The sequence below is a fragment of the Opisthocomus hoazin genome, chromosome 7, assembly GCF_030867145.1.
Source record: "Opisthocomus hoazin isolate bOpiHoa1 chromosome 7, bOpiHoa1.hap1, whole genome shotgun sequence".
NCBI classification, from domain to species: Eukaryota; Metazoa; Chordata; class Aves; order Opisthocomiformes; family Opisthocomidae; genus Opisthocomus; species Opisthocomus hoazin.
Window position 1 is genome coordinate 27,307,632 of NC_134420.1, and position 121,896 is coordinate 27,429,527.

General features: G+C 42.0%; 2 protein-coding genes across 5 annotated transcripts; both read left to right on the forward strand.

Annotated features, from left to right (window-relative positions):
* The first annotated feature begins 42,953 nt into the window (after positions 1–42,953).
* On the forward strand, positions 42,954–58,694 carry API5 (apoptosis inhibitor 5). Of its 2 annotated transcripts, none has more exons than XM_075426014.1 (14): positions 42,954–43,140; positions 46,139–46,300; positions 47,255–47,348; positions 48,360–48,425; positions 48,797–48,948; positions 50,229–50,435; positions 50,974–51,078; positions 51,751–51,840; positions 52,430–52,611; positions 52,819–52,912; positions 53,405–53,461; positions 54,347–54,423; positions 54,761–54,897; positions 56,550–58,694. In XM_075426014.1, exons 1-14 carry the CDS (start codon positions 43,072–43,074, stop codon positions 56,627–56,629), a joined length of 1,572 nt encoding a protein of 523 aa, XP_075282129.1. In that variant the 5' UTR covers positions 42,954–43,071; the 3' UTR covers positions 56,630–58,694. The 2 variants fall into 2 exon arrangements, with proteins under 2 accessions (XP_075282129.1, XP_075282130.1); XM_075426015.1 differs by lacking the exon at positions 56,550–58,694 and adding an exon at positions 55,173–55,317 and having other exon boundaries at positions 54,761–54,895.
* Positions 58,695–59,441: 747 nt separating this feature from the next.
* Positions 59,442–121,407, forward strand: TTC17 (tetratricopeptide repeat domain 17). Of its 3 annotated transcripts, XM_075425386.1 has the most exons (26): positions 59,494–59,663; positions 71,634–71,717; positions 73,288–73,377; positions 75,062–75,231; positions 76,247–76,358; positions 77,493–77,624; positions 78,303–78,412; positions 78,688–78,832; positions 79,210–79,349; positions 79,589–79,749; positions 80,065–80,177; positions 81,767–81,907; positions 82,353–82,468; positions 83,609–83,783; positions 84,332–84,409; positions 86,626–86,850; positions 89,037–89,223; positions 106,483–106,653; positions 107,312–107,562; positions 109,382–109,547; positions 111,999–112,119; positions 112,961–113,120; positions 113,596–113,679; positions 115,352–115,471; positions 117,647–117,790; positions 120,300–121,407. In XM_075425386.1, the coding sequence occupies exons 1-26, from the start codon at positions 59,505–59,507 to the stop codon at positions 120,429–120,431; spliced, it is 3,687 nt and encodes a 1,228-aa protein (XP_075281501.1). In that variant the 5' UTR covers positions 59,494–59,504; the 3' UTR covers positions 120,432–121,407. The 3 variants fall into 3 exon arrangements, with proteins under 3 accessions (XP_075281503.1, XP_075281501.1, XP_075281502.1); XM_075425388.1 differs by lacking the exon at positions 71,634–71,717 and having other exon boundaries at positions 59,442–59,663; positions 120,300–121,404; XM_075425387.1 differs by lacking the exons at positions 59,494–59,663; positions 71,634–71,717 and adding an exon at positions 64,260–64,846 and having other exon boundaries at positions 120,300–121,402.
* The last annotated feature ends 489 nt before the right edge of the window (positions 121,408–121,896 follow it).

Below are 121,896 nucleotides of genomic sequence, written 5' to 3' on the forward strand. Positions count from 1 at the left end.
TGTAAAAACCCTGTTTGTCTGAATTGTTTAAAAATTACCTTTGAGCATACAAACTCTGCATGCTGCTAGTGGGCAGGATCAGAGGCTCCTGTTCCTCCTGTCCTCCATCGCCTGTGTTTTCCTTTATACCATCTCTGGGGTATGTCAGTGCGTTCACAGAGCGGAGAGCAGAAAATGGCCTAGGGGCTTAGGGGTCTACAAATTCTTGTCACAGAAATAGCAGGTAATAATTATGCCTCTGCACTTACTGGGACAACTGGGTCCAGGGGGATTTATCCTTCGAGGAAAAAGGTAGTACTTTCCCTGGCCACATAAAGAGTTTTGTGTTATAGTGGCAGCACATTAAAAAATATTTAGGAGAGGCTGTTTGTACAAAATCAGAATATATCATGATCATCTGCTTTCCATCCAGCGATGTGGGCCTAGGTGTTGAGCTACCTTTCAGCTTGCTGCAGGTAAGACATAGCAGTCGTCGTGTCCTGGGCCTTATCCTCAGAACATTTCTTGTTATGGCCAGCTATTCTGACCAGGCTCTTCCCAGATCCTAGCAGCTTCTTAACTCTGCTACTGCGTATTATTTTCTCACTGGGTGCTGTAATTCCTCAGTCCCAGGCTACTAACGTCCAATGTCAGGCTGAGAGCAGATGATCCAGTGTATGTCCGGCCCTTGCAAAAGCACAGCCTTTGCTTGTAACGTAGCAAGTAACTTTGGCTGTAAGCAGCATGTCTTGGCAGAGTAAAGACCAGTCATTGGAGGCTAGTGATATTTTGCCTGCCACTGTGTACACATGCTCACTTGTTACACTTGTACATGTTGCACTTGTCTCATGCTTTGTAGCAATCAGCCGTGTGCTTGGATTTAGGTGAAATGGTCTGAAAATGGACAAAGGTTCATGGTATAGAAGCAACAGCTTAAGAAGTGGTTTTGATGTCTGCCCAAACAGCCATTAGAGGCAAAAGAAATGCCAATCCGGAGCTGGCAGAGTGTTTCAAGTGCTCAGAGCGCACACAACTGCACGATGGAAGTGACAATCGGATGATACCCCAATCATCTTTTCTCACTGGAAGAAGCTTAAATGCGCAATCATTCTCTAGGAGATAAAACTATTCTAGGGAAAAAGGTTTTGTTTGAGGGCTTAAGGGAGGTACTGAACACATCAAAACATATTTTAAAGAATTTGTTCATAACCAGTGCTTGTATTAGAAATATCTAGGGGAAAATGAAGCCTATCAGGAAGGCAGAAGGCATTAAAAGCAAATACATGAGTTTAAACCTCTATTGGGAGAATAAAACAAACATTTAAAGAGTTTCATACTTAATATAATTCAATTTTTTCATGAAATCCAACCCCTAAATCATTTTGGTTATCCTGGTCTTCAGAAATGGATGAGAAACAAAGAATTTTAATTCAAAAAATAAAATGCTGCTTTTTAATCAGCCTATAAAACTTTCAGACCCTAATGTTCTGAATACTACCATTTTAATTTTTCTAGAACACCTCATAATTTGACTTGATCATCCCAAACAACTATTTCTTGAGATATTCTCATCAAACAAGGGCCTTCTAAAACTGTTTCAGTTCTTCTGTTGACTCTGGCAAGGTGTTCCTGGAATAGCTGCCATCTCCACTGAGCTCGTTCAGTTGTCACTGTTGTGCCCTCTCCAGCGTATGGCAAAGGAATGGATGCCCACACACATCCTTTATTTGTCTGAGGAAAGAGCTATGCTGCTATAGGCACAGCTGTGGATGGAGCATACAGCAGGGATGGGCATGTTCTGACTTGATTTAATACTGCATTTTGTTGGGCAGAAAAATATCCCAATGTAAAAATGTCTTTGGCAGAACCTCACCCTGCAATGTCGATCCTCCCTTCCATCCCCCTGCATCTCAAACAGCTGTGGTGCTCTCTCCAGTGTTACTCTAATGCCAGAATGTTTGCTCATATCAAAGAGATTTTTAGGGATACAAGCAAGTCTGTGTGTGTGTAACGATTTCTGGAATATCTCCCCCACTGTCAGTGGAAAGGCACCAGGAAGGGAAGGACGCAGAATGTCTGCAAGAACTGTTGAGTTAGTCACCTTTAAAGAAGAAAGTACCTGCCAGAATTTTCTTCTTAAACACTCCACAAACCTTTCCTTCCCATCCCATGTCAGCAAAACGTGCTTAATGGATCATACTGAACCTTTGCAGAATAGCAGCTGCTCATTTTACAGTTTTAATAAATTAAAGGCCAGATTCAATGGACTATGGGTCTGCTAGGGCCAGACATGAATATCACCAAAACCACATGCTAGATCTGGGCTGTTCTTGATCTTTGTTTTCCCAGACTAGAGGCCAATAACTTAAATGGCCAGCCATGGCAGTAGTGAAGTAAGAGTTTGTCAAAATCAATAGGCAAGGTGCCACACTTGGGAGGTGAGCTCAATAATATACATTTTATGATTCCAAGCAATAGCCTAGTTTAGAAAAAAAAAAGCATGTATTTATTCAACCAAGGACTTGTATTATTGCTAGAGGATTTTGAAAAAATAAACATTGCCCAAGAATTGCCTGAGCCTTTACGGTTATCCACTGTTGAGCTGAGTTCTCAGCCATATAGGTCAATGTCAAGTATTAATGATCTTGGTCCAAGGAAGCACTCAATGACATCCCTAACTTTGTTATTATAACTAGTCCTATTGGAATCTATTGCACAGCTCGAATGCTTAAAGGTAGACACTTCTGAGTACTTTCCTGCCTAAATCCTTCAAATGAAGAGCTAATATTTATAAACACGAGACAAGCTGAATAAAAGCAGCAAGTGATTCAGACCAGGCAACAATGGAGACCAGTAAATGCAATTGCAAAGTGTTTCCAATTAAAGGAGAAATTAGAGAGAGACTAAAGGGATGCAAGACAAAGTCCTAAATGTAGACATTAGATGTTGTACATGAATTGCAATACTGAGTAACAACGCATCAAAAGGATAGCTTTCCCCAAACGCTTGGACACAATATTGCCACTGAGAAAATTAATTTAATTTGATTAATAAGAATATAAAAGTCCCTTTTGCAAACATAACTGCTCACATACACACAAATACAATTATTTTGCCTTTAACTGACAGCAGAAATTTGTGTGTGAAATTAGTGAGGAGAAGAACTATTGCAAAACAAACAAATAGCATGGGAAAGGGCTAACTGCACAGTCAATGCGGCAAAGATCCTGGGTTCTGTCTATGACTCAAGGAATGAAATAGAAAAGTTAAGAGCTCACACCATGAGCTCCCAGCAGCGTGACTGTTTATGTGCAACAAAAGGACTAAATAAATACAAGGAAATGGGGAGAAAAAATTTTCATCAGCAATTTTTAACCATATGTTTTCTGAAGAAATAACCTCTCATGGAGCTTTAGCTCCACTTGCTGGCTGTAAATTAAAGTCCTTATATATACTCAAAGGACAGCTCTCAAATAATTTTTACTGCCTTCAGTCTGATCTCCCTTACAGTCCAGCTGAGCTACCCTGACTGACCTTGGTGCAGCATAAATCAGAGGCACAGCAGTCAGTGGAAGTCGGTGAGGTCCACATGACTGGCCACATCAGCATTCACCACCTTCGTGGTGCTCTGAGCTGCCCTCGGCTGCCTAACTGCTACCGAGTGGGTCCACACCTGGCAAGGCAAAAGGGCTTGCCTGGGTATGGAACACAGCAAAGGCAAGGCAGGGTGAATGCAACTGTGATTCGTGAAGCAGAGACATCACGTACAAGTCCTCATACGGTTGCAAGACATGAGTATTTAAGTGCATGAAACAGAGGCCCTGCTGCCTTAGCACAACCAGTGTATTTTTAAATGTACTACAAATGGTGCATGTCTCATACCACAAAGCAGTGGACACACTGCTGTGCTTACCTGGCTGGACTCCTCCTCAGCATCACAGCTGGATTTGCAGATTGAGTTACTTTAATCGTCCTCAGTCTTACCATGGAGCACATATGTAGCATGTCAGCACAGACATTTAGGAAGAACCAGAAATACCAGACCTAAGATGAGCTACAGTGGCCAAAAGTGGGTAAGGAAACAGCCAGAAGTCACGGAGTTACCCAGGCTCGTGGTAGGAGTAGGTAGAAGAGTACCAATAGACAGCTGATCAGAGAAGAGCAGGGTAGCCTGAACTTACACCAGCAATATTCAAGGGATCCCAGCAGTTACTCATTCAGGCACAAGGAAGCACACACAATCCAAAGAGCTAGAGAGGAGCTCACCAGCATAAACAAGAAAAATCCCTTCCAAACTAGGGAAAACAGCACATGCTGTCAGTAGTCCATGTAAAGGCACTGCATTATCCTAATTAAGCCTGAATTACAAATGGCAAAAATTCCTTTACAGAGCCAGAAAGCAATAATGGGTGGACTCAGAAAACCATGAGACAATTGTCTACCAAGAAACCCACACCCTCATGATACCTGTAACATCAGACCATCCTCGAGAATGGAAACAATGTGCTTAGTCAGCCTCCTGTTCTTTAAAACTGTAGATTCTGGATGTATGAATAGCTTTACAGTTGCCAGTTTTCACAAACATTTTCTGACTGTCAGCAGGGTGAAAGAGGCTGGGGATTTCCCTACTGGTTTCCTAGCCATGCCCCAGTTCTCATGGGAGGAATCCCACGAATTAACCACCTGCTGTTCTTGCACCCAGTCCCGTGCTTCACCCAGGCACCTGATGCCCTTCGCAGTCTGACGGGCTATGGCGGTATGTGCAGGCAGTGGGTAAGGCAGAAGCACAGGTGGTAGAAAATGCTTCCTGTGATCATTCTGAGTCTGCAGGGAGTTGAGGAGTAGTCAGCATGGATTCACCAAGGGGAAATCATGCCTGACCAATCTGATAGCTTTCTACGATGACATGACTGGCTGGGTAGACGAAGGGAGAGCCGTGGATGTTATCTACCTAGACTTCAGCAAGGCTTTCGACACAGTCTCCCATGATATCCTCCTAGGGAAGCTCAGGAAGTGTGGGCTGGATGAGTGGTCGGTGAAGTGGATTGAGAACTGGCTGAATGGCAGAACTCAGAGGGTTGTCATCAGCGGCGCTGAGTCTAGTTGGAGGCTGGTAACTAGTGGTGTCCCCCAGGGGTCAGTACTGGGCCCAGTCTTGTTTAACTTCTTCATCAACGACCTGGATGAAGAGTTAGAATGTACCCTCAGCAAGTTTGCTGATGACACCAAACTGGGAGGTGTGGTAGATACACCAGAAGGCTGTGCTGCCATTCAGCGTGACCTGGATAGGCTGGAAAGCTGGGCAGAGAGGAACCTGATGAGGTTCAACAAGGGCAAGTGCAGGGTCCTGCACCTGGGGAGGAACAACCCCATGCATCTGTACAGGCTTGGGGTGGACCTGCTGGAGAGCAGCTCTGCGGAGAGGGACCTGGGTGTCCTGGTGGACGACAGGTTAACCATGAGCCAGCAGTGTGCCCTGGCTGCCAAGAAAGCCAATGGGATCATGGGGTGCATTAGGAGGAGTGTGACCAGCAGGACGAGGGAGGTTCTCCTTCCCCTCTACACTGCCCTGGTGAGGCCCCATGTGGAGTACTGTGTCCAGTTCTGGGCTCCCCAGTTCAAGAAAGATGAAGAGCTACTGGAGAGAGTCCAGCGGAGGGCTACAAGGATGGTGAGGGGACTGGAGCATCTCCCCTACGAGGAGAGGTTGAGGGAACTGGGCTTGTTCAGCCTGAAGAAGAGAAGGCTGCGAGGGGACCTTATAAATGCCTACAAATATCTGAAGGGTGGGTGTCAGGAGGGTGGGGCCAAGCTCTTTTCAGTGGTGCCCAGTGACAGGACAAGGGGCAATGGGCACAAACTGAGGCACAGGAAGTTCCGTCTGAACATGAGGAAGAACTTCTTCCCTCCGAGGGTGACGGAGCACTGGAACAGGCTGCCCAGGGAGGTTGTGGAGTCTCCTTCTCTGGAGATATTCAAGACCCGCCTGGACAAGATCCTGTGCAGCCTACTGTAGGTGACCCTGCTTCGGCAGGGGGGGTTGGACTAGATGACCCACAGAGGTCCCTTCCAACCCCTACTATTCTGTGATTCTGTGATTCTGTGATTCTGTGAGGTGACCTCTTGACCTGCTCATTCGACGTAAAAAAACGTTGCCACACAACTATTGTAGCAAAGCAGTCATCTTTAGGTCAGAGTTAACTGAACCCAACGGGACCTTACTTCTGCTCATTTTTCTAGCATAGAAAAGCCCAAAGGCATAATGCAGAGTAATATATATTAGGATGGACTACTTTAGAAAGGTTACCTCTTCATTTAATCATACATTTCAGTTATTGCTCAATTAACATACCTCATGCATTTTCATCCCTCTATTACAGCTGCAGTATCTTTAGACCTGCAGCTGTATGGCTCTGTGCCAGGCATTTACTGTTATCTGTTCAGATAGGTAAATCATTTTCTTTAGTGCAGACTGTCAGCATGTATCCTTTCAAAGCACAGGATAATTTCTGTGGTCTTTTATGAGGAAGTATGGCAGGTGTGTAATACAGCAAGAACACCCTTGTTTCTCCTCAGATCCCTGTCTGCACTGGGGCTGGAGGTGTGCCAGGCTGTGTGCAGGTTCAAAACCCCAGATGACAGCACAGGATCCCCATCTCTAAAACATCCTGCTCATCACGAGCTTTGGTCTTTATATACCAGGTAGCACCTAACTTCTCTGTCACATATATGAGTAAGACATCCAGCACAACACTTCAGAATTTCAGAAAAAAATATCAGGTATTTCACAAGCAAACTGTCTCTGTAATTGATCAAATTATCTCTGAGCACAGTGTGAAAGATTTTGTTCATTTATACAACTGCTTGTCATCATGACTGTATTGCACCATACATTAGAGCACACACATGCAAAGAGCTCCCCAGGCAGTACAGTCCAGCACAGATCCAGAGAGAATTAGCTACAACTCACGCAGAGCTTCTTGCTAAGCTGATCATGCTGCAGGACAAAAGCTGCTACCTCCAGGCAGAGCTACTGCCCTACCCGTACCTACCAGCCCACTTAGTGGCCATGCAGAAATCGTGGCAACCAACTCCAGGGAAATCAGTATCAGTTTTGTATATTTTGTTTTATTTCTCTTATTATTAATATTATTAGGATTATTATTAAAGCTGTTTTAATATTCAATTTATGTCTGTCTTCCTTTTCGTCCTTTTTCCCTTCCCGTGGTGGGGGGAGTGGGGGTTGATAGAAAGTGTCTGCCACTCTGCTTATTGCTGCCCTGCTCTAAATGGAGAGATTTGCCAAAGCAACTACCATGTTCAGGCTTACAAGGCTGTTGACTCAACTGATAAAGTTGAGATGTTGTTGTTCTGGTAAATGGGAGAGAGAGTTCATGCTCCCATGGCTCCATATGCAGAGCTCAAGGTCTGTGTCCTACTTCATTTTCCAGTATGGGGCACAAAGGCCTTATGCAAGCTATCTCCACAGGGAAGAATCACTCCCACAAAAGCCAGAAGAAAAAACACAATCACAAAAGCCCTTCTAAGAGAAATATATTGTCATAAAGGAGAAAAACACTTTGAAACTGAAGAAGGCTTTGCCCAGAAACATTTATGCTTTTAATATAAAGCCTCAGGAAGGAAATGCAATAATCTACAATATTATCACTGAACTGCTGTATTATCTAAAATATACATTAAAAAGTCACCCTGCTGTGAGACAAAATATCATTAACTTCCTGATCTTTAGAGCAGCCAAGTCCTTCAAGGGATACTTAATATCAAAGCATAGCATATCTCACTTCTTTCAGCTGAAATGGCTCTGCACAAAGTATAAAAGAAAAACGGGCCTTACTGCTATTAAGCATGAAAGCTGAAGACTACAACAGAAATCTTCAATCCTCCCATACCTCTGAAATGGAATAATTATACAGAAAGAGAACAACTTCATCAAGAAATTGTCCATCAGTTTTCAGTTGGAATATGATTTTTGTTTTTCCTTTTTTCCCCCTTCCTTCTCTTTACGTCCATTCTGATGTTTCAGATAAAGTTAACAGTGACGAAAATGTGCCTACCCGCCAGAACAGCCTCAGTGGATATGGGATCCCTAGGTGAAAACGAGTGGAATAGCTTGCAGGATACATAGCTTACAACTTGTGTGTAATTATTTACAGTGGGATTCTTGTTCAGAAATTGAGCTCAATGTCTTTGCACTGCTCAAGTCTTACAAAGAGTATGAAAATGCTGTAGAGGCCTTGAGCTGGCCAAGTGTACACTTGTTCACTCTAAGTAGTGAGCCTTGTCTAAAACCAAATGATCCATTAGAGGTATGACAAATACCGATGAGACTGGTAGAGATTAAGGGATTAAAAATCAATATAAGATTTAAATGTAGATTTGAAAGTAATTCTTACCAGGTCCTGAGTCTCATATTCTTGAAAGACAGTGGGGGAATAGTAGGTGCACTATCAGGAGTTACAATCCATTTCTACTTGCTGAGTGTGAAAAGAGAAATGCCTACTGAAAAACAGTGGCAGCAGTGTTGGAGTATCTCTTCAAGAACAGGTAAAGGTCAAAAGGTTATTGGAGAAGGCCAACATCTCATCTTCTCTCCAAAAGATGTATTCCCATACAGTGAAAGGGACAGACTTCTGAGTCCACCTTCTCTTCACCACACAATTTACCACCTACTCCCCAACCCCAGCATCATGTGCAGCACCAGTGCTTTACCCTCCAGAAATGCTTCTCCCACAAAACAAGGTTCTGCACATAAATAGAAGGGAGGAGTAGAATTTAGTATGAATTTGAAGTTACTGTTCCACAAAGGTCACTCGAAAATATCGTGATTTCTGAAAGGATGATGGTTTTGCCTTGAATGTTATACTAATATGAAAAAGATAGTGGGATTTAGAGAAAATGACCCAGAACAGGCAGCCCATTTTGAGCTCTACGTAGTTGTAAATGCCCCCTTCTGTTTAAGGGAGCTTAACTAAAACAGTATTTAGACACCTAAGAGGTCTATAAATCAAAAGCACATATGGTAGTCCCCTGGCATGCATATCAGATGGTCCATGTTATAAACTGACTGAAACCTTAGATCAAATTTGCAAACGTATCACTGTTTTCACAGACTACTCCTCTCCAGCATGATATTAAGTGACATTCATTAAAACCAGTGATGCAGTTGGAGTGAAGGAAGTAATACAGAGGTAGTTCAGAAGGAGGACTCAAATAGCTTAGAAGCTGGCATGAAGCATGAATGCACCGTCCTTGTATCCCACCTGACAACCCAGTTTGCAGCAGTCTTGTCACAGCCACACTGCAGCGAACACCAGGAGTGGTGTCAGCTAAATGCGAAAGCTCTTTTCTTTCTCAATTCTGAGTCATGCTTACAGGTACTGTGTAGCCCTCACTCCTGCAGCCTGAGATCTGACAGCCAAAAAAGGGCTATTGGATGAATTTCAATTTTCTCTCTGCTTAAGTCTCAGCTAATTCTTCAGCTGTGTCAGTTGGGACTTGAGTGGTACGTAAAGCTTGCAGAGGCTCTCTGCAAAAGAATAAATTTCAGTCATTGGTACTGTATAGTTTTACAGTGACTGATTTTACCACTCATCTGAGAAATTTGTAACAGAAATATTAATACTTGAAATATTAATACTGGTATGAATGAGATATGAATGGAAATGTGGGTATATAAAAGCACCAGAACAAAATGTCAGAACAAGGGTTAAAGGACTGGTGAGCATTAATTGCTACGGAACACCATATCTATGATTTTATGCAAATGACCAAAGAAAGGAAGAAAAAACTCACTTAAATGTAAGGTGAAGGTGGAGAACAGTGCTGGAGCCACAAAATACTCAGATAAGGAAAAAGTGAAATTCAAAAGCTGTACTTAAAACCTGTATGGCAGCAAAAAAGTTTGTGGCAACAGGTACAAATACCGTGATCTCCACATAAAGACACCTGTATTTCTTACATTCCTTACTTTTAACTACAATAACCTACCATTGCAGAAAGATTCCAGAAGGATTCTGTAAACATTTACTTCCTTCTTCATAAATAACTTGTTTTCTTCATCCCTTTATTATCTGGTCTCACTCTAGTTTATTGGCATCCTTTCCTTCTGGGATGTCAAACAGTGAAAGAAGTATTTCCAGAGCTCCTTCTGTGCACGCTCTCTTAAAAAATTGTGCCTTCAGCTCTACTTGGATAGCTGCTGTTTGTTGTGTGAGTCTCAGAACAAGCACGTAAGCAGTTTGCAGCACATAGGGCAGAGGGCTTTGTTTGCAGGTCGGATGTGTCTTTTTTAAAAAGGTGTCTAAAGAAGAGTCCTTGCAGCTTCTTAAAGCATATTGCATAGCCTCTGGAGTGATGGACATTTCTTCACTAGAAATATTTCAACACCAGAGACAGACCTAGGACCGCTACTGCTCTTTGTATTCTCTCTATGGGAGAATTCATGGATGCCCTCCCTAGCCCTGCCACAACTCACTGTGGAGTTTTAGGTGAGCTGCTAACACAACCAAAGCGTGGACTAGACACCCGTCCTAGGAATTGACTCTGGCAGTCAGACTGCACAGCCTGCGATAACCATGTCAGAATATAATGCGTCAGGTACAGCTTCAACCTATGACAAGTTTGGAATAACCACTGCCAGCCTAAGAACAGTGGAGAGGAGTCTTCCTTCCATTCACACGGCAGAGAGTATGTGCTAAGTCCAAGTTACAGCTGAGTGAAAGACGAAGAGCTACACCCAATAGATGGGTTACGCTGACGAGCTGGCAGGGACAGCTTGTTACCGTGCCTCTTGTGACTCTGGCAGCAGCAAACATGTCATTCTCACTTCAGACTGATGTGATCAACAGACAAGCAGCTAGCGGCCAAGAAGGCAGAGGCAGGAGCCTCCCAGCCTCACGCCCGCTGGGAGAAGAAACAGTTGAAGTACACAGGAACAAATGTGTACACATGGCACACGGGTAATTCTCAGCCCATTCCTTTGCTGTGTCTGTCTAGCACTGGCACAGTTAAAGAATTAGGTCCCTTTAAAACAATCAAGTAACATCAGACATTCTCTAAGTTTGTCTTAAAGATGTAAGTGAAGACAGAGTGGGTTTGGCTGCCACACAAAAGAACATTCATGTAGGAAAGGAACTACTTACCACTTCATGAAAGCACAGAAGGAAAGCAGTGGGTTTAGGAGCAAGATGGAACATGAAGGGAAAAGCAGAAGAGACAAAGTGGAACAAGAAAGTACAACTGAGCTCTCTAAAGTCCACTGCCACATAACATAACATACTCAAACAGATAGATTGAACGTAGTGTGGAAATGCTAATGAAATAGGAGAAGTAACTTGGCCATTTCACTATTTGCAGCTACTGTAGTTGATGAAGTTGTGACATTGTGGTTTTCCTTCCTTTTTGTTCTGCCCCAGTCTAAACCAGAGCAGAGACAGGATGTTCCTGCAAAGCAGCAGGGGCCAGAGAAGCAGATGCGGACAGGCCTGTTCCTCGCTGGGCTTGCTACGCTCCTCGTAACGTCGTTTCCTGTGCCTTGCCTTGTGCTGTTGAAATTCCTGCAGGCAAGGGAGAGAGGATGGCTTGTAACACAAGCATAGCATGTGAGCTGTGACTTCTGTCTTTATTTCTAGTCCAGGTCGCTGAGTCATGGAATATGTGTTTATTCTCAAAGCAAGAAGATATTCCTCAACTGCTTGAACAGTCACATTTTTAAAAAATAAATCTTCTCTTTCTTCCATCAGCTCACAAATTCAGTCTCTAGACTTTTGTATTATTCTTATTACTGTTCCAATCAAGGCACAGATTTACTGGCACCGAAAACTGGAAGACTGGCAGAGAGACTCGCACAGAGTATGCATTTCATATGTTCTGTCATGCTTGGGCTGGACTGACTGCATCCTCCCAGAAGTAAGAGCTGTTTTTCTTCCTTTTGCCATAGCTTTTTCAGTGCAAGGTTATATGAAGTTATATACACACCACCCCGCTGGAGCAGCTCTCATGAGGAAAGCCCACACTGAATACTATGGCATGCTTTCTGCAGCAATTACCCAGCTGGTGCTTTTCCACATCTCTGCAGATTTTTGATGGAACTAACAGAATGGTACATCAAACAGAACTACCTTAATTTCTGATGCATCAGAAACATGGTCATTGCGCAGCCTAAGCTAACTCTTTTTGTACAGTTGAAGACAGCTTCTTCTATTTTATTCTGGGATGTGCAACAGAAGGGAGAACACCAGATGATTTGCCAAATGGAGAGGAATTAAACTGTGCCAAGTGCTATCTGGAATTTACTCACAGACACATACGCCCATATCACAAACTGTCTCACTGCAATATTTTTCCACTAAAACTAAAAGCGGTGCAAGATGCATTATTGTGCATTTCTTCATGGATTACAAGCTTCTGACGTATTCCGACACCTTAGTATTGGTAATATGTGCCCTGTTGTTTCTGAAATGCCTGTTGGTACATCAGAACCTGGCTGCTATCTGTCAGCAATTCAAGTGTTAATGTGTCAGATACAGTAAAGCTTCACAAAAAATATCACCCCCACGAACTAAGGCTTATTCCTTGGGAGGCAGATAATGCTTTTCATATCGTTTTGACTAAACTTCTCTGACTTTTCTTACCATTCTTCTGATTTTTACACCCCACCCCAGCACAAGCTGTTCACGTGCAGAGGGCATCCCTGTGTCCTGCAAATGAAGAGCATTTGAAGGTCTCTAAGTATATTAGAAATGGCTGATCTTTCAAAGATGGGCTTGTTTAAATACATAGTCCATCTTGTAATTTACTGTCAGCTTGATTTACGATGGCAGTTGTGATGGGTTTGGAGATTTCAATTCAAAAGGCTCTCTGAAATAAATGAGGGGAAAAGTCAATCCAGTGAGGCAACTCGATTTGTTAATATCATCAAAGAACAGGGAACGTTTTAGGCAGCACATCAACCCCAAGCAAAATGCATTCAGGACAGAAGCAGAAGCAGGTTATAAAAAAAATCACAACAGCTGTAGAAATTGTAGAAGCAGATGGAGGAATGAAGGTCAGAAAGGGGAAATTAAAAAATTGGTCTATTCAGAAGCAAAGCAAGAAATGAGCAACAACATTTAAGTTCTGAAGATTTTGACCTTTCAAATGCTTTGTGTCATTTGTGGAAAAAGCTTCGTAAGAATACATATGTTATGGGCTTGAATTCGGTGGCACTGCGAATCTTCCAGTCAACCACAGTTTGCTTCAGAAACATTATGCCTGACCATTTAATTTTTGTAAAATCCTGAAACTCTGGTTTAATATTAGGAAGACAGGTAGAGGGGAAGGGAAGAAAACAGGGAGGGAGGCTTCCATGTTCCTTGGTTGGTCTCTGGAACAGCAGACACTCATCTTCACTCCCAAGGCTCTGAACACCTTGCACTTTGCAGCCATTGCCTTTCCGTTTGTAAAGTGAATAGAGACACTCCTTAAAATAGGATAATTTTTGAAAGAGACCCAACAAATTGATACATGAATTATGATCTTGATTCTTCACGTAGACCCAACTAACTTATCTGGATAATTTATCACTTTGCCACTGGGATCCTCCCATCTCCTACGTCTTATCTCTGTGCTTTGCTGTTAGAATAGAAGAACTCAATAAGTCAAATATTTAGCCACATCAGTAAGCAGCTGCTTGGTAATAATACTTTATGCATGCCAGTTTTGAACTTCCCATTGCAAACTGCAGGTGCTATGGTCTGTCTTTAGGTTTACCGATCCTGTTTGTGAGGCAGGTTAACCCCTTTGGTAACTAAAGCATACCCAGACAGACATTTGGTTCAAAATCAAGTTTCTCCAAAGTGAACTACAGAATAAGTCTTCCTTTATTAACACTGCAACAAAGTCACCTCTGTCCTTGTGCCACTGGGGAACAAGGACTTTTGAATGTCTGATTCCAGTCAGCAAGAGGACCATATATATATATATATATATATATATGCCCAATATGCAGTCTATACTCCCATTCCTAGTGCTCCAATTCCTCTCTTCCCTTGTATAGCTAAGGGACTCTTCTTCACTCCTTGAGAAGATTTAATTATTTCTGGATTTAAAGACCTTCTTCTCCATTGGGAAATTATGTCCATATTGTTTTCAGCGACAAGTTTACAAAAATGTTTTTTTATTCATCTAAGAAGGTGTATATTTTTTAAAGAGTATCATTCTGTTCAAATTTCTATTGAAAAATATTTTACCGTAGAAACTCAGAGGAAAACATAAACGAAAAACTATGTGAAAATATGTGCTTTAAATAAACTGATATACAAAAAAACAGATGGTACTTTTCATCAACCTTAATTGTCCTTCTTTACATCAGCTTCACTCCTGTTTTCCTCATCTTCAGAGCTTAATGCAAGTTTGTTCAAGAAGGATCACCATTCTCCTTCCATGACTTCCTATCTTCTTGGCCTCATGATTGAAAACTCTCTTACATTTCCTCTCACATGCATCTCCTAATCTCATATTGATACCTATTTCCTCTTTCCCACTACTGCCAGAGTGCCTTTCAATCCAGAAAAAAAGCAGTGTTCTAGCTTTAAGGCTCTACCACAGTTTCTCCAAATATATCAGCTGTAACTGTGCCCCCTGTTACATAAAACCAGAGCCATTAACCAGACATTTTCTTGATACCCTTGACTTAATTCATTGAATTTTGTCTTTGGCTATTATCACTTACCTGGCAAAAACCTATGGGATCTCATTAAAATTGCTTTCTTTTGCCCTTCTCCCAGAAGAGAATGTAGGACAACCATTTTAATTAAAAGACAGATAGATCCCAAAGTCTCAACGACACTCCCCATGAGGAACAAGCTCATAAAATTCCGTTCGTTCACAATCCCCAGAATCTGGGTTTAGTTTTTTGACTCTCGGTAGCCCCCTTGGGATTGTTGGCTGGGGACTCTGTCGAGGGAAGGGAGGAACTGCTGCAGCTGCATAGTGCTACTGAGATAAATCATTTAGCACATTTTCGTATGTGAATGGCTTTATTAAAGTCATTTAAATAGGGCCAGAGATGCTGAGGTTCAGAATCTCCAGAGAGGTTAAAAATAAAACCAAGATGAATATGGGATTTGGCAACAGCGGTCTTCAAGGTGCTATTACAGACAGGGACAATGCAAAGAAGACCCTAACATGGCATTTTGGGATTATAAAGAAACAATAGAAATAAAGCATAAAGGAAAAGAATAGGAAAGAAGATATGGCTAAAACAGAAGTTTCTCAAAATATTGGAAGTCTTTGAAAACAGTTTGAAATGAGCATACACCAAACATGGTATCATTGGTGTATTGTGATCAGGGAGTTGACTTAAACTAGACTAAAACATAAAGAAGTAGATGCTTCCTCCAAAGCAGTTGTTCTCTGCAATCCAAAAAAAAAAAGGATTGAGAAAGAGTGAAAGATAAAATAGCTGGATTTCCCTGAAAGATGAGATGCGGCAAGAGAAAGCGTCTCTGGGGAAGCTTTCTTTCCCGGTTTCTGAAGAGTTACTACTTTTTAACACAGAAATCTGCTCCCCAGGAAACTCTGCTCCTCAGGACTGTCAAACCCACAGCCTGGCTAGAGAAGTGCAGTTTCTTGGAAAGTAAGTTTCATTCTGACACTGAAAGAAGTGGCAATTGTTTCTACTTTGTCCATGCTTTGTTCAAAAACGCAAAGACAATGTCTTAGGCTGAGAAAAGCTCCATGAAGCAGTGAAAGATTTCAAAGGATAGCAATGGAAGACAATGCAAGAAGGAAGAGATGGCCAAAGCCAGCTTTCTGCAGACTACTGGAAGCCTTTGAAGTAAACTTGAAAAGGACATTCACCAAGTTCAGTAGCATTTGCATGCTGAGATCTGTATGCACAAAATCAGCCTATGAGTTCTGTATCTCCTTTGGATCCACTGCTTCTTGACTACTACTTCTAAGTTCTACTTTGAGGCTGGTATTTTACACAGTGAAAGGAAGATGAAAAGAGAAATACAAACTAACGCATATGCTCAGTAGAAGGTTCATGTGAACATAAAGGAAGGAGGGCTGAGGGCCCAAGACTAGCTCAGTGTTCAGGAACAAATCCAAAATTATACCACTGGCATCAGAGTGCCTATTCCAGTTTTTGCTGCTGTAACTGAGAGCAGAATCCAGCTTTATTTAGCACTGATCAAAAATTCTTCATCATAAATGTGTGTGCCAATTCTGGGTCATCCAGCATCTTCAGAGACAGCCTCTACCTGCACCATGGGATTCCTGTTCTTGGGACAGAAAACTAAAAATAATCTGAGGTTTCTGAAGTGTGTTCATACTATCCCTCTACAGGAGTCTTTGCTCTCCAGCTGAGGTCAGACTTCCTGTTTCACAAATAAATGTGAGCGAGCAACCTATTTTCTCACCTTCTGCTCAACCTTCTGTCTGTGTAAGTACCATAGGAAATTCAAAATGAGAGGGCAATGCTAGAAACAGACTAACAAAGCAAAGTTCTCCTATGGAGGCTTTTGAAAGTAAGCACCGGGAAACTAGGCAAGTAATGGAGGTTCTGTCTCTAGCAAGGGAAGGAACATGGCCAGAATGCACTGGATACCTTGCTCTAGAGCCTGATTCACTCTGAAATGCCTGAGAGAATTTGCAGTTCCACAGCGGCCGCGATGCTCCCCAGCCAGACGACCCATAGCACAGCCCTCGCCCTGTCAGTGTGTACAGGCGGCGCTGCCACCCCATTGTCTACAATGAGAGTATTTCTGTAACACATGGGAGCTGCATACCTGTAGCATCCTCTGGGTAGGAAGCTGTTGGAGAGAGCAGGGGAAAGACACTTGTTGTGTCTGCCACTCAGAAACAATTTACTGGATGCTTGCTTCAGTTCAGAGCTAGCATATGATTTTTTTTTTTTTTTTTTTTTTTTTTTTTTTTTTTTTGCCTAGCTACTGAAAACATTCTTATGCCTTTTACAAAAGAGAGTGGAGCTTATTGAGCTCTCATGAAAATCTATTGACTCGTGTTAGAGATAAGTTTGCCCCTCAGGACTCAAAAGTAAGCAGTCAGAGCATTCTGGCATGCGAAGAATCACACCTGCTCCTAAAATCGTTCCTGGGTTAGAGCATATTCTGCTTCTCAGCCACGCAACTCGCAAGCTCCGCTAGCTGGTACAGAGCAGGAAGCAGAACAATATCTCTGCATCTTCTCCCTCTCACCTTGCTTTTTTCCAATCATCGCCCACTTGACTTGCATGGGAGGTGCCTGCTGAGCGCTGCTTAGCCCTTCCCAGATATGGAATACAGGAAGGCAATCTCCTGTTCTTCACGCCCACACTTCCCCCAGCCCCAGTCTCTTCCCTGAACACCACCAGACTGAAGCTTACCTTTAGACTGTAAAACCTTAGGGGTCCTCCCAGCTGGCAGGACTTGTGGAAACATAACATCAATCTTAATGGCCTCATATTGGCAGTATCTGGGATCATCCTTGTCTGCCCATAAGCATTTACTGAGGTCAGTAAAACCACTCTGACATTTATGTGTTGTTTGCAGAAGGAAAGGGGTGGGTAAAGACTTACACTGGAGGCTGAGTCTCAGTTTTATCAGGAGCTATTTGAAGAGTGCTATCTGAGGAGTCAGACTAGATTTAGCGAGGCGGTTCAGGAAGGATCAACAGAGCTTTATTTCATATAGTCCCAAGTTGAGAGGCAGGATTCCTTTACCTGAAATTGCTCTTGAACTCTTTTTCAGCACAATACATGTGGATTTTATGCAACTTGCCACAATCTTCTCTCCTTAAAACCCTTGATCTGACGTTTCAAAATTTAATCCTTTAAGGATACATTATTTGACTTTTACACGGTGACCTCTTTGATGCATCAGGGTGCACACAGAAGCAGCATAGTTGCAAAAAGGCACAAAGCAACAGTATTAAGTAAGCACAAAAGCCAGGATTCCCTTTGACATATAAATAAAAACTACAGAATTTCCAGGGAGAAGTTCCCATCTTTATTTGTCTCCCAAGCAGTCCAGGCAATGGCAGCCTTTATCAAGTCGCCAGTAGCAGGGATAACGTTCTCCCATTTTGGACCGTCACTAGCAAGCAGTGCAATCAGGTCAGCAGACGAGACATCTGCTTCAGTTACGGCAGCAGCAGCTCAGCCAGGCTGCTCTGCAGCTCACTGAGGCCAAAGAACCTAGCAGAATAAGCCCCCTCCAGACTCTTCTATTTATCGTTTTGAACACCTCAGAGTGGCTATGGCAAGCCAACCCAGCCTCCTCAGCTCATTGGTGAGGTTGAGCAGTGTTCCTTAGCCTAAAACAAGGAAAAGGAGACAAACAATGTCACCACTGATAAGTAACATTTTCTTCATCCCTCCTCCCCAAAGCCTCAGAGTGCAGAAACTGGGATCCAAGACCTAGGTCCTCAGTCCTGGTGCTTACAAGTTCTCTGAAAGTAACAGCTGGGTTTTTACCAAGGACCTGTAAAAGTCTTTTTAACCAACACAAGGCTTAAAACACTACCTCATTGCTGAGACCAAACTCTGATTCTCCTGATTCAGCAGTACTCACTCAATGTGCCTGAAAGTGCTTACAAATTTCATCACTCAGAGCCTACGTCGATGATAGATGGAGACAGACAAAGTGGTGATGGTAGGGATGGAGGGTGCACTGTTTCCTTTCTTATTTTGTTCCTTAGTCAAACAAATGGCTGTCAAATAGCACCCTCCAAACTCACCCGTCTCTGCAAGTTAATGGCAGCTACAAGAAGAAACATTCATTAGTTCAATGGTTTGCAACGTAACTCAAGGCTCAGCTGGTATTTTTCAGGTGGAACAAAGCAAAAAAAATATAATCAGAAGGCTTAGTGGCTGCATGATGCCTATTTCTTATTTCTCTGATTTTATCTTAGAGTTAAGTGTGAAATTTTGCATTAAAAACAAAAAAAGTTATGTTGTAGTAACAGCCCAATAAACCAGACTGTTGAGTTTTTAAAGAAGCAGAAAGCAATGAACTCTTAGTACTCACTTGTAGGAGTATTTCAAGTAGTCCTTTTAATCAGCTGTTATTCTTGACCACTTTTTCCAATAAATTAATTGTATACTGGTAAAAAATAACAGAACAAGAATCCTGGAGCCGAAAGTCCTCTAACCAAAGAATAACTGTAGCACGTGCAGCAGCAAAACAAGCTCTCCATCTTTCATTATTATTGCCATCCTCTTTCTCTTGATGGGGAAGAAGGAGCAAAGCAACCTGTGTCCTTTCTTTGGGCCATATATATCTTCAGCCACATATATCTTCAGGTCTTTGTGTGAGGAGCAAGAAATTCTAGGCTGGCTCCTAGGTTACCTCTCTTTAATACACTGGTTTTAATCCACGGTCCAGCTCTGCTGGCCTGTTGTCTATATCCTCTTTATTCTCTCTGTCAAAAACACTTGCTGTAGGTGCCTGAAATGGCTCCATATGCCTTTTTTCCTATTCTTCTTGGTTGTTACATTCTTCCAGTGTCTTCCTCTGCATCAACACATCTATTATCATTGACCCTGTCATTTTCTACATCTCATTTACTGTGAACACATCCACCATACACTTATGGCAATTGCGTCTCTTCACATCCAACAGCTGCAGCTCACCCCGGCAATGTCTGTATTTTGCAGTCTGCATCTGTGAAAAAACAATAGTAATGGACTATAGCAAAAATTCTGTTGCTCCTTATTTTCTGTCCTTCAACGGGTTTTCTGCTCCTGAAGATATTATTTTCTTTGCCAACTTGGCAGCTAAAACTTTGCTATTTTTTATGGCGTTTTTTAGCTTAGCTCAGTAATGGTCTGTTGTTATTGTCCAGAAGGGAGCCCCAGGTGGGATCTAGGCCTGAGACATCAGCTGTTTAAAGAAGTGGAACGGCTGTCATTAATCTTTTCTTCTGGAGCTCATAACAGGAAAATGGAGCAAGCAGGGAATTGGTTCTCAATAAAAGAAGCGTCCTTCAGCCTTGCACAGTTTCATGTCCAGCCACTAATCAATATATATTGTTCCCATAGATCACAGTAGCAGCAGGTGAGAAATTGCTTGGACTAGAGGCTTGCATAGAGTGGACATGTGAGGATCTCCCATGCACACTACAGACAAATCAATCTTCTAGAATAAGATTCAAAAGAAGTACCAGGAAAAGGCAGGAGGTGATACCAAGGATGTATGGGAACAGACCCTTTGGGGGGAATATTTAAGACAGGAAGAAAGTCTGGTTCTTGTAAGGTTTTCTTCTACTTCAAAAATCAATACAATTATGTTAGAAGATACATCTTTGCAAAAATATTGGCGGCCAAGAGCTAACTGAAAAGAGTCGCCTGCCTGCACTCCAGACCCTCCTTTCTTAATGCCTCATTCTTGATGGTCTCTCAAACACCTGCATCCTCTGGTCCACAGAGGCCATATTTCTCTATATTGCTTCTTCGATCTGACTGCCTCACTCTTGCCCCTTTCTCCTCTCTCCACCAAGTCCCTCTTTGCCACACCAGGGCTGCATTCATCAGCAAAAAGTTATTCTCCTTATACAGGAAAATTCCTGAGTGCTATAAGCTGATCCAGCCTTCCTGCTGCACTCTTGAACTGGCAGAGCAGTTGCTATAAGTATAATTTACAACAGCCCGTGAGCATGGCCCCTAGGTGCAAGAGGCCCATCCTGCTTAGATACAGGAATGTAATCTTCAGATTACTGCTGTCTGAGTCTGCAGAGCTGAGTTCAGTCTGGCTGAGGCATCACACTGAAAACTGACAGCAAGCCAGAAGCTTGCATCCTGCTCCTGGTTCTTTGTTAACAGCAACCAAAAATCTGCAGTTTCACAACTGTGTTTCTTACTGGAGGCTTTAGCCACAAGTAAATAATTTTTTCTTCAGGAACAAAGTAAAACATTGGCAACATTTAACTCGCTGTGGTGATCAAACTCTGTGCAAAGGCTACTATTTCACAGCCCATCACAATCTTACGCTTTCCACTGCCGGACCGTAAGCACGCTAGTTCTGGTACACACTGGATTGAGCATCTCTGAGGGAATGGTTTAATGGGCCTAACAGCTGTCTTTTCTGGTAAGAGCAGAAGGTACCTTAAAGTGGGCCATGAGGAGAATAGAAAGGTTTTAATGTCTGAGAACTCACCCAGAAGGTAATACAGCTCCTATGTTTTCAGCTGGTGTGCCGGAGAGTTTGCAGCAAGAGGCATTTCAATTCCCAGAAGGAAGAAAGCACTTCTGGTTGTATTACCAAGACAAATAGTGCAGTGAAATCAGTTCTGAGAGACAAGAATTGGTCCCAAAAGATTGACTGAGTAAATTTTGAATACAATTCAATTCATATTCTCCTTTGGTACTTTCTATTTTTTCGTCGTAAGCAGGTGGTAGGCAGTGCAGATTGTGGCAAGCTCTTTTATATGATTGATGGTTTAGACTCTTCAATTAAAAGCATGTTTGCAGGTTTGAGCAAATCTCTTGTGATGAGGGAGACGGAAGGGCTCTCTGTGCGCAAAGAAGAAAGTTGTATTTTGTGTGTCTGTTAGCACCTCTGCTCCTGTTGTAGTTCTGTCATTATTTGACCAAAGGCATAAGGCACCACAGCACCCTGCTGTTGGCTGGAGGTGTGATACCCAGCTCCTCTCCAGCCCTGTGTCCACACCACCCTGCCAAGGACATGAGGAAATCCAGCGTGGGCTGGGAGCTTTACCACTGCTGATGGAGACTGGGTGCCGTAGCCACACAAGGACCGAATGCGCTGTTGTTCTTGGTGCCTTCTGCCACCCATCTTATCATTCTCTAAGGGCCTGGCTAGGGGGGGTAAACTCAGGGGAGCTGTGTGTCACTACAGGTCTGAGCGTTTTTAAAAAGTGAAAAAAAGACGAAGATTATGTCTGCTCTGGGACTGTATCATCCAGTTGTCTTTTTCTACTTGACAGCACTGGAAAAGCCCACTGCCAGTGTACCTGCTCTTCCAAGCTGAGGAACGCCCTGCTCTGGTTTGGCAGATCTGGGATCACAGCCCACCCTCCGTGTCCCCGCTGACTGCCAGGGCTGCACGTGTGGGCTAAGCAGATGCTGCTGGGCTGCCTCTGAGCACTGGGGCTTCACCCACACTCTGTTTTGGCTTTACAGACTTTCTGATAAGCCCTGAGACCAGACACTTTGCATTGCCCTGCTACTAAAGAGAGCCTGGTTCCTGGCAGTGTTTTTGAAAAGGGCATTTCATTTTTTTTTGCTGAATGAAAATGACACATTGAGGATGACATACAGTGAATATTCAGATTCCCTGCAATTCTTAAGATAACTAAACCTGCTTATCCTATAAATGGTAGCCTGTAACATGTCCTTAGCACATGTTTTTTTATGGGATTCAGTATCCTTGGCACTTTGATACTTCTTTTGCCCTCTAAGAAATGAGGTTTTGATTGATTCATTTTATAAATGGCCTTTTATTATGGTCATGATTGCTGAGAGCAATCATAAGCAAGTTTTATCTTTTACTCTCACTAATTTATTGCAAATTACACTAAGGAGCATCCCATTGAATGGCCGATACCTTCACTGCCCAAACAGTCCTGGAATGAAAAATGCCTGTTGTCTGCCGGCTGTGAGAAAAGCAGACTCTTGTAACCATGTTGCTATTCACTGCTTTCCGAGCTGGGAGTTCACTGACAGCCATTTGCAAGGTACTGAAAAAACATTGTAAATTGGCTTGGCTCCTGCTGTACTTTGGAAGGAGCGCGTAAACAGTGTATATCATTCAAACCCTCCACATTTTGGAGATATGCTTTTGTTGCAAATTTGGGATACAGAGCCATGTTAATGCATCTGTATGGCTTCCAGACTACAGGTGTTACTTCAGTTAGCTGTCATGTTCTGTAATCTGAGGGATGTTCCTACAAAACTGCCTCTCACTAGCTAAATCTGAGTTATCCTCTGGAGCTGCCTCTCTTTCTTTCCCTTGATTATAGATCATAGAATCATAGAATCACAGAAAGTTTTGGGTTGGAAGGGACCCCTAGAAGTCATCTAGTCCAACCCCCCTGCAGCGAGCAGGGACACCACTAACTAGATCAGATTGCTCAGAGCCCTGTCCAACCTGGTCTTGAATGTTTCCAGGGATGGGGCCTCCACTACCTTGGTATATCGCGATCCCCAGTGGAAGTACTTGACTTAAACATCTCAGACTAGATGGAATGAAGCCAGCTGCGTGCATCCTCACTGAAAGGCGTGGAAATTGATGCAATCCTAATGCGGTCAGAGAGATTAAGACTGTGCAATTTTTTAGCAAGATTGCTAACGCAGGCAGCATGCACTGGGCTGGATCCACAGTTTGGGATGCTGAAAATATTCCCATTGGAACAAACATTATCACAGGGTCAGAAGTGGCTTGGCCCTCTTGTGTTAACTTTAAACATATTTAGAGAACAAATCAGGTGAGCAGTCCTTTATATGGGCTGCTGTGGTATTTGGGGCAAGAAGTTGTTTTAATCAAGAGACACTATGATGGAGTCTTCAGTGCCAAGGCAGGCCCTCAGGAATCCCAGGCCCCGGAGGTAAGAGAAGAAGCCTACAGAGAGGACGATTTTCCCTTGGTCGAGGAGGACTGTGTGAGGGATCACTTAAGTGATCTGGACGTCCACAAATCCATGGGCCCCAATGGAATGCACCCATGAGTGCTGAGAGAGCTGGCGGATTTCATTGCTGAGCCACTCTCCCTCATCTTTGAGAGGTCCTGGAGGACAGGAGAGGTGCCCGAGGACTGGAGAAAGGCCAATGTCACTCCAATCTTCAAAAAGGGCAAGAAGGAGGACCCAGGGAACTACAGGCCGGTCAGCCTCACCTCCATCCCGGGAAAGGTGATGGAGCAGCTTATCCTGGAGCTCATCAACAAGCAAGTGGAGGAAAAGAAGGTTATCAGGAGTAGTCAGCATGGATTCACCAAGGGGAAATCATGCCTGACCAATCTGATAGCTTTCTACGATGACATGACTGGCTGGGTAGATGAAGGGAGAGCCGTGGATGTTGTCTACCTAGACTTCAGCAAGGCTTTCGACACTGTCTCCCATAATATCCTCCTGGGGAAGCTCAGGAAGTGTGGGCTGGATGAGTGGTCGGTGAAGTGGATTGAGAACTGGCTGAATGGCAGAACTCAGAGGGTTGTCATCAGCGGCACTGAGTCTAGTTGGAGGCTGGTAACTAGTGGTGTCCCCCAGGGGTCAGTACTGGGTCCAGCCTTGTTTAACTTCTTCATCAGTGACCTGGATGAAGAGTTAGAATGCACCCTCAGCAAGTTTGCTGATGACACAAAACTGGGAGGAGTGGTAGATACACCAGAAGGCTGTGCTGCCATTCAGCGTGACCTGGACAGGCTGGAAAGTTGGGCAGAGAGGAACCTGATGAGGTTCAACAAAGCCAAATGCAGGGTCCTGCACCTGGGGAGGAACAACCCCATGCATCTGTACAGGCTTGGGGTGGACCTGCTGGAGAGCAGCTCTGCGGAGAGGGACCTGGGTGTCCTGGTGGATGACAGGTTAACCATGAGCCAGCAGTGTGCCCTGGCTGCCAAGAAGGCCAATGGGATCATGGGGTGCATTAGGAGGAGTGTGACCAGCAGGTCAAGGGAGGTTCTCCTTCCCCTCTACACTGCCCTGGTAAGGCCTCATCTGCAGTACTCTGTCCAGTTCAGGGCTCCCCACTTCAAGAAAGATGAGGAGCTGCTGGACAGAGTCCAGCGGAGGGCTACGAGGATGGTGAGGGGACTGGAGCATCTCTCCTATGAGGAAAGGCTGAAGGAGCTGGGCTTGTTCAGCCTGAAGAAGAGAAGGCTGCAAGGGGACCTAATAAATGCTTATAAATATCTGAAGGGTGGGTGTCAAGAGGATGGGGCCAAGCTCTTTTCAGTAGTGTCCAGTGACAGGACAAGGGGCAATGGGCACAAACTGAAGCATAGGAAGTTCCGTCTGAACATGAGGAAGAATTTCTTTTCTCTGAGGGTGACGGAGCACTGGAACAGGCTGCCCAGGGAGGTTGTGGAGTCTCCTTCTCTGGAGATATTCAAGACCCGCCTGGACAAGGTCCTCTACAGCCTGCTGTAGGTGACCCTGCTTCGGCAGTGGGGTTGGACTAGATGACCCACAGAGGTCCCTTCCAACCTCTACCATTCTGTGATTCTGTGATTCTGTGAGTATAAGCCACATTGTTGTATCGTCTCCCCCAACTCCCAGCCCCTTGCAGGTTGACAGATTGCTTCTCCGAAAGGTTTCTTGTGGCCATAGGCTGTGTTGCAGGGTGATAAGCCTGGTCTTTCCCTCTTCTGTTGTCTGCACTGACTTAGGTCTGAAATGTACACGCCCAAACCTTACCAGAGTTTCCCTTTATGGCAGCAAAGATAAAACCTGAGACATGCAGCCAGGATGTAGCATTAAATTATTTTGACAGAACTAAGATTACTTGCCCAGAGCGTCAGTCAGGACAAAGCAGGGAGACAGCATGAGAAGTAGATTGATAAGGCAGCTAAGGCTGGAGTCCAGAGAAGCGTCTTTTGAGGTGGAAATACAGCAGCCTGGACATAGAGGTGTTTTAGAAGAGGCAGACCTGGTAGCATCTGCAATACTATGTCTGGAATCCTGCAAGACTCTGAGAGCCCCTGCCCTTAGAATGTCTATGGCTGTTGAAGATAAGCAGGACATGAGCAATGGTAATTAGCATCTCCCTATCTTTTGTATGCAGTCACTCAGTTCCCAGTACCGTGGTACATACACCCTAAAACATTACTGTTTAAGAATGACTGAATCAACTTTTATCTGAATTTCCATGTTTCTTATAAATATTCATGTATTTAGTTTCACAACACCTCTATTGCCCCTTCGAAACATGGATTCAAGCACCTGAATAACCTAAACTGCCAGCACAAAGTATTAGTCCTCTAAAGGGACAGGCTAATGCCCCAAAATCTCACCCTAAATGATGATATACATCAACTCAGAAACATGTGCAGTACAGAGAAGGAGGCTTGCATGATCCTAACTTCTTGTGCCATTTCTTAGCCAGAAGACCATCCTTGCTGTGTATTGTTGTTCCAGCATAAACTACAAGACTGTATCTTACGTTGTTTAAATGGAAATAAGTCTTAAAGGAGCGTAGTGAAGTAGCAAGTGAAAAAGTTCTATTCAATATGTATGGTTTGAGCTTTACCTGCCTAACTTCATTAAATCTTTTCCATAAAGGGGGATATGGGGCAGGCATTTGCATTTTCATACAAATACCCTCACCAAGTGGAGGGTCCTTACTGCAGTCTGTGAAATTATTAGCTGCTCACAACACTCATCATAACTCCAATCACAGCATCTTAGTCAGCCATGGCTTCTGACTGATCACTTGTAAAATCTATGTCATGCCTTCAGTGCCTTGATGATCAGTAGTTTCTTTGTCCTTCCCTGGATGGATGAATGTGTGAAACTAAGGGGTGGCGAACGTTTCTCACCTGTTCATAAAGTCAGAATTCTAGTTCATAGCATTGCCACTAGAATAATTACTGATTAGATTTGTCATTAATTCTAGTTCTTTTTAATGCATTAGCATAGAGGCTGTAAGAACCAAGGGAACAGAAACATCGGAAGATACTTCTCACACATCAGTGAAATAATAAAACACTATGAACTGGAAGAGGAACATGAGCTTAAAAGAACAAATTGCATCTGGAAATTTTATTTACGTATCAAAACTAATTATTGCAAGTTCCACCTCAGCAGCACTTGCGGATTTCATTACAAGATCTAATTGGACTTATACGTGCCGTAAAAGCTTTATATCTTTTAATTGGTAGTAGAGATGAAAGCAAAGAGAATGAGAGACAAACTTGGTATTTGTTCTATAAACTCATCCTCTGGCTTCATTTGCATTTACATCGTTCTTTGGAGCTGCTTACAGCACAGGCTTGTATTAGCATGCCAAAAGAGAATCTGCTGCTGGTCCTTCAGTTCAGTGCTTCAGAAATTCATCAGATTCAGCCAATCAGATCTTAATTACCAAAGGATGCTACTTCAAGTCAGCCCTGAGTATCCTGCCTCTCCTCATGCCCTCTGGAACACGTATGGAAAAAAGACAAGTAGGAGCTGTTGTGCCATTTTACTGCACCGTCCATGATGGAGCTGCAAGCCTGCTTTCCCATGGGTGAGTGATTCCTTGGAATAGCTCATCTGAATTAAGTTTGCGGGTCTGGACCATAGCCCTTTTAAACTTCACCCAACCTGGTATTATGAACATTTTTGGTTGATTCTACCCTAAATGTGGTCAAGCTGAAACAGCTCCTTCAGACCCCCTGGATGTTAGGAATGAGAATAACTGAATTCTGTCTGCACTGCCCAGTGCTGTTTTGTGCATTGACCCCCACTAACACCCGCCCAGCTGGCACCAAAACCAGAAGCGCTATAGCTGTTCTGTCTAATCGGCATAAGTTAACAATGAAACCTACACAAAAAGGAAAAGCCTGTAAGAACCTCATCCCCACAACCACCTTTCACAGCACCATGCAACAGTCACTGGAGCTGAAACCACTAGTGAAATATCTCTTAACTGGTGTGGAAACTCTTCTAGAGTCAGTGATGAGGATGTAGATTCTTCGAGTCCAATGAATCAATATTAGCTGAATTCAGTAACACTGAGGCAGCAGTAGCAGCAACAGGGGGGTATAACCCATCACCATCTTAGGACTGTGATATGTAAAAGCTGGCTAGATGCTAGCACTACTGACACACAGCACAGCAAGACAGAAAACAAGTAGAGATGGCCTACATGGTAACAGCTCCAAGACTAGCAGTAGTAATGAAATGGTGGGTGGCTTTAGGGCCCTGGTGGTGAGATCAACAAGAGACCACATGTTGGTGACACCAAAGTATCTCCTTGTAAAAGTCAGGTAGCATTCTTCATCTGAGCTCGAGGCGAACAAGCCCAGGTGCATCCTTGGACCTTACATTATAGTATCTGACATCAATCTGTAAGTGGACACAGCAGCAGGAAGGGAAAAAGTGGTATAAAAGGGCCTCTCAAATATTGAGCATTTATACTGGCAAGCTGGGAGGCTGAATGAACAACAGCTGCCAAAGAGACTGAAGAGTTTGTGTTGTACTTATCATTCACGTGTTCTTTACTTGATTTGTTTTATTTTACCAAAGACAAGCCGTATCCTTTTTTCCTTTACACTTTTATTTTGTATGCAAACTCAATGTTTATGAGGGAGGCATTGCCTATCAAAGTTTCCATTGAGAGGTATTTAGTCTTCCCGATTTTCCGTGTGTTTGAGCCGTGTGTGTTACATCTGAAAGAGGCGTACACTGGTCCAGGCCACCCAGCCTATGAGAGTTGTAACACCTCCCAGCCTCTCCGTTTGAAACTGTGACAGTTGCCAGTCCACCTTTCTGGTTCTCTGGCAAAAACAGGGTAGGTTTTTTTCTACAATTGCAAATACAAATAACTGGCAAGCTGCATTCACACCACAGACATAAGCAGAGGGGTTGCGGAAACATTGTTTCCAGAGGCTGTTGACCTCCTTGCTGTCACCTTGCTCTGTCATCTTGCAGTGCTTCGTTTTTCCAGGCAGAAAAAGGAGACCACAACATTTCCACATAGATTTCCAGAGGGCAGAGGGCCAAACTGTCATTGTTCAGTTGCTTTGGGAACCTTCAGAGAAAGTGAGTCAGGAAAGACAAAAGGTGATGTTGACCCCAATGACACCATTGTTTCTCTCTGTGATGGGCCTGGGATGTGTTCTCCACAGAAAAAACATCCTGCTTCCCATGGTGTTTGGACATAAAATTAGTATTAAGGACAAAGTCTTTCAGGAAACTGCTTTATTTCTTTTTCTTCAGCTCATTCTAACTCTCACCCTCTCCTTGAAAGAGCCCAGGGGCTTCAATAGTAGATCCTTCCCTTTCTTTTCCAGATATTAATTAAAGAGCTCAATCTTTGATGCATTTATTATAATAAAATAGCCATGCAGTGTAAAGCAATCTAATTTTCGCTACTCCACAGAGGCCAACAAAATGCCCGCTTTGGAGCCTTAATATAATGAAAGAGCTGAAGAGTTATTTAGAGCCACACTGAAAATTCATGTGTTTGAGTGGGTCACGGGTGCTTTATTACACCCTCATCATTACAAAAAAATGCTTATTCTGTGATGAGTTCCAGGGTGACAGAAAGCAGGCAGAGTATGCTTTAGAAAAGCACTTGTAAGAGCAGCCAACATCTCATAGAAAGTATGTGCAGTTCTATCTCTAAATTATTAGCTTCTCACAGCTAAACAGCTGCAGAACTGGTTGTGGTCCGCGGTACAGATGGGCTACATAGCAGCACATTTCTTCCTGAATCCAATGGCAGTGCATTGTACCAGGCCGTATAAAAGGACAGATGGGAGGCAAGGCTACATCTTCTTTCTCATGGTTAGTATGCCCCAGGGACAATGCTGGGAAGTAAATTTTGCTCTTACCTGGTATGTTTCCTATCTGAGAAAATGAGGGTTTTTGAGATATGATCATCCTCACTCAACATTAGATAGTCCACATGAAGAAAGCAGTCTGAAATGTCTCACCTCCAGTTTGTGCATTATCAGATACTAGAAAATCCAACCACAATACACAAAACAACAGGAAACCAGGCTTCATTAGTCCATTTGCTCTCAGAAGTATGTGTTTATTTATGATGGTAATTCTCTTGCAAAGAAGCTCTTCATTGCGTGAAAGTTCCCCTGCATTCATAATCCTTTGCCTGGAACATCCTAATCCTCTGTTTGCACAGGGGATAGTCTCAGTCTAGCTTGCACAGGCTGTACTTTGAAGTGTTAAATCATTGAAAGAGGACACTTCACAGAGCAACAGCCCAAAAACGGCTTTGGAGCTTTGGTGTATCAAAATATACATGGGGGACTGATCTGCCCTGCCTAGGTAATCATTTTACATCTGTGCAAAATTAACTTCAAGCTTTTCCATTCTGATTCAATTGAGTTCTGACACCCTTTATGGGTTAGTTCAAATGACAGCATAAGCAGCAAGATAACAGAAAATCAAGCGCTGTAATACGGATATACCAGCTCAAAATGGATAAAGCAATAATAAAAAAGATTAGCATTGTGGCTTTCATGCCAGCAATCCTAATGTAATTTATATACTCTACAGGAAACACAGGAAAATAGGGACATAGGATTGGCAGGGACTGCCTAGGTCATTGAGTCCAGTCCTCTGCTATCGCAGGCAACAATGTCATATAATCCCTTCCATAAATCCTTTGACTTGCCAGTGAAATGCAGCGAACACAGGGGAGAACACTGCAGCTGTTCAGAAGAGCACAGAAAAATCCACAGCCGGTTTACAATTAAAAATGCAATTGAAGTTATACAGGCTCTTAATAGGGATGAACCAAAAAGTTTAGTGCAGTTCATCTCTGACTCCAAACTTTTCTGGCATCCAGGTGCAAAAAAGTTACATGTGAATATCTGATGAAAGAGATTCACATTCCTCTTGCACATATAGAATCATAGAATCATAGAAAGTTTTGGGTCGGAAGGGACCCCTAGAGGTCATCTAGTCCAACCCCCCCGCAGCGAGCAGGGACACCGCTAACTACATCAGGTTGCTCAGAGCCCTGTCCAGCCTGGTCTTGAGGCACTCTGAGAACTGAGATTGATTTAAGCACCAGCAGTGTCAAAAAGTGCCCGTGGATCTTGAATAATCAAGACTGGTTGAAAATTCCCCTTTATATATCACTTGAGGTATATTCAAGACGACATTTAACTAGGTCGCCTGTTAGCTCCAGAAAAGGCTACACAAATCCAGAAGAGACAAGAGACCAGCTTAATTTCTGTTTTGCATGGGATATCAGATGCATTGATCTATGACGTGGAGAGTTCTGAGAAAACCACAGGTGTTCCCCAGAAACTCGGTAGTTTCTGTTCAGTTTCTGATTCAGACATTTAATTTTGTCTTGCTCCTTCGCAAGTTGCATATAAATAATCCATTGCTGTTGAGTTGCCTTCTGGAAGGGCCGAATTCAGTGGCAAGAGAAAGCGATTAGCTGGAATGGCTTGCTGGGACCGGTAAGACTAATGAGGAAAGAGTCTGTATTGTAAACTTTACTATAGAGTGCATGTCAAGCAGTTTAACCTTTCACTATTTCCTTGCCAGTGGCTGATATTTCTGTCTGTGTCTTAATAGGGAGAGCATAGGTCTGTCTTCCAGAGCTTTTCTTGCCCCAGACTGTGTTATTAGCCAAACTATAAGCAGTAAATAATCAAGACTTTTGAACCCACGCCAGAAGCAGAAGCTCAAACTGTTTCCCAAGCTAAAGAGGGCTGCTCCATGCTTGTTCCCTGCAGGAGGCAACCCTCAGTGCCACATGGAACGGATGAGGAAGAGATCCACAGCTGCAGATGATCTTCCCACCAAGGTTGTTCAGTCTGAACTGAGAAATGGCTGTTTCGGTCAGCACTAGGTAAAATCTGAGGAGGTGTTTGAGTGGCTCCCTGTTGTCACAAACTCAGAGTGGAAAGAAGAGTGTGCTGGGAAGGGAAAAAGTTTAGCCAGTCCACAAACTTTGCCACAAGCTTTGCTCACCCTCAGGTATCTTCACTAGTCACTGGTTCATGCCTTTCGAAAAAGACAAAGTGCGAATTGAGGCCAAGCTTTTCCCAAACTGTTGTGAGATAACATGATGCCTGCAACATTGTTCTAAAGTGAATATTGCACTTTTACTGTGTGTTACACTCAGTTTTCCACAGTATGTGTAAGATTGTATTGTAATTGCAGATTTCCGTTATGAAAGGATATAGTTATACTAAAGAACCTGTTGCTTGGGATTCTCTAAAGGATGCAGAGTCGAAAGAGGGACTACATCAAGGAGCTGGTGCTCATTTGGAATACGTTACAGACGAGATGTTGGGAGAGACAGGAAAACGGCCGGTTTATAGAGTTGAGGTACCGTTCTGTCAGGGATGTTAAAGACAACAAGAGGGTGTACGTAATGAGCTCCTCTAGCCTCTGAGCTTTGGAAAAGAGGTGAGAGAAACAAAGAAGGAATGTGAGAAGTAAATTAAGACTTGGTATTCTGCCAAAACTAAAGAGTTTGGCAGAAAATGATAAGTGAACAACTTCTATCCTGGTTTCAGCAGCTTTTACAGGGCAGATACGCCAAGGAAAATGATGGAACTGAAAATCTAGGGGTATAAAAGAAGAAAAGTGAAGTTTAATGCTAAATTTATCTGGATTGTTCCAGTAATGGCCAGACTTAGGAAATCCCTCTTATACTTACTTTGCTCAAAATACAATGTTGCTATTTCTGTGTATGTGTACCACAATAGTTTCTTGATACTTAAACCCAGTAGACTAACCTTTCAGCAACATTCCTGTCTATTCCTGAAAGTTAAATTTTAGTGTATTTTCTCATAGGAATGAACTGGACAGGTAGGTAACAGTTCCATGGCCCACACAAAATTGACCCAAACCAGTCACACCCAGAGAGCGTATGCTTTTAAATGAGGTCAAGAAATTTAGAGGTGAAAAGCACACAAGCAAGTCTTTCTAAAGCAAAATAGACCATTTTTTGTCAAACTGACTGCAGAAAGAATAACTGAGTGCAAATGCACATGGCAAATTTAGGATATGCTTTGTCAGCAGGCTAGCATATTAAATATTTGCATTTCTTTAAGAAATCCTTAAAATACATCTTTATGTCCTTCCTCAAAAGTTTTAAAAAGTTTTTAAAAATTCTAATTACTTTCTTAAAAACTTTTAATTGTAAGGTTCTTTTGTTCTCTCTTCCACTATTAAAAATTAAGGCATCCCCTTGTCTTCACTGAAGTGTATTCATCACATATCCCATGAAAGTCCTTTCACTCCCTGTTAAACATTTTATGTGTATTCCCTACACTTCCCAGTCATTTGCTTAGGTCCACATTTTAATTAGTTCTTTCCCTTTGAAAAAGCAGGGAAACTCAACTATGTACAGTGTTCATAGCAGTGTCGCAAAATCTTCACACTTTCACCACAGTGGGTGTAACTAGTAAGTGAGTGTCCTATACCTTCAATGTCTTGACAGAAGAACCCTGGAAATACCAGATGGTAGCTGGCCTTCACTTTGATGAAGGAGTCTTTAGATTGCTTAGTCCAAAAAGTGCTGTGCTGATTCTCCTGATTGTTACAAATACCATCAATGTCTCACTCACTGATGCTAGAACAGAAAATGAAGGTGAGGAAATTAGTGCTGTGGACCCAAGGCAGCACTCCTCATCTCAGGGGCAGGCAGTGGTCCCCAAGCAGGGACTGAGCAGCTGGCCAGGTGATGAGCTGAGAGGCACTGGTCCCATGAGTTCCTGTGGTCCTGGGGATACACAGACAGATGTGAAAGAGCATCTCAAGCATAGTGCCTTAAAACGCAAGAGAGAAGGCAGATAACCTACACAGCACGTACCAATGGACATAGGGATGGGCCACTCCGTACACTGGGCAAGTATCATGGCACAGCCATGCCAAGAGGTAGCAAGGCTGATATCTCCTGAGATTAAAGGCAGGGAAGGGACAATTTCTAACAAGAGCAACAACAAGTAACAAAACACAACAAGGTGAGAACGGAAAGAGAAAATAGGATAAGGCAAGGAGGTTTTCTAAAGGAGCTCCGAACTAAAGTAATGTGTAAGCAAACCAAAGCAGGGAGAAAAGGACCAGGTACATTCACGTTTATTCATAAAACTAGGAAAAAAGTTCAATGCTGCCACATGTTGGAGAGTAGAGAGAATAAAGGAATAAGGGGTAAAAGAAACAGTAGGTAATTATAATGTACTTCATGCCTCTTCTTCTAGTAGTTATAGTTGCAGCAGCAACCAACTTGCTCCTCTTCCTCTGTTAGGAGAGAGGAATACTGACAAAATGCACTCAGGTAGTAAAGGGTCCCCAGTGCCTTTCCTGCAGACTAGCACCGTCTATCCATGGGAAAACCACCTCCCACATCAGTTATACCAAAGACAGACTGTGCTGTTCTGGAGGGATGACAAGTCGCTTTGGTCCCTGGCCACTCAGTCATCAGCTTCCCTGTTCAGTGCTCTCATAAATGCACTGATTGATACTAATAGGGATGGACTGAGGAAAGAAATGTCTTGTTTATTTCCCAGCTTTCAGCCTGTGCAGCAATGCTCAGCTGTGTACATTGCACATAAATGCAGCCTGCTGATGGTTGTCTCAAGTCTACCTCCTGCTGGGCAGAGTTCATTTCTATCTGAAGTACAAGAGCAAAGCATATTGCAGCTGTGGAAATGTCACCAAATTACAGCAAGGTGAGCATTTGCAAGGGAAAAAAGTCATGCTAGCCAGCAAGCATTTTCAAAGCATGTTAACAAATCCAGCTTATCTCACATGCCAGCTCTCCCCCGCCCCATCCCCATTCCCACTGAATAGACACTAATTGAAAATCATGTTTTCAATGTGAAGCCTTTTTCTAATTTGGTCTTGTTTAGAAGTATTCAGGGATCCTATGGTTTGTTGTATTCCAAAGTGATTTGCATAAACTCCTTGGGGAAGCCAACAAAGGGCACTGTCAACATTTTGCTGGCAGACAGAGAGGGTTTTTACTCAGCACAGAATATTCCTGTGCTCCAAGGAGCACAGATTCTTGGGGCAGAGGAGACAGCTGCAGGGCTCCAGTGCAAAACATGTAGGAAAATGCTGTAATATCTCTGCCTCTCCAAGGTTTTTTGCAGTCCTTCAGCAATCCTAACTTCCCTGGGAGGCACAGGAGAAATCTATTGAATATTTAAATAATTAAAAAATATTTTTGATGGAAAACGTAGAATTGCTAATGCAATATAGTTAGACATACTCACAAAGATGCTTTCTGGGCTTTAAGTCACATGTATGCATCCCTTTGCATACTCTAAACTCTTTTCATGGAATTCTATACACTTCTGCACATTCATGACAAATGAGCATACAAAGTATAAAGCATTTTGTATTTACCCAACAAAACAGGTAATCATGCACTCAGGCACGCATTACACACATGCCTATATATTTGGCACGTGTGTGATGCCAGACATTTTGTATATGCACATATGTGTGCATGATGTTATACATGAGCGTCTTTGCAGATCGTACACGAGCCTGCACCTTACCACATGCACCTGCAGGACCTGCACGCAGCCAGCTATGCCAATACAGCTCAGATTGCTTATACCTGTGTGCACTAATGAAACCAGTGTGGTTTAGTACATTTTCCAGTCTGCATGTATGCAATACATGCCTGTACATTCATGTGCTTAATGCAGTATGGTATTGAGGAGAAAAACATTAAAAGAGTACAGTGAAGTCTTCAGAAGACACTTTATTAAACTGAAAGCCCAGCTCCTATTTTTATGGGTTTTCAGATTAGTGTAAGACCTGGTCTACATGCAAAAGCTCAGCTGGCACAGCTACATTAAGAACATAACAAACTACCCCATTAATTGACATCCGCATGACAACAAGAGTCTTAGAGCTATGCCAGAAAAAAACTCTTTGGCAGTCTAACTTCTCTAGTTCAAGACATGAGAGAAAGGAAAACAATATTTTGCTTCTTTTTTAGAGTAATTTGAGATAGAAATTACCATCAAACTTTTTCCAGTGTTATAAAGTCCTGAATCTTCTTAGGATTATTTTTCTCATTGGAGTGGCTCAGAGCATTAGAGCGATATGATTTAATTCAAATCTAGACAAGTTCTAAGCAGAAATGGATGGGCTACTCAGAGATCCTATCTCAAAATATGATTTGGGGCATAGTAAGTGCTGCAGATGGTGGTTTCCATAGCCATGTTTACACAGCCTGCTACAGCCCACAGTATTTCATCCAGGTGGCAGGGACCTTTTATTATTCTTCCAGGCATTCCAGGTATTCCATTTCCACTGCTGAGATTTTTCTGAGATACCTCTGGAGAATATAGCCTAAACCAGCTAAAAACAAACCTCAGATCTTCCCAATTCTTCTCTCTTTTTTGTCACTGTCTAGCTCCTTCCATGTAACCAGTGTCATTTTCACACTCTTATCAGCCAGCATAGACAAAAACAGTGCTCTATGCCATTGCAAATGCCACTGCAACTACACAGAAGCTGTGGAGAAGTTTTCACAGCTTGCTGCCATGTGGCTTTAGCACTGCCAATCTGCCACTGTGCTGCGGAGCAGCTCTCACACAGTTTTGGAAGCAGTGGCAACAGCTGTCTCACCACCAGCAGCCTCGGGAGTCCTGGAAGGCTGCTCAGCATGGTGGCTGGGTCAGCATCCATTGCCGAATGCTCATTCTGAATTTATCAAGCAAGAGGCAAGTGGTGGGGAAGGTCCTGGGACAATCATCAGCATCTTCTGAGTTTCCGGGTAAGACAGACCAAATTTCCGGATGGCTGTGCAGGGTTCAGCTCAGTCGCTGCCACCTGTCCAAGCACCCGAGTTCCTGCGGGTAAGCATGCCGTCCTTGCTTGCCCAGGCTTAGTGCAGTGCAGACAGATGGGACTTCTGTGCTGGAGGTGGGCCGTGACATTAAAAAGGTGGTATCAGCAGATGTTACAAGGTTGGCCAATGTTCAGAGCTTGTGGAGGGCTTTGTGCGCACATGGTTCAGAGTCTGAAAAGAGAAATGTTGGGTGTCTGTTCTCTCTTTCCCCTGCACAAGGTACCAGGGGCTGTTAGTAGAAATGGGTACCATTGCATAGGGCTGCAATACTTGGATGAGCACAATGGCAGACCTACTAATCTGGATGCAGATGGTCTAGAAACAGTCCTGACTGATAATGCCATGGAGCCTCTGTCCCGCCCTGCTCAGTGGGTAAGAGGAGGTGAGATTTTTCAATTCTCTGCACGGTATACTGGAGTCACAACAATGACCCAAGAGGTTCAACTAAAAACAAAACTTTACTTGGAATTCAGTGAAATTACAAAAGATGGTAACTGCATGACTTTATAACAACATTGCTTTTAACACAGTGGGGTTACAATTGATATTGACTTGGCAACGCTTACAATGATAAAATGTCTGATTTCGCAAAACTATAACATATAGCGGATTGACAAACTTACAACAACATTACCCTTATGTGCCTATAAATCGAGTCAAAGATAGAGAAAAAGAGGAAAACAAAAGAAGATATAAAAGATATCACCACCTTGGATCCAGCGGCAGTTTCTGCTGGCAGGCGCGCACCAGGAAGCTTGCCCATTCTCCTTTGATACTCTTTGGGTGCCTGTCGTCCCTCCTCAGGGGAGGAGTACTGTCACAAAAGTTCTCGAAATGAGTCAGTGGGCACAGGGGGGTCTTGGTGGTCTCACAATGCCCCTCTGCAGAGTTGGCCTTCAGCTTCGCACAAATGTTTAACTTCCTTGCCTGCGTAGCATCTCAGAGGGAGAAAGGTGGGTTTCGCAGGACAGCATCCCGCCTCTGCAGGGTTCTGCTTGCCTGCTACGGTCCCTTATCAAGTGAGGAAGTTTGCTTGTGAAACTACAAAGTACTATGCCTCATTTGTAAGTTTGCTTGGTTCAAGCATCTCTGCCTCAGTTTCTCAAGATAGATGTTTGCGACAAACGCTCACTCCAACCTGGGGCTCTACACTCGCAAACTCACATTCAACAAAACTGCTGATTTGTTCCTATCACTGTGAAAGACATTCATGTTGTTGGTATTCTCCCTGTAATTCTGGAGAGACTGCTCATCCTTTGTGTGTGATTAAATCTTTTCCTTGATAATACGCATGCTAGAAAGAAGTTGTTTAATTTGTAGCTGAAGGATAACATTAGAAAGCATACTAGTGTCAAAAGGGGAAACATTGCTGCCTCGTCGTGAGTGGAAATGCTGTGGAGCACTACCTGCTGTTGTTCAAAGTGCTGAGTTTTGCCCAATGCTTGTGAGAACAAGGTGGAAATACTCTCTGGGTGCTGGGAGGTAGCAGTGCACAACTCCTTCTCCAGAGTGACAGTTGCCTGGGACGTGTACTCAAGAGTGCCTTATGTTCCTGCCTTTGTTGATTTTTCACTTATGTTTGATTAAACTTGTGGCTGTCTTGCTTTCTTTGTGTAACATTCCATTAATATTGCTATGAATTTCAAGACTTTAACAAGATATTGAGAGTGAACACTTAACGGATGATAGCACAAATATTTTGTGTAGTTATTTGGAATATTTCACAAAACATTAGAGGAGTAATTCATATGGTCTGATTTTTGCAATTCCAGAGTTCTGTCGTGTTCAAGTTGTGGAAATACTTCACTGGAATGGTAGGGAATATTTTGTAAAATATACCGTGAATATTCATATGAAACTGCATTAAAAGTTTCATGTCTAGCCACACTCCAATATTTGGAAGTATGTTTTATGGAACTTTCCTTTTGTAAGTTTCCTAAAAATATTATTACCACTTTTCCATTATGCTTGTGTTTAATTCAAAACATTTTCCAAAACAGTAGCTTTCTTTTTAAATGATTGTGTAGCCATGAAAGGGTTTTTTGGCATGTTTGAAAAGGAAACCCAGTCATTACTTTAATGACATGCAGGCTAGAATGACAGGACAGAAAATCCCATAGCAAACCACAGTAGTTAATGGCACTGATATATAATCACATGAATACCGACGATTAAAAGAAAGACAGGTACAAAAGGGGTTCCCTCCCCAGCACTCGTAAGGGAGTACTTCAGCAGTGGAAGCACACAACCACTTCATCTCTAGCTCTTGTACCTGGATGACCAAGACCTCTTCCTTGTCGGTATGACAGTCAGTCCTAGAGCTGCTGGCATTTCATTGCCCTTCCAGCAAGTTTCCTATGACCTGTTGCAATTCCCATATCCTTGCTCTTCCACCTCCCCTCGCCCATTTCACTACAACTTTCTAAACATCCTCCCCCCAGTCTGCCTTCCCAAGGGCCTCTGACTCTCCTCCTTGCCTGGAGTCTGGAAACTAGAAAGTAAACAGTGGGTGCAGCCGGGCGACTGCTGTCCTGCTCCAGTACACTGACCCTGAACTGGCAGCACGGAAACGCGAGTGCTTGGAGTCAGGATTCAGAGATGAATCCTGCCCTGAATGGGCCCAGAGAAGCAGCAGGCTCGTATTAAAATGTGCTGGGAGGCAGAAGTGATCATGGCATGGCCAGTGGATGATGACCATGCTCGCAGAAAGGCACAACCCATCCAAACTTCAGCCTGTAGAAAATTAGCATGCCAATCATTTTATGTGTTTTCAAAAGAAGGATGGAGTAGTCATTATCTGTCGCATTAATTTGCCCTAACCAGCATTGTATATGAGTGGAACTTTTCAACGAAAGTAGAATAAACTCAGTATAAACCAGTCATCTGTCCCCCTTCCATAGACGCTCTTTGAGCTGAACAATTTGTAGATGCTACGACCATTTTTAAGTCTTCTCACCAAGTGCTGTGCTTCACAGTCACACTTTCCTACCCTTCGAGATGTTTCCTCTCTATTATTGCTGCATGAATGTTCCACACAAGCAAGAGAATCAGATTGACTCTGGCAAGGGCTAAGTTTTCAGTCTTTACACAATGTTGCCCATGTGGAAAGGCACACAGCGCTCTGGGCTCCAAACGATAGTGCCAATTAACTGTAGTTAACATGCAAGGCGCAAACGCTGTGTCAGGGGTAGGGCAGCTTCCGAACTGCAGAACAGAGGGAGCACTACTAACAGGTTCACAAACAATTTAAAAGGGTATTCTAACATTCCCACACACCGTGGCGGGGACAATCAGACTGCTATTACACGCATACAGGCAGCAGCCTGAAAAAAAATGGGGGAAAAAAAAGAACTTCATTTCTCTAATCTCATTTTCTGGCTGAATTGGGAGATGCCGCTTGGAGCAGCCTAGGTGTACCGTTTTTTTCAGATACCGCTGCAACACGGCTCTCAATAATTTAATACAGGCTGGGTGTCATCCTGTTGGCGGGAGCAGGCACCGCTCGGTCAGACATCGTCACCCCCTCTCCAGGGCGGGGGAGGCCCGCAGCGCCGGCCAGAGCTGCATCTGCGGGAGGGGAGCGCCGCCTGCCGCCGCTGCGCCGGCGGGGCACGGGCTGCGGGGTCTGCGCTGCTGGGCCCGGCCTGCGGGGCCCGCGCTGCGGGGCCTGGGCTGCTGGACCTGCGCTGTGGATCCTGGGCTGCGGGGCCTGGGCTGCTGGGCCCGAGCTGCGGGGCCTGCCGGGCCTGGGCTGCGGGGCCTGCACTGCTGGGCCCGGCCTGCGGGGCCCGCGCTGCGGGGCCTGGGCTGCGGGGCCCGGGCTGCGGGGCCCGCGCTGCGGGGCCTGGGCTGCGGGGCCCGGGCTGCGGGGCCTGCACTGCTGGGCCCGGCCTGCGGGGCCTGGGCTGCTGGACCTGCGCTGTGGATCCTGGGCTGCGGGGCCTGGGCTGCTGGGCCCGAGCTGCGGGGCCTGCCGGGCCTGGGCTGCGGGGCCTGCACTGCTGGGCCTGGCCTGCAGGGCCTCCGGGGCCTGGGCTGCGGCGCCTGTGCTGCAGGGCCAGGACTGCGGGGCCCGGGCTGCGGGGCCCGGGCTGCGGGGCCTGTGGGGCCTGAGCTGCAGGGCCAGGACTGCAGGGCCTGGGCTGTGGGGCCTGCACTGCTGGGCCCGGCCTGCGGAGCCTGGGCTGCGGGACCTGCGCTGTGGATCCTGGGCCCGGCCCGCGGAGCCTGGGCTGCGGGACCTGCGCTGTGGATCCTGGGCTGCGGGGCCTGGGCTGCTGGGCCCGGGCTGCAGCGCCTGCGGGGCCTGGGCTGCAGGGACTGGGCTGCGGGGCCCGGGCTGCGGGGCCTGGGCTGCTGGGCCTGGGCTGCTGGGCCCGCACTGCTGGTCCACACACCAGGCACAGGGGCTGCCATTCTTCTGGGAGCAGGCAGCCTTGCCAGGGAGAAATGTTGCAAGAAAATCAGATGACAGCAGAAGGAATCTGGGGGGAATCAGTGAATGGCTGAAGACAGCAGTTAGATGCTTATAACCGTGGAAGATAGCTGTAACGCGTGCCGATAAAAGGCTTTACAGCTCTGAGCATTTTTATGCATTCAGTGTATTCCTCCGTGCTATCTTGACACCTTTTTCTGAAAAAACACAAAGACAGTTTTAAGATGCGTGGGGGATAATTGCTATATCCTTGCCTTTGTAAAACTATGCTCTGTTAGTGACTCCAGCCCAATTCTACACAGCGAGAAACAGAAAATTAGAAGAATTCAGGATCAGTTGCTGATCTGGCACAAACCACCAGACTCGATTTCAGGCACTTTATTATCCACTGGGTATCTGGCCCACAGAAACCTTCCAGGTTTGGTACCTGAGGATTCGTGTGATTAAACCCCTGCTCCACTGTGAAATTTCCATTAAGCGTGTCTTCTCCTTCTTGTCATGGTCACAACAGAAGTCTAATAGGGCCCCTGTCTATGTTTTAGTATGAAGTCTGTCCTCCACCAAAGACCAGGGCAGTTGCGGTACGAACACAAGAATGGTAATTTTTTTTTCCTCTGAGGAAAAAAGCAAATTTCATTGATTTCACAAATAAATTGTTTTTCCTCTGGAGAACCTGCTGAAAATTGTATGGAGGTCTGCAATGATTCCGGTGTACATGGACTGGTGGGCAGGAATGGAAGTCAAATGGGTAATGGTAACACTTTGTTGTCAGGTGAGTCTGTAACTGACCACGGGGTCAGCTCCACGTGCATTGTTGTGAGGAGACTGAGAAGAAACAAGAAAGGAGAACCCTGACTGATGGCCAGATTAATTGTGCTTCACGAAACTGGGAGGCTTGCACTGCAGAGTCTGAAAAAGCTATGCTGTCATTCTCAAAAGTGCATTTCAAGCTTTTGAGTTTCTAAGGACACATTTCCAAATATATCCCGACTTTGACAAACCAAGAGATCCCTGACTAACTTTGAAAAATAATTTCAGACAATCTCTCCTAAACTTGTAGCACCGTCAGCTCTTCATTCGTGTTCCTTCCGTAGTAATGCTAAAGACTAATGGTGATTAAACAGGTTCATTATAAAAAAACATTTCATATCTTTTCATATATATTTCATATACAAGTGAAAACTAGAGACTGGAAAATGGAAATTGTGGTAAGGAGAGAAAAAAATGAAGAATGGTGTAAAGCAACAAGGAAGTAGGTGAGGAAACAAACCAAAAGATGACGCATGGAAGATCAAAGGATGGAAACAGACGGAACCTTGGAGGAAACATATTTCTTCACAGGGCTCTGAACACCCGTTTTTGTTTTGCGTGTTCTCTGTTGGACAAAGATGATGAGCACAGCTGAATGTACCATTGCCAGAGAAGGTAAAAAAGTATAATTCCAAGGCATATAATATACATTATGATATAACATATATAAATGTAATTAAAATAATCCATGTATGCTTAGATATAACAAAATATATGAAGTTATTACAGTATTTTGACGTTGCTTACCATCCCACCCCACCCATTAATCTCCCTGTAGGGCAGCCAAAGTCCGACAGCAGAGTTCACCCTTCCTTTCCTGTCACGCCCTGGCACCTCGGGCACCCGAGCTGCCCTGCCACGGCGCTCCCGTCTTTCCCGGGAGGCACACGGCCCCTCTCACACCCGCTGTCATTACTGCCTACTTCTTTTTTCTCCACTGTTTCTTTCCACGGCGCTCAGACATACAGTGATGTGTAAACACTACATATTTATCTGATTATCAGTGTTTGCTATAGAGTGCAATCACGGTTTAACAGCGTGCGGTTGAGGAAACAAGCAAGAAAGGAGATAACGAGGCACCTCCATCTATGTGAACATTTCGGGGGAGTAAAAAGCAATTAAACGGGAGGTTCATCTTTCCTCTCTTCTGGACAAGTTGTAAAAGCTACGCCCCCCCCCCGCGCCTTTAACCCGTCGCGGCAGCTCCACCACCGACCGCCTGGGGGCGCTGCGCAGGCGCCGGCAAACGGCCGCTCTGGGACTTCCGCCTCGTTGGTGCTTACGGCGGCGGCCCGAACGGCGGCGGCGTCCCGAACGGCGGCGGCGTCATTGGCGGTCCCGGTTGCAGCGGCGGTTTCTGCCCGTTCCCCGCCGCGCCATGCCCACCGTGGAGGAGCTCTACCGCAACTACGGGATCCTGGCGGACGCCACCGAGACGGCGGGCCAGGTGCGGCGTGGCTGCGGCCTGCGAGGCCTCGCTAGGCCTCGGGCTCGAGTAACGCGGCGCCCCCGCGGGGAGTTCCGTGTGGTGAGGCGGGGCGGGCGGTGGGCCGGCGGGACGGGAGGGGCTGCTCGCCGCGCTGGACGAGCGGCTAGACCCCGGGGCTGTTCTCGGTGTGGGTTTCCTCACGATCCGGGGCGGGGGCGTGGAGGGGAGCGCCACGCGTGCGGTCCCGCAGGGAGGGGAGCAGCTCTCGTTGCTTTTGCAGCATCCTCCTCCTCTCGTCCTGTTGGCAGCCCGCCTTTTAAATGTGACACCGCGGTTATTAACTAGTTATTAGGTACATTCGGCCTGCTTGGTGCGTGAGGGCGGGGAGTTTCGCCTGGCGAGTTCAGGCCTTGAAAGACGCCGCCGGTAGCCACGCAGATCTGATACGGCGCACTTGCAGTTCCGGAGGGCTTCTGGCAGGCTCACTTGCTGAAAGGTTCCAAAAGAAACGAAACTGTTGGTGGACAGTGAAGTCTGTTATGGTTTAGTAACTGCCCGTAGCTGGGTTTTAGTGGGTTTTTTTTTTTTCTTTTTTCCTTCCGCTTAAGGCAAGAATGAAAGGTCAATCCTCCCAGCTAAAGGAGATTTTTACGTGTAAAATCCTGGCAAGATCTACAGTTTGTTTATACCGTTACTGAATTATTTGAAAAAAAGAGGATTATTTAGTATATTACTAGTACAAAATATTATAGTTAAAACTAGTTTTTGAGTTGCATTAGGCTCTCATGCTGCTGAATGGCTACTTGAAAAAGCAGTAGGTACTTTTTTTGCAGGGTGGGTTGTGTCATAATGTACATAAGTAGGAAAGTAGCTTTGCATATAACTACCAAGCAGTGGTCTTTAAACTAGATACTGCTATGCAAGATCATTTGGAAATTTCTTTAAGAGAACAGATAATCTGGTGGTTGGTTGAGGTTTTTTGGAAAAGGGGAAAAAAAAGGTTTTTTTCATTTTAATTCAAGTCTGTTCACTTTGCTTGTGTAATTATGCCCTAGTGAAACAAAGCGTCATTGCAGACAGTCGAACAAAAACATCATCTCGGAGTCAACCAAAAATTGCAACAAATAAGTTGGGAGCTATGGGGAGAGATGCAGGATAAAACAGATGCTATTATTGTGCTGTTTTACAAATATGTAGTCCATCATAATGTTTGCTGTTGTGAATAGCTTTTGTAAGATAGGAATGGCCATCTTGAGTAGAACAAACTCCAGCGTAGGTAAGAAACACAGCCTGTGACAGGGATCAATAGCAGATGTATAAAAACTTCTGAGGGTAAGTGTGGAATGATGATTCCTGATACACTCTCCCAGCTTTGCCTCTCTACAGCTTGCGGGCTTCCAGAGCCAGAGATAGTGTCTTTGTAATTGGTAGATCTTGCTAGATTGTTCTTCAGTGAACTTTTCTGATGCTTTTTTTAACTGATTATATTTCTGGCATATAAACGTTCAGTGGCAAGATGTTCCACTGCTTCATTAACCCTAGCGAAGGAGTGATCTCTTTTGAACTACTAATTTTATAATCCTGTTTCATGTCTCCAATTTTTGCATTCTTGAGAAGCTATGAGTAATTGTTCTTTATTCATCAGTTTTATCCCACTGACTATTAGCTCTTAACGACCTTATGAATGTGATCTCTCACTACAAAAAGTCGTAGTCACCCTGTCTCAAAAGAGAAACTTTGAACATGAGGAGAAGAGCAAGGGGACAACAGAAGCATGACATGAAGAGGAGTAATTTAAATGACCGGAATTATGGAGCTTGTAAAAGTGTTTCAGGAATGAAGCTGAGAACTTGAAAAAAAGGAAGCAGGCTTAAAATAAAGAGGAAGACAAACTTTCCTGCATAACACATTGTGAAACTTGTCACATGACACCATAGAGTATGAAATGGTTCAAGAACTGATCTAGAGACATTAAAAGTAAAGGTCTGGACACTGTCTCTGCCTTAGGACATTTGTGTGTGGAATGGGAAGAAATGGACATGTGGGAATGGAAGGAAATGTGCAAAACTGAAGGATGGCACTTTGTCTGTATTTGCCTGTTTTTTTTCTTGACTGTTCAATGCTGCCAGGCACAGAGTAAAACCACCTCCTGCCTGAACTGTATTTTGCATAAATGATAGGAGCAGCTAGCATGCAGTAATACAAATTCATGGAACACAAGCTACTCTATTTTGTTGCTGTGTGAGTGCTTTTTTAATATTTATTAAGTAATCTGTTCCACAAAAAAATGTTGTTCTTAATGTGCAGTCTGAGAATTGTGACTGTAATAACGTGTATTTCAGTGTTAGTTTGTGGTAGCTCATTCCTGCCTTTGCTGTTGAGTTCACCGTATTGACACAGCTGTAGAGCAAACCAGATGGGGGTGTGGATCAGCTGAAAAGCGACCATTTTTTTCCTTAGTTATTTTTCTTCCAGATCAGTGTCCCAATCCAGTTCAGAATCTGGCAACATGGAGAGCTATCAGCAAGGTGCAGGGAGTGTTTAAGGAGCGTTTAGCACTATACACATTAAAAATTATTCGTGGTCCATTCCAGTGGCACAGTGGTTGGGAGAGGTAACCTCTGCTTGAGAGACAAGAAAAGAGCAGACAGAAGGCAGAAACTCCTTGAAAAATTGTTCAAGTTCAGTGAAGGTGGTCATGTAATTTCCTGAGTCTGCCCTAATCTAATCGCAAGTGGTGTGCAAGAGCTGTTAGCCTTAGGGCCAGCAGTTTGAACAGTAACTGCCTGAACAGACACAGGAACCAGAATAACAGTAAAAAACAGTCAATAGAGGCAAATTTTACTAAACTGGCATGGTTGCATTGGTCTAGGAGATAAATTTCTTTCTTTGTATGAAGCTTGTATAATATAGTTCACTTCAGTAGCTGAAGTGAACAGGAGAGAGTAAGTCCTTTCCTTGCCTTGAGCATACCCCAAGATTTTAATATTTATGTATTCTGGTTTTCGTCTTTCAGCATAAGGATGCGTACCAGGTGATCTTGGATGGTGTGAAAGGAGGTGCCAAGGAGAAGAGACTTGCAGCCCAGTTTATTCCCAAATTCTTCAAGCATTTTCCTGAGCTAGCTGACTCAGCTATCAATGCCCAGTTGGACCTCTGTGAGGATGAAGATGTTTCTGTAAGAAAAAGAACCTTGTAGCAAGTTGATCCGTTTAATTTATGTTTTGTTATTCTTTTCTCTTTATCTTTTTTTTTTGTTAGGCTGTGTCTTTCAGGAGGGGAGGGTTGGTCTCTGAAAAACTTAAGAATACTTAGTTGTATTCCTGCAATAGAATAATCTATTGTGTAATGCTATGGGAAGATACCTCAGTTTTCATTTGTTTTTCTCACTCCCATCATTGATCAAAGGAGTAAGTCTGTAGGAAGAAACTTAGATACAGTTTATTTGATTATCTGTTATACGTTTTCCTTTCAAAAAGCACTTTGTGGTAATTGATTGTAATAAAGCCTGCTGGGAGGCAAGAAAATTTTGTTCGCGCACAAGACCCCTGGGGATGTCATTCTGAATATATATTCTTGCAAAAGTCTTGAGAGGTTTGATGCTGCTTCTGTGGTGTTGATAGAAGCAGTATCTTTGAACCATCTTTGGTTATCAGATCTTAAATGATTTGGGCAAATAATTGAAGGATTTTCATTAATGCTGGGAACAAAACCTGGAGTTATCTCTGCTCTATGCCCACCTGTAAAACTTATCATTCCTGTTAGCAAAAAAGACTCGATAATAACACAGATTCCAACCCTTTCTTTTGTTGGTCAAATGAATGATGTTGTGAACAGAGGTGCAGTTTGAACTGAGTTTTCTCCAGTGGTGCTTAGATCTAGAAAAATATATTATTTTCTTTATAAATACATGATAATAGTTGCATAGCAAATGCAAAGTTTGCACTGCCATTAAAGTCTGAAAATGGGACATCACTTGCTGAATATGATACTCCTGTGAAAAGAGTATGTGGTAATTTTCTCAAATTTGGCTGATTTTTCTGCCAAACTTTAATAGTTGAGTTGCCTGGGGTTTTTTATTTAATTGTTTGTTTGTTTGTTTTTCTTTCTCCTATACTAACAATTTTGACAGATCCGGCGACAAGCAATCAAGGAATTGCCTCAGTTTGCCACTGGAGATAATCTTCCTCGGGTAGCAGACATCCTGACCCAGCTTCTACAGTCAGGTAGGAGACATTGGTAGTTCCCTGGCTGATCTTCTTGTAAAAACGTATACAATTTTTGTTCTGTAAAAAGTTTTCTGTTTATTCATAACTTATTACAAAGTGGTCTGTCCCAGTGCCATTCATGTCCTGCTTCTGCTCTTCTCCCCACCTCCCCCCTAATATTTGCTGTGCAGTTACGCTGCTACTTCTGCTGAAAGGCTAATGATTATCCTAATGTAAGCTGAAAATCTTTCTTTTAAATATAAAATTTTTTTTCATTCAAGTTCTTGGAAAGCATCTGTAGAAAGTGGGGGTGGAGGACACCAAAACAAAAAAAACCCTCTAGTAATGGACTGCAGCAAACTGCCTTCTGAAAAAGAGTTACTGGATTTCTAATCCAGGTACTCAGGACCTTTAAAAATGCTGAAGACATTTTATTCTGTACAATGCATTTTTGGTACAAAGTATGTAATATACAGTATGTGGGGTTTTTAGTCTCAGTGAGTTAGTGTTAAATATTAGATGTTCAAATTTGTATTAAAAACGCATGATTAAGTCTGAGCTTCTCAGAAGATAATTTTTTTCTTGAGACTGACAGATTTCTCCATTTAGTTCAAGTGAAAAATTGTTTTTCCCATCTAGAAATACTGCAGATTACTTAAGAGTTTAAAAAGCAATAACTATTTATTTTACCTTAATTTAGTGCAGGTCAGGTTATTTATTCAGCTGTTCCTTAAAATGACTAAATACATTGATTAATAACTTTCCTTCAGGTTTTCAGTTCTGTCAAGTTTGTAATGTTGAAGTTTTGGCAGGGAGGCTGAAGTGGCAAATAGCTTTTTGTTTTGCTTCAAGCTTTCATAATTGTGGCTTTCTACTTCCTTTGTCTAGTAGTCATTGAAAATACAAGTTATGTTGTTTAAATGCTAAGGATAGAATACTTCTTGTGTGATATCAGAAATCTTTCTTTGTTTTTCTGCTCTCATGTTTGCATTTCAAGGATATGCATATCAGGTTTCTTTCTCTCTACAGATGATTCTGCAGAATTCAATTTGGTGAACAATGCTTTGCTCAGTATATTTAAGATGGATGCTAAAGGTAAAGGACACATTTTTCTATGAATGTCTTTTCTTAATACTTCCCAGTCTCTAGTAGGAGGAGAACAGGACTCAGTTTTATATCTTTTTAGTACATGCAAAAGTTAGAGACATACACTCATCATTTGGTTTTTACAAACGATATGAAACTTTTCAGTAATTGTGGATCTAAATTATACAGACCAGTAAAAAGAATGTGGATTCTTTCATCAAGCTACATGACAATTGTGGGTTTTTCCTCAAAAGTTAGTATAGCAGTTTTTCTAAAAAGTGTCATGGAGTCTTACAGGAAGAAAATTCTTTCTTCTGCACAGAAGGTTCAGATCTGAACTGCTAAAATAATTTTTATTACCTGATTTATTTTCCATTCAGGGACTTTGGGAGGCTTGTTCAGTCAAATCCTTCAGGGAGAGGATATTGTGAGAGAGAGAGCCATTAAGTTCCTCTCTACAAAACTGAAAACCCTGCCTGAGGAGGTGATGACAAAGGAGGTAGAAGAGTTCATATTGTCTGAATCAAAGAAGGTGAGTGTCTTATTTTAGTACAATCTTAAGTATTATTAAACCGTCCCTTATCACTGGCATTGCTTTGGAGGAATAATGTTAGGCTCTTCTCATTTTGTAAGAGTCACTTTTATTAGAATCATAGAATCATTCATGTTGGAAAGGGACTTTGGGAGATTGATCACCTCAGTGAATCACACTCAGCTGAATTCAGGTCAGATGTCTCAGTGCTTTGTCAGTTGGGTTTTGAAAACCTCTACAGATGGAGATTTCCCATACTGTCTGGGCAACCAGCTCCAATGTTTAATTGTCCTCTGATTATTTTTTTTTTTCTCCTCCTTTATCCAGTTGTAATTTCCTCCTTTATCCAGTTGTAATCTCCCATTTCAGTTTTGCGTCATTGTCTCATTCTCGCACTGTCCACCTCAGTAGAAAACCAGGCTCCTGCTCTTGGTGGCTTGCTGTTAAATATTGGAAGATTAGTGTTAGGTTGCCACACCCCCCCATGACTTTTTTTCCTTTAGGCTGAAAACGCCCAGTTCCCTTAGGTTCTCCTCGCAGATCACGTGCTCTAGACACTGATCACCTCGTTGGATGGGCTTTCTAAAGTGTAGCAACAACTTCAACATACAGGATGGCCCGACACCGGGTGCAGTATTCCAGATTTGGTCTAATGAGGGAAGCAACGGAGAATCCTCAGTCCCTTTGCTTCCCTCAGTCTGCTGCCTGTGCTCTTGTCACAGACCGGGACACTGTTCATCACCCGAGGAATGCTGCTGACACGTGTAGCCTGCTGTGCCCCAGGACTCTCAGGGCCTTCTCAGCAGAGCAGTTCCCCAGCCAGTCAGTCCCCATCATGGGCTGATGCAGGGAAGTTAGCTCAGCCCAGGTGTAGGACTTTGCTTTTGTCTTTGTTGGATTTCATGAGATTCCTGTGCATTCCCCAAGCTGAGAAAGATACAAAAAAGTATCGAAACAATCAATAATGAGTAGATAATTCATTTAATGTTTGTTCTGCCTGAAGCATATGATTTTTTAGATAAGAAATCTGTTCTTAAGATTAGAGGTCAAGAAAAATAATGTTTCCTGCGCACAGCTTCATGGCAGTTGCTTTAATTTGGAGGTTCATACAATTATACTGCATGTTTTCATGTGTTCTTTTAAACTTGTGGTTTTAAATAACTAGAAACTAAATTTAAATGCGAAATATTTGCATACTTTACATTTTCAAATCAAGTAGGTTTGACTTGGGGGTTTGCAGATTACCACCGTAGAAATATGTTTTCTGGTGTTCTGTTAAGGTGCTGGAAGATGTGACGGGTGAGGAATTTGTTCTGTTCATGAAAATATTATCTGGATTAAAAAGCTTACAGACAGTAAGTGGGAGGCAACAACTGGTGGAGTTGGTAGCTGAACAAGCAGACCTGGAACAAACGTTCAATCCATCTGATCCAGATTGTGTGGACAGACTTCTACAGTGCACTCGGCAGGCGGTGCCACTATTCTCAGTATGTATTGATTTGCTTTGCATGAGCAATGCTGTGGAAAGTTAATGGCTGTAGCTTCTCTTTGGTGTTCTCAACGATTGTGCTAGAATGGCAGCGTATCACTACTTGTACCCCTTCAGCCTCTAATGTTTTAGAATGTAGAAAAACGTCCTTAAAGCCTCTGAGTACAAAGAGCTTTTGAGTTATTCTCTGCTCCTCAACATTTTCTTTCAAATTTAAGATGTTACAAGATTCTCACATTAGGCTTATACATGTATGAGTTTGGTTATTTCAAGCCTAGTGCCAGGGAATTGTGTCACTTAAAGGCCTATTCTTGGGTTATAGGCAGTCTTTTCAGACTGTGTTGCAGACAGCCTCTGAGTTTAAGCTACCTGGAAGGGTCTCTGTGTTTTAGGAGTTAGAGGGAAGTTTAATAAAGCTTTAAGGTACAGCTGTGTGGTAGGCATTTATAAGAGTGACAGAGTGATGAGGGTAGAAAAACATTTAACTTCTTCAAACTCAAAGAGTAGCCTGAATAATGTGCGGTGTTTTTTTGCAGAAAAATGTTCATTCGACAAGATTTGTTACTTACTTCTGTGAGCATGTTCTGCCAAACCTCAGTTCTTTGACTACTCCAGTGGAGGGTCTTGATATCCAGTTAGAGGTAAGCCAAAGCTAAAAGTCTTTCAAATTGTAAAAAATAAGCATCTTAGATGAAGACAACTACTTTAAAAATTGCAAACTCCTTTCTTAACTTGGGTTGGAGGAAAACTAGCTGCACTAGGAAAAAATGTTTGCAGTATTCAGGCATGACTGAGCATTGCGTTTTAAAGCATGTCATTTGTCCCGAGCTTTTGAGGCAAGGCTAGAATAAATAGATTGGTGTAATCATTTTTATATTATTGTCAGTTTTTTTTAAGCACATAACATTTACTGAAATGATTGTTGCATGGCTTCTGCTAATTTAGCCTCCTAAGGGAGAGGCTTAATGTCTGTAATTTTGCTTGCCTTAATCAGTGCTGCAGCTTCAGTTACATCTCTGTGAATTTCACTTGAAGGTGAGCTGTGCTGCAGACTTGGGAGATGGAGTTTTGTTTGTTGACTAAAGGTGCTTGTTAGGATTAGCCAGACCAACCTGTGTTTCTGTTTGAGGACATGAAAAACAGACTAGGCATGTTCCTCTTTGTATTGCTTCCTGATGTTCAGGAGGGATTTAATTCTAATAGCTGACCGCTACTGTGCCAGCTGTAATGATATGATAATCACTTTTAAGTTGAAAGTTAAGCCTTTGTGCTTTTCAGTTAACACACAAAAATCCAGCTATCCTTATGTGTAGGTTTTGAAGCTTCTTGCTGAAATGAGTTCATTTTGTGGCGATATGGAAAAGCTTGAATCGAATTTGAAGAAGCTGTTTGATAAATTACTGGTAAGACTAATTCAGTTTTTACTCATGTAAAACACTTTAAAAAAAGGATAAATAGATTAATAATTAATTAATTAATAGATAAAAATAACTTGTTCTTATGAAAACTTGCTTCTTTAAAGTGGCCATTTCAAAGATGGCTCTGTCCATGATATAAGGTCAAACATTTGCAATTCAAAGCCTTTGTAGATATGCTGTTACCTGCATAATGTTTTTAATCCAGTAAACTCATGTGGGTTTATTATTTTTTTAATTTTATAGTCATGAGAGATTCATGTTGATCTCTTTAAAGGCTATATTGGCCCTGACAGTTGTAAGCAAATCAGTGCTGTTTCAGAAGCATTGGTGCAGTACATTGTTGATTTCTGTGGTAGTGGTGCTACTGTAATATTTCTTCTGAGTCAGAGGTGTCAAGTCACATAAATGCAGGCAAACCACGTGCACCAGGACTTCATGCATCACATCAGTTTAGGGATGGGGGATACTTCTTAAATTGTCAGCATAAATAAACTCTCCAGTTCAAACACTGCAGAAGAACAGCCAGCCTGCATAAATGTGTCTCATGCATTTGTTCTTCCTTTCTGTTCATTAGGAGTATATGCCGCTTCCTCCAGAGGAAGCAGAGAATGGGGAAAATGCTGGCAATGAAGAGCCCAAGTTGCAGTTCAGTTATGTGGAGTGTTTGTTGTATAGTTTCCATCAGCTGGGTCGTAAACTTCCGGACTTCCTCACATCCAAGCTGAATGCAGAGAAATTGAAAGACTTTAAAATCAGGTAATCATTTGGAGGCAAGTGTTAAAATTCTCTTAGGAAGTGTGAATTGTCTGGATGCTAAAGAAGCACAAATCGGATTGAAGACTTATTTTGAGTAATCATTTTTCCTAAAGAGGAAAAAAATGAGATTACAGCTTCCCTTTGCTTATGCTTTTATTTTACAGGAATACGTAAAATTCATTAACAGATTGCTTTTGGATTTTGTAGGCTACAGTATTTTGCTCGAGGGTTGCAGGTGTATATTCGACAGCTTCGTCTAGCACTTCAAGGAAAAACAGGAGAAGCCTTGAAAACCGAGGAGGTAAGTATTGTTCAGGAATTCCAATTTTTCTAATTGAGCCTACTGAAATAACCATTGGCACACGTTAATGGACTGCAGTCTGTTGTAAGCATGCAAATAGGTTAAGGGAATAATACTGCTAACATCAGTTTCAACTTTTCAATCTTACCTGATGCTGCATTTTGCAAGCTGAGATGATGTTTTAGTTTCTAATGTCAGTTACTCTCTGCATCCACATATGTTTGGCTCAACCGCACTCTGCGTTTTGTTTTAAAGGGGGGGGGAAAATTACAGTGGGAAGTACACTGGAACACTAAAAGCAACTAGTTAGTGTAAAACTGCAACAAGCCTAAAAATAGTTGTAATGAAAACTCAGAAGTGTATACACCTCTCACTATTGCTACAGCAATCACTAGGAAGAACAGTGAGTTTAGTGTTACGACTTCATCAAATGCAGTTAATATAACTTAAAGCTACTAGAATAGGTGTTCAGTGATATTTCTTTTTTTACAGAACAAGATTAAAGTGGTTGCCTTGAAAATAACCAATAACATTAATGTTTTAATCAAGGTAAGTCTTCACATCATGAAGGAATAAATTCACACAGTGGAGTAGCCTATGCAGAAAAAAGGAATGGATTTGAACTAAGTTGGGTTGTTAGTCATTGTTAGCCGGCTCAGCGTTGCTGCCCGCTTTACTGTTTCTGAAGAGACGTGGATCTGCTGGTTATGCAAGCTGCTTAGTCTTTGCTGCTGTTGGGATAGGGTGTTGAGGCCCTTTTTTGCAGCACTGGTTACCTGCAGGAGCAGAAGACTGTGCTTTAGGGGTCTCTGGATTCTCACCGAGCCTTTTTTCTTGTCATTTCCCTTTCCCACAGTGGCAGGGAGGGGTAAGGAATAGCTTGAAGAGGTGCAAGGAGATGTAAAGGAGGGGGGAGGCAAGGCAAGCTGCTGTACAGAACCGTTTTCTCCAAAGAGTCTAGGAGAGATGGGCTTCAGAAAGAGACTTCCATCCAGAGGTCTTGAAGCCATTCCGATTTCTTCTACCTATCTTTTCCTCTCTTCCCTCACTTCCCATCTCTCAGCATGATAAACCAAAAACTTTGCCCACAGTATTGAGAGGCCTGTCTCTTGCCATAACAGGGATATCAGATGTCTCCCTGCAGGAGCCGTTGCAGTTCACTATAAGATGCCTGAAGTGCACAGGGGGAGAGAAGAAGCATATTGTCAGTATAAGACACTTGTTAATATAAATCTCATTTGAATTTCCTAGTAAACTATGCAAGCTAAGGCAGTTAGTTACTGTCACGTTCTCCCTCTGCCATGGGACTTCAAGAAATATTTTAAATTGTTGGAAAGTAACTGTTAATTGGAGTCTCAGTAGGTAGCTAAAATTTTGAAGTGTAATCAACATGAATTTAACTGTAGACTAAACTGTCTGATTTTGCCTCCATAGGATCTCTTCCACATTCCTCCTTCTTATAAAAGTACAGTTACACTGTCCTGGAAACCAGTACAGAAGGCGGATGCAAGGTAAGAGTTTTTCATAAAAAAAAAAAAACAGTGGTGTTAATTTTTGGTGTGTGTGTGTGTGTGTGTATATAAAATACACACCACGTGAGCGAAAAGTTTCACAGTTGAAAATAACACCCATCCTGGGTGGAGTGAAGGCTGTGGAGCGATATTTTTAGTCTTGCGTTAGGGATACAATAGACCGAATCAACGGGAGACTAGCTTACTTCCTCTTTTGAAGTATTATTCAGGGCATCTTCATCAGCTGCTTCCAGTGGTTAATCTTTGAGGTTGAACTGCTGTTCCTATACTGGTCACCACAAGGGTGTAATGATCTGTTTTTATTTTCTTCCATCAGTCAAAAAAGAGCAAGTGAAGATACAACCTCAAGTTCGCCCCCAAAGAAAGCTTCGGCAGGACCAAAAAGGGATGCCAGGCAAATATATAATCCTCCCAGTGGAAAATACAGCAGTAACCTGGGTAGTTTTTCCTATGGTAAGTTAGGCAGCTTGCAAAAACTTTGTCTAGCAACACTTGTGCTTGGGGCAGGGGGAACAAACGAGTTAAGCCAACTTACTATCACATCCTCGGGTGATCAGATTGAACTGTCACCAATTTTTGTGTGTAAAGGTCTTTCTCTAGCTGTTAATCTATTACAGTGTTTGAGTGTTACCAGCCTATAAACTGTATGTCATTTGGAAATCAGTTTTAGTAGTGTTTTAACACATGGAGTTAGTAATTGAACTATTGTGTTCTCTGTAACGACACACTGCATTCACACCCCAAATTTCCCATTGGACAGACCAGTTCCTGCCAGTGGCAGAGCTGGGCCACCTCCTGTCATACAGCTGGACCTGTGCTCAGTTCCTACTGCAGCCCCTGCTGATGTTGCAGACCTGATCCAGAACTTCTGGGAACGGCGGAGTTCACTGTGCATACACACAGGACATACGTCCTCATGCTCCCAGCGAGAGTGATTCTGTCTCTCTGCAAGTCGTATTTCTGGGCAAGATGTGAGAGCAGTTGCAGACTGGACGAACAGGCCCAACAACAGCAGCAACCCATTCCTGTGGTCTTCCCTGTCAGCCCATTGGTGCTGTCTCTCTCAAGTGAACAGCCTGTTGTGACAAATTATCGCCCGTGCCCATAGGTTGAAAAACTGATACAAAGCACTGTTTTGTATATAAGACAAAGAGAAAAGATAAAATCTTGTGCAAACTTCTTATGCAGACTTCAGGTGATGCATCTGTGTCTTTTGAGATAAGCTTAGTTCTAAAAGCTTTGAAGACAAGCTACAGTTCTAAAAATTAGGAAGCTTTCAACCAAAAATGTTTATTGCTTGCTACCATTCCTTGTTAGTGAGATTCTTAGGCCTCTGATCAGCTTTTGATTTCCGTACTCCTTAAAATAAGCACATAGTAATATAACCTGTGTTTTAAGACTGTATTTGAAGAGAAAGCGTGGAACAAGAGTTTGATGTATTTTCAAACAAATCCAAAGAAACTTTAACAAAATATTTTGTGGGTTTTTTTGCTGTGATTAAATTTGTTCTTAACAAAGGGAGAGGGAACATTTTCTACAGTGTAACAATAGATTGTGTCGGATCCATCAATGTCTGAAGATTTTTAATTGGGTATAGTTAAGATACCAGCCCAGCAAAGAAACTTAAGTATGCTGGTGATACCTAAATATTAAGGCCAGAAAAGGACAGATAGACTGACAAAGTTGTGGTTTTCCGTCATTTTATAAAATCACTAGGAGCAAGTCTGACAGACACCTCAAGATGGACATGGTGGTGTTGGACAGAAGGATGAGCTAGGTAGCTGAATGAAGTTCTTCACAGACCAGTTTCCCATTCTGGGAATTTCCATTTGGGATTGGCCCAAATACAGTTCTAAAATAATAGGACAGTTACGTATCATAGTATTGGTATGCAGAAAGACTACATTTAGTTCAGAGAGGCTTATTTTCCTGACCTCCTTTTACAATCAGTGGGGTCCGTTGTCCATCAAAGCGTAACTCGGAGAGCTCATGGTATATAAGCAGAATAGATTGAAGTCCACCTTCAATACCTTCAATTACTGCTATTTAATTCTAATCTGTGTGCAGCATGAAACCTGTAAGAAAAGTTCTGATTTTTATTTCAGAGCAAAGAGGCGGTTTCCGGGGTGGACGAGGAAGAGGCTGGGGAGGACGTGGCAATCGCAGCCGAGGAAGAATCTACTGAGTAGACTGCTAAATCTTCCGTGGCCCTGAAGGGCCTGAGTGAAAGCGCTACTCAGCAAGTTTGCCTGGAGTATTGTTTCCTTCAAGGACTGCCTTCCACTAAGACTGACTTAAATGTTCTTTATACCTTTGTATGTATGATCTACTTTTCTAACGGACTACAACTTGTCCATAGTGAAACTACAGCTGTATTTTTGGATGCTTACAGTCAGCAGTTCTGGGTTCTTATTTTTGAAGTGTCTTCAGGATTTATTCAAAATTGGAAAAAAAGCATAGATGTTTTATCAAAAGCTACATCTTGATAGTTTGTATGTTAACCTAAAAATCAGCTACTGCATAACTGAAACTATATGATTGAGTTTATGTGTTAAGTAACGGAGGGGAAAGGCATGACAACAGAGATACGTCAGATAAGCTTAGCAGTTGAAGTAATCCTTTCCCAATCTGTCACCATATTTTGCAATATGTGGAGAAGAGTACCGTTGTTAAATTTGCTTTGATTCACTTTTTTAAATGAAATTGAATGAGATACATGCTGTTTTTTTGAAGTTTGCAACATGGGTGGAAATTTATTTTGCTTGTAGCATGAAGCAGTCCTTTTACTTGGAGATGTGGAGAATGTGGTGTTTCTTGGTTTGCACATCTTACTCTTCTCCGTGCATTGTAATGCAAAAGTGATGTTTTGCAAATGAGTTTTTAATGTTTAATATGAATATGTGCATATAGTTATGCCGTGAAATTTCAGTAAATGAACAGGAAAAATGAAACAATAAATGACTATAATTATTCCAGGAATGGGTAAAGTGATTAAGTTTCATAGTTTGGAGCTGGACCATAGCAATACCTGGCTCTTTTCTATGTTTTGTAGATTTGTGGGTTAGTTGGCACTTGAGGGCTGGGGCGGTTTTTTGTTTGTTTTGTGTTTTGGGGGGGGGGGTGTTTTTTTTAACCAATACAGTTGCATTTAAAAATATATAAATAAAATTGTATTTTAGGTAACGTTGAAAAATTCCAGGTATGTAGTTCAATTCAGGTGGAAAAGTTAACAATTCCATGCTGTCTTTTTCCATAGCAACTTGGGATTCTTATTTACTGGTGTACACCCAGAGACTACAATGTAAGAGCACAATGCTTTTTTTTTTATTATTATTCTCACCACTCAAAATTTTTACTTCTCAGGTCTTTCAACATTGTAAAGGAATTTGCAGGTAGTAAAAAGAAGTTGGGACAGAGGAAAAGAATTTTAAGAAGTGTTCCAGGGTGTGTTGGTGTAAAATAGTGTAGGCTTTAGAATAACGAAGGTTATTTCGTATCCTCCTGGTTTCGTCCAGCCGTTTGATACCCACAGACAAATGCCTGACAGTGATGTTTCCCCACCTAGTTCCATTTGTGTTTGCTTGTGAATCTGACTCAGGTGTCTTCATTAACACTCTTTGATATTTATGACTACGATCAGAAGGCCAGAGTACCAAAATGTGTCAAAGTTGGAGACATTGTCAACGCTAAATTAGAAGACTATTTTTACTTAGCTCTGGTGCAGTAGGCAGCCAGCTTTGGCCATTCCAGGACATGTGAGCTGACTTTGTATTTCTGATTACATGCCAGCAGCTAAACTCAAATTTGTCATGAAAACCAACAAACTTGGTAAAGAGCTTTCAAGGACGGTTTGTGAGATTACAATGTCACTCGGAAAACAGGCAGTAGATGGGTAATAAGCTTCCATTTGGGGGGGGGGGGGGACACACACACGAACGACACGACAGACATTCTGGACTTGTGGCCATAATTTGTGTTTTGAGGGGATTTCAAAATGTAATTTCAAAGCCTAAACTAGGCTTAGTTTAGACTAATAGCTCGGTACTAGGTCACTGAATTTTGAGTGAGTTTTCTTCACCATTCTCCCGTTTTTCAGGCGATGTGCAAAGTTCTCATGGCCTCAGAAGTAGTTAGATTCCCCCCAGTTTCATGTTTAATGCAGTGAGTTGTTGTGGAGACACCTCTTTACCATCTTGTTGAATTGTAAATGTTCCCTTAATGCTTTTGGAATAAATTCATTTTGTAATTTTGTTTGGCTCATTGTTTCACAGTTACTTTGCAACATTTTGTGTTGGCATAGTGAAACTACTGCTGCATTACCTTTTCGTTCTAGTGACTTACTGCTTAGATTGCTATAGCGGTATGGAGGAATAGATCTTAGCAAGATTGCATTAGCAGAATTTTGGCTAGGAATTTAAATATTCAGCAAAAGCTGCATCTTACTTGGAAATTATGATGTGTAAAGGAGTCATTCATTGTGTTACTCGACCTCCTGGATGGTGACACTGCAATAAACCGGGCGGGTATCTTATGACGGACGAAGAGTGGCTTGGAGTAGCAGCCTGGCTGGTTTTTTTTACTGTGAAATCTGCAGTGTGCCCGCTGGGCAGGCGCTGGTAGCAGGAAGGCGCAACGGTAGCTGCGGGACTGCGTCTCCCCGGCCTGCCCGGCCCACGCTTCGGGCAGAAAGCGATGGCGTTGAACGAAAGCGTTCAGCGCGGCGCCGCACGCTGCCGGGGCGGGGGGAGGTTCGCCGTCAGCCCCGTTAGCGGCGGCTGCTCGAGGTGCCGGACCTCGCCCTCAGCCTCGCCGGTGGGCCCCGACGCGTGTGGAGCAGCCGATACGCGTTGCTGCAACGCGGAGCTCCCCCCTCGGGCCTCGGCCCCCGGCCTCCCTCCCGTCCCGGCGGCGCCCGAAAGGAAAGCGGGGCCGCCTCGGGGCACGTCCCGGGCCCTTTGCCTCCGGGGAGGTGGCACCGCCCTCCCGGCCCTCCCCCTCCCAAAATGGCGGCGAGGGCGGTTCCGGTTCCGGGTGGTGCGGGCAGGCCGGGATTGGGGAAGATGGCGGTGGCAGCAGCGTCCGGGCGGGGCGCGCTGGGGCGAGCGTGGGTCTTGTCTGGCTGGGCCCTGGGCCTGTGCTCGCTGCTGGCCTCGGGGACGCGGCCCGCCGCTGCCACCACCCACTGGGTGGTCACCGAGGACGGGAAGATCCAGCAGCAGGTGAGGGGCGCGGGGAGCTGCCCACCGCCGCCCGGCCCGGGGCGCGGCGGGGCGGGGCGGGGGGACTTGCTCCGTTGGCCCGGTGCGAAGCCCTCTTCCCGTCCGAAAGCCGGCCGGGCGGCGGTGGCGGGCGGCCCCGGCCCCGGGCTCTCCCGCAGCGCGGCTGCCGTCGCCGGCGAAGCGTGGCTTGGAGTCGCCAGAGCCGCGGGGCGAGGCGGCGGCGGGTGTAAAGCGAGCCGGGCGCAGCTGTGCCCGGGCGGGAAGGCGGGCCGCGTCCGCCTCCGGCCTCCCCGATAGCCTCCGGCGCTTCAGGCCTCAGGTGCCGCCGAGCTGGCGTGAAGCCGGGGCCCTGCTTCGCTCACGACGGCAGCGGGAGCTCGGCCCCTCGCCCGCGGCCCTGGGCCTAGCCCCAGTTCCGAAGGAGGTCGCGGTTTCTCGCCGCCCCGGCCCCGGCGGCCCTCGGCTCCCGCTGGAGGCGGCGGGGCGGCTGCCGACCGCCCCGTTCCGCGGGGTTCAGGCTTGCGGGGGGCCGTGCCTCCCCTGCCGTGGCCCTCGGGCGGGGGGAGCGGGCTTTCCCTGGCAGAGGCCCCTGCTGCCTCTGTGGGTCTCGGGCACGCAGCTGCACTTGGATCCGGGCACTCTCTCCCCCCAGTTAATCGTAAATCAATGAACTGCAACGCGTCCAGTGCTGTCTCACCTTCTTCCCCTGCTTTGTGTGGTGGGGAAGTGGCGAGAGTAGGTGAGAAGGGTCTGGAAGCGTCTGTGTGTGCGTGTTAATTGTATGTTGTCGAATTTGGGTGAAGTGTTGGTTTTCATTATTGCGTGAAAAGCAGCTGCAACTTGAGAAGATCTAATGAGCTAAAATGACTTGAAAATCTGATTAGCTGCATGGTGATGTTAAGAAATGGCTTTTTATGATGTCAGTTAAGTGATGGTGCAGGTAGAAGCTTCCCTCGTACCATTGCTGTGCAGTAGGCTATTCTGTCACAGTTACCAGTGGTGTCTAAGGGCATTCCCATGTTCCATGTATAAAGTTCTCAAGGTCTGTAGCTGGAGGTCTGTAGGTGATCAAATAATGTCTGTGGAATAACTTCTCGTACCTTCACGGTCAAAATTAATCCATGCTTTTCCAGCAAGGAAACTCAAAATTGTAAATATGGTGTTGAATGGAATATGAGGAGCCGGATTCTTCAGTAGCTGGAATGTAGTGCTGCTAATTGTCCAGTGAGTTTTTTTGTAATAAGATGTGTTTCAGCATCCGTTACTGTCATCTCCCTGGCTCTTGTGAAAATAACACTTAGATTTGTGGCTATTGCAATTGCCATCCCTGCAGAGCACCTCTGAATTGAATTTTTTCCACTTACTTGTATTTGGGGGAATGAGAAGAGTGGGCATTTTCTAGAGTGAACTGGAATGTTGTTTCAAATGCCGCAATGTAACTGTGGTTCAGCAAATGTAACTGTGGTAGCAGCAAAACCCACAGAAAATCTCCGTTGTCCAGCAATAGGACAAATAGGAAAGAGTTGTCATTGTCCCACACCACACTGGTGCGGCCCCACCTCGAGCACTGTGTGCAGTTTTGGTCACCTCGGTGTAAGAAAGACATCAGACAATTAGAGTGTGTCTGGAGGAGAGTGACCAAGACAATGAAAAGCCTTGAGGGCAAGACTTATGAGTGTCTGAGGTCACTTGGCTTGTTCAGCTTGGAGAAGAGAAGGCTGAGGGGTGACCACGTTGCAGTCTACACCTTCCTCAAAGGGGGCAGTGGAGAGGGAGGTGGTGATGTCCTCTCTCTGACCCATAACAGGAAATGAGGAAATGGAATGAAGCTGCACCAGGGGAAGTTCAGATGGGACATTAGGGAAAGGTTCTTCACTGAGATGGTGGTTGGACACTGGAACAGGCTCCCCAGGGAAGTGGTCATGGCACCAAGACTGTCAGAGTTCAGTGAGCATCTGAACAATGCTCTTAGTCATACTGTTTAGTTTTAGGTAGTCCTGTGAGGAGCAGGGAGTTGGACTAGATGATCCTTAGGGGTCCCTTCCAACTTGAGATATTCTGTGATTCATTCGCAGTAGGATGCTTCATAATCGGCTAATCAATTCATTGGTAACCACAATATTCCAAAATGTTTGAGCTATCCTTCTCCTAATACCAAGACCTAAGTACTTATTAACAGGACATAAGCCTAGAATTTCCCTGCAGAGCATCTCTTTGCTTTATTTTTTTCAGAATATTCTTTGTTAAGTTGATATTTATCATGAGGACTTATATTTTTACCAGTACACTTAGCCATTCAATCCTTCGCTCCAGCTATTTTTACTTTGTGCAGTGGGGCTTTTGTCTACATCCATCTCAAACTCTTTGGCTGTGCAGCTTCTTGTGTTTCTCTAAAGTGTTAGGCATTTCAGCCTCTCAGTGTACACAGAGCATTACCTGTCATCGGCTTCGTTACTACTTCTAATTAATCTGCTCTTGTTTTGTACAAAACATTGTTGCATCAGGTTTTTCCATAGTACTCTAGGCTCCTCCTTTGAATGTCCAAGTACCAATCTGTTGTGCTAGTTCTTGCTGCTTGCACAGCAGCCCACGTTTGAATTTTGAAGCACCTTACCTACTAGCAGACAGCTGTGTAAGTCAAGACTGCATCTGGAACAAGCTCCAGCTGCTGGTTCAGACACAATAATGATGCCGCCTGCCCTACAGCTCAGAGCAGGGCCAGCTAGATCTGGTCTCTGAGGGCCATGCCCAGCTGAGTTTTGCATCCGGGGGTGGGGGTTTGATGACCTTGCTGGGCACCTGGTCCAGTGGTTGACTGCCTTTAGCTGAAGTTTTTTTTCATCTTTTCTAATCAGAATTTCCCATGTAGCAGCAGACGTATGATGCCTCTCACTGTCACACCTCACAAAGAGTCTGGCTCCATCTTCTCTGTACCCTGCCTTTAGGAAGCTGCAAACAGCATCGATGTTCCCCTGCAGCTGAGCCAGGCTGCTGCTCTCCGCTGCTCCAGGCCCCTCACCGCCTGTAGCGGGCTTGGCTGGCCGTGGAGCTGGGGACAGAAAGCTGAAGCAGGTGCCTGCTCAGGGGTGCCCGGCGCAGGGGATGGTCGCTCCCCTGGCCTTGCTGCTGCAGCCCAGGATGCAGGCGGCCGCCTCCGCTGCAGGGACATGCTGCTGCCTTGTCGCCGGCTTTTTCTCCGCCGAAGCCCAGACATCCTTTTCCACAAAGCTGGTTTCTGTTCACAGCCTTTCCTGCTGCACAGCGCTGTTGCATCCCAGGTGCTGGGTTTGTGCTTGCTGTTGCTGACTTTGCGAGGTCCCTGTCAGCCCGTGTGTCTGCCCTCCGCTGTGGCCATCCCTGCCCCGCAGAGGGCACCCAGCTTGCTGAGGTTCTTTTTTCCACTGTCATTAGTAAAGACATTAAACAGTGCTGGCCCTGGTGTTGATCCCTGAGGGATGCTGCTGGTGACCAGCCACTGTTGGGCTTTGCACTGCTGATCGCAACGCTTTCAGCACAGCGGTCTCTAACTGGGAGTGGCTAATACTGTCTGGTGGCTAAGAACAGTGCTATTAATTAGCATTCATATTATTCAATTTTAGGAACATTAGCGTTCTCAGTCCGAAACACATTTTTAAGGACTGTCACCTTTTTTTAAAGAGGGCACTTCACTTGGACTGCCTTAGTTTATCTGGATGAAGCCCATATAATTGATTAAGATGTGGGCAAAACTTAAGTGGTAGTAAGATGCAGACATTTGCCCTGTTAATGAGCTGCTAGCTGTGGATGTTCAGATAAGCACCAGTGACAACTGACTTCCCTGCAGCTTTTAGTTTGCTACTGTGAACCTTGTCTGCCTTGTTACCAAAGTGCACCGTGGATGAGGAGCTGAAAGCAGAAGTTACAGATCCTGGTCCATATACAAAATATAGCCGGAATCTGTTTGAGGCAAGAAGGGTGAGAATATTTTATATTACTGTCCTAAAATCTCCGCTGGCTGTTTCTACTTATGCTGCAGCAAGGGTGTAAGCCTTTAATGTTAGACTCCATTCAAGTGAGATTGATTTTCCTGTGACATGAGACAGCTAGCAGTACGCTGCCTGAGACTTGTGCTGGAGTAGTTAATGATATAACAACCTGGCAGGGGTGGCAAAATTAAGGCAAACTGAACAGTTTTCTGTATATCAGCAAGATGTCTTTTAGTAAATGGGAGTGCTTGCTAAGTAGGCTCTGCTGTTCCAGTTTGTAGTGAGCGTTTCTGAATGATGAAACATGTTAATTCCCAGTAGTGCAAGTAGCATTTCATTGTTTCAGTAAGCCAGCAAGAGGAAAGCCAGCAAGCTGTATCTGTTGCTCCAGCAGCATGTTTTCAGGTCAAATACATCATTCTATGGATCAGTTAATATTCTTCTTTTGGTCTGAGTCCACCTTCAAATGTGTGTTCCTGCAAAGCCAGGGACAGAGTAATCGTCTCTCTTTAATGAGATTATGTGTGCTCAGTGCACATGTTTATAAGCCATGTCATTTCACAACTCATAGTATAAAGTTCAGGCTAATGTATAACTGATTTTGGGCAGTGCTTGTCTGCCAGTAGGGAAACTAGCCACTCTACAGCAATTCTAGTGTACCTCAAGAGGTGAGAGAAATGTGGCGTAAAGAGAGGACAAGGAAGTGAGAGATTAAATGCAATGCGGGAAGCAGTTCCAGTAGTCATTCATGGCTTTACTGGTGGGGACCAGCTGGTATCATCTCTCCGAGACCTGACATATCAGAGCTGAGGTAGTGTCTTGCTAAAGGTCCCTTGATGGAGGCGATTAAACCCGAGCGAGCTGGCAAGGACTCGGAAGACTACTTTGATGTGGACTGCTACAAACACTGAAAAAGTTAGTGCTGAGTAACTGAACTAAAAGAAGCAAAGAAGCCTCCCAGGCAGATGGTCCAAAGCAGGGCTGGGGAAGTGTTGGCAGGAGCAGAGAGCCTCTGACAAGGAATCTGAGTTTGCAAGAAGTTGTTTTGTTTTTGAAGTGGTGTCGTGTGTTTTGAAGTTTGTTAGAGATGATCTGGAGAAGAGAGTGGACGAGCAGTGCTGGTGAGCCTCTTCGGGGCTAAGAAGACTAGGCACGCAGTAAACGTGACATCTGAATTTCATGCGGTGCAGTATTGTGCTTAATTCTGACTTACTACAGGTAAAGAGGGAGACGTTATCTAACTGTTGTTCACTGAGTTGTGGATTTGAATGCGAGCGTGCCTCAAGTCGCAGCAAGGCCAGATGACTCATGGATGGCTTTAGGGTTGGTTAACGCATGACTGATACCTGTCAGCTGACTGCATGCATATGCTAACAGGTTGAGATGACAGCAGTGGTCCCTACGCTCCAGACTAGAGGAAAGGCAGCCACGCAACACTAAGGAAAGCTGAAAATGTAGTGCAGCCAAGTAGAAAGCCATTTGTTGCTTATAAAAACATCTTCTGTGATATATTAAGCAGTCAGTCCTATATTGAAAATGATGGGTGGATGTTTGCTTTGCTCTCTCTAAAGGTTAGTCTGCTTGGCTGTATGACTTTTCTTGACTGAATTTCTTATCCTTCCACATCTGTTGTGTGCTAAACAAAACAAAATGTCCCGTATTACTGAAGTGTGCAATGTAGCATGCCTTCCCCTAAACAGTTGCTAGTAAATGTGCCTATTCATGAGTGTGTGCAAAGAGACGCAGGCTGGAGGTTGGTGTGAGCCTACCGCAGGTGTCCTCCAACCCCGGGGGGATGACCTGAAGCATGATGGTTTTGAAGCGTGTGTCAGCTGATTGTGAGGAAAAGGGAAATGTGATCTGTTTTAAAACTTCTTTCTTGATTCCCCAAAGACTGTGGGATTTAGGCCTTCCTCTAGGTGAAAAATAGTAATTTTAAAAAACCCCTTCACTTTAAGTTTGCTGCCTTTTCATAAGTATATTGAAAAAGTTTGAACCTGAACACTTCAGTGCAGTGAATGGCCGAGAGGCTCAACGTCCTGGTTGCGGATGGGGTGCTGCTGACATAGAACCACGCTTCACCAGCGCTGCCTGCTCGCAGGGGACCGTGGCCTTGTCTGTGTCACTGTGCAGGTTGCGGCTAGATCCGAATTTGATAGAGACAGACCTTGTGGTAGCCTGTATGTGGAGTGCAGTCAGAAATGCAAATTTTTTTGTTCTTTAGGGCAGTGGTGGAGGAGAAGTAGCTTTCACTGTTCTCGAGCCAGCAGTGAAAGATTTGCATGTGAGGTGGAGGAGCCAAGAGGCGGATGGGAAGGGCTGCTGAAACATGGCTGTTGGTGTCCCAGCCCCTCACGCCTGCCACAGACCAGCGGGTAACCTTGTCAGCTTCTGACTGCTGACAGCAAAGCTTTAATACAAAAGTGTCTGGCTTTATCCCAGCACAGTAGTATACGCTGAGGTGGTTCAGTTTGCAAGTCCAGCAGGCCCCGGTGGTGGCTCTGACCGTGTGTAGGCATCATGTCCTACTCGCTCCTCCACTCCTGGTATGTCCGTACAGCCCTTGCCCTCCGGGCACTGGGCGGCTGTCAGGTCCCATATCTCTTGGCATCCTCTCACTGCGATTTCCTGGCCTCTCATCTGCTCTTCTGTTGCTTGTAAAATAAGGCCAGGACAAGCTGAGAAGGTGATATGAATCAACAGTTCAAAAAGATTATTCTGTGGTGAAGGCGGTGCTTGGTGCCTGACATGCCTTCCCTGTATTGTGAGCTTCCCAGCAAAAGCGTAGCCTGGAAGTGGCCCAAGCGCACGTCTGCATGAAGGCCCCGTCAAAGCCCTAAGAGCAAAGTCAGCGAGACTATGAAATCAGCTGTTATTTCATATAGCCGAACTCTCTCTCTTTTTTTTTTTTTTTTTAAACATTTAAAGTTACTAACCAGTTAGGAAAGGAGAACCGTGGTATAAAGTGCCTGTCCTAAAAATACATTGCTGGATAAAGTCATTGCCCTTAAAGTTTAACTAGGAAAAAACTAATGCTGTTTGTTTGCTGAAGGAATTACTGCTCAGGGTTAACCTTTTTTAGGTATCTTGTGAGTCTAATTAGTATTTTTTCTCTTCTGTAGTTTCAACATTAGGACACAATGTTTTTAGGATTTGGCAGTGAGCAGGCAGCAGGAACCAGTCTGCCTTCACGAAAACAAATACTTGTTCATTGCAGATATACATGAATGACCTTTCCATCTCTTGTTTGGATTCAGCTGTGTGGCTGGCATCTGTTTTGCTACCTTAGAAAATAAACCTGAGCTAGAATATACACCTTGGAAATTTGTTTTGTACCATTAAGTGTGACCAACAACAGTTGCAGACATGTGGTGTTATAAGTAAAGTCTTGTTTTCCTTTGGTGTACTTAGATCTGTTATGTACAATATTCGTAGCTGGTGTGCGCTCTGGAAGTCATCTCAGTTGAGCGGACCTATTCAGTATTATTGAAACTTTGTTAGATTCTGCAGCTGTAAGCTTTTAAATGGCTCAAAACTTACTACAAAAACTCAGTTCAACATAATTTTTCTGTGTGAATTTTTCAGTGACATCCATTGAAACATGTATCTTTTGACCCTCCTTGCTCATCATACATATAGGCCAAAGCATATATTTTCTAGTTCTGTAGCTTTTCTTGCACTGAAACTTATACAGCATGTTTTGCGGCTTTTTCAGAAATGCCGTGGTAACATCGTGTTGGAGTGCAGAGTATCTCAAGACAGCAAGAATATACCAGAAGGCAAGCATCGGTTTTTAGATCCTTTGTTCCCACTTGAGACTGCAAGGAGCTCCAGCCTGTTTGAGTGGGAATTGCCTTCATTTTGCAAGTACAGTGACAAAAGATCCACTATATATTAAACAAGCCTATAAAACAAGTAAAAGGAGCCCATTTTGCTGTACGCAGTCATTTGATGCAGTATCTTTTCCAGCTGCTTTCTGTCATAACCTGCCTTCTGCATGTAGTAGAAAGCTTGTAGGATATGTACTGACAGCTGTTCTGGTTTTGGTGTTCCTGTGCCTCTGTTAACAGTGGGATCTCCACATTACTTTAAATAAAGCCTTACTTAAAATTAGTTGACTGAGGCATTCATTGACCCTCATCTTACAATTTTACTTCCTGGTGCAATAGAACCGGGTCATGGGGAAAAAATTTACCAGGAGGTTTGGCAAAACTGAGGAGTCTAGTTATTCAGAGACTTTGATGTAGGCAGGTGACACAGGAGGCTCGCTAAAACTTTGGGGTCTGATTCAACTCGGATGTATTTTTTTGTTTTAGTTGCACAAATTCTGTCTGCTGCTTGCTGAATCAAGTTCTTGGTGTACTTTGTGACAGTGAATAGATCTGAACTGTGCTTTATAAAGACACTTTCACCTTTGGGCAAAGTTGAACAGAGCACACTTGCTGTAAAAGTGGTTTACTGACGGGCCGTGTAGCTGTAGTAGCCATCAGAGTTTCAAGGAAAGCTTTTCAGCACTATTTTTTTCCTGTTAACTGTGTTTGAGTTGAAGTCAGAGTCTTGCATTTCAAGCACTTCATCTTGAGTATCACAGTTTCAGCACTTTGGAGGAAGAGTAAACGAGCATGGTGCTCTGCCGTCAGCCTAATGCTTGGAGTTAAAAAGAGTAATTTGGAACAAGCATCTGTTCTGGCGCGGGAGTCTCGGCTCTCCTCGCTGCGAGTCCGTAGGTGCTCTGCAGGTCGACATCTGTTCTGTTTCGTCCCGGCAGAGCCTTGTGGGGAGTTGCTTACATTTTGCGGAAGATGAGCTAAATCACAATATCCATCTGGTTTTCGCTCTTCTGCCCCCCTGATCAGATGATGAGGCACAGCAGGCTTTGCGTGGAGGGGTGAAGGAGCTGTAGTATTAGCAGGCCACTGACCTATATCGCATAAAAGCAAAGCGACCATTTCTAATGCAGTTTGAATTTATGGTAACATCCTCAGCTCCTGTCTCAAATGTGAAGTGGTTTTTAACACCTGGGGGAGGATAGCTGCAGCTTTCTGTGTGGTATTGGAGAGTGTAACATGCTAAAGTGAGACCAAGTCCTGCCTTCAATCCTACGGTGAAAAGCAGCACCCAAGAGCACCTGGTTATTTGACTGCAGCTGTTACAGCATTGAAATAAAACTTGATAGCTTTTGAAATAACACCTGCCCTCTAATAAGGTTTTAGCTGTTGAAGTCAGACCCATGCTAGTTTCCAGAGCAAAGTTTTCTTCTGTTTTCCTTACTAGTTAATTGATTGAAAACTGACATTAAATGCAAGCACTGTACCATTCATATCTTCAGCTGTGCACAGAACAAATACAAACTTTTATTCATTCCAGTGGTCCCAGGACTGTATCCTGTGCAAATTTGGTGAAGCTCAGTCAGAGAGGGGCCATGTATGCCCTTTATTTGAGAGCAAGAGGCTTTCAGTACACAGTTATTTGCAAGTACCTGAGCTGCCGTGGAAGAGGGGAGCTGTGGCTATGAGCTAATAAATACATATCATTTGTACCTAAGATCATATGCAATTGTGGATATAATGTGTTCTTTCCTCAAAATGATCCAGTACCATTGATGTTGCTTACTGTTTTCTGTCTAAAGAAATATTTTCTCTAATGGATGCCGTGAAGATGCAGTTCAATGGTGCAAAGGCAACAGACATGAAGAAGAATAAGTTGATCTTTCATGTGGAACTTCTGTGGTGGAACCAGACTTTGCTTGTTGTGTTTTAGATACTTCTTTGAAACTGGAGGCGTTTTCACAACCAGATCAGTTTCTGGGTGACTATTAAATAGAGGCAGGAAGTATCTGTAAGGGCACAAGTATGATGTGAGACTGAATGAAACCAGTGTCTTCTAAAATCTACCTAGAGTCTTTAGAGTATTTTTCTTGTGGCAAGGCAGGTGTATAATCAAGAATAGTCTCCAGGTATCCATTAAATATGTTTTATTTGGACTATTGTATTTCTGGCTAAAGAATTATTTGACAGTTGAGTGAAGCTCTGAAGGCTTTTCGAAATCTGCAGGGCGTGTTGTCGTCTCTCTGAATTTTTTCTAAGCAGCAGCCCACAGGAAAGTTCTGGCATGTGTTCTGTTTTTATTCAGTGTATGATTTTCTGGGGCTTGGGATATGGCTGCACTGGAAAGCAGGAAAATGGTGGGTATCACTCGGGCACAGGGAGCACCAACAGTGAGGATGGATCTGAGCGCCCAGACTGTGAGCCCTGCGGGGCTCTGAGCGTGCGTTCTCAATTTCGGCACATGTTGCCGCCCACTTATCTGTACCACTGCTACTACTGTTACCTCTGCTGTGAAGATTGTGCAGATATTATATCTTTGTGTGCTGCCTACTCGCTGTGCAAAGTTCTTCTTGAGGTGGCATTAGTGCTCTTGATGGCAAACGCAGTATTGATGCTCTTCACAGCTGACTGGGTCAGCTTTGTCTTTTTCCAGCTGTGGAAACCACTGGCAGTGTGAAAGAAAATGTGTTTAAACTGAGGAGGGGTGCTGTAAAAAGGTGGATAACAAACCAGAAGTCTTGACAGTGTCACTGGCTGGGTCTGAGAGGAACAGATTGCGGTTCGAGAGCCACGTGGCTGTCACTACAGAGAAGGGGGATGATGAAGTGCTCACCTGAGGCCAATTCAGACTAGCCTGCTGATATTGCTGGAAACTAATTGTTTAATCTTTTTTTAAGTTATTTTTCAGCTGAATTGTCTGGCCTGTTTCTCAGTGGACCTGTAAGATTACAGGTAGTAAGAAAAGGGAGGATTCCTCTACTTAGCAGCAAGATGATTTTTTGGATCAGTCTAAGCAGATCAGGAAATTGCACTTTAAATTCTATGAAATTCTTAAGTTTGAGCACCATCATCCTCCAACTGATGCCTATTGAAGGCCAAGTTGGTATAATTTTCCTCATTTGCAGGCATGATATCATAAGATCTCCTGTGGTTTTCAATTAAGAATCTGGTTTCCTTTTGTGTCATATAGCTTTTTTTTTTTTTGTAAACCTGAATGCTTTTTGTTTCCTCAGTTCTCATTTTGTAATACCTGCATACTGTGAATGTAGAAGATGAAGAGTATAAGAACTAATATAGTATATTCAGCTCACTTTTACAAGCTGCTGAAAGTGCTCTGAATGTGTTGGAAGTGCTGGCTCAAGTTTCCTCTGCAAACCTTGCATGCTTGTCCAGGGTAGCTGCTTAATTTTTCCATTCAAATTCTTTTTCAGAAATTATTGCACCTAAACTGGATTTTTATTTTTAGGAGCCAATCATAGTCTTTACTCCAATAATTTCTTGCAATGGAAGTCTTGAACTTTCAGAGTCAGAAATGATCAATTGTAAATAAATGCAAGGTTGGATTTACCACTAAAGTTCTGGTTTTAGACTTTTTCGTGCACTGCATTGGTCTTAAAGAGATAACGACTCTTATTAAATAAATATTATTAAATAGTATTAACTTTCTACTAGGCTGAAGGGTTTTGCTGTTATTAGAAAGTGCTCATTTTCTGGTGACAAACTGAGGTCAGATCTGGAAGTGAAAATCTGAAGTTTGAAGAAAAATAGCATGCATGCTGCTTAACTTGAGACGATTCCCTGGTGGATGCATGTAACTTTATGAATTAATTCAGCGACATTGCTGTTTGATTGTTGTTGTCACTTTGACTTTTGATAGGAGTTTGGTACATGTTGTGTTGCTTTTCTGTCAACGCGTGCATGCTGGATTGGTAACATACTGCTTCCAGATCCCCGAATGCTGGATTCAGACCTAGCTCTCATGTGACTGTTTTACTGAAAATTAAAAACAGGAGCTGTCCCTGAATATCATTCTGTTTCTGAATGAGTGACAAGACGAGAGTCTTCATCTTTCAGAATAAAGCTTTCTAAATGGAGGTGCCTGCATAACTTTGCTAAAAATTGCTCCCCAGATGCAGTTTGTCATTGAAAGTGGAGCTGACAGTTGGCTTTGTTCTCAGTGGCTGTGTGGTATCGTGCAAGCGGCCTTTATTGTCAGAGGAACAGTGCTGTATTGGAATGGGCGATTAAGCGCTTTAAACACGGTAAAACTTACCCTTATTTTCTTTGCAAATTCATCTCTCATTTCCTTGCATATACCGCATTAGTTTCTTTAGAAAATGAGGCATGAACAAGTGCTACATTCAGTGCATAACTCATTTTGTGATGAGTTTAAAAGTTATAGGAGTTATATTACAAAGCTTAAAGTGAGGTAGGGCCCATAGGACAAAATAAGAAATATGACTAAGTAAAATGGTGTGGACTCTTAATACTTCAGCTAACAACATCGTTAGTTTTTTTTTGATACGGTATTATCTGTGTTTCTCTGGATTGTTGTGGTTCTTGGTCACCTTTTATTGGCAGCAGTTAAATCCATAATCTCCAAATTCATAGTGTAAACATTTAGTGGTGTCAGTAGCACCTATTATTTTCTATTTATCTTGTGATGTAAGAGAATTTATTTGCTAAGGTAGAAAATCAGTTATTCGTAAGTGTAGCTAGCCATCTGCCAAAATGGCTCCGTACTAAAAGAAGCAGTTCAGCTTTTGATTTGAAAAGGAACACTTAGCCAAATTTAGCCAAAACCACCCTTAGGGTTTTTTTTGAGATGGAGGGAATAAAAGAAACAAATATTTTCATCTGAGAGGATAGGATCCTTAATGAGTAGGGAGGCTTTGCAAGGAATGTAGAGTTCACAGTCATCGTGTTGAGCTGTTGAATTAGTGTTAGCTCACAAGAGAGCCTGGTGGGCACCAGAGCTGGCATGCAGGACCTACTGCTGTCACGCTGATGGGGTGGAGGAAACAGGGCTGGAAGCCTGAAGGTGAGCCTTTGGAATCAGCTCAGCTGCTCGTACAACACCTTCTTCACTGTAATGACTTTTGCCCATCCAGTCAGGCAGCAGAATTGATTTGACATGAGGACAAGGTTTTGGGTATTACATCTGTGAAGTGCCATAGCTTACTGAGCCCAATTTAGGGACCAGTAAAGGTCTGGCATGTAACCACTCTTGTCTGTGACTTACCCGTAATGTCACTCTTCACTGAGCTGCCAACTCCTGTGCATAGCTATGGAAGCTGTAGCACGGTCGTCTGTAACAGAGTTTTCAGTCTTTGCTTACCTCTTGATTTTTCTCCATTTGCTTACTCCTGAAGGCAATAGATCGTCATGCTAGGCTGGTGTGTTAAATTGATTGCATGGAGGAGTTGACTTGAAGCTGAAGTACTTTATGCCTGTTGAGGGAAGTGATGGAGGAGTTTTAACACTATAAAAGAAAACATGTTTTTGTGATTGCAGTGTAAGGTGTCTAGTATTTCAGCAGTAGGTACTCCTACTAATTTGTTTCATGAGAAACTTACTTGCCTCTTATGCTTAGAATTTGTGTGCCTGAATAAACTAAAATAGGTTTAAAATTAAAGCATGGTTTGAATTGGATTCTCAAATCACAGTGTTGTTTGAAGTACAGATTTAAAATATGGACATATTATGAATGCTGAGTGGACAGAAAACCTCTGAACAGACAAATGGTGGTTGAATGAACGTAACTTCTTACCTTTTAAAATTGCTCTAGTGAGGAGAATGTCTTACCTTATGGACTGTTGAAATGTCTTGCAGGTGGATTCACCAATGAACTTGAGGAACCCACATGATTTGGTAATACTAATGAGACAAGAAACAACAGTTAACTACCTCAAAGAACTGGAGGTAAAGCATAATCTTATGTACTAACTAATTTCTAAAAATACGGATTTTTTTTTTTCATAAGCTTTTGAGTGGTGAATTTAGATGGACAACAGAAGTCATCATTGGCATAATTGTGCTTCAGTGAAAGGGTGAAGAATTCTTCAAATCTCAAGAATTTTGTACCTCAAGATTTCTCAACAGGTTATCATTGTCCCCAGCTGCATCATTCCCTTTTGTTATCCATATGTTTTTAAGTAAAGACGTTTGGGTACTGGATTCTGTAGCTGACTACTGTGTTCCAGAACTATTTGTAGAAGTGTTGTCTTAGATTTGTTGTAGCTGCTATTTAGAGTACAGCCTGTAAGCCATGAATTTTCCTGTGCTCCTTTCTGGGTTTGCTGGGCTGTTCTTTCCATTGCTCTTTCTAGGACACATCAGAGAGTGGGTCACATGTTTTTCCTCAAACCCATTTATTATTGCAAAAGGGTCTGAAAACACCCTCCTGAAAAGGGCTTTAGTGAACTTTGAACTGATGACTTAAACTAAAGTTTAAATATGATACGGGCTGGACAAGCTAAGAGCTCCACAGCCTTTCTTCTGGCCACGCGCTTCTTTCTCATGCCAGCTTTGGTTTTGTCAGATTAGCATAACTAGCTAACTGGGAAGCTAGGTGAGCACCAGAGGCAGCTTTAGGGGAATGAGGGAAGTGGAAGGGAGGAAGAAAAATCAGGACTGGTCCTTTTGTGACTGTATTCCAGCCAGTCTTTTTCATCGAGGTATACTCGTTTTTGTGGTAAAGGACATTTTAGCTGTGGGTGGAGCAGGAGTTGTAAGCTGTTCAGGACACAGGTTGTGGGTTTGGAAATGACTGATGTACAATTTGTGGCATAAAAATGACTTTCAGCAGAAGTTACCTATTGTAAGATTTTGTACAAGTTGTTACAACTGTATATATCTCTCGTATTGCATAGTAGTGTGTTACCAAATGTGTATGGCTTTAATTAAAAATGCAGATTTTCTTCTCATTTCACGTATACAAATCCTTATGATATTTAATGGGTTTTCAATTTGCAGATCCACGTGAGAATTAAATACAGCTTACTATGCTGGGACAGATCCTTAGTCCATTGACTGCTGATAGTGATCAATACTATGAACTTTATAGGGTGAAAGGTGGCTCCTAAGGCACATCATGAGCTGATCTGTAGAAATTATTCTCAGTCTCAAGTCTTGCATTAGCCAGACACCTCAGTTGTACTTAGCATGCTGAATGGTTAAGAAGATAATTTTGTTTGCAACCTTTGGTATTATTTCTATGAGGTCTTACAGTGGAGGGAAAGGATCCAAATATGGAAAAGTTGATGTACTGTTGACAACTATTTCTTCTTTTTCTGAATGGCCCACCATGAATTTGGATTTCGTTTTAGGTACACTTGTATCTCTTTTTAGGTTCAGCAGGAGAAATAAGGGCCTATTCAAGTCGTATTATCTCTAGTGAAAGTATTTATATTCCATCTAAATCAAAAAACGTCCTACAGATGTTATAAAATATAGGGATATATTCCCAAAATTTGAAGAGAGTATTGTAGATTTTCTTCAGATGGGCTTTGTTTTTAGGAGAAAGTTGGACTGTTCAACTCCTAGCAACTATAGAGTTTGCTTTCATCAGTATACATTCTTCTGTTTCCTTTTTTTATTCCTACAGAAACAGTTAGTTGCTCAAAAGATTCATATAGAGGAAAATGAGGACAGAGACACAGGGCTGGAACAAAGGCATAATAAAGAGGATCCGGACTGCATTAAAGCAAAGGTGCCCTTGGGGGACCTAGATCTGTACGATGGCACATACATCACCTTAGAGAGCAAAGATATCCGGTAATAAGATACTTTATATTTTAAGACTTTTACTGAATGAAAAAAATCAACAAAATCTCTAAATGCAATAAAAGAGAAAAATGCTATCCCTGACTGTTCTTTATATGACAGTTGTTTTATGTTTTGTTAGTGTGAAAGAAAATTGAAGTTACCTCTGCCACTAATTATGAAAGGGTACAATGCAGAAATACTGTCTCCCTCAAACTGTCCGTCTTAGTCCTACCCAGAAACTTCTCCATTTGATTCCCAGCCTCCCAGTCAGTTCTGCCACTGTAACTCTGTACCGATATGAACAGATACATGAACTAAACTGAAGTGCCTTGTGTAGAAGCGTGGTGAATTTGAGTGTGCTTTGGATGTTTTGAGCTAGATACACTTCTTGTAGTGGGAACTGTCTTGACTTAAATTGGAATGAAATTCTGTTGATTACCAAGCTGTTGAACCTCTGGTCGTATACATACTGCTGCGCTTAGCAAATAAAGGATGTGTGGACAGTCTGCTTGACATTCAGCATCGTTGGCAATTCATCTTCAGGGCTGGGGTTTTTTTCTAGTTTTATTTTTACAGCATAATCAGATGAGTATTTGAAGTTGGAAGGGATTAATTTTATCCTCAGATACCTTCATTTGGGCTTCTCACTAATACTTGGGATTTGTTTGTTTGTTTGCTTCCGTCGAAGAGTCTTCTAATCTGCATACATTGTCATCTGCCTGGCAGATAGAGCGTTAATCAGAGTAGTGATACACTAGGCTGACTCTGATCCATTTTGGAGGCTATCCAAATGTTGATGTTTTCTCTGAAGCAGACAGAAATGTGTTTACTTTATCCTACATTGGTGACATCCTGATACAACTGAAATTTGGGAAGAGATCGGAAATGGTCTAATGTGCTCAAACACAGGATTTTCGTAACAGTCAAATCGGAATACTGGATCTGTCCACTATAATACTGTCTCTTATGAACTTTAGCGGTATTTTAATCTGGAGTCTGCTGTGTTATGTTGTTATGTCCTCAGCCCTGAAGACTATATAGACACAAAGTCGCCAGTGCCTCCAGACCTGCAGCAGCCAGACTGTACAAAAGTTCTAGATCTTCCATACAGCATTCATGCTTTCCAGCACTTACGGGTAAGCGAGCAAATGCAAGTGTGGTTTTTTCTGCATCAGGAAGAGGAATAGAAAACTCTTACTCGCAGTTCTCTGTCAAGGTTGAAAGGTATTTTAATCTTTCAAAACTTTCAGACTTTTTTTTAAACCACAGTTGTGCCCTGATTAGAGTACCTGCTTATAGGAGGACAGTTCCATTAGTTACACAGATCCTGTTTCTCTTTTGTTGTTGTTTGCCTTATTTTAGAGAACAGTTTTAGGAAGATGGAATGTTTTGTTTTCATAACACACATTTTGTTAGTAAAATGGTAGATTTCATTGGAAATGCTTCTGACTTGTGAATTGTTTCAGTTGAAAATTGGAGAGTGCTGAACAGGGTTGTTAAACTGTAAGAAGATTCAGGGTCAGAAAATTGTGTGCAGGCTTGTCGGTAGCTCCTGACATGCTTAACTGTCTCTTTTGTATATAAATGCCAAGCCCTAACCCAGAGGATGAGATAATTGTTCTTTGCTAGTACAAAGTTCATCTGCTTTAGAAAGGTTACAGTGGAAGTGTGGTGCAAAAATTTTTTTTCGTCAACAGTATTATATGAGCAAATTTTCTAATACAGACGCAGCTTTAGTATCTTGATATTTATTTTATTACAAGGCTTTAAAATAACTTTTCATGTACAATAAGGCTTTTCATACAAACAAACAGGACCTGAAATCGTTGAGCTCTCTTCCTGGGTCTAGATGTAGTTTTGAAACGAGTATGTTTGTTGTTAGTGAAGGAAAAAAGAGAAGAAGAGATGTAGGGATGCTGTCGTAGTGTGCATGTGACCTGACAGACAGGAGTTAAGTGCTTCAGTGATCATTCGTGAAGTCAGTAGCTGCCACATAAACAGTGCTACCAGAAATTAATATTTCTTCTATGGCATTCACAAGCAGAGCTTGGTTTTGGCTACTTCTAGTGTTTGCCTATCTATATTATTATATATTATTCATCTGTCAAAAGTGACATTATCCAGTCAAATCCGTACGATCTTGATATGAAAGGGTGATAGGAATGTAAAATAACCAAGCTGTAAATTTTCCTGGGAGTCATGCTCTGGTGTATATTTCTCTACTTGTAGTTAAAGTGTCAGCAAATACCTATATTCAATTTTTGTTTTAGGGTGTCCAAGAAAGAGTTAATCTTTCCGCACCCTTGTTACCTAAAGAAGATCCAATCTTCACGTACTTATCACGGAGGCTGGGAAGAAGTATAGAGGAAATAGGTCATCGTATTTATGATGGGCTAATGAAGGTATGAAACTGTAATCTTACTGTACACACAAAAAGAGTGCTAGAAAGGTCTCACAAGATTAGATGTGCCTGGTGAATGCAATCAGATCCAGTACTGGTTTTGCATGTATATTTTTGGTTTACATTTCAGATACAAAAGGCAGACTAGAAACATTTTCTGCTAGGCAAGCAGAGGTAGGAGAAGGCATCAGCAAATCCAGTAAATAGACACTTACTATCATCTTCAGTGACTTATTTGTGTGGTCTGGCAAGCCACATTCATTGCTCTGTCAAGGTAATAAGAGCTTTTAAACAAAAATGCAGGTACTTATAGAACAAAGAAGAAGCAATAGTACTGAAATGTGTTATGTTTTTATTACATGCCTGCCTGCAAAATGTAGGAACTTTAAATGAACTCCAGCTAAGCTGCCAAAGCTTAAACTACTGTCACTTCTCATTTCATCTCATTTTGAATTTTTACCTGTCTAAAAGGCAGAAGTTCTGTTTCTTTAGTACGTTTATATGCTGGTTCATTCTTTCTGAACATTCAGAACTGTTGCCAAATGGCTGCGTTCCAGAGGAAGAAGATAACTTAGAGCAGGTTTGATGCTCAGCTTTCCATCCCGTATTAAAGCTCTGAATAACCTTATAGTTCATGTCTTAGTAGTTAATACAGTTTAAGTGTTTCTCTTTACTGCAGAACTCTTCTTCCTGGGTGCTCTATAATATGGCTTCTTTTTACTGGCGAATAAAGAATGAACCATACCAAGTAGTAGAATGTGCCATGCGTGCACTTCATTTTTCTTCAAGGTAAGAATTGCTAATAAATATTTCTTTTCAGATTACTTTTCTAGTTAACCTAATTAGTAATCAGGTTTTAGTTTCTAAGACTGCATCCTAAGGAATAATCCATGTTACTTGTTCTTAGTCTTTATGTGCTATACTAGTCATAGATATAATTTAGACATTTTGCAATCAAATTATGTATTGAATATGTGACTGAAGAATGAGTGTATCCTTATACATGATTCTTACACAGTCTGCCCTTCTTTTAATGTCTGTTTTTTCTTTTTTTCTTCTTTCAGACAAAATAAAGATATTGCACTGGTAAATTTGGCAAATATTCTGCACCGGGCTCACTTCTCTGCAGATGCAGCTATTGTGGTCCATGCAGCTCTGGATTACAGTGACTTCTTTACCAGCTATTACACTTTGGGAAATATATACGCAGTAAATACTATCTTTGTTTTCCAAGACTTGTAGAAAACCGAATATTATTTAATCTTTCTGACTTGACTTGTAACACTTTACTCTTTTGCAACGTGTCTTGTGTTCCACATGCATTTCACACTTAATGTTTAGTATTCTGTCAAGATACTTTCGTCCAAAAGTCTGTCTTTCAGCAAAGATTTTTATCCACACTGGGAAATAAATCCCAGGGAAATTCTCTTCCAGCCTCTCTTTAGCAGCTACAGCTACAGAGTTTCAGAAACGACAGGCTGCTTGTTAGCACAAGTTAAAATTTTAGTTGACTTCTTTAAAAATGGAAGCTTTTTAATTAAATATTACCGAACAATGGCTAATTCTCTGTCTCGGTCATTCTTCAGATGCTTGGAGAGTACAATCACTCAGTCCTGTGTTATGATCATGCTCTACAGGCCAAACCGGGGTTTGAGCAAGCTGTAAAAAGGAAGCATGCTGTCCTATGTCAGCAAAAACTTGAGCAAAAATTGGAAGCCCAGCATAGGTAACTAAAGAAGCATCCTAGTGGCAGTTCATACAGTCTCACTTTTACTGTTCTGTTGCAGCAATTATTACATTCCAAATAGAATGATTTTCAACTTTCTATATTTCTTCAAATAAGCAGTAAAATTGTTCGTAAGAATACTTTAAGAAACCTAGAGTTGAAAATGTGCAACACTGTAGGAAAAGCTGACTTTTTAAAAAGCACTTAAAGTAAATCTTTTCTGCTGTTGAATTTTCAAGATCACTTCAGAGAACATTAAATGAATTGAAGGAATACCAGAAGCAGCATGACCACTACCTTAGGCAACAAGATGTTTTAGACAAGTACAAGCTCATCCAGGAGGAACAAATCTTGAGGAACATCATTCATGAGACACAGATGGCGAAAGAAGCTCAATTAGGTACAACTTTTTAGAGTTCATGCTCGTTATAGCAATGGAGAATTGCACATATTCAGATTAATGTCAGGACATAACTTAATCATATCATAAGATGGCCCTGAGTGACTGTTATGTTTTGCTTATTAAAACAAGGCATTGCAATATGTTCTTGAACAGGTTTTTTTTTCTGAGTCTTTCAGAGTAGGAGTTTCTCCTTGCTGATTAAATAAATAAAAAGGATTGACCAAATTGGGGGTGGAGGGGTTGACTCTATGCTGTCTTTGTCTCCTCAAAAACTTCACTTACACAGTAGAAAAAATATTTTGTGCTCTGCAGGGAACCATCAGATTTGTAGACTGGGCAACCAGCAGCATAGCTTGCACTGCCAGTGGGACCAGCCTGTTCGTTATCACCGCGGAGACATTTTTGAAAACGTGGAATATGTTCAGGTTTGTCTGTGAATTGATACCACTGCTTTAAATAGTATCCCATTTGCCTTATTAGCAAAATAGTTCAATTTTTTTTTGGTTTTACGAAGGTGGTACATTTTGGGTGTGGTAACTATAATGAGAAATAATTTAGTCTGTTTTCCAGAGTGTAAAGTATTTAATGCTAGTTCCTTTTCCCAGTAATACAAGCTGAGATCAACTGTGGATTGTAGAAATTGAGAGAGTTTATTGTATAAGACTTTGTTTTACTTAGAGAATAGAATTATTAGAATGATTTGAATTGAAAAACTTTGTTTTATTCTGAAGTCTGAGTTTCCTGTGAGATGCCAACCACTGCTATATTGACTCCTTTGCTTTTTCAGCCTGCATAGAACAGCCAATTATTTCTTTCTAGGAAGTACAAGAGTCCTCAGTTGAGGAATTACAACTTTCTTTTACATAAATATACTACATTTCAGACATGCTAGCGGGAGCAGGACATGTTTAATTTTCCAATTTACTTTTCTTCAGAGAGGACAAGAAAAAGCATTAGGCAGCTAATTTTAATGAAGAGGCAAAGGTGTTTTAAGGAGTTAGTTTTCTAATGTATGCGTGGTATATGGAACAAGAATTATTCTTTAGTGGAAAGAATACACCAATATAACAGCTTAAAAGTGTGTTTAAAATAATCTTGTATCAATCATTTATCTCTGCAGCCTTAAAATCGATCATAATTTCTTTTGTTTATTACACTGCCGTATGACTCAAGCTACGCAATTTTTGCATGCTCCTTCCAATTTTATCTTTTTTCCTACCAGAGGGAGCACAAAACTGCCATAAGCAAGTAACAAATGGAAGAGCAGAGCTCAATGGTGTTGAATCTAGTGAGTGCTTTTGCAGCCCAGAAATAAGGTGTTAGCCTGGGTTTGTGAGTATTTGCTGACTGTATGTCTTGAGTGAGACAATGCACCAAGGAAATCTGAGACTGCGATATTGAGAAGTTTTGGAAGCAGGGTGTGTACTAATACTGAAAATCCAGAACGAAAGCCACCCAGGCAACACCACTGCTGTGCTAAAAGTACAGATAAAGATTATGGTTTCATTTATTTTGCAATATGGAATGTGTTCTGGAGTTTCCCTTTAGCTAGTTTAAGAAACAGGAATAATTATTTTTAATTACGCTATGTTTTCTTCTTGGATGTTCTTCCTATTATAGTAATTATAAATTCAGATTGTCAAGATAATTTTGCAAGCCGTAAGTCTTAGTAACTCTTGACTTGAACTAGAGCTGTGCAGTTTAGATATGTAGATTTTGTTTGTGGTCTATTAGAAATATTTGCTTGGTACCTTTTAGCATTTTTTTTTTTGGTGATTTGCACTTGTGTTTTCATTGTTGACATGTCATTCACAACAGGAATATTATTTTTCCATGGTTTGAGTAGATAAAGAGGCTGAAATTTCCATTTTATTTTTTCTGCTACCTGAATTTCAGCTCATGAGTGAGGCTTAACTACGTAAATGGTGGGGGGAAAAAACAATGTGCAGAAATTCAGCCAATAATATACCATCTCTTCTCCTTATTAAATATTGGGTTTTTTTGTTGTTTCTAGTTTGGTGAAGACTCTTCAACTTCTAGTATGACATCTGTGAATTTGGATCTTCATGCAAACCAAAGCGACCACAGCCAGTCCTTGCAGTCTTCCCCTGTTGCTCGTTCTGTCGTTTCAGTGTGGAGTGTAGAATCCAGTAGAGTGAGTGAAGAGGATAAGCTTTGCCCTTTCAAAGAGGAGTTGTGAAAGAGTGAATCTTGTCCTTATTTATGTGAAACTTCTTAGCAGTTGGGCTCCAGTTTTGATGTGCGGCAGCGCTGGAGAATGTAGCGTTCTGTATTTCTTCAACGTTTGCGCATATCTGTAGTTTCTCTGTACCAGTTTCCCATCATTTGAAACTCTTAATACAGCACAGAGGGTGTTGCTCTTAGCTACCTTTGCAAACATCTGCTGCAGATAAAGCAGTCCAGCTGAGTAAAGATAGAGAACTGAACTGCTGTTCTTCCAGAAAAGATGGAAAAATAGTAGTTTTAAAGATCTCTGCTCATTTTTTCCTCCAGGCTATTTCTTATGTTCTTATTAGCTTGTTAATCAGAATATTAAAAGTGGTGAGAAAAAAAAAAAAATTAACTCCTTTCCCCCTTAGGACAAACAGCATATTCTTTGGCCCCTGCGATCAGAGTGCATGAAATCTTTCCCGAAAATTCCTGATCCAGAACAACTGCCAACTTATTTCCTGCCACCAGAAAATAGGGGATTCAGGCAAGTGTTGATTTCTAAAATATATTTGTAAATTTTCACACTGGTGCCTTAATGAGCATTTTTTTTGTGGAGAGGATGGATGCAATTAGTAGTCAACAGCGCAGATGTGTTCGGACCTCTTTCTCTGGCTGTTCCACAGAAGGAGGGTGTTTTCCTTCGTTGTCATTTGCTGTAACTGCAACGGTTAGATCTAATTTCATGGTATTTCTTCCCGGACTGTTAGTACGTGAATACATGAAATATGTACAAAACTACTGAAAGAATGAGAATTTAAGCACAAGTCTGAATGTCTTTTAGAGTATATTTAAAATAAAAAAGACCACCTTGGGAGAGAGAATGAGGTATCTATTTAATAACTACAGTTAATTGTTGTACATTGCATACATCGTCTTAGCTTTTGTTCTGATAACAGAAGATTGTGAAGACCAGAAAGTACTAAAAAAAGATTGGGAGTGGAAAGCCCTGGCTCGTTCCTTTGGGGCAAAGGTAGAAAACCAGCTTAGCTGTAGAATAGTCAGTAATATTGTTGCATGGGATAAAATAAACGAGTGTGTGCTGCAATAGCTACCTTACATAGGTCAATGCAATTTCATAATATCCTACTTGGTTAACATTATAATAGTGATAGTAAGAAAGCTTTCTTCTTCTAGGCAGTATAATTCTAGTATTGAGCACGTGTTAAAGCAAAGGTTCCCATCCACAAATGTCCTGAAGCTTCCTCTGAAAAAACGAACAGTGTTCAACTTAGAATGTTAATCCCAAATAATTTGGTTACCTCTTGTTGTTTTAGAAATCAAACTTTAGTTTAAAAAACTTCAGCATTTTCTTTTTCACTTATCTATTTGGTCTAAACTTCATACAATCCTTATTAGCATAATAGAAGAATCTTCTGTGTTGTATCTCTGCTGCATTGACTATTATTTACAGAAGTTCTGTGCTTAAAAATGGAGAGTAAGGACCTTAATTATTAATGACTTTTCAAGGGAAGGGTGGTCCTTGAACTCTCCTGGTTTGCAGCTCATGTCTCATGGCAGTCTACAGTATGAGACTTGTCAGCTGATGTGTAGCTGATTCTTATGTTTATTTATCAGTGACATGCTGCACGTGCTATTAATTTGTCTTGGCTCTCCTTATTGCTAGAGTCCAGCCAATCCTGACTATCCCAAAAGATACTGTTGGGCATGAAGAAACCCAAGCACCAGACTGTTCTTCCATTACTGATGCTCGTAACAATGAATCTCTAAACATTCTGGTCAAGGAACTAAACAGTAATCTAGATTTGAAATTCAAGATGCCGGATGATCAGGCAAGACAAGTAAGAGACATTTTCTCATTGGTTCGCTCCTGTTTTAACGTTCTCCTCTTTGTTGCCTTAAAAATCTTACTCTGAATGTGAAAGGTTCTGATATTTAAAAGATGACTTGCTATCACAAGCGAATCAGTACTTCCAAAAAAGGGGAGCAAGTGCTTTCTAATAGAGCTGACGAAATGGTGAACTTGTCACTCAGCATGAGACTTGTTGTCTGACTGCAGACCAAAGGCACACAGAATAGGAAATTTACTATATTATTTAAAATTACTGCTTTCTTTTAGAACTTCTGACAGTTACTTGACATAATTCATCTTTTGGGGGTTACCAAGTTAGTAACTTTAGACTGAGATCAGTCATTCGTATCGCTTCCTGGAGATTGGCTGCTTTAGTTGTTACGTGTTCACGTTGTCTATTTAGAAGCATTTTTCTTTTTTTTTCTCTTTACTAAAGGGAAGACAGGGAAGTGAGACTTGAATGACCCATGTAGATATAAACTGTAAAATTTCTTCAGTTTGAAAAAAAAAAAAAAAATTCAATGCTTTGTTGTCCAGGTCTTGCATTCTCGTATCAACAATCAAAGTGTTACACAGGTGAAGATAGGAGCATTTCTAGATCATGCCATGAAAAAGGTATGTCAAAATTCATAATTCTTGTTTGAGTCTTGTTTCTATACTTCTAAAGAAGTCAGTCAGTGATGTGCAAGAAATTAGCGTATTTGCTGTTTGTAGCTGAGATGAAACTAACTTAAAATTCCATGTTTACAAATAAAGCACAAGCATATAGAGAAGTATCCATTTAATTTGGCTTAGTGTGGACCAAACAGCAGTGTAGTTACTTGTTCTTGTTGTGGCTGCAGGACATGAAGCAGTAATATATTAGCTAATCCTGGCAGCCGTTTGCTTAACTGAGAGAAATAGCTTGGAACTACACCTCCATCTTTCATCTCTCCCTACATGCCTGCCTTTTGCTCTTCCTCCTCCTCACCACTATCCTGCCTTCCCCTCCAAAGAAACCAACCCTCTGTCAATCTTCTGTCAGGATAATGAGCACTGTGGGGCAAAGAACGTACATCTGTGTAACACCCTGTGGAATGCCACCTCCATCTTGCGTGGGGCCTTTGAGAGTCATCACAAGTCAAATGACAGGAAGCACTTAGATAGAGGTTGACTTTTTTTGATGTGTCAAGCTGACATGTCTCAAATTAACTCTCTTGTACAAGTTGTGTCAAGGCAGTGTATGTATTTATTGGTTTTAGTCTAAAATCAGTACCATTTACTATGGCATCTGTCTTACCCAGAAGAAGGAAAATTAACATAGCAGTTGATTCCTGTTATAATGCTGTTCAGAACAGTCCTATACAAGTCTAATGTCTTACTGTTGCAGTGCATATGTATTTGGTTTTTAACTGTAGTGTTCTCTTGCCTTCATGGTAAAAGTCTGAACTTCTCAGTCATTTAGATGCTCATGTAAGAACACTGTTATGTCATGCCTGTTCTGCTAATGATAAACTTTCTAGAGCAGGAGTGCCACAGTTGGTATCTTTGTAGTGGGACGGACAAAGTGCTAATAACTTGCTGAGGATTTAGTTAGAGAAAGATCAGAGACACCTGTGTATGGAGTGTAATTCCGTGAGGAGTTTGGCATGAATAACATGCAAGTAATGTTATGTATGTCCATGGCAAAATAGGGGTGATAAATACTCTCACAATTATGGATTATGTAAGGTACTATGAACAAAGAGTAATACATCCTGTTGATATCTTCCAGTTCATCTTGAACCATAGGTAGAACCCTCCTGTGTGAGGTTGTTTTTAAAATCTGGAAGAAAATCTTTGTACTTATTAACTTTTTCAATACATTATTACTGTAATGTCAGCTGTATTACGTTAATACAATACTACTGTAAAGATCCTTATCTGTTTCACTTCTTTAATTCAAGCTGCATGTTTCCTACTCATGCATGCATTTGCGCTTCAAATGTGTAGGTTGGATTGGACGTTAATTTCAGTTGTTGCTTTTGTGCTTTAAACTCTGCATAGAATTGAGTAACATGGAATGCTGAAAATGTCAAGAGCTAGAATGTAAATGTTTCTAAACCATTTCAAACTGCTCCATCTGAAAGTGGATGTTTTACATAGCTCTGTTTACCTGTCTATTTTAAAGTTTTGCTATTTCTTCTCTAGGCTAAACGGTTTTTTTTCTGGTAGAGGTGAAAGACGAGGAAGGAACATTCAAGGTGTATTTGATACTTCCTCCATTCTTCTACCTGCCCTTACTGGTTACTTGCTATTTTATAATCTTTAAACAGTATCTAATGCACGTCACTTGTCATCTTTCATAAGACAAATAGATAACTAAATCTAAGAAAAATGAATTATGAAACCTTCAATAGCCAGGAAGTCTTGATGTTGGATATAGGACCTGGAAGTACATCTAACTACAATTTAAAAGCTGCCTGACCTTCAAATTTTAACATTTCTGCATAGATCTGTATTAGTGTAATTTTAAGATGCTAAAGTGGCTCACAAATGTTGCTTCCTGAAGCAAGTTAACCATTATTACTTGTATATTGTAAGGGATTTTGTGGTCATGATACAACATAGACGTATGAGTAGAGTGTGAGCAACAGTTGCTATTAAATTACAGTTCAGACTGTAAGTCACATCGATTTGGTTAGGGTAGAGGAGATTGAATGATCTGGTAGCAATCACAGCAAAGCGTGATTTGTATCTTGTTAATCAGGTAGTGTGCAAGGGTGGGTTTTGTTTGTTTCTTACCAAAGAGCAGGCAATCCTGAGACACCTCTTTGTGGGTGTGTTCATCCTTTTCCTTGACTCTCCTATAGCCAGAAGATCCTCTGTGGCTTGTGCTTAATGAAGCTGGATTGTACTGGCGTGCGGTTGGAAATAGCACCTTTGCTGTCACCTGTTTGCAAAAAGCATTTAATTTGGCGCCACGTGAATATCAGGATATCCCTCTGGTCAATCTTGCTAACCTCTTGATTCATTATGGTCTTCATTTGGATGCCAGCAGGCTCCTGCTGAAGGCTTTGGCCATCAATGCCTCTGAGGTAAGATGATGGTTTTTGTGTTCGTTCAGCAGTGAATGTGCTTTCTTTCATTATTTTGTAAATACATGTTACGTAATTGTGATTACTTACCTGTGCACACAGTTTAACTTCCAGTTTGTGATTTGCAACAGATGTTAATTTTCATTTAAATTCTTGATCAGAATGGGGTGATGCTGGATGCTGAGAATGTAAACATCTGGAGCAGAAGTTCTTCGAAAACAGATGACAGACTTTTTGCCTCCCAAAACCTGTATTATCAGCAGTGGCTCCAAGGAACCTAATCCTGGTGTTTTGGCAAGATTTTAATCTAAAACAGAGTTCCATAATGCTGTCAGCCTTGTATCTTGATTTTTAAAACTCTTAAAGTAGCACACGTCACGAAGATCTTTGATTATGTAGACATATTTCTGTTCCACTTGACTTTTTATCTATACTGTTTTATTTGTCCCGAGATTTCATCTGTGTATCTAGAGAAAAACCTGTGTTCTGGTTATTTTGATGACTTCCAACCATAGATTCAAAACAGGTTTTTATATTTCTGAATGGTAACATTATAAACATTTTGTAGGTTGTCACCTGTGTCATGTAGAAAGTTGGTGTATAAACTGTTTAAACTACTGGACTGGCCAGAACAATTGTGAAATGGAGGTGGGGGGCTGGAGGGGGAGGCGTAGCGGGGGACACCTTTTTACTAGCAAATAATTTTTTTCTTACATTTGAGTTGCTTCCGTGAGAAGTTCAAATGACTTTTTCCCTGTGCTTCTACCTCTATGATTAGATAGAGGCTTAAACTTGGCAGGCCACCAGTCACCTAGCACATAAAAAAGCTAAAAATAGAATAAGCTTTTTCAATATAGCATCCAGGAACAATTTGCAATTGTTGGAAAGGAATCTAGCCCATTTGGGTGACAGGTAAGCGTGCAAAAAGAAACTATAGAAGGAACTGTGTTTGAATGATGTGCCTTAAGAAGAACACTTGAAAGCACAGCCTTGGAGGGGAGCAGTCCAGGGGATCCGTAGGACCATGCTGTGTGAGTAGGGCTTTTGTTCAAAAATATTGGTGAGTCCTACTTCATTATGATAATGCCTGCTCCTGTTTTTTTCGGGCATTCTCAGTCTTGTAATACCTATTGTATCAAAAAATCTGGTAGGAGAATTTGTACTTGAATAGTATTTCCTGGAATATAATGGAAAGCAAATATGAAGTAAAATGAATTACAGCTACAGGGAGTGAAGGATGTGCTAGATTAGGAAAAGCTATAAAAAAAATAAATCCCATTGCTCAGCTTTCATCTTTTTCTGAATGATGTTTAATAATACAAGCTACGATGAGTTTGAAAAATCTTAAGCCGCTGATCAGTCTCCACATTTTCAGATGATGAATGTAAAATTATTTCAGTGGAAAAAACTGCTAAGTTACAATATCATAGTCATTATTCTTGCGTTGTGCTGTTAATTGGAGCAAATTACTGTGTAAGTGAAAGACACTTCAGTCAACAAACAAAATGTAATGCTTTACTGTGTGCCTGTATTAAAGTGCTAACTGAATTCTACCCAGTGAAAAAGGTGTTTCTAATTTGTACTTTTGAAAAAACTAATCTATTTTAGGGAGACTAGCCAAAAGCAGTGGACAAAAATATGAAGTTTTATGAAGAATTGAAAGTAAACATAAATGTATACCCCTAAGCTAGTGTGACATTGGTGTTTTCAGTAACCTAGTTCTGCTTGAGCAAGTCCTGAACAGTCTTGACAAATGAAATGCATCTGTCCTGCTAGATCATTAGTAATATTTTTACAATTTTGCTGACTTTTAATCATTCTAAAATGTCTTCAAGCATTTCAGTTTAGTTCTCTGCTACTCTGTGCAGTAAGCATTATGTTTATGATGGGTTATAAGTAAGTATTTAATGCTTCATTGCAGCTTGTGTGTATTTAACAGCTGTTTTTCATCGTGGGAAGATGGAATCCTGAACACAACCTTATGCCAAAACAGCTTTCATTTAGCATCAGTGCATCAAGCTGTTAGTTTAGCTTACTAAGAATAGGCAGTCCTTATTTAAGCAGTTTTCTAAATTCTTTCCAGCCAAATTTGGGAGGGTGTGGGTTGGCAGAGTTTTTTCCTGGTTGGCTTCAATTTTAAACAGCGGACATACTTATGCTGGGGTATGTTGCTTTTCTCTTTGCAGCCCCTGACTCTTTTGAGCCTAGGAAATGCGTATCTGGCTCTGAACAACATTAGTGGAGCCCTGCAAGCTTTTAGACATGCACTGGATTTGACAACCAAGTGCTTGGAGTGTGAAAGCAGCCTGAAGATGATCCGCTGTTTGCAGTTTTATCCTTTTCTGTACAACATCACCTCTTCTGTGTGCAGTGGTAAGCAACTGCTGAAAGATGGGCCACAAGTGGAATAGTGTCTGTTTGCCTTGGGTGTTGCACCTGAAATTTGTGATCACTAGTGATCCTCCCTTTTCCGTTATGGTGCTTTCCCTGTATAAAGACCAAGGTTGAGGCACTGCTTTTAATGGAAAAGTTACAGTCCTTTAAGAAGTGCTTGAGGATCGCTTCTTAAATATCTAGAGGGCTGCCGCTGAGTGCACGTTACTTCCTGAGTGTGTCAGTAAAACATTAAAAGCCTCACTGATGTCTCTTACTGGTAACTGAGGAATGCTGGATACAGTATTTATGGAAATACACAGCTGCTGCTGCTAGGCTACTCAACAGCCCCTTTGTACCTCCCTTCATATTTTGCAGTCAGGTGGATATGTTTTCTTAAAGCTGAAGAATTTGGCAAAGAGGAGTTTAGTTACAATTCATACCCTTTCAGTGTGTTCAGTACTTCGGATGTCATTTTCTGGTGTTCAGTCTTTACAGCCTAGACTATATTGTGTCAGCGTCATTTTGTTTATATGGTGTCTGTCATCACTGCTCTTAACCCTCCAAAAATCTGTAAGAATAATGACTTTGAACCCAATCTTGCTCCCAAAAATACTTTAAAATATTTGAGATAGCAGGCTTTATTATCCTTAGTGGCTACTTGTATTATAAAAACCAATAACATCTTCGGAAGATGGATTCTTTCATTTTGGTGAATCCCACTGAATATTTCGGGTATTTTGTCTGTACTTGCATAGGGCTAACATGCTGCTCATGAGCAATCTTGAAGAACACTTGGGAATATATTTTATAATCGCTTCTCTCTCCAGGTGTGATTAAGGTATCTTTCCATCTAATCTTTCCTTTGTTTTTAAATGAAAACCTTACGGGAGATAAATGCTTTTGATTTTTAGTACTGCTAGGACTTCCTCTGAATTATTTTTTCTTTATTCCCTCTCCAGTGGAAAGACATGGAGAAACCTCCTCTGATTTAGCATCTAGAATTACACTGTCTAAATATAGACTAGAGGCCATCCTATCTCCTGGTACAGTATTGATGATGCCATTGTAGGTGAAGTTCCAGAACTATGCTATTAGAATAATACTATCTTTTATGGCCTTATGCATTTTTGCTCTGACTGACAGCACATCAGTTGTGCAGAGAAATTAATGCTATTTGGCTGAATGTAGTGTAGTAAGTCGTATTATGGCCCAACTGATGGGTCTCGTACCGAGTTCCATAATGTCAACACTGGTACTTTTCACTGAATCACTTAACATCAAATAGCTCTTCTCTTAAAAAGCCCGACAAATACCATAAGCAGTAGTGGGACTTGCACATTTCGTCACAGGAGACGCTTTCACTGTTCTTGAAAAAAAAATACAATGTCTGTTTTATTTTTATGAAGATCTTTAGAAATGCCTGTAACTTACGAGGTTAACATTGTTCCAGTCAAACCTTAATGACAGCCACTCTATTTCGGAATTAAGCAGAAAGTAGTTTAAAAGTGTATTCACAGAACTGAGATGGTGAGGAGCAGTGGCTGTATTTGAACCCCAAAGTGATCTTTTACATCTTTCTTTTCTTTTGTGTGCTTTTCTTCCTTAAATTTGTCATAATACTTAACAATATACTCCTCTAGTTTGGCTGATTCTTGGCAGCTGTTTGCATTGATTCCTGATCCAGGATGTTCATTATAAGGTCAACTATTACTGCATATGCTATTTAGGAAGTTTGTGTTTCTTGAATATGAGAAGAAATCCATATCAAAAGTGCTTATGAGAGAAGTGTTAGCTTTTCTTTTTTGCTCTCCTGGCCACAGGTTAAGAAAGGGAGCATGAATATGTTCATCTGGTGTATTGGGGTTGGTTTTGTTTAAGGAATCTGTGAAGCTGCTAAACTGCGAGACCTGAATATGCCTTAGCATGTTAATTTGCTCATTAAATTTCAGTATTTAAATACTTTATTCTATATTTATGTTTTTGCCTTTTTTCTAACACTCTTCCTGTCTTAATATTTCTTTCTTTTTCATTTCTATTCATAATATCCTTTAGGTCGTCTTTTGTCTGATTGCAAGAAACCTGAAAGTATGAACCTGACAGACAGTGTCAATGTTCTTTGTACATTCTTGTGCAGAGTGTAAAATAAACATACCAGTTAATTCAACCTTGACAGTGATTTGTGGTTTAAGTCAAAACTCAGAATTCAAAAATGGAAAGGTAGATTTGCCTTTCTTATTTTCATAAGGTTTGGGGAAATTCCCCCCCCCCCCCCCCCCCCCCCCCCCCCCACTGTAAACTTCAACTGACTGGAGAGGAACCTTTACAGGCTGTATGAAAGTGAGGTTAAGTCTCCAAAACCAGAATTATTTCAAGAATGTGTACCCAGAAATCACACTTCGCACTTACAAGTATCCTGAAATTTTTGGAGTCTTCTGTTCATCCTTCAGTCCAAAGAAAGCAGTTGAAAAGAGATTGTAAGTTTGAATTTTGACCTTATAGATGTAATGCGATAGTATATACAATTATTCAGTCACTACTTAGAACCTAAAAAATGCAAGCTGTATTTAGATGCTAATATATAACATTACCTGTTGCATGTACAGCATTTGTTAAAACGTTAATATCATGTAGACTTACAAGATTTATAAAGCAACATGATCTGCTTTTGTTTGGCTCCGTGACAGACTGGAAGGCACATTTTGACGACGACGCAAACTGAACACTACTTTACACACCTTTCTGAGTGGATCTTTAGATGTAGAGCTAATGCAGCACATTTGTAAACAGGTGGATCAAACGTACACTTGACAATCCCATTATCGCTGGATTGTTACTTCAGGAGATTTTCAGAGCCTTTCAAATCATGTGTTGCAGGTTGGGGACATCTGATACTAAGCTTAGTTTGTCCTCTTGTTATTATGCACTTGATGGCATGTCATAACTATTTATATCCATCTCCTTTGAGATGGGTATGTTATGCTGAAAAATTTACCAAGGAATTGGAATGTCAAATGTTCTCTCTGGTTTAATGACTTGTTTTGATGAGTATTCGTTCAGTATTTCTGAAAGTAACAGCAGTAGGGCTGCCTGTGCTTTGAGTTGTAGGCCCATGCGATAGCTGTGGTTTTGCTCCGCCTGTCAAAAGCCTCTATTCACGAGAATCGAACTAACTAGCGAGACACGGAGTTCCTTGCTCTGCTGCCGTGAGCCATCGGCAGAATCCAGCAAATGGTCAGTGGGAGTTATATGCTAGCATGGAGTGGAATATGGGATCAAAATTTGAATTTATAGTCTGATTTTTTATTACAATATGTGCCTGGTGTTAGTTTCAGATAGATGAAATAGGAATATTCTCAAGCATGTTGGGGCATTCGCTGTTAGCACAGGACATTGGGAGCATGATACACTAATGCTGACTTGTTGGATGCTCGCTTTGTGTGCTCCTGTCTGTACTGCTGCCTGGTACTTTTTTTTTTTTTTTCCTAACTTATCTCTGTTCTAGATAGAAATTTGTATTTTAAACCCAAGTCACTTCATTGCATGTGAGAAGAGGAATTAAAAACTTCAGACCAACATTTTTCTATTAACTTCTGCCTCCTATATTGAAGTTTATATAAATGTTTGGGTTTATTGTAAAGGGATTTCTAAATCTGCAGACGTTTTTGGTGTTTTTTTCTTACAGAGGGGGTGTGTTTGGTACAACTGTATAGGGTATGACATGTATTTTAGGCAACTGCAGCAGTTCAGTCGGTTGCAGACAATGCGGGTACTGTACAGCTGCAGTGCTACATACGTATGCCTCCATTACGTGGAGCAACAGCCCATGTACTGCCTTGTTCCCAAGTAACTGAGAACATGGTCAGGAGACTTCATTGTTATGAGATTATCCTGTGGTGGTGGTTCTAGAGGTGACTTGGCAGTGGTAAGGGTGTTGCTACTGAATGATAACTGCTGTGTTACGGGCAGGTCAGTTCTTGAAGCATGTTAAGTAGCAGAAACTTTATGTTGCTTGGCACATACCTAAGCAGCCATATCTGACACACAAATAGCAGGACCAAGAGGCTTGTGTAACAAGTGTAAAAAAACCTAATGTGAAAAACATGGTCAACTCTCACAGCTGCAAAAATTAGGTACTTTGGCTTTGTGCTGCTCACTAAGCCAGTAAAGAAAGGCAGTATTATTTTTGTCCGGTATTGAAATGGTGCATTGCTAGGATTTGTTTTGCACACTTTTATGGCTTAAAAAATTGCAGGTAGCTTTTATTGTGTGATCAGGTCTGTAGACGAATATCCAACTAACACCTGGGGGATTGTTCCTGTGGCACTTCATTGGCTGATGTGAACATTTAGATGTTATTAAGCCTTATTAGAAAGGTTACAGTATACTAGAATCATATTTTTAGTGTGGTGGTTAGCTGGCCATTGAAACATGCTGATTTGTTAGTTGCTATTACATAAGGAAAAGTCCTGTGCATGCAAACAGAATTGCTGCTTAGACAATCAGAAGTCATTTGTACTCAAGATATTTTTATCTGACTGTAAGCATCTACATCTGACTGACATTTCCAATTCATTATGAGCTCATGCACTTCACATTCTTTTAGACAAGATCGAAATTCAAAATCTCAGACTTTATTTATTGACTGATGGTGTTCAAAACATGAAGCGCAACTAGTTTTAAGCTTCAAATTTCTTTAGTCTCACTGTCTTTTATTACTTGGCAGGATAGTGCTTTTACGAAAAGGTTTGTGCTGCTCTGTTGGAAGCAGAGGCAGCCTGAGTAGAAATGCTTTTATGTAGCGAGTGTGTATGTGTGTGAAAGCAATGCATACTTCCTTTATGACTTGGTTCTCTAATGTTTATATAGAGCGATAGCTTAATGATCCACTTTAAGTATGGTTTTAGTGCCCTCTTGTGGTACAAATACCCTATACCACATGAAATCGCGAGTCTTGTTTTATTTCATCTACTTCCTCTTAAAATAAAACATGGGAAAAAGGTATTTGATCTTCTAAGTGTATGGATTTTCCTTTGTCCCCCAGCACTTAAGTTCTTACAAAGTTAATAAGCTTAGACCTTTAAGCAAATTGACCCGGAGAGGAGAGGTTGACCTGAAAGGAGAATCTCTGCTTGAAACTCTTAATAGTAAGCTTATGGACAGATTAAATAACTTGCTTAAATCAACATCACAGTTTAAGCCTCTGAATCTAACTTCACAGCTGCAATCACTTCAGTTCCCTATAGCGATTTCCAGTACACAAACACTTAAGTGAAAGCATCGCATACGTTTTCTTTACAATATTGTGTTAAAACAGAGATGTGAAATACTTTGCATTTTTAAATGCACCTTTCACTTACCCAGTGATCCCCTACAAACTATGACTGATTTGATAGTCCCAGTAAGGGGCTGCTAAATTTGGTTTCCATTTGCTGGAATGTAGACATTTTCGTAGTAATAGCACTTTAGTTTACTCCTTCTCAATCTGCTGTATCTTGTTGCTCCAACTTACAGCATTAGTAGGTGGAAAGAGGGAATATTTACTTTTGGAGTGAAGGGTTTTGAGTTTAGCTCAGAATTTAATCTGCTTGTAGTTGAAGCAAAAGGCTAGAATCTATACCAATTGCGTGGATTTCTGAACTGAACAGTACTATACATTTAAATTTCAGCTTTTTCTTTCTTTGACTTGCATATCAGGTAAAGGCAGAATTCTTGAGTGCTCCTGAGCCTTATTTAGACTGCCACAAGTGTTAGTACTCTTATTTATCTGATTATATTAATGACAGGGATGGGATCTGTGACCATTCATTTTTCTGTTGCTTTTGCGCTCTCTCCATTGCCTTACGGGAAAGTTCATCTGTATGAACAGAATAGTCAACCTCAGTAGGGTTTTTAAGCAAGCAGAAATCTATGAAGCACGAGAACAGCTTGTCAGAGCTCTCAGAAGGACATCACGGCAAATGTTTGCGTTGTCATTTAATGGTAGCATAGAGAAAGTGAGTTCTGTCTTAAACAGTGGCAGTTAACAGTTCACAAGTGTTATCATTTGAAGTGAAATACACAGTTGCTTATTTCTACCTGCTATGTGCACCTGTGTTCCTACTGTTCACCCTGCAAGTTCCAGCTGGGATGTGAAAATCAAGCTGGATTCTTCCTCCCTCAAGCATCTCTGGCACCAAAGATGATACAGTGTCAGCGCATCTGGTGCTGCACAAGTGGAATCTAGGTCACCGTATTTGGGCTCTACAGTGCTAAGGGAGTAAGAGGAGATTAAATTGTGCTCGTGTACAGTGAAAACATCTTACTGAAGGCAGGAAAGAGGGAGGTACAGAGAATGAGGACTGCTTTTTGTCCTATTGGAGGCAGTCATCCCTGGGGGGAGGTGAGGCAATGTCAAACATGCCTCTGACTGGGAGATCCTGGAGGAATCTTATGTGAGAATGTGCTCTGTGGGAATAACATCACCTAAGTATTCTTTCATTTTTGTGCTACCGTTTCTGCACCACTAGCCCAGCAAGGGAAGAAGCAGTTCCTACCATCCACCTTCACTGCAATAGTCATTGCATTCCTATTTTAGTGCTGTGATCTAGAAGGTAGTTGACCAGACGCAGGCTTTTTGATACATTTTACTGTTTTGTTTGATGCCTGCTGTAAAAATTAGATCTTTCCCTGAAAAGTCTTTGTCTAGTGTCTCTTGAGTGGCTGAGGGAAGGTTGAAAGTGAAAGACTTCACCCTGATAGTGCCATGCCAAGTTCACTTTGCAACTTGTCTTTCCTTTCCAAGCTCCGTGTATTTTTCTTCTCAAAACTGTGCGGAGATGTATAGACTGAGATTCTTAAATTTAAAAATCAGAGAACGTGGTACTGTGCTGAACGTGGTATTTTTAGCTATGCCGTTGTCCAAAGGCTGTATACCCACTGCTTATGCACGTTGCTTCCAAGCTACTGCTTGCTGGAAAGCTGTTACGCATCTTAAAGGTTTCCATAACCGGCAAATAAAGTGTGGTGTCTTAACTATATCTTTGTTTCTCAAATGTCATTCTCTTTTGCATTTGTTAGATGTGCTAATGGGTGAATTTGGTCTGCGCCTTCTTTTTATGCTAACATTAGTTAATCTGTTTACAGCATGACAGTGTCCGTAACAACTTATCCCAGCAGTCATCAGTCTGACTTTGCATCAAGCTCTCTTTAGAATGATATGCCTGCAATATTTAGTGTTCTGTATTTGTCTGTCTCTTCCCAGGATCAGAAGGCCAGAGGCTAGCAGAGGAGGCAGAAGAAAGTCATGGCTTCAGCTGCGGGACTAACGGAGGAAATGGGGGGATAGCACAGTGGAAAGGAATTTAGAATTGTAGAATAGTTCAGTGACAGTTTACTGATGCAAAACTGTTAATACATGAATGAAAAGCAGTACAGTATGCAACTAAATATAATATGACATTTCCCTTTTTTGTCTGCCTTTATAGTGCAAATGATTCTTCATGATATGTCATCTGGATCCTCCGGTTGCTTCAGCATAACTGCATGCTCACATAGTAGGAGGAGGATCGTCAGGGGTTAGAGTGGAAGAGGAAAGGTTCTCTTTCGAACTAAATTTTTCAAAACCTGTAATCTTTCGTTGTCAGATGTAGTAACATTTCTCTGCAATGTTTTTGGTGTTTTTTTTGTGATAGGAATATAGAGAAAATGAGACACGTTTGCTTCTGTCTGTGTGTTCATCTTTTTGGGAGGCTGCTTTTGCTAGTTGTGGTTTCTTGCACGTACCTGCTGCAAAGGCTTACTGAACCTGAATAGTGTGCACTGCCTAGAGCTGGACCTTTTTAAAAAGGTCCGACAACTGCGTATGTTCAACAGCCTTTCTAGGAGGAATAGTAATTCCCCAGCTACATGTCCAGGAAGATGTAGTTGCACGAACAACTACACAGTAAAGCTGTACAGACTGGATTAGTAAGCTGACTAGAGCATGTTTGGAAGAGAAAGAACATGTGGTCCCCATGTGTGGGAGAGCTGACAATGTGTAGTTTAGTGTCATTAACAACTTGCCAAGACCTTGAAGGCTCTCATCACTTGGCTTAAATCTGAGAACTTGTAAAGTGGTGATGTGTAGCCTCAGCCCGTAATGAGTCGGGTTGAGATTGTCTCAAAGCAGCATGCAATGCCATGTGCTCAGATTAAAATGAGCACTGCATGCTGAGCCATGGAGTGCCAGCCACTTAACTACCCCGGATCTGTCTACTTTATTGATTTGTTTTTTCCTTTTAAGGTTGGTTACCTGGTTCATGTGAGTTTGTGTTGTGCTCTGACTGTCCTCAAAGCTTTAAATCTATCATCTGTTATGGCTGCTGGTGACTGAAACTGGGACAATTCAAAGTTTCCCGAGAGGAAGAGATTGATGCTTCTTGAATGCAGCCATTCTGGGGAGAAGGGACATTCTTCCAAAAATTCCTAGTCTTTTCTGCAGGCACTGTTCTATAGCTGTGTCCAGTTCTGACAGCATGAGGAGACGATTTTCCGGTTGAATCCTAAACTAGGGTGGCTGGCAGTATTCTTGTGAAACTTAACCTTCTGCAGGTATTTCTTATCTGGACTCACAAAAAGGTTAATCTGATTCTTGTTCATTGCTCCCTCAAAACCAGGATTGGTTTTTTTTTTTTTTTTTTTCTTATTTACAGCAACAACTCTGCTTCTTCATGGAACTGTGTAAAACGTTGCCTGTCAGACAAACTGCTGAGCACTTAAAAGCTGTTTTACGTTACTAAGGGGCATTCCCACCTGACCAGTGAACACATTGTTTTGCTATTTGAGTGTGTTGGTGTCTCTGCTTTGGTCTCCAGTTAGGAGGAAGGTTGCATGGATTCCTATCCAAAACAAATCTATAAGTTGTCATGGATCAAGTCTGACTATTAAGCTGCTATTGTTGAACAGTATAACCTAGTGAAGAGCTACACAGATAAACATAAATACAGCCTATCAGAAATATTTTCGTAAAATAAAAAATATGGTATCAGGTCGCTGTGGAATACTATTTAAATTCCAATATAAGATGCAAACCTTACAGAGTGATAGTCAAAAGACACACACATAATGTCATTACTTGGCTTTATGGTGTCAACCCCATATGTTGGGAAAAGTGGAAAGCTAATAGTAACTCATAACTATTGTAGAATTCTGTTAACTGTTGTAGAATTCATGATGCAATTTCTCATGAGTGGGTTACTCTTGTACTTAAAGTCCCATTTAAATTTGAGTTCATAGATGCCGTAGGATCTAACAGGATCCAACGAAATATTTAATGTTTAGCATGAGAAGAGATATGTGGCTTATGATGGAGGAAAGATTAGAAAGAGAGCAAGACAAATGCAGGCCACTGTTGCCTTTGCTTATGCTGGTGATCCTTGAACTAAGAATTTCCATGGCTTAATCAGAAACAGATTTCAGAAGTGTGTTATGTGCAGGAAACTAAATATTAGTCATTCGATATTCATAGCTGTCCTGGTTTTGGCATACATTATATTGTGATCTACTGTGGGTGAGCATTAATTATTGAGGAATTAATAAGTAACTATTTTCTTAAGTGACAGCAGAAAAAAAAAAAGGGCACATAGAAGTCACTGAGGACAAGCCTTTGTATGCAGAACTTATGTGCTTGTTTCTCTTGCTTTTTTTTCATCTTTCCCCAGAACAAAAAAAAAAAATCAAGCTATTCTTAAGGCACAGGCTGAAATTCAGACTGGAGTGCTACTTATCTTCCTACTCTGTGTGTAGGACCAGGGTCCCCTGAAAGAGACATTTTCTAGCCTCTTTTATCCACTGACAGGATTGAAGAGTTTAAATTTAGATGTTTAGATGTTTCTATGTTTTGGGCCCTATTCCCAGGCATCATAGAGCAAGTTGTTGCTTTTAGATGTGTGTCATTAAAAAAAAAAAAAAGCAGCTCCTATTTTAGCGGATGGTGAGGAAGGAGGAGACCGAAGGCTTTAGGTAGTCAACCTCTTTGATTTTCCCCTCCCTGTTTTTAACTATGGAAGGGGGGTTGAGGGGGAGGTTTGACATTTTCTACACTGTTGTAAAGTAGCCTACTGAATTCTTCAAGATGTTTTGCATGCATGTCCTTATTAAACTGCATTGTGTTCTAATTTAAATAGGTTTGTCTTCCTCTTTAAATTTTTTTCCATGTTTTATTTATCACTTCTTTATATTTCATAAGGAGAGTTTGTGTGTCTGTTCATCGGGGACTGTCTGTTGCGCAATGGTGAGGTATTTCTCCCACTTAATGTGAACAAGAAATCTGGTTGTGTATTGTTGGCATTTGTATATTTTGAAAGGTTTAATCAGAACTGCTGTAATGAGACAAATAGGTAATCTTTAAATCTATAGCTAAGCCAATTTAGAGGCATGTTTTGGCTAAAAATTAGATTTTAAAACTATTTCGCTACGAGTGAGAACAGTTTTTTACTATATAATCCTCTTAATTGAGAGCCTGCTCTTGGAATAAATAATAAAAAAGAAAGACCTTTTGTATGCTTCATATTGTGTGCTTGAATCTAAATTTTGACCGCATAAATCATCATCCTATTTTTCGCAATGCATCAAACCAAAGCTTGTTATGTAGTGTGCTCTGCTGATTACTCGATTTTGAGCATGTCTCTCATCATCTTTGAAGAAGGGCCACTAACCACTCATCTAAGGGAGGAATTTAGAGAAGAGGTAGGAATTTATGAAAATACACTTTTCAAATACTTCATATTACTTTTCATTATTTATTCTCTCTACTTAGCTTTTGTTTTTCAGCTGGCAGTATGTCCTGTCCTTTGAAAATGTTAATTTTGTCCTGTAACTTCCAGTTTTGCAAAGGGAGGTTTATACTAAAGGAAAGAGCTAAAAATGAACAGTGTTTCTGTGTGGGGAGAAAACACACCAAAAGCTTAGTCTAAATTTTGGGCACTACACTCATACACTGTGCCAGTACTCAGATTGTTACTTAACTTGAAATACTTCACCAGAGAGGGAATTTACTACAATGTCTTTCATTATTCCAGATTAGTAGCTATGATTATATGTGGATAGTAGATACTTTTTTTTTTAAAGATATTTTTCTAGTCTGTTGCAACTGTAAAAGGTACTGGAGGGTACACTTGTGTTACTGTTACGGAGCCTAGTCATGCCTTGTTAAAACTAGCAGTGGTAGTGTTGGGTTCAGAGAGAGCAAGACTGGCTGCTGGGTGGGCTGTTTGGCTTTGGAGTCCACAACAACGCTTTGAATGACTTTGTGCTTCTGCAGATGTAGGTTGCCCGTCTGCTTTGTATCTTTCTGGGTCCCGTAGTACACAGTGAATACGTAGTAAGACTTGTGTATTCCTCTTCAGTTAAATACAGACCTGTCAAACATTCGCAGGTCAGTATTGCATAGCCAGGTAATTGTAACTAAGAACTTCCCTGCTCCGTTTGTCATTTTGTTGATAATTTTTCACTAAAAAGAAACTGAGAACTCTTTGGGTTTTTGTTTGTTTTTTTACACTCGAGTGCGGAAAGCACCAAATCTTCTTTGGTGTTGCTTCTGGAGCACAGGGTTGTCTTGCAGTTCAGCAGTTACAACTTGTGGCCTTTCTGGATTGTGACCTTTCTGTAATGTTTTTGATGACAATCCTGTTCCGTCAGAAATGCTTTGCAGTTTCTGCTTTCAAAGCTTAATCATGGGATTCATTTCGAAGTGTAAATATGTGTTTTTTAAAGGAAAACAGTAAGAAAAGGAATGCCTGAATTTTAGAGCATAAGTTTAAATGTTAATTTGTAATTAAGGTGAGCAGAGCAGCAGTAGCTGCTAAAGTTACGTTTCTTCTTTAGTTACTGCTCATTCTACTGCTTTTAAAACTCATCTCAAAATAACTGGCATGGACTTTTTTCCCTTAACAAAAGTTTTGCAATCAAATATCTGTTCATATGTGATTGGAATAACATGGTTGCTGTTAATGGCTCACAAGACCTTTAGGAAATTTTTATGTTCACATTGAAACATCAAGGTAATTTGGGTATGCGGTGTGTTAATCACCAGCATTAACATTGCCATGAAAGTCAAAGCTCATGTTTTATACGTTGTCTGAAGAATGGTGCCTCAAGCAGCATTTCCCCATAACACTGCCCTGGCTTGTTAATGTCATATTGTGGTGAAGTTGTCATAGTGCGGAAAGTGAAGCAGTTCTTTAGGTGCTAGTTTCGCCTAAATTTTGATGACTGAGATCCCAGTAGTTTTAGATGCACAGAAGGGTTCTGGTAGGTGAGTTCATTCATTTCAGGTTATTTTTGTAAACCCTGGTAAGTTATGTTGCCTGTGACATGAAGCACTGGTCAAGACTTGTTCTAGAAGAGTAATGGGTGACAATATGCTGATTTTCAGTTTTATTTCTATAATGGATGTATTTTAGCCTAATTCTAAATATGCAGTGTCACCCAAGCAGTGAGCACCCCGAAAGTTTTCACATGACCTAGGAGCAGCATGAATTGTTACACATGTTCCTGTGTAAAGTGGTAATATACCACCCGCATTGACTTGTGTGTCTCTGAATCTGTGTAAGCAGTGACTACCAAAGGTAAAAAGAAGATGGTGTAGTGATGGACTGCTCCTGAAATGTCTGTAGGTGAGACTATTCATCGGCATGCAGGGATTGAAACCCATTTCCATTAAGCTCAGTGATCTTTCATTCCTGCTATAAGAGAACTACCTTTACTGAATTTCACCGTGGGGAATACTAGTTTTGAGCATTCATCAAAAAACAGATATGAAGTTGGTAACTCCTGTTAGCAGCTTGGTTTCAATTTGTTCTGCACTCTTGACAACTCGGGTATTAGGCTGACTTACATCTGTATTAAGTAGAGTTCTCTCTTTGCATTGTTCAACTGTAAAGGGGCATGTCAATGAAGTGACACTTACCTCCAGAGAACTTGCATTTTGCATAACCTAATGCAGGTCACTGGCTACAGCAGTAGTCACTTGACCCTTGTAATCGTTCAGGTGACAATCCAGCTCTGCTTATTCCAAATGGTAGGAAAAAAGTCAGTACCTAAATTTTAAATGACTGTTAGTTTTAAAGCGTTATTCTGCCATCGTAATATCTAAATATGTACCAGTAAATTTAAGGAAATTAGTTTGTCTCATCATAAGAAGTTAGAAGCCAAGAATTTTCTTAAACCTAGTATGTTGGAACAAAGATGGTGGAGTTAGGAATGCCATATTTTGCAAGCTCAGCACTGACAAAGAAAGAATAAAAACTCAGTAAAAATTTTGTGCTGACCAAAGACCCTTCGAGATAATTTTACTTTTTATTACTAATGCTGTTGATGACATCAAATCATCTATCTTTAGTTGGTATACAGGAATCAGGAATCAAACAGTGAAAATATTTAGTGAGGCCTGCTTCTCTCTGCCAGGTGTACCACAGGACACAAACAGCTACAGTGACAGTTGATTTCGATTTTAAATTTTATTAGTTTCAAGACCTTCCTCAAGATGCAGCATTTCCATGTGATACACTGGGGGTGTGGTTTGTTCATCTTTCCTCTTTTCCACACTTTTCACGTTTCTTTCCTTGCTTTGAGTGGCTTTCAGTCTGAGGGTCTGGTCCTAAGTTGACAGAAGTTTGCTCTTGAACGAAAACAACCCAGGTAGTAACAGAAAAGTTCAGATGTAGAAGTGGAAGTTCTTTATTGTTTCCAAATGTGACTTTTCTGACAGATGTGGCAAGATGAAAAACTGTTCAAGATAAATATTTGTTACCCCTCATAGATGGAACAAGTCATCACCATCAGTTACTGCATTGTTTCTCCTTCTTTGCTACAGATGTCCACACTCTGGGCATTTCTTTCCTTACACTAAGTGGCTTTCAACTTAAGAGTTTGGAATCATCCAGTTCCTGAACAAGAACTGAAGTCTGACTTTTTGTTTGGGATTTTTTAACCTTACCAACTGTAAGGTACCACAGCTTCGGTGGTCGTTTGAGACGGGTCCTGAAAATCAAGATGATGGTTAATATTGTATGGGATGCATGAGGTAGTAAGATCTTTTCTGTATTAAATGCATGTCTTGTGCTAATACTGTATGAGTGCATTCACACTGGCCCAAAAAAATTACAAACTAGAACCATATGAGAAATGAGAAACCTTTAATATGTAATACTGTGTTCTGCTTTTTATCTCCAAGGTCTCAGTGCTTCAGTTTAGAGTTTATATTTGCTTTTCTATCTAATGGATTTGCTTTATAATTTAGGAACTATTTTCTGCCCCCTCCCCCCCTAAATTTCTATGTTAACCTGGCACAATCAGACTGTTTATTTATGTTATTTCCATCGCTTAAATAAAGGCCTGGACGCTTACTTTGTGTCATCTCTAGAGTGTCTTTGTTTCACTGCCTGGAACATAGTAACCAGGTCGCATAATACACAAGGTAGGACAGACTCTGATCCATTTTCCTCTGAGCTTGCTTAGCTCTGCAGAATCAATAGGATAAGTGGCACAGCTGCTCTCAGAAAATAAATGAGCAAAAATGTGATCCTTCTCTAGTAAGTTTTCAGGATGGAGTAAGCCAAAATGATCAAGTACTATGACGTAATTTTAGACTTCTGAGTTTTATAGCTGCAATATCACTGTGTCAGGACTTTATACCTCAATTCAGATGTGCATATTTAGACAACCAGCATATATATGAAATGTTAATAAATAGCTGAGCATTTGTAGGGTGGCAGTCACTTTTGTCCTTCACGCGGCTAAGGTGCTGTAAGTATTGTGACAATACAACTAATGTTCTGCAGCCAGTGAATGTGCCTGGAGTTTGGGGCTGCGCTGTTCACTGCTGGTCTCAGTCTTGCCTGGTGGTCTTCCCCGCTGCTCTTCAGGCACCCGGCTGATACAAGCAGTGGAGTTCTGACTTGCAGTGTTTCAGGACCACCAGCTTCATGGTACACTCATCAGAGATCTTGAACTTCCATTGATGTTTTTCAACCAGCATTTTTTTTTTCTCCTGTGACATCAGACAACTGAAAGCAGCAATTTGAAAAAATTAGGCCACTCAGGTTTCTATATATAGCAGCTCTCAGATCCCAAGAAAGCCAGTACTCTTATCTAGTCTGTTTTTAGCTGTCAGTGTTTGTAAATTAATCTTAACAGGGTTGGTCTTCAGTAGAATTTTAGGTGCTGTCATGTTTTTTTCCTTCTGCTTGTGATTTCTAGCTTTTTTTTTCTCTCTGGCATTTTTATTTCAATTAAAAATAGTTGTCTTTTTCAGCCTCTTTGCTTTTTGTCTTTATAGTAATGAGTTGACCTTCAGCAAAGGGAATTGTGGTCATCACATTACTGAGAAGCACCTGACTTGCATCAGTGTCAGGCTGGTTTGGTGTCAGGCAGGGGGACTAGTTTCAGCTTTAGAGTTCTGTGCACACCATTTCTTGTAAATTAAACGTGAGGATCTCCATATATTGGAGTGATTGTTTTCACTGATGGGGAGGGGATTAAAGAAAGAGTCAATGACTGATAGGGTAGGAAAGGCACAGTGTAACTGTATCGCAGAAGTTAGAGGAGTTTATGAAGTTAGCTGTTTCTGTTTTGTATGTTTACTCATAAAGTAACATTGTTTGGCTTCTTTTCTACACAACATTAAAAGTAGGGCAAGAAATAGTTTTCAGAGAGGCTTTATGAGTATAGTTTTATTCATTTGATTTTGGTGACGCCCCCACCCTCCAGAAAATACTGGTTTATTTCTCTTCCAAATATGCCACCTGAATATTCACAGATGTGAAAGTAGAGAGCAGACAGCAAAAAGCTATAGTTCCACTTTGCTGAGAAGTGGTGGAACAGGTTACCTTACACATGAGTTACAACCATCCTCTCATCCTGCTGGCCTGAGGAAAGAGTGAGACCTAAAAAGATTCTTCTGTAACGGGAGATCATAGCATGGAGGAGAAAGGAGTCACTGATCTACTTTATTCGCATTCTTCATATTTTATGCTGCTGGTTGGAAAAAAAATAGTGCTTTCCGTATGCATGGAGCAATACAGTTTGCATTCATGAGGGTGGAATAGGGAACATACTTGAGAATCTTGCATTTAACTTAAGCTTTATCTGATTTGCTGTGTGCTGCTTAATTCGTTTGTATATGTAAGCTATTTTCACTCACAAGTGATTGAAATGACCAAAGGAGGGATTTGAGACCAACAGCTGTGTACACAGAACACGTCTTTCTCTGTGGTGATAGGCTTGCCGTGTGCCGAGAGGCAGGTGCCCCAGTCCGTGCCTCGGTCCAGCCGCCATGCGGTGGGGTTCGTGCCAGCTCCCAGCCCCTCGCATGCATGGAGAATCCTGTCTCCACCTGTGCGGCTCTGGGGGTCAGCCGGGGGAGCAGCTCTCTGAACACTTCTTGCGCTGGAAGGCTGGCAAGTAATTATTACTAGAAAATCAGAGATCTTTAGTTAAAATGTATTTGAGATCAAAAATACTGCTATGAGGTTGCTGGTGGCTACACTTTAAAATCTCTGAAAGCTTAACCGTATCTCACTTAAGGATGCTCAAAAGCTAGTGTTGCACGTTTGCAGGTTTTTTTAAATCTGCTCATTATTGGGTCAGCGTTTGGATTTTTCCAATGTTATTCCTAAATCTTTGTGTTTGGTGGAATCTGAGCCTGTAACCTGACCACAGAATTACAGATCTTAAATTTTCAGTTGAATAAACTTCTGATTTTTGGCACAGATTAATACCTGTAGCTTTTGTCTGTCTATTTAATGAGCCAGTCTTAACTACATACTGTCTGTTGCTGACACAGAAGGTCAGAGCCTGTATCAGTCTGCCTTGGCGCTTTTTCTCTTGCACGTAAGCATGGTGAGCATTATGGTGTCTAAGTGAAGTTGATGTGGCAGGCATCTCCCACGTATGGTGCAGTGTCACTGAAAATGCGTCTTGGGAATGCTTATTGGAGTGGCTACTAGCACACAGTCATTTTCTATGTACTGGGCAACCTTCCCTCGAAAGATGCCTGATTGTTCTTTCATGAGTAGTTTGCAGTGTGTACCTAATAGCATTGTTTCCTGTAACTGTTTTAGGTGACCTCCCTTGTCAAGAGACAGATCAGTTTTTTAGTCACTGAATGAAGCTTGAAGAATTATGCTGTTAAATCATATGCAGAAAGCTAGAAGACTGTAGCTTGTGCAGTACAGCTTCTGTGCTTGTATCCAGGAGGAGTGGTTTTACGTGGTGTATCAGTAAACTTCTCTCTTTCAGGCCACTGTCATGAGAAAAACCCAGATGGCAGTCATGACAAGGAGAAATACTTTGATGACCACCATGAGTCAGTTGCAGCAGTAGCAGAAGGACAGTCTGAGGGAGGTACAGAAGATCCAGAAGTCCTCACTCAGAGTTCAGCAAGAGATCCCTCCTTCCTGAGACTGGAAAGTAAGTCAGCCTTACAAAATCAGTGCTGGCAAATGAATTGGTTTCTAGATTTTTCAGAAGAGCTGTCTTCCTTCCTCCAAGAAGCTACATTTTCTCCCCCTTTGTCTGTACAGTGACAAGTAACCCTTAAAACTGGTTTCATGCTGTTCACTGCTTTTCTCCGAGTCTAAAGTCAAAATGCATTAAATCAAAAAATGAGATCAAAGTTTAGATGCTTTCGAAGCTAGAGGATGTAGTTTCTTGCAAGACTCTACAAAAAAATGTTGATTGTACCTCACTGAGTTCTGTATCATCTGTGCCAGACAGAAGGGAAGAAAAACAGTGTGTGTGTGTCTATTGTGAAGGTCCAGAGTGCTTTATTGAGTGTTTAATGCACATTTGTTTACTCCCTCAAACAGGCAGAATTCTGGTTTGGAAAGGAAACTGATGAAAGTGGTCCAGAGGTGTTGATTTTTGAAGCAACAGTTGATGCTTCTTTGCAGTGGGGAAGTCTGCGTTCTCCAGTCCCCCTCTCCATTAGCAGCATGCAATGAGTAGTCAGTGATATTTGTTTTTTTCAAGTGGAAAAATCAGGTTACAGAAAAAAAAATTCTTTTTATACTCTTTGTGGAAGCAGCAGGAGGAGAATTTTTGAAGTTTTTGTGGTATTCCCTCTTAGACACGGTCACTGCAGAAAGCAACGGTTCAGAAGGAATGGAAGGGTTAGAAGACGATCAGATGTCTGAAGAGATGCTGGCTTTGGTGGATGAGTTTGAAAGCTCTTGGCCTCAGGAAGCTTTTGAAGGGGCACTGGAGGTAAAAGGTCGTCGGATGGACTTACAGGGAATCCGGGTCCTAAAGAAAGGATCTCAGGATGGACTGGCTAGCTCCTGTTTTGGGGACTGTGGCGATGATGATGAAGCTGAATGGGTAAGTTTGGATGAGTGTGCTGAAGTCTGCTGTTGTGGAGGTGGGAAAGATGGGGGTTCAAGGGGTTTAACACTGGAATATGTATAGGAACTTCCCCTGTGGGCCTAGAAGAGCTGGTTTATGGCTTGTGTGAAATGAACAAGTAGTTTCAATCTGTCTTCTAAAGGAAAGGCCTCTGCATCACTAAAACTGGCATCATTTAGTCTGGAGAAAAGGAGGCTGAGGGGTGACCTTATTGCTCTCTACAAATACCTGAAAGGAAATTGTAGCGAGGTGGGTGTTGGTGTCTTCTTCCAAGTAACAAGTGATCGGATGAGAGGAAACAGCCTCAAGTTGTGCCAGGGGAGGTTTAGCTTCGATGTTAGGAAAAAATGCTTCACTGAAAGGGTTATCAAGCATTGGAACAGGCTGCCCAGAGAAGTGGTTGAGTCACCATCGCTGAAGGTATATGTGGCACTTAGGGACATGACATGGTTTAATGGTTGACTTTGCAGTGTTAGGTTTATGGTTGGACTTGATCTTAAAGGTCTTACAACCCAAATAATTCTGTGATTGTGAGTCTTGATTATCAGCAGCAAGAGCTTAAGTGTTAAATGATGCTGGGTGCCCTCAAACTTCTTGCTCGCAGTTACAAAGGAGAAAAGTTTATAACCAAGTGTTCCACTTAGCATGAAAACAATGAAACATGTTGTTGTATATGTGGCTGATACACCAGAAGGCTGTGCTGCCATTCAGCGAGATCTGGACAGGCTGGAGAGATGGGTGCAGAGGAATCTCATGAAGTTCAACAAGGGCAAGTGCAGAGTCCTGCACCTGGGAAGGAACAACCCCATGCACCAGTATAGGCCAGGGGCTGAACTGCTGGAGAGCAGCTCTGTGGAGAGGGACCTGGGATTGCGGGTGGACAACAAGTTGACCATGAGCCAGCAGTGTGCCCTTGTTGCAAGAAGGCCAGTGGTGTCCTGGAGTGCATTAAGAAGAGTGTGGTCAGCAGGTCGAGGGAGGTTCTCCTCCCCCCCTGCTCTACCCTAGTGACGCTCCATCTGGAAGCCTGCATCCAGTTCTGCGCTCCCCAGTTCAAGAAAGAGGAGGAGCTACTGGAGAGAATCCAGAGGAGGGTATGAAGATGATGAGGGGACCAGAGCATCTGTCCTACGAGGAAAGGCTGAGGGAGCTGGACTGGTTTAGCCTGGAGAAGGCTGAGAGGGATCTTATAAATCTTAAGGGTGGGTGTCAGGAGGATGGGGCCAAGCTCTTTTCAGTAGTGCCCAGCGACAGGACAAGGGGCAACGGGCACAAACTGAAGCATAGGAAGTTCCGTCTGAACATGAGGAAGAACTACTTTACTTTGAGGGTGACGGAGCCCTGAAACAGGCTGCCCAGGGAGGTTGTGAAGTCTCCTTCTCTGGAGACATTCAAGACCTGCCTGGACAAGGTCCTGTGCAGCCTGCTCTAGGTGACCTTACTTTCGTGATCCCAGAGGTCCCTTCCAGCGCCTACCATTCTGTGAAATTTCTGTTGTTGTCATATTACAAACAAAATATAGAATGAAAAATGCCTTTCTGTTCTCTGGCAGTTAAACTGGTTTTCTCTTATGTTGGAGATTGATGTTGTGTACTTTGTTTGCATAGTGTGATGCAGTTAAAGTAAGCAGGCTTAGAGACTGGGTTGAGATGGGAAGGGAGGGGTGAGAGACAAAGATCTCAGCTGTAACATCTTTGAAATTGAATCTTTGGGCTAAAACAAGTAGTGTATTGGAAGCTGAGAACATTCATGGTGTTTCCTACTCTTACCCTTGCCAATACTGTTCTTTTGGTAGATCACTTTTCAGGTCAAACGTTTAAAGAAACCAAAAGCTGAAAGCTTGGATCTCCAGGAGCCAGTTGGGAGAAACGGGGAAGAAGGGAATAATGGAGAAAATGAAAACTTTTACCAAACTGCCCTGGAGATCAGTGGACCAAAGATTCCTTCTCCTGGACCAATAGGTAACCTGCTGCTTCTAAAGAAAGCAAGTTGTTTGCCGCTTTTGTATTACTCTGGTTGATTTCCTCTGCAGCTTTTATATTACACTTGTTTATTACCTTGTATATGCATCACAGACTACGTAGTGAAATATGCCTTCTAGATAAGTATGTGCAAAAATCTGAGATCTCTTCCATCTGTACCTTCTTCACAAAGTGCAGCATAACTTTGTCTGCTGAATGAAAACTTTCTAGTTAATTACTAGAACTTCTGGGGATGAGGTGGTAAGAGTGGAGAATGAAGGAGGTAGGTATTGTGAGTAGAAGTAGTAAGAGAGAGAGGAGGTTTTAATAATCTTTCTTAAACTAACTTCTCTGCCCATTCAGTTTTAATCAGATGAGAGACACCTCTTAGGAAATAGATCCAGAATGAGAGCTTGAATTGATTACTGACTAAACATAAGACACACAACTCAAAAACAAAAGGCAGAAACCTTGTTCTAATTAAAAAAAAAAAAAGTAAATCAAGTGTTGTGCTGTAATTGGCATGGTGATATTAGAAGAGAAAACTTAAGAGACTGTCTTCCAGAAGACTGGAGTTACAGAAGAGTAGAGTTTTGCACCGATGTAGATGAGGCAGTTCGGAGAGAGAGGTGGAGTTTTTGCTAGTTGAATAACAGGAATTGGAGAGTGGTCTATTATTATGGTGCAAGCTAGTTCCACTGGTGTGTTCAGGTGGACAGAAATCATCAGCACATGATTGCTTGGGATGAAGTTTGGAGCTGCTGAAACCTAATGATGCCAAAGAAGAGAGCCAAAGTAATTGGCCGCCGTACTTTTTGTCTTGTCTTTGTTTCAGTGGAGGTAGAATCTTTGCCATACAGCTGATGTGTAAGCAAAGATGGGTTCTCCAATACATTTTAGTCCTTGACAATTTGGTGACCTAGAAAGTGATTTCACATTTTCAAGGCTCTTACATTAAATCTTTAACAAGCTCCTTTTTTAGAAACTGGCAAATGTAAGTTATTGAATTAAGTATTTAAGCAGGGGAGAGGGATTACATGAAAACAGAGTATCATTTATGAGCACACACCTGACCTTTCCTTGATATATCTTCTCTCACCTGAGCTGCTTCTGTGTCTGCTTTACATAGCATCCCTCGATCATAAGCTAGTTATCTTCCTAACGCTCCTGTGAGGCAGGGTCCACTGAAGAACTAAATTGTCAAAAGTGCAAGTAACATATTGGAGGTCACCTGGAGAGTTCCTGGTAGAACAGGGAGATGACACTGGCTGTTCTGTGTTTCACTTCCTCTCTGACTACTGAACTATCTCTGTGTAGCATTTCCATACCTGTTGCTATCTTTCGTCGTTCGTGCAAAGAAGAATTCACAGTCAGATAGTTCACAGTGGTGGTGATTAGAACTTATCATTCCTCTCTGAAGTTTCTTGAAATTAATTTTCCTTTAATCAGAATGCTTTACAAAAGACATGGTATTACAGACTTCATTGTTATTTTGCAAAATTATGGTGAAGCATTTTACTATACTTTGGATGGGAAATAGGATTTGCATCCAAATGGGCAGAATTTTGGGTAAGTAGAAGTAAATACAGAAATACAGCCTATGTAGCTGATGTGCTAGACTGGCATGTTGTTAAATTTGGCTTCCCAGTGTGCAAATTTATGGCTACAATGAATTTTTCTTATGTTCCAAACAATTAGGATGTTTCTGATATGAGAGGAAAATGTTTCCTAACAGTTAACACAAGCTGGATTCCTAGGACTTGGTACAGTATCCACCAAATGTAAGGGACAGATTTCAGTAGGCTTTGGTTCAAATGTGAAGATCAGGTTCTTGTTTGTTCCAGTGATGTAGCTGTTAACATAAAGCAAGTTATTTACCCTTTCTCTGCCTCAGTTAACTTCTCTGCAAAATGGAGGGCTGAAGTGTAATTGCTTACTGGTTTCAGAAGTGTTGCTATCTTGAGTGGAAGAATGCGGTGAAAGCCACTGCCTGTCCTAAACAATATTCATTGAAAAGAAACGGCAGCATTTTTCACCTGGGATTGTCAGAAGATGGAGCAATCAACTTTTATTGGTTCTTACTGTAGCTGTAGAACATAAATGATGACTCACATAGAAACTTTCTTTAAGGACATCTAAGTAGACACATTACCTCTAAACAAGAGTGGTGATTGTTCTTAACGTGTAACTATTGAAAAGTGTAACGAAACGGGTATTAAAACTCCACCTCCTAATCTGTCTTGCGTAGGATCCAGTTCTGTCTTTGGGTCCCACAAGTTCCATTCAGTCTGTTTAGGTTCAGGAATAAGAACCAGCTGCAGGACCATGACTTTTATAACTCAGAGAATGTATCCACTGGTATAAAGTATTTTGTAAATCACTGTACTGAAGTGGAAAGTCTTTCTGCTTCCAGACAATTTCTTCTAATTTTTTTTTTTCTCCTTTCTCAAGGAAAAAGGCGTGACTATCGTAGCCTTGGCTGGCCAAGTCCTGATGAATGCCTGAAACTCCGTAGGGTAGAGCTGACAACTGTAGCCAGCACATGGCTTGCTGTTTCTGCTAAAAACATTGAGTAAGTATCTTGTATGTGAACCTTAAATAAGTTACTCACACGAAGCAAGACAGTTACATGGCCTTCAGTGTGTGTAAACTGAAGATCTTCGTATTCTTTAGAGTAAGAAAGACATGTCAGGATTTCAAAGAAGTTTCAAAACATTATGTGGTATGTTGTCAATAGACTTCATAGAATCATAGAAAGTTTTGGGTTGGAAGGGACCCCTAGAGGTCATCTAGTCCAACCCCCCTGCAGCGAGCAGGGACACCACTAACTAGATCAGGTTGCTCAGAGCCCTGTCCAACCTGGTCTTGAATGTTTCCAGGGATGGGGCCTCCACTACCTCTCTGGGCAACCCGTTCCAGTGTTTCACAACCCTTATTGTAAAGAATTTCTTCCTTATATCCAGCCTAAACCTACCTTGTTTTAGTTTAAAACCATTACCCCTCGTCCTGTCACTGCTGTCTCTGCTAAAAAGGTTGTCCCCATCTTTCCTATAGGCTCCCTTCAGGTACTGAAATGCTGCAATCAGGTCTCCCCGCAGCCTTCTCTTCTCCAGGCTGAACAAGCCCAACTCTCTCAGCCTGTCCTCATAGGAGAGGTGCTCCAGCCCTCGGATCATTTTTGTAGCCCTCCTTTGGATCCGCTCCAACAGTTCCATGTCCTTCTTGTGCTGAGGGCTCCAGAGCTTGCAATGAAAAGTGCAAGTGCAGACAGAAGATCCAGTTTCTCTTGTCTCTTGAGCCACTCAAATGAGATTCTGCCTAGTTCCGGGCAGTTTACACTCACTAGAGAACTTTGTAATGACTCTTCTGTTTTCTTCTCCTGACTGATTCAGCTTGTTTTATGACCCTTGTAGCATTACAGAACACATTGATTTTGCTACACAGCTGCAAGAACCAGCCATGGAGCCCCTTTGTAACCCAAATCTACCAGCCAGTATGCATACTTTGGACCACCTGCAAGGTGTCTCTAGTCGGGCCAGCTTGCATTACACTGGAGAAAGTCAACTGAAAGAGGTATGCCAGAGTTGAAAGCTGTCACACAAAAATGGCCGTACCATGGCTGATTCAAGGCACATGTATCTCCAGAAGTGACCTTCAGTGAGTGAATGACTGGATAAAACAATAAGAACAGCGCAAGCTGAAAGCGGTATTTTACCAGAATGTTTTTGCAGCCATCTATGATCTGGCCTGAGGGAAATCCTAAAACACCGTTAGTGTCTTTGTGTTTGTAGCTCTTAATGGATGAATCGGTGAAAGAAGAGTCCAACTTGAGCATACACAAACTTCTGCCATTCTTAGAATTGAGTGCCATGGAGTTAGAACACCATGTGATGATACAGATCATGTTAACTCAAGATAGACAGTGATGTTTAGGTTGGAACAGGTTTCAGCGTTTGTAAAAAAGCTGAGGGGAGAAAAGTAACCAACAAGTGAGGGACATCTCTTACCACGTTCCAGCATCTAAGCACTTGGTCTTCCTCTTTCGCAGGTGCTACAAAATCTTGGCAAAGACCAGTACTCACCACAGTCATTAGAACAAGTTGGGACTCGAATAGCCAAAGCTTTGGAAAAGGTATGTATAAAAATGAAAATTGAGAAGTCTGGGTTTTACCGCTCGTGACTGAGGTAGTGGTCAATCCAGTCTCGAGCCGTTTGTCTGAAATCCCATTCAAGGAACGTATTGGACTACAGATTTGTGTCTATTCACAATACGTATTCATAATATGTGATGCCCTCACAGGTGCTTTGTTGAGCTTATCCTGTGCTGACGGTGTCAAATGTCTTGTGTATCTCTCTGCTAAAACCTAAGCGTGTGAAATTTCCCAGTGATTCCAGCCCTGTAGTGAGCAGTGTTGCTGGTTGTTGAAATGTATTAAACTATTTCAACAGTTTTCAGCCCTGCTCTTTCTTTTTGTGCTACATTGACTTGGAGCTTATGGAAAGTTGAGTTAAGCCATGGTTCAGCTCTCCAGTCATGCTCCTGGCATGCAGCGCTCAGGTAGCTGACAGGCAGGGGCTTCCTCTCTTCTCTGCCGACTTCCTTTTACCTTGCGCAGCGCAGTGCTAGGCTTCAGCGTCAGATGCCTTCAGGCAGAGGTGTGGCACCATCAGCAGGGCTGCGCTTCCTGGTCTCCCCAGGGACAACCAAGCTTCTTAGATAGGTTAAGGCTGCTAAGGACCTTAGGAGGAGATGATTAGGGACATAATTTTCCCAGGCTATATGAGGTAGATGAGGATGCAGGGATTGTTGTTAGATGTTTACAGCTGGTGGGGAGGATATCCCAAACTATTATAGAAGAGAGGGCTCAGCCAAAACAGTTTGGTGCCCCTAGCCCATTCTGCCAAAAGTCAGCTGAGGAGCTTCCTGTGCTTTGACACTAAAGCCAATAAAACTTTGTCATTCCCAGAAAGTGAAGATGTTACTCTTATGCTCATGTTACAAGACTTAATTTCTTTTCACTTTTGATGTATACTAACTTTTTCTCTTACATGTTACATTTCCCCCTGCAGACAGCAAGCTGTATCCAAATAGGCTGAATATTTAGTGCTGAGACCAGAAACAGAATTCTCAGTAAGGCTAGCTGTGTTGGAAAGAAAACACAGTTCTTCTGTCTACCAGTCTCATTCAGTATTCACAAGAGCTAATCAAACAAATCAAGATGTCTACTTGTCTAATTGCATATGCGAGCATAAACATTCATTTACTGTATCTGAGTCCACAGAATTCAAGCACATAGTATTTTGCTTTCCAGCATGTGACATGGGAGTGAGCCAGCTAGAGGCACCAAACTTAATCAGCTAGGCTTGTCAGGCTTCTGCTCTGAGCTGCATCCCAGAGTGACTACAGAGCCTGCGACCCCAATCATCTAACTTAGCTATATTTTTTGCTTTACGTTGGGTAATGTGTATACACATCTGGATGCTCGGCATCAGACAGCTGGTTAGAAGCTGTTGTGGCTGCTGAAACTGTTGCTTCTGTTTAAAGCTGTTCAGCTGTGATTCCTTTCTTAAGAAAATTATGTCGCGTTTGGAATTTGTGTTTCGTTTGACAATAATCTTATTTACCTGGCTGTTGCACATATGTTGTTAGATAAGAAACTTTGCTGCTTTGAAATAGTTTAATGCTATTTTTAAGTGTAACACCCTCTAACTCAATATATCAAATAAATTGGAAGAGTGAAAGACAGGAAGACTGTTCACTGCAGGTGTTTACATGACTGGTTTTTCTGTTGTTCTTGTGCCAGAATCAGACTTCATGGGTCCTCTCTAGCATGGCAGCTCTTTACTGGAGGGTGAAAGGCCAAGGAAAGAAGGCAATTGATTGCTTACGACAAGCATTGCACTATGCACCCCATCACATGAAGGTGTGTACACGTGTGCCCTCTCCTCACAGGACATAATGTTTTTCTTGTCACACTAGAGCTTTCACAGACTATTGTTAAGGCAAACACTGTGTGTGTCAAGTGTCTGTAAGGTATTACATACTAGCTAGTTGTGGTGAAACCTCAAGATTTTCACCACCTGTTTAGTGTGGACTTTCTTTTTAAAAAATAATAATTAGAAAGACAGCTGTAAAAATTTCAGTGGTATTTCCTGCAGTTCAGTGGGTTTGACACCCCTCTGGGCAGTGTGGGCTTGAACTTTTGAACTTCCCCCTGTTATGTAGGACTTTGAATCTTCATCAGCCTTGGTCTGGACAAGTCTTCTGACGTAAGATGTAGGGAGTTTATCTTCTGGTTGTGCTTATAAAGAGGGGAGGAGGTGATATCTAAATGAGGAACTTAAATGCTTGAATCATAAGTATTTGGGCTGTGAATCTCAGCTGGACACTAGTGCCTGACTGTGCAGCAGTTCTGTGCTTTACTCAAAGCCAGTACTTTGGGCATAATCTTCTGTTTCGTGACTAAAGTGCTTTGTACCTTTCACCTTGCCACACGGTATGCTGAGCATTATAATGTCTGTTGTTATACACCAAGATCCCCCTTGCACACTGATGATAGGCTCATACAATATAGGCTCCTCACTCAACATTGCAGATTTCACTTTGGGACCTGAGCAACAGGTTGTGCAGCACTGCAAAATGTATACTCCTTTTGGAATCTTGGTCTTAAATCCCTCTCTGAAAATCGAGAGACAAAGTAGTTTATACTCTCAGGATATTATTTAGAGGATTTAGCCGTTAGCAGTAGAAATGCCTCAACTCAGAAATGCACATCTGTGTATCTGTCCCCTCTAAAAGTGTCTCTTTGCACTTGTCCTTTTAAAACAAGGTTGGAACCAAGATCTAACACAACAAGCTCTTGCTTATTTTCCTGTTTTTCTATGTAACTGGGAACGGTTCCTCAGAAATATACCTTTAACCGTGTGACTTGTAATGGTCAGAGTACGTATTGGAAACTACAGTTTGGCAAGATTATGGTGTAGCAGTGCTGTTTTCTAGAAGTGTGATATCACGTTGCTCGGGACCAGCTAACTTTCTGAATTTGTCCCTTGTTTTTATCCTCCATACTGAAGCTGCCTCCAGAGAAAACTGCGGGTCTTGTTTGTAAAGATACAGCTGCAACTTGAACTCAATGAGAGTTAGCACTGAATGAACAGCTACTTAATGTTTTGTTTTATTCTCCTTTTTGGTTTTGTGCACTCTTGCTACTTTCTTTTGCCTTTTCTCATGTAAATAAAAGATAATTAATTTTCCTGTGGGCTGCTTTTGTGATTCTGACTTCCATAATATTTGCTTTGCAAACATGATTGACTTATCCACAAAAGGTACTCGTTGCTGTGAAGAGGTCAAGGAGGCAGGGACCAAATACATCCAAAATTTTTTAGTGTCCTGTTGAGGGCGCCTAAGACTTGCCGCTAAGCAGTATTTTGTCCTTTGAAGGTGTGAAGCCCAGCGCCCAGAGAGTACGTTATGGCTGTCAGGGCTCAACAGTTTTCTCAGTCAGACAAGGTCACAGTCTGGAAATCCAGAAAATAAAAAACATACCATCAGTGACTAGCTGAGAAAATTTTATTTATAGCTGTTATCCAGCACCGTATAGGAGTTCTGTGGCAGAGGCAGGGTAGAAAACAGTGCGTCGGTTAGACCCTTTTTTCACTTCCCTGCTGTCCATTTATTCATATTCCTTCCCTTTTTATGCAAGAGTTGAAGGAGGGTGGACAAACAAACAGCTTTTTTTGTCTCTGAGAATGCATCTCCTCTTAGAGGAGAAAACTAGTATAAGAGCATCTAAACACTAAAGGTAGTACTGGGACGTGTAAGTGAGTTAATTTTCTATTTGTTTGTCTGTACCACAGTAGTGTTTGTTACTATTGTGAGAAGATGTGTGTATGTGAGGTTTTTTTTGTTTGAGTCGGGTCCAAACGCCCTTTTATAGTAAAATAGGTCTGACTCATCCCTTTCAAAGTCACCGGATAGTGGAGTGGGCAGTAAGCCCATGAGAGTGGCCAGGTGGTGGAGTCTGCCGTTTGTCTTGCTGATCCTGGGACAGTTTCAATGGAAAGAACCTCACTGCTTATCGCTTCCTCTTCCCTTCCAGGATGTACCACTAATAAGCCTAGCAAACATCTTCCACAATGCAAAACTCTGGAATGATGCCATCATCGTGGCTACCATGGCAGTGGAAATAGCACCCCACTTTGTCGTTAATCATTTCACGCTGGCAAATGTCTACGTAGCAATGGTGAGTGTGCTGTCACCCACTTACGTCGTGTCTTTGGTACACTGTGTGTGTATATATACACGTGTGTGTGTATAAATAAATTTTAAAAACTTATTTTCACAAATAATTTTGGAGGAGCAGCATTCAAGAAATTGGGGTAGGATCAGCAAGAGAGAATATTTTTTGAATGCCAAAGCTCTTATTACTCATTTAGTAAGCTGGCAGAATGCTGTCTGCAAAGCTTTAGAACAGTAGCAAACAAGCGATGATTTTGGTTGGCTGCCTGTCTAAACATGGGATATTTTTATAATACTGGAAAATTAATGATAAATTGGGTCTCTATCCTGAAGAGCTGAGCTTAGCATAGTAAGTAAAACCCAGTTCACAGTTGCAGTGAACAAACACAAGGGAAGTTTAATTTCAGTATCTGCATTATCAACACCCAAAATAATTCACAGATTGAACTCAAATTTCTTCACACTGTGTGTATATTCTAATCTGCAATTTAGCTTTCAGTGCTTACTCTGAACACAAAATGTTCATTCCTTTTATCTTACTGATGCTGGATTGGTTCTTGTGTGTTTCCTCCTCATCTTTAACGGGGCCTGTATATTTGAAGGGTGAAGAGGCACCGTGAAACTGAGACATAGTTGATATATATGTCTGTATCGGAAGTATTTTCAATTACACATGTTCCTATGCATCCCTGCCAGTTTTCAGCACTTGTCATGGGTTTGTCCTTAATGTTTTGCTCCTGTGGTCGAGGGGATCATGGAGACAACAGGGCAAGTTGAGCAGGTAATCGTGTATTATGGCTATCAGCGTTGAGAAGAGTTGAAATGCGCAGTACTGTCAAACGCACAATGGAACCAAAGTGAAGAAAGTCATGACTTTGTTCGATTAAGGTATTACTTCTGACAGTTGTTTGAAGGAAATGAAGTAGAATTTTGATGCTTGAGTTGCCAATGTCTTTTTAAAGTTAGCACAGTGCCTATGAATAACTTAATTCTCCCTGGATCCGAGAGATACCTCAATGAAGCCCCATATTCATTATACGAAATGACAGTGGCAACATGACAAAATTTATCTTCTGGATAAAATTGTACTAACATAAAGACAAGTTAGTTTTTACGTCGTATTTAACCTGCTGTATTTGAGAGCTGACTGTAACCAACAGGTTGTAGATGATGTCATGCTAATTAATAGGATAGCATTATAGAGGCCAACATTCCTTTATTTGCAAAACTTTTTAGTAAGTTGCCTTACAAAGGGGCCATGTTAAGGACTGAGAATTTTGTATGGATGCTGTAGAAAACTGTTGATGTGAGAATTTAGGGAACATCAGAATAATATCAGATCACAGCAAACATGAATGATTACATCTAAATAATGTAAAAATCTAATTCTTGTTGTCATTATTGTTTATCAGTGCTCCCACAAACTAATATGGGATTTTCTGTGTAATTCCAGGTGAAACTGTATTAAAATACACTTTTTTTAAAAGTCAAGACTTTACAACTCGCATTGATCTAGTTAGCGTTTATAATGTGGCTAGGAATAAATATTATCTCTACTGTACAAAAAAAGTTACCAAGAAAGGAACTTGAGAGAACAAGAACAGTGTTGAAAGTGACTGAAAAACCCAGAATATTTTGGGCCTTTTCCCCTCTCATTTTTCTTCTAATCCACTATTGGGTGTTGGCGTGCTTTCCTAGTTACTAAAAAAGTGGGGTGGCATAGGTAATTAGATCTCAGGTATTTTTCTAGACCTAGAAAAAATCGATGTTATTTCAGCAGGAATGCTTCTTACTACCATTCTGGAGTCCAGCTTATCAATTGAAATTGTCTAGCTACTGTATGCTCTTTAAGATGGGGGGGCGAGGGGGGGGCGTTGCTGGTTTTTGTTTGGTTGGGTTTTTTACTTTCTTTACTTTGAGTAATGTTTTGAAAATAATTTCAAGTTGTTTCTAAAAATGTAGGCTTCTCAGCAAAGCTGATGTGTTTGCATCGTCCAAGATTTTAAAGCTTTGAATTCTGACTGCAACCTGGTTTTAAAAGTTACTTTTACAACAAGAATGCCAAGGTCTTGTATTAAAAGGAGAAGGCAAGGATATTGGTCAATAATGCTCAGCAGTGATTGGAGCACTGGACCAGGCTGCCCAGGGAGGTTGTGGAGTCTCCTTCTCTGGAGATATTCAAGACCTGCCTGGACAAGGTCCTGTGCAGCCTGCTGTAGGTGACCCTGCTTCAGCAGGGGGGCTGGGCTAGATGACCCACAGAGGTCCCTTCCAACCCCTACCATTCTGTGATTCTGTGTGATTCTGACTCCCTTCCATAGAACATGCAGAAATGGATCATTAGCCTAAAAAAATATCAGTTATTGAGGGGAGGATGCTAAACCACAAGGACTGGTTCACTTACTTTTGTGCATACCATACTACTCAACTACTTAGGACAGGGAAGGCACAGAAGATGTGTTTACTGGTTTTTAGGATCTGACTCTTTTGCAATCTTCTTTCTTTCTTTCTAGGAAGAGTTTGAAAAGGCGATGAAATGGTATGAGTCAACACTAAAACTTCAGCCGGAGTTTGCCCCAGCAAAGAATCGAATCCACACCATTCAGTGTCATTTACTTATGAAAAAAGAGCGACGGTCTCCTTAGAGATCAGCATCTCTCTCTTTTTTTTAAAAAATGTCATTATTCTCTATTCTGCTTTTAAGTGTGCTAAGATAAATTGATGAATCGAAATTTTTAACAAGACTTTTGAAAAGAGATAGGATTTGGATCGAGGGTTCTTTTGGTTTTTTTTTCTCAAATATAGGAGCATCTCTGGAAAGTGTATTTCACAGACCATAATTTTAAAACATCCGTGTAAATATTAAACCAATAAACTTCCATGAGTACATGACCACCTGTACCAGGACCCAGGCACTGTTAGTTTTTCCTTAATGCTCAGATTGGCGTCAGCATCCAAAATACCTTGCTTCATGTCTTATGGTCTAAGTCAATGGAAATGCAAAGCACACACCCGTACCAAATAATAAGAAGAGATAATCAGTAGCTGATCCATGTGAAACTCATGCTTTGTCCAGTCTTGTTCACTCCGTACCGCATTACCTGCTTTTTTGGAAGGAGAGGGACAGGATTTTAAAAGTTTATTAAAAAAAAAAAATAATCTAGGAACATCAAACATTTTTTGGAATTGTTTATTTCTGTTGGGGACAAGGAGGAAATGAGGAGGAGGGAACAGCAGGACGCTAAAGTTAAAGTGGTTTTTAATCTTACTCGCAGAAAAAAAAATCGCTAAAAATCCCAATAAGATGTTTTATATCTGTCTATATATTCATAGCCCTCTGCCTCCCTGAATGGTTGATTTACTGATTCTTTGTTCACTGTATTTTTAGCCATTTCAGAATAAGGTGCAAGTTTATGCTCGCTCTGAGCCATACTTCCAGCTGCCGAGGAGGAGGGAGGCAGTGTCAAGGTATCATCAGCAAATAAGTCAGGTGGAAGATTTCGGCGAAGCTACTGAAGGTGAAGGGTTCTGGAGCAGAGGCTCGCGCCGAGGGACCCTTTCTCCGGTGGCAAAACCGCAGCGGCGAGGCGGCAAAAAGCGCCGAGAGAGAGAGGAGACCCCAGCCCCCCCCCCCCTCAGCGGGAAAGCGGGAAGTGCCAACGAGCAGCAGCTCTGACTCAGCGGGGGCGGAGTCGAGTGTGACAGCGGCAGTTTAAAAGCCGGTGTGCCCGCCATTTCGACCATTTCGGCGAAGCTACTGAAGGTGAAGGGTTCTGGAGCAGAGGCTCGCGCCGAGGGACCCTTTCTCCGGTGGCAAAACCGCAGCGGCGAGGCGGCAAAAAGCGCCGAGAGAGAGAGGAGACCCCAGCCCCCCCCCCCCTCAGCGGGAAAGCGGGAAGTGCCAACGAGCAGCAGCTCTGACTCAGCGGGGGCGGAGTCGAGTGTGACAGCGGCAGTTTAAAAGCCGGTGTGCCCGCCATTTCGACCATTTCGGCGAAGCTACTGAAGGTGAAGGGTTCTGGAGCAGAGGCTCGCGCCGAGGGACCCTTTCTCCGGTGGCAAAACCGCAGCGGCGAGGCGGCAAAAAGCGCCGAGAGAGAGAGGAGACCC

Excerpts from the sequence above, each read along its gene's own strand:
- API5 (XM_075426015.1), top strand. The coding sequence starts at position 43,072 with ATGCCCACCGTGGAGGAGCTCTACCGCAACTACGGGATCCTGGCGGAC. Across the intron at positions 43,141-46,138 it reads CCACCGAGACGGCGGGCCAG|CATAAGGATGCGTACCAGGT; the intron begins GTGCGGCGTGGC and ends TTCGTCTTTCAG. Across the intron at positions 53,462-54,346 it reads ACATTAATGTTTTAATCAAG|GATCTCTTCCACATTCCTCC; the intron begins GTAAGTCTTCAC and ends TTGCCTCCATAG.
- TTC17 (XM_075425386.1), top strand. The coding sequence starts at position 59,505 with ATGGCGGTGGCAGCAGCGTCCGGGCGGGGCGCGCTGGGGCGAGCGTGG. Across the intron at positions 86,851-89,036 it reads TGGCCATCAATGCCTCTGAG|CCCCTGACTCTTTTGAGCCT; the intron begins GTAAGATGATGG and ends TTCTCTTTGCAG. Across the intron at positions 112,120-112,960 it reads GTTTCTGCTAAAAACATTGA|CATTACAGAACACATTGATT; the intron begins GTAAGTATCTTG and ends TGACCCTTGTAG.